At 34.3% G+C, this 144,179-nt stretch overlaps 4 protein-coding genes, 1 long non-coding RNA gene and 1 other non-coding gene across 8 annotated transcripts in view; 5 read left to right on the forward strand and 1 right to left on the reverse strand.

The window, feature by feature from the left end:
- The first annotated feature begins 4,614 nt into the window (after positions 1 to 4,614).
- LOC104897817 (transcription factor bHLH18) lies at positions 4,615 to 59,134 on the forward strand. Of its 2 annotated transcripts, none has more exons than XM_010684764.3 (4): positions 4,615 to 4,827; positions 54,953 to 55,417; positions 57,864 to 58,307; positions 58,871 to 59,134. In XM_010684764.3, the coding sequence occupies exons 1-4, from the start codon at positions 4,804 to 4,806 to the stop codon at positions 58,946 to 58,948; spliced, it is 1,011 nt and encodes a 336-aa protein (XP_010683066.2). In that variant the 5' UTR covers positions 4,615 to 4,803; the 3' UTR covers positions 58,949 to 59,134. The 2 variants fall into 2 exon arrangements, with proteins under 2 accessions (XP_010683066.2, XP_048503228.1); XM_048647271.2 differs by lacking the exon at positions 4,615 to 4,827 and adding an exon at positions 48,192 to 48,393.
- Positions 7,780 to 10,896, reverse strand: LOC125498933 (uncharacterized). Its single transcript, XR_007275531.2, has 2 exons — positions 10,790 to 10,896; positions 7,780 to 8,876 (listed from the first exon to the last, which is right to left on the reverse strand). It is a non-coding gene; the product is annotated as an uncharacterized LOC125498933 (long non-coding RNA).
- LOC104897816 (uncharacterized) lies at positions 13,290 to 14,372 on the forward strand. Its single transcript, XR_008969777.1, has 2 exons — positions 13,290 to 13,403; positions 13,969 to 14,372. It is a non-coding gene; the product is annotated as an uncharacterized LOC104897816 (transcript).
- A 23,707-nt stretch (positions 59,135 to 82,841) lies between the features above and the next one.
- On the forward strand, positions 82,842 to 87,144 carry LOC104897819 (transcription factor bHLH18). Its single transcript, XM_048647317.1, has 4 exons — positions 82,842 to 82,915; positions 85,221 to 85,676; positions 86,135 to 86,575; positions 86,801 to 87,144. Exons 1-4 carry the CDS (start codon positions 82,892 to 82,894, stop codon positions 86,912 to 86,914), a joined length of 1,035 nt encoding a protein of 344 aa, XP_048503274.1. The 5' UTR covers positions 82,842 to 82,891; the 3' UTR covers positions 86,915 to 87,144.
- Positions 87,145 to 130,691: 43,547 nt separating this feature from the next.
- Positions 130,692 to 133,270, forward strand: LOC104897820 (transcription factor bHLH19). 2 transcript variants are annotated; one of them, XM_048646438.2, is made up of 4 exons: positions 130,692 to 130,796; positions 130,890 to 130,973; positions 132,660 to 132,917; positions 133,007 to 133,270. In XM_048646438.2, exons 1-4 carry the CDS (start codon positions 130,707 to 130,709, stop codon positions 133,088 to 133,090), a joined length of 516 nt encoding a protein of 171 aa, XP_048502395.2. In that variant the 5' UTR covers positions 130,692 to 130,706; the 3' UTR covers positions 133,091 to 133,270. The 2 variants fall into 2 exon arrangements, with proteins under 2 accessions (XP_048502395.2, XP_010683070.3); XM_010684768.4 differs by having other exon boundaries at positions 130,693 to 130,796; positions 130,900 to 130,973.
- Positions 133,271 to 138,107: 4,837 nt separating this feature from the next.
- LOC104897821 (transcription factor bHLH25) overlaps positions 138,108 to 144,179 on the forward strand; it is an 11,235-nt gene continuing 5,163 nt past the window's right edge. The window contains exons 1-2 of the mRNA XM_019250508.3: positions 138,108 to 138,268; positions 138,442 to 138,570. Coding sequence (XP_019106053.2) covers positions 138,523 to 138,570 — 48 coding nt within the window. The 5' untranslated portion in view covers positions 138,108 to 138,268; positions 138,442 to 138,522. The remainder of the gene's footprint in view (positions 138,269 to 138,441; positions 138,571 to 144,179) is intronic.

Below are 144,179 nucleotides of genomic sequence, written 5' to 3' on the forward strand. Positions count from 1 at the left end.
CATGCATTTAGTCATTTAGATCTCTCGGGTCTTACCTCTTTCACCAAGAACAAGAAGTCAGGCTCAAGTTGCCGTAGATTATCATCGTATCATCATTGATTTTGGGACTCACTTTTTTTTAACCTTTCGTAACAAAAATTTGTAAGTGGACTCAAGGATAGGTAACTCTAATTTTCTATTACATTACAGATGCCCAAAAAGGGTACAGGTATGTGGGGTCTTGTTTGATTCGTCTCAATGAGTATTTTATTAATATTCAATTACTATAATTTTTACTAATATGTAATGAAAGATATAGTGATTTTTAAATATAAGCATAATCTGAACTGATCTGATCTGAACTTATTTTTTCTGCTCTGATCTGATCTGATTAGATCTGAAATAAGCAAAAATAAGGTGAACTGAACATAGCCTTAGACAGGTCCGTTTCGTATAATTTAGGATCATGTACTAAATTAAAAAGTGCCCCAACCAATAAATAAAGACGACGCTATATAAATATTAAAAAAAAAAAATTCATACAAATAAGAAAATTTGTTTTTTTCCAAATAATTATTTTTTCTAGTAAAAATATAAGTGATTATATTACCAAAAACACAAATCAAACCAGCTGAATACAATCTAGCCAGTCATATTAACAACAGAACACCAATAAACCAACAGATCACTCAACTACAACTCATCCTATACACTGCTTCTAAATGATTGAACCAATTTTCCAAACAAAATTTGCGATTGAGAATAGTAAAAGAAAAAAAAGTGATTTGTGAACCTGGACAATGATAGAAAAGGTTTTCAATTAATTGCTTTTTTGTTCAATGTGGCAATGATCAGTGAGCCTGATTATAGATGAAAAATCAAAATTTTTAATTTGATAATAAATGAATAATTCAAACTCCAATTAAGAAACAACACGATAATAAAATATTTAGATTTAAGAAATTACCTTCAAAATTTGGAGAAGCCAAAAATATACAATATTAGCCAATTTCATAGTTGTTGTAGATGTGAATGTGAGAGTTGTTTGAAGAAGATGGTTGCTCATGGTTAGATAATTGGAATAACTTCTTATTTATCGCCTGAAAAATCAAAGATAAGGAATATCAAACATCAACTAAACTCACACTATACAAACGATTGTTTTTACTCTTTGGAATTCGGGGATCAGGATGTTGGAATCAAACCTGAATTTAGATTTGCCGGCTTGAAAGTGGAAGAGATGGAGCCATTAATGGTGTTTTGAAGGAGGAGTCATTAATGGGTTGGAGAATTGAAAGAACCAAAGAGGTCGAGTAAATGGGAGAATGGAAAAATGTGATGTGCGCTTCAATAACTCAATTTGGCGCGTCATTCTGATTCATGAATTAGATTTTTTTAGCTTTGGGCGGTCAATCCAAAAAATTGGGCCCTTATATTTTTTGGGGAACTATGCAGTTGTTCACCCTGCACAGGACCTTAGCCGAGCCTGAACTTAGACAAAGGAGTATTCCAGTGGGAAAAAAGAACATATAATTCGTAAGGAGTAGGTCAAATTGTCTACCCTAAAAAATAGAAATTATGAATATCAAATTTGTTTATTTTGTTGTTGTTGTATAGTCTGTGGAAAGAACAAAATAGATGAATTTTTCGTCTTATTTCAGGATAATATAATTTTCATTGTGTGTTTTCTATGACTCTTTTCCTCTTGAAGGAATGACAATGTCGCAATAATATTGATTTCTTCCAGCAAACTGCCTCACTTTTGAAATATGATCTTCAAGCACCTATTCCTTCACCTTGCCATAACATCTTGGTTAAGTGGACCTCATCCCGACTTCTAAGAGACTTATATATTTGAACTCATTAACTGTTTTATTTTATTATTGAAGTATATAGGTCATGTTTTACTGACGCTTCTCTATTTTTCCTCCTCCTTGATTTATGCGCAGAAAGAAATGTTACAATGTTGACAATACATATGTAGGGTGCGTTCTATTCAACTTATTGGACCTGAACTTATTGGAACTTATCTGAACTAAACTTATTGAACCTGAACTAAACTTATTGGAACTTATTAAACCTGATTGGACCTGATTGAACCTGATTGACCTTATTGGACCTTATTGGAACTTATTGACCCTGATTGAAACTTATTAGACCTTATTGGACCTGATTTAAAGTTATTAGACGACCTTATTGAACCTGATTGAAACTTATTTGACAAAAATATTGACCATGAATAACATAAATATTACCACTAACGTAAATACTACCCCTCAAAATTTTTTATGGAATAATAATTATTATAATTCGTCCTTTAAAAATAATGATTATTAATTATCTCTTATGATAATTAATTTAACAAAAAAATTACTATTTATATATTTGCCTATACATAACTTTCATCACTAATATATCTAATAGTGTTGTTTTAACGAAAACATGTACCAGTGATGATATGAAAATCAAATTATAACATTTATATCTTTCATATTATTAGTAACGAAAACATGTTATCTCTAGTTATTTAAAGACGAATTGCAAAATATTGTAATTATAATAATAATTATTATTATTATTATTGTTAACCTTAATTATTTGACCATGATTATAATATTATTCAATAGCAATATGAATAATCAAATAATAGACAATAATACAAGTATAATACTATACATTGTGGTACTTTAATAAAAAATTCTAATAATAACATAATCAGCTAATAGTAATATGAATAATAAAATAATAGACATAATACAAATAAATAATAAAATAATAGACATAATACAAATATAATAAATAATAGACATAATAACAATAAATAATAAATAATAGACACTAATACAAGTATAATACTATATAATCATTGTGGTACTTTAATTAAAATTCTAATAATAACATAATCGCTAATAGTGATATGAAATTATGAATAACAAAATAGTGGACAATAATACAAATGTTTATTAAACATTACTATTTGGACCTTATTAGACCTGATTGGAACTTATTGGACCTTATTAGACCTGATTGGAACTTATTGCACCTGATTGGAACTTATTGCACCTGATTGGAACTTATTGGACCTTATTAGACCTTATTGGAACTTATTAGACCTTATTGGAACTTATTGCACTTATTAGACCTTATTGCAACTTATCTGAACTTATCTGAACTTATCTGAACTTATTGGACCTGAAACTTAATTTTTTAAGTTGAACAGAACGCACCCGTAGTCTTCTTGCGTTCTCATTCAAACATGCCATACTCCATGTACAAATGTTATTCTCAAAAATCGATATCTTTTAGCATTTTCAAAAAATGTTCCTCTGTGGCTTCTATAAGTAATGACAACGTAGAAGAAAATTCTAGTTATTGCTTACTTCATTTTATTTATTGATGAGATATTTGATTTTTTTTTTTTGTATAGTAGGTTGACCATCACCTCTCTTTTTCTTTTACTTATTTCTCTATAACTTTTACCTTTTGCAATTTTTTCCATAATCCATGTGTGAAAACAAATATTTCAATTAAAAAAAAAATAAAGGGAGTAATTTTCACGATTTTATTTTTTTGGCTTCCATAAGGCCACAATGATTGTCCAGCTAAACAACAAACTAGTTAGGAGTAGACAATTTTATCTATCAAACAATAGAATAATAGATTCGATCCATGCCAAGCATATTACAATCAATGATCCCTTTTCCAAAAAAGACATAATTTTAGCATTGACAGAAATGAATAATGATAGCATAGCACCTCCACCCAACTTTTTTTTTTTTTTTAGAGAATTACAACCCGAACTTCTATACATCATATTATTACAATTACTTAAAATTGTTCCAAAAAAATTGAAATTACATTTATAACCTTTTTATTTTTTTTTCTTAAATCACCACCACCCGCCCCTCCTGCCAAGCTGCCACTACCACCCACCCACCTCACTCGACCAATCTCTCCTCCAATGAAATTACCTCTCTCTCTCCTTCTTCAACACTATATGCGTACCACCACCACCCATCCGCCTCAATCCACCACCCTCACCTCCATGTCCTTCGTTACACACAACCACCAACACCTTCCCATCACCCTTCGCGTAACCCCCAACAGGTGAATTTTTTTTTACCATGGCGAACGTCCGGCCAGGACGTTCACCCCATGATACGAACGTCCGGCCCAGACGTTCGCGCCATGGGTGAAACTTCCTGGCCGGACGTTCGCCATGGTAAAAAAATTTCAACGGCTTTTTGCGTGGGCGGCTGCGGTGGAGAACGTCGCGGGAGGTATGTGACGGCGGTGGAGGACGTCGTGGGAGGTAAGTGATGACAGTGGGGATCGCGGGTGGGGGTGCTATTTTAAGTAATTTCAGGGGATGTTTAACAATTGCCTAGCAACCCCCCTCTTGGTATGTCACTCTCCATCACTGTACAACCACTGAACCACCAATATTCTAGAATTAATGTCGTAACAATTCAACTACAGTATCAAATAAATTACTCGGAACAAACCTTTTTAGTACGAGTTAATTAAAATACTAAAAGGTCCACAATCAAGAAAATAGTTGAAAAAAGCAGATAATACTACTTCTTAATTCTCATTAACTCTCTCAAATAATTATATATATGAGGGCTCTGAAACAGAAAGTTGGCAGTTATTAGCACCACAGTCCACACCAATACTACTCAATTTTCATCAACTCTCTCAAATACTTTTACGACTGTCTTCGTCCTTGTCTTAGTCCCCATTTTTTTGGCCTGTTTGTAGATTCTATTTTTGAGCAGACATCACAAGTTGACAGAAGAAAGAAAGATTTAACATTTAACGACAATGGAAGCATGGCTAGCTGAACTGGTAAGAACTCTACTGCTATCAATGTTTCTAGCTAGAATAATATGGAACTATATTGAGTTTTCTGTCAACAATGATAAGGGACTGGGAAAAACGTACAAGACGCATAAGGATAATGAGAGAGTATTAAATTATTTCTGGGACTCCAACCATCAGCTTAAGCTTTTGGTTGAGTTAGTCATTTGATATGGTATCAAAGAGTCAGCGTGACAAAAAGGTCACGGGTTTGAATCTCATCCACCCCTTCTTACTCAGTGGAATATTTAGCGCTAGGTCTGAGAGAGACCTGTGCTGCATCTACACTTCAAACCCAACGGGCTCTTACATGAAAGGGCGTGATAGAATATCAAACTATTTTTGAAACTCCAACCACTAGCTTAAGCTTTTGGTTGAGTTGATCCTTTGACAAATATTACTCACGCAGAAGCGGAAGAGTGAAGATTACAAACATTATTACTAGTAGTTAGTTATACACTTTTACCATAGACATCTTCTTAGACCTGCTATCATCTCTCCCATAAACTTGGGTAAGTGCCTAAGTGGAAAGCTATTAGCTAAGCACTTCGCCTCTAATATTATTTACGATCTTATTGTCACCATATTTTTAAGAAAATTATATTGTTATTTTATTTATTGCAACAGTTTGATATTTATACTATTTATATATTTACCATGAATGCGTAAACGTAGATTTTTCAACTAACATAAAATATATTTTAGTCAGTACTCCTCCTATTTCTAATTATTAATTCTATGTAACTTTCCGCATATTTAAGGAAAATTTAAAAAGTATGAAGATGGAGAAATATAATATTATAGAGAGAGAGCAAACGTAACAGAGAGAAAAATAATGATAGAGACGGAGCAAAAGCACAAGAGATAATACAAAACAATAGTTAGAAAGTACATCACATAAATCACATATAGGTTTGATAGACAAAAGGTGTGGGGTCTCACGTCTTAGAATGATACTTCCTCCATATCATAATATAGTGTTCATATTTTTTTTAGTGGATCAAATATTGTGTCTATTTTCTTTTTTATCAATTTATTTAGATTAAATTATCATCATTTTCTACACATTTTCCAAAATACCCCTATATTTCTCTCAAAGCATGTGACCCCATTTATTGCTTTACACACTTCTAAGAGCATCTCCAATGGGCAATGGCAAGCAACAACCCTATGTTGCTTGTCATGCCACATCATCTTTTCAAGGTACAATAAATTTAAGCTACATACTACTCCAATGGCAAACAACAACTAGTTCTAGCTTGAATGTGACCCACTTGGCCAACTAAGTTCTTATTCTTGCATATCATTAGTAATTTAATAAATGGGTCCCACCACAAATAACTTTTTGTAGTCAAGCAACCTGCTTGGGCAAGCAACAATTGCTCTCTAGCTAGCAGACCTATTAAACTCTACTCCAATGGTTGAGCAACTTGCTCACTATTTTAAAATATTGCAAGCAAGTTCAAAAAGCCTACCATTAGAGTTGCTCTAAGAAAAATTTATCATCTTTTAAGTTTGTTTAGAAAATAAACAACCTATATAAGAAAGTGTGTAGATCCTTCAAAAAAAAGTGTGTAGATCATTAAAAGAAGTAAAATGCAGAATTATCAAATTTTTTCGATGAATGATGTCAAAAAGAGTATTAATTCCTCCTATGTATTGAACTTGAAATTAAGTTCATGGATACCTTTCATGTAAGACAACACGCGAGAATAATTTTTTAGTTTTATTTTTGGCAAAGCAAGCCACTACTCAAAATAGCGGTTAAAGTTAAGTCGCTATTGTGGGTAGCAGTTTACGAAGTAAAGTCGCTACTTGATGTAGCGGTGTATACCGTGAATCGCCACTGAGGGGAAAAAAAAAGTGCGCCACAAAGCGGTAAAACTTGTAATTATTTTCCTCCACCTTTTCTCACCACTTTCCTAGTTGTGTGTGCCAACAACCTACTTGGTCGCAAGTAAAAGGTCAGAGATGTATTAACTATCAACTTTTTTGAAATTTTTTAATAAAATATTAAAATATGTTAGTCATAAGATTATTACGCATTAAAAGTCAAAACATTATAATTAATAGAAATTTGAGAAAATACTCCTCAAATAATTATCCATAGTGCTATTTTGATCAATTCTCAAATAATTTTCCGTTTTCATATTGAAAAACTTAGGTCACTCAACTCATGCGATATTGGTTTGTTAGCTAAAACCTCGTTCTTTTGAGATTAATTTCAATTTAGTACACTTAAGTTCAATTCAGTTTAACGTACTCATTTCAATTCAAACTCTATAATCAATTTTGTTGTTATAAAAACACCATCATCATCATTATTATTAGGATTTTTTTTGGAGGAAGGACCAAATATAATAGGGTTTTTGTGGGTAAACATTATTAATTATTTTTTTTGAAGGGAATGACTAATTTAAATAATTCCATTGACAACTAAACACCACATTATGATTTTCAAGTCAAATTGTCAACTTTTTGGCATTGACAATTTCTTTCCCTCCCAAACCTCAGTTTTTTGTTATGTCTTATCCCCCCATTCTTACTATTTAAAAGCCCTAATTTTCCCAATTTCTCCCAATTTTCCTCATTTCATTGAAATTGAAACTCTTATCCTCAACTTCGATAACCTCAGAGCGGTTAGTGGTAGTTAGAGAACTCGGAGCGGATGCCCTTATCCGAGTTCGTAGAGGAGAAACGGGTGAACCCAAATCGAAAATTGGGCTTGTTGTTGTTGGTAAATGGAAGCGGTGAGTGTTGAGTCGATATGAAATGGTATCTATACCTAGCTCAAAAATGAGTTACCACTATTCACCATTTTTTTGTTTTGGGAAAATCTTGATTAGAAAACCAGAGGTTAAATTTCTGGAAAATCTGGAACAATGTGAGTGATTGAGGAGAGAGGAAGAGAGAAAGTTAATTGAGAAGATGGAGAAGTGGGGTAAGAAGGAGAAGAAGAAAAAGACATGAAAATTTTAGAGAGAGAAAGAAAAAAGATTTTGGGGGTAATTCAATTGTTAATGTCGGAAAGCAAAGGATGTAAGTTGACAAACAAAAAAACTGAGGTTTTGGGTGGGAAACCAGTTGTTAATGCCGGAAAGTTGACAATTTGGTTTGAAAATTGTAATGTGGTGTTTAGTTGCCAACGAATGTATTTTAATTGGTCCTTCCCTCCAAAAAAAAATTTAAGTGGATTTTCCCCACAAAAATCCTATTTTAATTGGTCATTTCCCACAAAAAATCCTTATTATTTAATATTCAGATCAATTCATTAAGTTCAATTCAATTTAATTCAATTCAATGAAATACATTTAATTTCAGTCTAGTTGAGCTCAATTCAGCTCAAATCAAAATAACATGGCCTAACAATCTCAATTTTAAAACATGAATCTCTTTATACTTACATAATGTGGGACCTAATACTAACTTTTTCTCTTATCAATCAATATTTTATGCTGACTCTCTTTGTCTAAGAAAAATATGAACTCTTATTAAGACACGTAGTTTAAGAAGATTATAAGTTATAATACACTTATCAAATGTTATTTTATTAAAAAATAGTTATGATATGAGTTGGAGGGTTTTTTTTTTATCAAAAGGCGGAAAAAGTTAGGTAATTTTATTGATAGAGATAAAATATGCGCTAAATAGGTGTAATCGTTTAATGGAACTAATATATAATTGTGGAACCATGGTAAAAAAATGAAAGTGCCTACTAATTTGAGATAAATAAAATAAAAAAAATGTTTAGATTATTCTGAAAACAGAAGAAAGTAAAATAAGAAAATGTTCAGATTAATTTGTGCTTTCTATTTTAGGGGCACTCCCTTGTACTTATAAACAACTTTAAAAAAACGGACGAAGTTAAAAACCCTGGATTCTAAGTTTCTAACGATTATTATCGACAAATAACTGTAGGCTGTGGCGAAGCATTAAAAAGGTGCTTAAAACCATATTATATTAGAACTTGTGATCACATGATTGAGCGAGGTTGAGGTTCCTCCTGGCTGCTGGCTGCTGGCTATCTCGTCATTTTTCTTGAAAATGATAAAGTGAACATCAAAGCTTCAAGTTAAATGAAAGAAATGAAAAATTGTCTTTATCATATTAATCAAATGACTACCCTGTTTCAAAATATAAGGCACGCATAATATATGAAGTCGAATTTTGACGGTTAATTGCTCTCAATTTATATTGATAATATTTTTTAAAAGATAATGTTATGATAGTATTTTTCAAGACGAATCCAACGGTATAATTTTTATGAATGTTGTTTATCATATTATGAGAGATATTTATGGTCAAAACAAATTTTAGTAAATCGTGAATGCCTTATATTTTGAAACAGAGGGAATAATCAACTTGTAATCTTCACTCATTTTTCTTTTTCACAAGAACTAAGAATTATATGCGAAGTTGGTGGGAGAAATAAAAAAGCGAAAAGGTAGGATTAAGGGGAGATAAATAATTACTTCATCTGTTTCTTTTTTAAATGTAATACATTGACTTGCACTATTTTCATACGCCATTTTAACCATACTTCTTTTATTAAAATATAAAATAGAAATGATCATATGAAATGTTGTTAAATTTGTTTCAATGAATATTTTCGTAATATTAACTTTTTATATCTTTTACAAATACATACTTAAAGATATTAATGGTAAAAATTCTACATTGGCAAGCATGAAAGTCGAACTTTTGCACTTATTTAGAAATAGAGGTATATATGAAATAGGATGGATGTGAGTGATAAAACAAAAAATTATGGCGGACCTCATGTTTCAAGAAAGAAGATAAGAAAAAAGTGAGTAAATTTTTGTTCAACGTATCAAATAGGAAAGTGAGCAATTTTTTGTGCAACAAATGGGGGAATATGTGACATTATAAGGGTACATTATGTTCACCTAATTTTTTTTGTTGTCCTTCAAAAAAATTAGATTAGATAACGTATAATAATGTATATTAAGGTCAATTAATTAAGTTTAGATAACTGAAATACAGCAAAAATAATCAGAGATAAAGTTTGACAAATTTGCAAAAAAATGATCTACTAAGTTCATAACAAAATAAATAAGGACAAGGTCTAATTAGTTAAGAGAAATTCAAATAAGTTAAAAAGAACATACCCTAGACCTGACCTTTTGATAGCTTTTTAATGTCATTTAATCATGACAATGAGTTCACCGAAAAATAAAAAATCATGACAACATATATATATTTGATTGCACCAGTAAAAAAATCTATATACATGGAAATAATGTATATAATAATACATTTTATACTTGATTGCACCTGTAAAAAAAGACTATATTGAAAAAAAGTCTCAAATGACGTATTCCTATATTTGTTACTCACTCCGTTTCTTTTTTATAGTTATATTTTAACCTTTCTCGCTTGTTAATGTAAATGTTGGAACATTAATATTTTTAAATTTGCATTTGTAAAAATTACAAAAGTTGATGATCTAAAAATATTTCACAAGATGAAATGAAACACATAAGTTGTGACATGGCTGTATTTTTCCGTACCCATTAATCACAAATGATAGCCAAACATACATTTGTGAATAGCGTAACAGCGTTGTTGTAGAATCATTAAAAAGAAAGAGAAAGAATACTTTTTAATGAAAAACTTATTAGCTTTGTATAGTACGACTTTGTAAGCCAACTAGAGACACTAACTGGGTAATTAAAGACATTCTCCATATTGGAGTTCAATTTCATGAATATTCTATCTCCAAAGTTCCAAGAGAGCAAATTAGCCAAGCTCAACACCTAGCAAATATGCATCGTATATATCAATTCTCCTTTATCGCTTTAATTAGTGTAGATGTAGCTGTTGTAAAAAAATAAAATTAAATCAAACTAATCGATCTTTATGTAATTATGTTTATTGGTTTCATTTCATAATTTTCATTGAATAATTATCATCTTAATTAGTATCTCACCTCATCCAGGATATGGAAGTAGATCCAGCAATTCCAACTATAATTTGCGACCCTTGCCACCAAAATCACCAAAGTGAAATAATGGATGTATTGTTTGATGAAAAACTATAACTGGGTAATTAAAGACATTCTCCATATTGGAGTTCAATTTCATGAATATTCTATCTCCAAAGTTCCAAGAGAGCAAATTAGCCAAGCTCAACACCTAGCATCTATGCATCGTATATATCAATTCTCCTTTATCGTAATCTTTATCGCTTTAATTAGTGTAGATGTAGCTGTTGTAAAAAAATAAAATTAAATCAAACTAATCGATCTTTATGTAATTATGTTTATTGGTTTCATTTCATAATTTTCATTGAATAATTATCATCTTAATTAGTATCTCACCTCATCCAGGATATGGAAGTAGATCCAGCAATTCCAACTATAATTTGCGACCCTTGCCACCAAAATCACCAAAGTGAAACAATGGATGTATTGTTTGATGAACAACTCACTACTACACTCGATGAAAATTTTCCGTATATCAACACTGATAACTCTCCTCCATTGGATTTTGATTGGGATTTTATCGAAGAATTCATGCCTCATATTATTTCCAACGACAACAACAATAATAATCATAACAATGATATTATAAGCTTAAATGTCCAAGAAAAGAGAAAATTGAAGAATAAGGAAGAAAATAAGAAGCAAGAAGTAAATGGTCGTACGAAGAGAAAACGACAACCAACTCAAGTTCAAGATCACATCATAGCTGAGAGAAAGCGCCGAGAAATCCTCGGCCAAATGTTCATTTCTCTTTCTACCATTATTCCTGGTCTTAAAAAGGTATACTCCTTTTGTTTAAACTTTACCATGCCTTTTATCTTGAGATTATTATAGATTCTTTTACAATTTTACTGTTTTTCATAGTTCCTTCATTCAACAAACATCAATCATCATCTAGCTTGTCCCTATATTATTTGGCTTTATTTCATCTTATGAAAAACATCCCTTACCCCACCAAATGGATCCATATATTTATTGAATCAGATGTATGTTTTCTAACTTTTTCTCGCACTCAAAAGTCATAAAAAATCCAACTTTCCACTAACTTCATCTTTTCATTGATTATCTTGTATTTAAGGTAATAAGAAATGTCTTTATCGAACAAAAGTAGTAGGTTTTAAAGTAGTGTTATGTTCACAACAACTCAATAATAATACTACATTAATAATTTTCATCTCAAATGCTCAATTTACTGTTCTAATTGAAAATCGATAAAACTTCCCTCTTGCCTTTTGGATACTATTGAGAAAGTTTGACCATAAAAAGGTTTGTATTTGATACGGAAGGTTTTGTTTATATTTAACTTTTACCTTAGCTTATATATGAAAATTATACTATTTTTATGGTGATAGTCTGGTGGATAAAGACTAAAACTTCATGCTCTATAATCATTTTAAAAGTATATAAATCTTTAACATAAATTGTTTATGCTTTTTACGTTGAAAATAGTTGATTGAATACAAATTCTAAATCTTATACTCATTGCTCCTTAAAAGTTCCCCTTTACTTAAAGAAATTTTTTCTAAAGGAAAAGATAAATTTCATTTATCAAAAGTGACACTTAAGTTAGATTGGGGTGTATTTAATTGGGAGGAAAGTGTTTTCGAGGAAAATTATATATTTTCCTCACTTTTCTCAGTTTGGTTTGGATTGGATTAACATATATATGAAGGAAAATATTGGTTGAACTTCATTCTCCAAGGGTGGAAAATTACTTTTCTTAGGAGACAAGGGAAGCCATACTTTACCCCTACACTATCAAACAATAACACAAAACAAACTGGAAAATGGGTTCAAAAGAAAGTTACTTTCCTTGCAACCAAACAAAGGAAGATCAATTTGAAATTGAGTTTTCCTCTAAAAAATGATTTTCATGAAAATCATTTTCCGTCGGAAATGTTTTCTGTCCGACCAAACACATATATAACACAGGATTAATTTTGGAGAGGGTTTGAACTAAATAACACCCCTGTCTGATGTCACCATATGTATAGTGTATACAGTATATTATATAAAAGGAGGGAGAGTTATTATATTGTAACAGGATTCTTTGTTTTGTCAAAATCTTATTGATGGAGAGAATTATATTGACATCATGCGCTTGTTGCAGACGGACAAAACAACGGTCTTAGGAGAGGCAATTAAATACATGAAGCAACTTCAGGAGACCGTGAAAACTCTTGAAGAAGTGGCAGAAAAGAAAATTGTGGAGTCCATTGTGGTGGTTAAAAAATCTAAATTGATAGTAAGTGATGACGAAGGTGGCAATGATAACGCTTCTTCTTCAACTGTGGATGACAATTGTGCAATTGACATGTGCGGCTCACTAATTAAAAAAGCTAAAGATGGTAGTAGATATGAGGCCAAAAATCTTAATGATCTAAAACCAGAAATTGAAACTAAAATATCAGGTCAAAGCCTTCTTATAAGAGTCTCTTGTGACAACAAAGGGATTTTGGCCAAGTTAATTACAGAGGTAGAAAATCATGATATGAGAGTTACTAATTGTAGTGCTGTGCCGTTCGAGAGCTTGGGCTTAGACATTACAATTGTCACACAGGTAAACAATCTCCTAATTTGCACTTATGTAAACCTTAAAAGTTTATTTTGGTAAATACTATATAAACCTTAGAAGTTAATTCATATATATGTTTAAAGGATTTTATTTGTCCAAAACCACCTTTTAAATTATAACATTTGTCAGAAACCACCACATGTAGTTTTTTGTTTTTGCGAAAACAAACCTCAAACAAATTTTTTTACGAGAACATACCTTATGCATAATTCCGATCATTGACCCAAGGTTACGACATTCACCATGTCATGTGTCAGACACGTGACTTTTTAAACCCAACAAAATCTATGACATGGTCAATGCCTAAACCTTAGATCAATTGTCGGAATTATGCATAAGGTTTGTTCTCGCAAAATTTTTTTTGTTTAAGGTTTGTTTTCGCAAAAAAGAAACATATAAGGTGGGTTTTTCACAAATGTCATGTTTTATAAGGTGATTTTTGACAAAAAAAATCATGTTTAAATCATTATGACGTGTTTACACATTAATAGACCAAAGAATTCTTTCATTGAACATACATAAAGAATTTCTCCAACTTTGGTTTATGCAGATTGAAAAGGGTTTCACTGAAAATGTGAAAGAATGTGTAAGAAGGCTCCACTCCTCACTCCAATTGGCTAGCCATTGATACTTTGCATCAAGTGGATGATCAACTCGTAATTTACGTTGGGAATCATGCTTCAAAGTAGTGGGAATGTTGTTTCTGAAAATATCTAATGCAATTGCTGTTATTTAGTTTCAGTAAATTATTGAGTTTGAATTAGTCAAAGTATACTTAGTTATTAGTTAGTGGATCACTTACTGTGTGAGTTTACAATGGAGTTAGTTAGCTTCCATTGTGCTTAATATGCTGTTGCTATCCATCCATTTAAAGGTTAGATGTACTTAAGTTTTATGAATCAAGTTTAATATATTGCATTCTTATTCTATATCTATGTAAGTTCTTAATTCCAACATGGTACCAGTGCTAATCCAGGTTCGATCCTAAGCGATATAATTTTTCTTTTAAAAAAAGTCGGGAGTTTTGAGCATGAAACATAGTGACCATAAGTATGGCAATCAATGGTGTTAACCAAAATTTCCAACCATCAATTTCAGTTTTTAAGGGTGAAAAAATATCACCTTTGGAGCACCAAAATGCAAATGATGTTCAAATCACTATAGTTGTGGGATATAGTCGAAGGTGGGTATGTCGAATAATCACCCGAGTCTTTGGTGGAGCCTAACCAAAAGTTGCCTGAAAACCGAAAGAAGGATGCAAAATCATTGTTTTTCATCCAATCGGTAGTTGTTGACGATATCTTTCCTCGAATTTCCTCCGCCATGACATTGAAACAAGCTTGGGAAATATTAAAAACAAAATATAGGGGTGATAGCAAGGTAATTTCTGTTATATACAAAATCTTGGGGTAATTTATTAGTAATAATTTCAAATAAGATGTAGAATATTTCATTAGTGCTTTATTAATTGGTAATTCATAAGGCCCTCAATATTAGAAATATCGGCACCTTATATATTGTTATGTTCAACTTATATCTACTTATATTTTAAATATTAAGAAAAGTTTGGAAATAACATAAGTTCTAGAAAAGTTTATAAGGAATGTTAAGAACATTCAGAAAAATGAAGAAAGTTTTAGAGAAGTTCAATAAAATTTGAAAAAAGAAATCAAGATAAGAGCATCAAAAAATAGTTAATGAAAATTTAGTTAATGTTCATAGAAAAGACTTTAAGTGGCACAAGATCTTGTCCACCTTTTGCGGTAAAGATGTCATTATATTACTAATAGTGATGGCCACTGGTGCGGGCAGGGCGGGCTGGACCGTGAGCCGTAGCGGGCTGGACTGAGATTTCACGGTCCAGGACCGGACCGTGAAATTCATGGATTGTGCGGGCTGGTATGCGGGCCAAAAAATCTTAGCCCACACCGGTCTGTTACCGGTTTTCACGGTTCAGGAAGCGAATTTGGTGGTTCGTGGGTCTAGTGGGCTGGACCGGGCTGGCGGGACGGCATGAGAATTTTTTTTTCAAAACTATTTAATCATTGAAATTATTCATTATTGTTACAATAAAATCTTTAAAATTAATTAAAATATATAATTAATATTAATGAATAATTTCATTATTTTAAAATTTGATTGAATTATAATATACGCAGTTTGAATAAAATATATACAATTTGAATGAAATATACACAATTTGGTTCAATATTTACTTATAATGGGATGGTTCGGTTCATGGGTCGGGCTGGGCGGTTTTAGTAGCAGGCTATAATGGACTGGGTTCAAGAAATCTGGCCCACGACCCACCCATCAATTTCACGGTTCGAGCTAGGCTGGATTGGGATTTTTGCGGGACCGACCCGACATGCACCTGACTTGTTTGATGTAATGACCCGACACAACCGAACATGATCTGAAACCTGAGATGACCCAACCTAAACCCTACTCGAGTAACTGAATTGTCAGCTCTAAGCCTAATATTGGACAATTCAGGAATAATGTCAAGTTCGAGGTGAGCTTATTATAATATAAACTCTAAAATTTCTTACCTTTACTAATCCCTTATGGGTTTATTATACATAGAAAAACTAGTAGTTCAAATTGTTTTGAGGATTGTTCCAAAAGTAATCTTAATTAGGAATATGTGGTTTTGGAATTGTTGAACCTTAGTTTTGATGATGACAAACCGACATAGATGCAAACAAAGTTATAAGCTAATAAATTGTTGAGTGAATGGAATCTGCAAGGTATCATTGCATTGAGCAAAGAAAATACTACGCCTAAGGAATAAATTAAGTTGGATTCTGAAGACTAAGTGAAGATGCTAAAGGAAATGCTGGTATTTGAGTTGCATTGGAGCAAACGAAACAAGCTAAACTTTTATCTTTTAGTTCATGTGTAAGGAACGAGTAAGTTTCGGTAAGGAACAATTGCTAAGTCAAAGATAGATAATGTATATATGTTCCTTTGTAAGTAACAAAAATACTAGTATTATTACTCTAAATTAAAGGAACTAGGCGTGCAAAATAATGTGCAACGGTTAATTGGAGTATGTTGAGAAATTAATGGCTAAATTTTAGGAAAGATCCATTTAATGATTTTGTCCATTTGAAATCTGATTTTGAGGAAAAACTTTTTGAGGAAAAGATTTTATCTTTATTCGAAAATAAAATTATTTTTGTTTCATTTTAAAAGAAATATTTTTAGATATTATTTGATAAGATTGAAATTTGGTTATATTAATTAAAATAATTTTGAAGGAAAATCGAATTTAAGAGATTGTTGCACAAATAATTGCTAGATTTTTAGGATGCATTATAAGGCTGTTACACACGTTCAAATTCAATGTAGTGTTTGTGGATTTCTTAGAACATGTTCCTCAAGCTACGGAACATCATGGTTAATGGTCAAACCACAAAACATGTTTTAATTCCATGATTCTCTTGATGGTTGCTATAAATACTAAGTCTATTTAAGCTCCAATTTGTATCTGATTAAGTGAGTTTAACTAATCAAAGTGTTAGTACCTTGTAAAAGTAAAAAAGTTCTTTTTTTAAAACTTTTTCATCAAACTTAAAACATAAAAATGTTAGCAAACTATACCAACGCTCAAAACCAGCAGCCAACATGTAAAAGCTAACTAAATTACAAATAAAAATCTCTATATACAAACAAATTATACACTCAAATCAAAAAAGTATAAGAGAAAAAAATTAACAAGATTCAAAAAATAAAACCAAAAACCTACTACAAACTGATTTAGAAAAATAGATAAGAAAATAATCTGAAAATAAATAAAATCACCTCGTATATTAGATCTTGATAACTAAAAAATAAAACCAAACATGTGGAGTCACCGCGGCTGAAAATATCGTCCACTGCCAAATTCGAGGATAAAGGGTAAATATTGCGGATCTGAAAATATTTCGTCCACTGCTTCGAGATATGAAAATATCGCAGAAATTCGAGGATAAAGGGTAAATATGGATGTCTTACTTTGTTTAATTCTTCATTTTTCTTCTCTTCCGTTTTTCTTACACTGCCAAATTCAACATATTTCCATATTTTTATGGTTCATCCGAAAACCCTCATCGGAGAAGGAGCTCGTTGACGTTTCTGGTGTCGGAGGGGAATCGCTTGTTGACTAACTTCAACCACTTATTCCGCTTTTGTTTTCCATCTAAAAACTTCAATTTCGTATCTCTAGCATCAATTCAAGCTACTTTTTCAGGAAAGATTTTTTAGGAGTGAAGAGAGGAATTTCATCCCTGCTTCGTCGTTGGTTACCATCGAAGAGTGAGAGGCGAAGATGAGTGAGAGATGAGATAAGAGAGAGGCGAAAATGAGTAGAGGTTGAGAGATGAGAGAGGCGAGAAGATAAGTGAGGGATGAGAGATGAGGGAGGAAAAACGGTTGTGAATGTGAGTGGGAGAGTGAACCCTAGCGTGTTTTAATAGTGAAGGAGACCAGTCAAAAAAATTTCATATCTAGCTCAAATCTATTGCTGCGGCTTTTACCCAGAATCGCATAACTAGATTAAAATTTTATTAAAAAAATAATATTTAATCTATTGCTGTGATTTTGGTTGGAAACCGCAACAATAGCTCTGGTCAAACCAGTCAAACATTTTTGAAAATTTTCGGTTGACGTCTATTGTTGTTATTTTCATCTATACATCGCCTCACATTTATATTAAGTTTGGTCAATTTGTGTTATGTTTCTAGTCATTTGAAAATCAACATATATAACCTGAAGGAAAAAAATCCTAATTTAAATTAATCTAGGAACAATAAGAGTACTAAGATAAAAATAATATCTTTTCTCCTAACACTCACCTCAAATTAGAGCGTGCAAATACCGAACGTCCAACTTGGATAATAAAAATTCAAACTGGGTCCTGCCTAATCTAAGGCTTTAGAGAAGAAATCTGCTAGTTGATGATACTTGGTAGGGACATAGGAAGGACTAATAAGACATGCCGTCAATGTATCACATACAAATGACAATTTGCCTCAATATTTTTAATACGTTCATTGAACACTGGATTCTTGCAATAATAATGGAGATTGAGTATCATAGTATAAGCACATCCCTTTTGGATATTGTATCCCAAGATCACCAAGCATGCTTGAGCCACTTTGATTCAAACTTTATGGCACCTATAGAGCATATTCGACCTCTGCCGAAAAACGGGACGTTGTAGGCTGCTTCTTAGTTTTCTAGGATACCGGAGAATAGCCAAGTAGAATAAACCGACCGCTCAAAGAACGTTTGTTAATAGGGCAACTAACCCAATCAGAATCACACAATCTTTTTGGGGGGAAGATCACTATCTAAACAGAATAAAATTCCCTAATGTGGAATTTTCTTCAAATATTGTACAACTCTAAGAGTCTCCTCCCAACCTTCGGTGACAACATAAATTGGGACATAATATGAATGGAGTATGCCAAATTTGGTCTAGTAACACCCAGATAGATCATTTTCCCATCAGTCTATGATATTTCTCATCATCAAATTATGGTCCCCTTCTACCACTGCATATTGATGATTGTTTTCCATAAGGAAATTTGCAGTTTTAGCTCCTAGTATACTTGTCTCAAAAATAATATTTAATGCATATTTTAGCTGACTCGTCAAAATACCCTGGTGACTTGTTGTAACTTCTAGGCTCCGGAAGTATTTGGAAATTCTCAAATCTTTCATTTTAAAACACAAGCCCAAGTAAACATTGAAGTTCAGTAAGGCTTTCTTATCAATCCCTACAATAATCATGTCATCCACATAATTAAATAAGAACATTAATCTGCATTTTTCCTCTAATAAAAGTGAATAAGAAATAATCATAATATGACTGCTTAAACCCACAAGTTTCCAGCACTGCTGCTAATTTCACGAACTAAAGGCAGTGTGCCAGCTTTAGCCATATAAGGACTTTTCATTTTGCACACCAAATTAGTATTATGTTCCTAAAGCCTAAAGGGACTTTCATAAATACTTACTCCTCTAAGTCACCATGTATAAGAGCATTATGGACATCCATGTGGTAAATGTCCCATCTTTAAACAGTTGTAATTTCCAGGAAGGTACGAACAACAGTCATTTTTGCCACATGAGCAACTCATTATAATCAAGTATCTCCACCTAACGATGGCCAAAAATATCAAGGTGTGCCTTCAATCGTTAATCGTTGCAACTTTCTTTACTCATTGTATTTTTCTGTATATACCCAATCACTGCCCAATGCATTCTTGCCAAGAGGACATGGTTGTAGCACCTAAGTTCTCTAATCTCCCAAAGTTTTATTTTCTACTGCCATGGCTTTCCACCATCCTTCATGTTCCATAGCCTCAAAATTTTTTGGAGGTTGTCCTATAGTTATTGTTGCCAGATATGTGTCATGCTTGTTAGAAAATTTTTCACAATTAACAAATATGTAATAGGATAAGGAGTACCTTAATAGAGATGGAGTCGATGTGCATGCAAAGCGAGGGAATTTTCTTTTTTTAGTACAATATGAGATACATAATCTTTGTAATAAGAATTATATATGGCAATTTAGTTCTCATACCCTTTCCCAAAATCTCAGCCAATACACCATCCTCCTTATTGATGGCCTAAGGCACATCAACCTCCATCCCTATAGGCATGTGAGGTGTCGAATTCTCCGGAATTATGTCATGATGTCCTCCGCCATTATCAACAGCGGTAGTATCAACCGATGCATCGATCATGGGTCCCCCTTTAACCACCATGGGAATAATTGTCGAAGGCAAGAGCTCCTCCTCCCCGAGACTAACATCCACGTCAAGCATTTCCTCGTCATTTCCGAGTAAGGCAATAATGCTACTATATATTGAATGGGAAAACATGTTGTATGAATTTAACAACGCGGGAAACAAAGTACTCGCTGATTTCTAAGTCAAATATTTTTCAACCTTTTGGGTAAATGGATAGCCTATAGGAACACACTTCCGACAACAACTACCAATTACTTATATCCTTCATGTTTCCATATATGAGCATAACATAGGGAACCAAATATTCTAATGTCATTCATAACATAGGCAACCAAATATTCTAATGTCAGTCATAATGGGGAGTTTGCCATACAAAGACCCATCGAATGTTTTATAGCTAAGAACAACAATGGAGGTTCTATTGATCAAGTGATATATATGTTGCAAGAACACAGTCTCCCCACCATTATCGTAAAGGTAAGTGTACTTGCTTGAAATCATAGGGCACTAACCCACATTTCAAAATATGTTGATGGTTTCGTTCTACGTACACACCCATTTTGTTGTGGATTTTTAATATAAGAAGTTTCAAATATCATGCAATGTTAGAGAAAATAGGGGTGCAAACAATTAAACTCAGTATCATTGTCTCTTCTAATACGTTTAATAAATTGATTAAATTTCCTGTCTATTAGAGCCACAAAATTAAGAAACACTGATTCTACTTCAACTATGGTATGTAATAAATTAATCCACAAATATCTAGAATAATCATCCATTATACTTAAAAAATAAGATGCTCCACAAAAAGAAGGGGTTCGATAGTGACCCCATACTAGCCAAACTATTAAAAACTAGGAAAAAATGTTCTTGGATGGTGTGCACGAAAACAAACATTACAATCATATTTGTTGAAACGACTACTAGATTTACTCATGCAAGGTAAAGCACACATAACTCTTGCTGAAAGATGACTGAAACATTTGTACCACAAATCCTTTGATGCTTCAATGACCATGATAGTCACCTTAGGAACACCCCAGAAAAAGAAAAGTCCAGCTTTTCGCTCACTTGCTCCAATCAATGTCCTCATCCTGCAACTATGTGTAACACATAATATGTAAACAATACAATTTTCATAATCTAGTAATTAAGGCACGAAAATAATTAAATTACAATCTAGTTTAGGCACAAACAAACATTGTTAATTTTTAGACGTCTGAGGAGAATCACATGTCCCTCATAAGTTGAATATGCAAAACTTTCATCAGGCAAGCCAACCGAACATCCATGAATCTTTGACATCAGATAAATTATAAAAACTTCACGTCACACGATGTTTTGCACATGTATCTAATATATCCAAACAGACTTACCATTGAAATGTCTTTAAGTTTTGGCATATTTAATAAGTCAAGCAAACTTTGCTACTATTCTTATGTGATACTTGCAAGGCATGCGCTTTCAGCATTTCGTGATTATTGCGATAGTCCCACACTGCCAGTTCGATCAAGCTGATCCTCTAGCTGATGTGCTTTTGTTGGCCTATGCATGGCGGGGCTACTGCTACCCTGACCACGCTCGATGCGTCCTCCGCATCATGCATGTCCTCCATGACCACCTCTTGGTCGCCCCCCTCCCCCCGCCCGCCACTCTGGGTAGCCTATCAATTGAAAGCATTCGATAACATTGTGGCTGGTTCGATTACAATGAGTGAAGGTGTTGGTTGACTTAAAGGCGGAGGCTTTACTGCGAGAATTTACTTTAAACGCAACTAGATGTGACGGATTCGATAAGGAGGAGGCAAGTGGACCACTCAACAACTCTTCTTGGGTGAGTGTTGTTATGCCTTTGCGACATTCGGTAAAAGGGTCTTGCAAGAGATGATTCGAGCGAATGACATCATAGGAATAGTCGAGGCCGATAAGAAACTTGTGGAGTCGATTATGGGCTATTAGTTGTTCAATATATACATATTGGGTGACATCACATGTTAGAACTATATAAAGGGTGAAGAAGATGATTACTATGAACAATGAAACTTCTAGGCGTGTGTAGACACTTTCCCAAAAGTGATATTCCGACCCTATACGAAGCACGGGTTGCACGGAATTCAATTTCGAGATACAAAGAAGAACAACAAGAGTCACGCTCGTATGAATCTTGTCAAAATGAGAATAAGTTTTTGTAATATTGATTGATGATCAAATGTCTCAAAAGACTTAAGAGAGAATGCTTTTTCGAGAGAATATATTCTGAAAACTACTTCCTTCATCTGTGGTACTAAACCACTATTATACACGCAAAATAACAATAACCGTCAAAACCGCACAAAATGCACAAAGCCACGACAAAAGACAGGCTCTCGTCTCGAGCCGCGACAGAGCTCGCGAGTCGCGAGCGAGCCTGTCGCGAGTCGCGACGATCCTTCGCGAGTCGCGAAGCTTTGCAGCCCACGCCTGCTGCTTGCGGCGAGCATCGTGAAGCCTGCTGCTTGTGCGAGTATACATGCTACTGCTTTGCTGCTTGTACGAGAATGCCACGCTAATACTCATGCGAATATACTGCAGCATGCTTGGCTCAACCCACCAAGCACATTTGCGGTTTCTATTTACTTCAAAGCTCATTGTTTACTATACCGTAAACAATCCACGTGTATAACTAACGTAAATTGAACAACGACACCATAACCAAGTTATTCAAGTTATACGTTACATGAACTTAATCAACCAAATACTCTAAATTATCCAACAATCCTCCCCCATTTAGAGTATTCTAAAAGATAATAAGCACTAAACATCATCAAAACAAACATCTCATGCATAAATGAAAGTGTATAAAACTTGAACTTTCATATAGTAAAGTACACATTCCAAGTATCCGTATCCAATTGGTGTCGATAACGATTGAACCAATTTCAATACATAATGGAAACCCGAAGATACAATACACACAAGATAAAATTACTCAAACTCATTATAAACCGACACATAAAGCCTTGTGTCCATATCTATTCATAAGTGTATCAAAGCTATGCCCCATTAGCTCCTTGAAGCGGCTAAACTTCACACTTACATAGGTAGATCTCTAAAATACATGCTACTGTGAAAAGCATAAACAAGAGACCTATTAAGTTATACAACCTCCTTATACAACACAGTTATAGAACTATAAACTTAGGATGAATAAAAGTTCTACAATCATCTAAATGAAGAAATTAATCTTATTGAACTTAAGACCCAACGTCATATTGGGCGTTAAGTTAAGATTCCCTCATTCGTGATTCTGAGGGGCTCCAATCCTAAACCGATTGCCATCCTCTTTACATTATCTCTAGCCAAGGCCTTTGTAAAACAATCCGCTAGATTATACGTTGTACGTACATAGTCAACAGTGATTACACTATCCTTGATAAGTCCTTGGATGTAGCTATGCCGCACACCAATATGTCTTGACTTACCATTATAGACTTGACTATATGCTCTTGCCAAAGCAGCATCGTTATCACAATGAATCGCTATGGGCGATATCGGTTTTGGCAACAAAGGAATCTCAATCATGAGATTCTTCAACCACTCCGCCTCTTTGCTTGCGGAAGATAAAGCAATGAATTCCGAAGTCATGGAGGAATCCGCTATGCAAGTTTGTTTCTTGGAAGCCCAAGATATAGCACCTCCCCCAAGTAGAAATACCCATCCACTTGTGGAGAGTGATCCTCTTTATTAGAGATCCAACTTGCATCCGAATACCTTCTAAAACCGAAGGATATCCACTATAGGATAAACCATAGTCCTTGGTTTTTCCTAATACCTTAACACACGACGAATAGCTTGCCAATGTTGTACACTAGGATTACTAGTATACTACTGAGTTTGCCTACCGCAAATGCGATATCCGGCCTAGTACTCGTCATTGCATACATCAAACATCCAATCACCCTTGAATACTCAAGTTGAGATACACATACCTTCATTAGGATTAATTTCTCACTAGGTCCATTGGAGTTGACACAAAAGAGCAACCACTAACATCGAATTTCTTAAGAACCTTTTCGATGTAGTGAGATTGAGACAAACTCAATTTACCTTTGCTTCTTTTAATTCTAATTCCTAGAATGACATCCGCCTCCCCCAAATCTTTCATTGAGAACTTAGACGATAGAAAAGATTTAGTCCATTCAACTTGGGATAAATCAGTTCCAAAAATTAGCATGTCATCTACATATAAGCAAATCATCACACCATGACCATTGTCATCAAATTTGCTATATACACATTTATCTGAATTGTTCAATTTGAATCCATTAGACAACACTACCTCATCAAATTTTTGATGCCATTGCTTAGGTGCTTGTTTTAGCCCATACAAAGATCTAATTAGTTTGCAAACTTTTGTTCTTGACCTTTGACAACAAACCAACCGGTTGTCTCATGTAAACCTCCTCATCTAATTCTCCATACAAGAACGCAGTCTTGACATCCATTTGATGGATCACAAGATTATGAATTGCTGCAAGAGCAATCAATAATCTTATAGTGGAGATTCGAGCTACAGGTGCATATGTATCGAAATAATCGATACCCGGCTTTTGAGAAAAGCCTTGTGCCACTAACCGGGCTTTGAACTTGTCAATAGTTCCATCGATTTTCATTTTCTTCTTGAAAATCCATTTGCACCCTATTGGTTTACATTTAGGAGGTAGGTCCGCTAAAACCCATGTGTTATTCCCCATGATTGAGTCCATTTCATCATCAATAGCTTCTTTCCAAAATGAAGCATCTTGAGATTGCATGGCCTCATCATAGTTAAAGGATCCCTTCCACATTATAGACATATGGAAATTTAGTCAAAACACTATCTCTTGATCCTTCAACCAAATATACATGAAAATCCGGGCCAAAAGATTTCTCTTTCCTAACCCGTTTACTTCTCCTTGGTTGAGTTGATGTAGATGCAACATTTTCATCTAGAATTTGTTCATCTAACTCATGATCATCATTTTGATCAATCTCTTGAATTTCGGTACTTGGAGTTATATCCTTTGGTCTAGGAACCGATGAATATCTATTTTCATCAAAAATTGCATCCCTTGACTCCACAATAGTGTGAACCGACCAAAAGTCGTTTTGTTCTATAACATAGAACCTATAGGATTTGCTATGACAGCATATCCTATAAAGATGCATTCAACTCCTCTTTCACCTAACTTTTTACGTTTAGGTTCCGGCACTTTACTATTGCCCTACATCCCCAAACTCTAATGTAACTTAGATTTGGTTTTCTTTTGTACCATAATTCATAAGGGGTTACTTTGTTCTTTTTCATAGGAACACGATTTAAGATGTAACAAGCGGTTAAAACCGCTTCACCCCAAAAACCATCACTCAAACCCGAGTAGATAACATAGAATTTACCATTTCTTGTAAAGTTCTATTTTTCTTTCCGCTACACCATTTTGTTGTGGTGTATAAGCCGCGGTTGTTTCATGTATTATTCCTAAAGCTTGGAAATAACTAGGATTATGAAATTCACCACCTCTATCGGTTCTAAACCGTTTAACCTTGTCACTTAGTTGCAATTCTACTTCATTTTTATAGATCTCAAATTTTTCTAGGGCTTCATCTTTAGTAGACAATAGATATACATAACAAAATCGTGAATGATCATCAATAAATGTTACTATATATTTTTTGTTTCCTAAAGAAGGTGTACTATGAAAATCACAAAGATCACTATGTACCAAATCAAGCAATTTAGTATCTCTTTCCACATTATTAGGGAAAGAACACCTAGTTATTTTGGTAAGCATGCATGTTCTACACTTCTCAATACTTGGATCAAAAGAAGGAATTAAATCATCCTTAGCCATAGAATATAATTTTCTATAATTAACATGACCAAGTCTTAAATGCCAAAGAGAAGAATTATCATTAATAACACACACATTGTTTACTAAAGCATTTGAAATGCTAAGTTTAAACATACCATTACACAAATAACCAAGTCCAACAAACAAACCACCCTTAGATAATAAAATTGTCCGACTCAAAAACCATTTTAAAACCTATTCGATTCAAGATAGCTCCTGACACTAGATTACGCCTAAGTTCCGGAGCAAATACAACATCTCTTAACACTAGAGATTTGCCGGAACTAAAGACCAACTCTACTTGTCCTACCCAAGAACTTGAGCTGTAGAGTCTTTCCCATGTATAGAACTTCTCCATTGTCCACCTCCTTGAAGGTTTTGAATGAAGACCGCTCCTTGCACACATGCCTTGAAGCTCCTGAATCGATATACCATGAACAATCATCCTGTACACAAAAGATTTCAGAAATCATACACATATAATTCAAACTTGAATTACATGAAAGTTGTGTACAAGTACCTTGTTTGGCTTGGGATTGGCTAGACTCGCCTTTCCCTCCACCTTGCTCATTCTTTTTGTTCATTTTCCTCTTCCATAGGAAGCAATCCTTTTGAAGTGTCCGGGCTTGCCACACTCCCAACAACCACGTTGTTGAACACCTCCACCATTCTTAGGCTTCTTAAAGTTGTTGCCTTTGGTGAAATTATTAGCCCTCTTCTTAGGATTTGAGTCTTTGAACTTTCCATCCTCCACCATGTTAATGGTAGAAGAATTAGGATTTACCTCCTTTTGTCCATCTTGAACCCGAATGCCCTCTTCAATCCGAAGATGAGCACCCAATTGTTCCACATTTATATCATCTTTCCTATGTTTAAGAGTATTTCTAACATCCTTCCAACTTGGTGGTAATTTGTCTATTATTGAAGATACAATAAATGTTTCATCCATACTAATATTGTGTTGTTTAAAACTTCCTAAAATCCTTTGAATTTCATGGAATTGTTCCATCACAGGCCTTGTTTCATTCATCTTAAAGTTATTGAAATTACTAACTAAGAACTTTTACTAGATGCATCTTCGGCCATGTATTTTGACTCAAGGTCATCCCAAAGCATTTTAGCGGATTCATAAATTGATAAACATCAAATAAAGTATCGACATACCTTTAAAATGTGACCACGACATATATAATCGTCATTCTCCCACTTGTTCCTTCTCCTTGAGGCCTCCAAAGTTTCATCTTCCACAAACTCGGGTTTTGGAGTACTCAAAACATATGCCACCGAAAGAGAAGTGAGAAGAAAATGCATCTTCTTTTGCCATCTACGGAATCCCACACCCTCAAACTTTTCAAGTTTCTGAAAATTCGAAGTCATTTCACGTACCGTAGCCATCTTCAAGAAATATCACTTTTGGATTGTTAGAACTATATAAAGGGTGAAGAAGATGATTACTATGAACAATGAAACTTCTAGGCGTGTGTAGATGTAATACCCCGAATTTTCAAAGATTATTTTATTATTATTTATTAAGATTTAATATTATTTTCGCTTAAAAAAATTATTTTGTGATAATGAGATTTCATTTGTTAACTATGTTTATTAAAATAATAATTTATTTTAACAAGTTTCAACCAAATCACTTACTTATTATCCATTTCATTATCAAACTCTTTAAATTTATTTATGGATACCTTGGTTCATTGTCCATCCACATTGGTAATCCAAGCCCAAACATTAGTCCATAGTTCAAGTCCATGTGTCTTTTACCAAAAAGAAAAGTTAAAACAAAACAAAAAAAAAAAAAGAGAGTGAAAATCAGCTTCTTTCACGTCTCCCTCCCTCCTTCCTCTTCTTCAAAAAAAAAAATCAGCAGTAAAAGAATTAATTAAGTTCAGCAACTTGCAATACTTGTCAGTAAAAATTTAATCTTCCCAACTAATATCAGATTTTAGGGGATAGCTTCACCTCCCTACACCATAGCCTCCATTAATGGGGACTTAACCAAGCTTAAAAATTTCTGACCAAATCCCTCTATAAATAGTGACTTCAATCTCATCAGATTCCTCAAGCAAAAACCACTTCAAAGGTTTGCTTCATTCTCTCTCTCCCTCTTTAATTTCTGAAATTCTGATTTTTAGAGATAAAATAAAAATAAAATTTCAAAACCACCATTACCACCAACCCAGAACCGCCGGAAAAACTTCGAACCACCAGAAAATCCGACCACCCTCGTTCGCGTCGTCTGCCCAGCCTGATTCACAGCCCTCGCGACTTCGCTGAGCCCAGCCACCCCATTCGCGACCCTCGCCCCTCTGTCGCGACATTCTGTCGCACAGCCCCTCGACCCCGCCTGTTTTCCCTCGCCTGAACTCCGCCGGAAATCGCCGGCCAAAACCACCCACAAACTTCCCTCCTTCCCTTCCCTCTGTCGCCTCCCCTGCCTTCTCCCCCCTTCGTTCTTTTCTTTTGGTTTCTCTGTTGGTTTTATAAAACTGATTCTTTGAATCAGTAAAAGGACCCCCCTTCCCTTTTAAATGATTTTTGTTATTTTACTTTTATTTTAAAACTAAAGCCCATAAACTTCCTAAACTAGCTACATTAATTAAGTTAGTGTATTTTATTAATCTTTTACAAACTTGATAATGTTTTCTGATTTTATAAATTAAAACAAGGAGCAACATAAAATTATTTTTCTATGTTTAAAATAGTTGTTTAAGTTAATAAAATTTAGATCGAAGTAATTTTATGAATACTTAAAATGATTTCATATATAATGTGAAAACTATAAAACTTTATAAAATCTCTTAAGTTCATTAAGAATTTCTTTAAAGTTATTTGAACTATTTAAATTGTTTACTTTATAAAAAAAAAGGGGTTATTTAGGAACTAACTTAAATCTCGTTAATATTGTAGACTCCGATTTCGTAGACAAGGACTATCAAGAGCGCTAACACGTCCGTGAACTTAGCTTTGGGCACGCGTCACGAGGTAATCTTCAATGTCCATCTAAACATAGATCCCGCTAGTGTAAAATGAATTAGTTACGTGATTATTATGTGCTTATAAAATTTATAATTATGGACTCGAATAACAAATGGACAACGACTCTGGATTCTGATTATGATTTATGAATAACGACGATGGACGAAGTACGATATGACAATGAGGTTACTATAACGTTATTAAAAATCGGTTAATGTTATTTGATAATGATATGATTATTATTATATTATTATTATTGTTATTATTATTATTATTATTATGATTATTATTATTGTTATTATTATCACTTTATTCATGAATATTATTATCGTTATTAATTTTGAAGTTGGAATTGATAAGAAATTGTGATAACAAAATGATTATGAATCTGAGACGTTAAATGAACTCAAGTGATTGAAAATATGAAATAAGTTATTGAAATCTCCATGAATGAATTGAGATTATGATGGATTGAATATGTTCACACTGGTTTGAACAAGATGACATAATTGAATAAGATGCCGTAATTGAATAAGATGACGTAAATGTATATGTGAATTATGTGATGACGTGAATTAAAAGATGTTAATCACGTAAAGTGAAATATCGGAGGGAAATGATGAACAGGTTGCCCTGTATGAGTGGTTCAGCGGCCCCTACAGGTTCTCTGGTTACTATGCTGATTATTCTGTTACTGTCTTCCTTCTATCTTGATGTGATCCAAGTAGAAGGGGTGTGCACACTAGGGACTCTGTTATGGCCAATATGATTTTTCGTAGGTGGTTACAGGGGGTTTCCCCGGCCTACAAGTAGGTGGTTACAGGTGTTCACCCCGGCCTACTATGTTGAAGTAAGTGGTTACAGGGGGTCTCCCCGGCTTACTGGCGTTCTCTTTCCTCTCCTTGAATAATTGGGATAATTGAATTAAGGAAATGATTATTCAGTGTATATATGTGTACATGTGTTATGACTTCCAAAACTATTAGTATACTACTTTACAAAGTATTTTCAACTTAAGTATTTTACGGGATGGAGTTGGAATTACTCAGTTTATCTGATTTTTGGGAGCTTGTCTCTCTTGTCTCTTTTCAATGTATTTGTGCAGGTGGGTGATTGAGCGGGGGAACAAAAAGGGAGATCATTAGAGTTGTCATCCACTTAGCATATGATTAGCTTCCGCTGGAACTCTGAAACATTTAGTTAATTAGTATTGTTTAATGAACAATTTACTTAGTTGTTTTGATTAATGAATTTGAGTTGGAGTGTTGTAACTTAGCCTTGCAATTGTTTCCAAGGAGATAATTGCGGCGGTAACACCACCCTGTCGGATCGAACCCTCGTGGATCCGTTTTCCCCCGAAAACCCGAGTTTATTCGAATGGAAAAAGGGTTCGGGTCGGCGGGGGTGTTACAGTAGACACTTTCCCAAAAGTGATATTCTGACCCTATACGAAGCACGGGTTGCACGGAATTCAATTTCGAGATACAAAGAAGAACAACAAGAGTCACGCTCGTATGAATCTTGTCAAAATGAGAATAAGTTTTTGTAATATTGATTGATGATCAAATGTCTCAAAAGACTTAAGAGAGAATGCTTTTTCGAGAGAATATATTCTGAAAACTACTTCCTTCATCTGTGGTACTAAACCACTATTATACACGCAAAATAACAATAACCGTCAAAACCGCACAAAATGCACAAAGCCACGACAAAAGACAGGCTCTCGTCTCGAGCCGCGACAGAGCTCGCGAGTCGCGAGCGAGCCTGTCGCGAGTCGCGACGATCCTTCGCGAGTCGCGAAGCTTTGCAGCCCACGCCTGCTGCTTGCGGCGAGCATCGTGAAGCCTGCTGCTTGTGCGAGTATACATGCTACTGCTTTGCTGCTTGTACGAGTATGCCACGCTAATACTCATGCGAATATACTGCAGCATGCTTGGCTCAACCCACCAAGCACATTTGCGGTTTCTATTTACTTCAAAGCTCATTGTTTACTATACCGTAAACAATCCACGTGTATAACTAACGTAAATTGAACAACGACACCATAACCAAGTTATTCAAGTTATACGTTACATGAACTTAATCAACCAAATACTCTAAATTATCCAACATCACAACCTGAGGAGCCTTTCGAGCACTTGGGCACAATCTCCTACAAGGCAAGGTCATCCCATAAACGTGATAACTTGCCGCAATTTTGCAATCACCGGCTCACCATGGTTTTGCTTGCAATCACTTATGTTATGCACAACTCCAATTGGCAAATCCGGGTGCCGTTCAATACACAAAATCGTTTTTGAGATTGTTCTACAAGTCATGGGTGTCATCATAAATTAAGAGAGTCGATCGTAAACTATTTGAGATGGTGTTTAATAGCCACGAGATAATCATGGAGTTAACAGTATACCATTTCGCAAGTTGGTCAGAAGTCGTGGTTTTGGGAATGATGCCATCAATAAAACTAAGTTCACGTTTTGCATTCAAGTAGGTGCAAATTTATCGTGACCTATGTTCAAAGTTATCTACTTTCAATTAAGTTGTTAGGATTATCATTTGATCCAAAAAAAATATACTAAAATCTGAAGGAGTCGAGTGCCCGGGTCACCCATAATGGAGTAGGTGATGTGTTTGGGTCAGTACTTGGGGTCTTATTTTCCTGATTGATGAGAAAAATTGGTTTCTAAGATTTTATGGCTCTTGATATTATGTTAAATTATGTTAATTTGTGTTATGTTTTTATTCATCTTTAAATCAATATATACAACCTAAAGGACAAAGTCCTAATCCGCATCAATATAATAATAATAATAATAATAATAATAATAATAATAATAATAATAATAATAATAATAATAATAATAATAATAATAATAATAATAATAATAATAATAATAATAATAATAATAATAATAATAATAATAATAATAATAATAATTCCCTACCAACCTATTTGTCGCCTTTAATAAAATAAATACCAATATGACAATAATATTTTAAGTTAAATACTCCCTCCGTTTTATTTTAATCTACACATTTTAACATTTTACACTATTCACAAATTTCACTTTGACCATCATTTGTGATTTATACGCGGATGAAAATATAGTCATATGGGATCTTGTTAGATTCATCATAACATGTATTTTATTAATATGTACTTTTTATAGTTTTTACAAATACAAAACTAAAGATATATGTCCTCAAAGTTTTGCATTGACATGCGTGAAAAGTGTAAGTGTGTAGATTAAAATGAAACAGAGGGAGTACTACCTATCTTGCTAATGAGCTAACGAGACTTTGCAAGGATTATTTACTTTGAGCTTGTAGTCTGTAGAGTTCTTTTGATTGGTCAGTTGGTCATGTAAGAGACCGTCTACTTTTAGTTTAAAATTAGGCACGACTCAAGTTTAATCTATTTATGTACCAATTTAATTTTTTTTGACCAGTTTAATCTATTCAGTAATGACAAACTCATTCAGTGACTAGCTTAATCCATTTAGCGACTAGTTTAAGCCGTGCGGTAAGAATGCCCGGGTTATTTTTTTGAAATTGTCTGTTTTAGTTCGAGAATCAAGAAAACAAGAAAGGAGAATAAAAGGGATGATTAGGATAGTGTTGGGTTAGAGTAAAATGGAATAAGCTTGTTAGAAAAATGCACTATTAAATTCGTCTAATTTTATCTTAAAATTAAATTGTTCATTCTAATAATATGTGTTGATTGGTAATCCGACCTCAAATCATTACACCAACTCTCCAATTTGTTTAAGGCGAGTTATGGCGCCAGTCGCCATGTCATAAAATGACCGTGCTTTTTAATAGTGATGGCCACTGGTGCGGGCTGGGCGGGCCGGACCGTGGGCCGTAGCGGGCTGGGCTGAGATTTCACGGCCCAGGACCGGACCGTGAAATTCATGGGTTGGGTGGGTTGGTCCGCGGGCTGAAAAGTCTTGGCCCACACCGGTCTGTTACCGGTTTTCACGGTTCGAGAAGCGTTCTGGCGGTTCGTGGTCTAGTGGGCGGATTGGGCTGGCGGGCCGGCATGAATATTTTTTTTCAAAATTATTCATTATTGTTATATAAATCTTTAAAATGAATAAAAATATATACAATTTAAAAATTAATGAATAATTTCATTATTATAAAATTTGATTGAATTATAATATATGCAATTTGATTAAAATATATACAATTTGATTAAAATATACACAATTTGGTTCAATAATAACTTGGACTGGGCTGGTCTGGTTCATGGGTTGGGCTGGACCGGTTTGGCGGTTTTAGTAGCGGGCTTTAGTGGGTTGGGCTCAAGAAATCTGGCCCACGGCCCACCCCCAATTTCACGTTCGAGCTGGGCTGGACCGGTCTTTTTGCGAGCCAACCCACACGGCCCACGAGGTGGGCTGGGTTGGATGGGCTGGATTGGCCCGCACTGTTGGCCATCTCTACTTTTTAATGACAATAATGGGAATTTACTAATTCCTACTCACCGTCTTAACTCTTATGACACTGTTCAGTGGTCAGTGAGTTTTGTCAGTATCGAATCATGGTTGTTGCCTTCATAAACACTAGTTATAGTTACACGAACACTAGTTCTAGTAGCATGAACACTGTATATTAGCATCGGAATCTTCTGACAGTGTCCAATTAAAAAAATACGAACACTATCTGTTTATACATAAACACTATTTTTAGTTGCATAAACACTAGTTATAGTTACACGAACACAAGTTGTAGTAGCATGAACATCATATATTAGCATCGAAATTTTCTGACAGTGCCCAATTTTCGAGATTACTTTTTTGTTTGACTGATAACTTTTTTCATGTATATTGATAATTTTACCCCTACTAGATGTTTATAAACATCTAGCAGTTAGAGGTTTATCATTTCTCAACTATAATCTTCATTATTACTACTATTAAACATATTAGTGTGCCTATAGGCTACAGCCTACAGGCTACGACCTACAGCCTATGGCCTATGGCCATGCAAATGAATCCCAAAATCGTGACATACTATTTTCACAATTTTGCCATATTATTTTTTATTCTATTGTGGGATAGTGGTCCATGCATTTAGCTTTCTCAAGTCTCTCCTGTCAGCGAGAAGTTAAGCTCAAGTTGCAGTTAATAGTTGTTATTTTTCAGATTATATGAAATGGACATGCAAACAAATCTCGAAATCGTGACATATTATTTTCACAATTCTGACATATTTTTTTCTATTGTATTGTGTGATTGTGGTCCATACATTTAGATTTCTCAAATCTCTCCTCTCACCAAGAAGTCAAGCTCAAGTTGTAGTTAATATTTGTTAATTTTCACATTATATGAAATGGGCCTAGAATCCCCAATAAAGATGAAGTTAGCCCACTTACAAGCCCAATGAGGTCTCATCCTAAAACCAATTGGTGATAACAGGAGTGAATCCAAAGCTTATAAAGTGATTTAGTCTCTCCTCTTTCTCTAATGTGGGACACTCACATGTGGGCATCAATGAGATTCAACAATATTCACCATTTCTTTGAGAAATCATGCCAACGTATCAAATAATAATAATAACAATAATAATAATCCATCTTGTTATTAAAGAATTCAAAAATCGAGTGACATACTTCATCTACGCAAATCACGCAGATCATAAAGGTCGTGCTATTTTCAGCTTATTTTTTCTTATATGAACTTATAAATACTAGTCCTTATTAGATTTTATCTGAATTCATTGTATCGTATTTTGTGAGTGTGTCAGACCATTTTTTTTTGCTAAACTGAACTTATTGGACCTTATTTCAACTTTTTTTTTCCTTTAAAGATTAAAAATAAGTTGAACTGAATAGGACCATAAAACAACATAGAAAGCATAAAAATATTAGAAAATATAAAGAAAAAGATTGTATATATGTGTGGGTAAACTCTTTGCTTGCCTCGAGCAGGTTTCCTTAGCTTCGGATAGCAAGGATTCTTATTGTTTGTCATATCATAAATTCGGGATTTTTCCCACCGAGTCTTTCTCCTTTGAGCTCTCCAAATCTAGCTATAGTCAGCGTTTTGATGCAGTAAAAGGCGTGTGGAGAGGTCTTGTGCCTAATAGAATTGAAATCTTTGTTTGGATGACCCTTTTGGCCGACTAAAGACTAGAAGTAAGTAGGTCAAGATGGGTATCTTCCCGGCCTTCGAGGACATTTGTATTTAAAGCAACTCCTACGCTGAAGGAATTGATCATCTCCTATTGCAGTGCCCTTTCTCCTCACAGCTTTAGAATGGATGGTTTGATATTTGGAACCGTAAATAGGTCCATCCATTGCGTACGTATTTGAGTAGCTTTTGATAATTGGCGTTCTCCTCTCAAAAATACTTTTTTCAAGAAGCTTTGGGCTACCATTATCTTCATCATATTTTGATCTATTTAGAAGAAAGGAACTCTCGAATTTTCAATGATAAAGATAACTCTATATCTCACATTCATGATTTGATACTTTTGAGATTGTGATGGTGAATTAGTGGTTGGAATGACTCTTTCTGATCCCTTATTCTCGATATCCAAAGAAACTCATCTTGTCTTTTATGGGATGAACGCTTTTCTCTCGCTTCCTCAAAGCTCACTTCCCCAGTGCCTGCTCTTTAATCTTTGCGTTCTTATGATAGAATAAAATGGAACGTTGATGCTTCAATTTACCCCGTCCTATTCTAGGTAGCCTATTGGAGGAGTTCTTCCAAAAAATAGTGGACTATCTCAATGCCTATTCTCATCCCCCATATCCTCCATAGAAATCAACTGTATAGAGGTGCTTGCGATCCACCGTGCTATCTCAATTTCATTGGTAAACAACCAACTCCCACCTCATCATTGAGTCAAACTCAATTAATATCGTGTCTTGGTGCAACAGTGAAGATGGAGGTCCTTTGAATATGAATTTCCACCTTAATTTCATTCGTCAAGCTATCTAGAAGGAAGGACCTATCTATTTCAATTATCCATAAAGGCCACTCGTCCAATTTCGTGGTTGCTTCTATGGCGAAGCAAAGGCTGTCTCGAAGCTCTGAATTTATCACTTGGTTGTAACCTATTTCTATGGTTTTGACTAAGTGCAATATCCTTCTTTGTTTGTATGTAAACTTTCTGTTTGGGATTTTTTTTCTGAAATTATTGTGGACATTGCAGTTTATTTACAATAAAAGAAGAAGTTGATCAACTAAAATTTTAAAAATGACATATTCATCTATACTAAGGTATTCTTAGCCCTTATTCTTTTGGGCTGAACTGAAGTAAAACCGTGAGAAAAAAGCAATAGAACTGGACATAATTGCACTAAACTGAAATTGTGCCCAAAAGAACAGAGTAGGGTATCTAAGAAGAGAGAAAAATAAGGAGATACAAGTATTGCACTAAACTTAAAGAACAAAGCATGGTATTTTATTTGTGCTAAGTAATTTTTATTCCAAAACAAGCATTTTAACCTAAACTAGCCAAGAGGGAAATGAACCAACTAGGTTGGACCTCCTCAACCCTAGGCTAACAACACTTCAAGCCAACATACTTACAAAATCATGTTTACAGCCATAACAGATACAACTCTCAACTTCTTATAGTCCTTCCTAGATACATGTTGGTCTTTAATTGGCTAAAGGGTATCTTATTTTGGGTTACCATTATGTTCTATTTTCTTTTTGTATTTTTCAAGGCTAAATGGTAACTATTAGCTAACTGAAATTACGTTGTAGCGTCATTTGTGGAGGCTCATCACTAACTTTAGCTCGTATTTAGCTCATCGTAATTTAGCACCAAAAGACTTCTTTGGATACTTTTTAGTGAGCTAGCTATTTACCTATATATACTTCACTCCAAAATTATTGCGTCACTTGTCTTTTTTAGAAGTTTTTTTTAATTAATGCAACACTTCTAGAGATCGAAAAATGATGTACCTACACATGGGAGTACTTATACTAAACAACTTCTCTCTCTTCTTATTTTAACATAAATATTAACACAATACTCCATTTCCAACTTTCTCCTAATCTCCATACCAAAACACTTGTTGCATTAATTTTGGAGGACAAAATATATATGTGTCCATATTTGACCTTCATAATCTTATAACAGTAAACCCTTTTAGATCACATTCAATAAAGAACCATGATATTGTTGAAACTTGAAATTATAAGTTAAATATGAATATGGGACTGGATTATTTATGAAAGAGGAGGAGAAAACCAATTGGAAATGAAAGTTTTAGCTTCTAATTAATTGGATAGTTAAGATGGTTATATTTTCTCTCCTCTTCTTTAATATTTGACACCTCACAAGTCACAACACATAAGAGGCCTAACAATGCAAATATTAAACTGAACCTGTTTATTTTTTTAATACCAATATCATGCTTAATAATCAGGTGTGGCTATTAAATGATCAGTATTAATTTGCTTGCCTTATAACCAGATCTAGCCAGTAAAATACAGGAGTCATAGCCTCATAGGTACTTGCTCCCTCGTAGGCTCGTAGTCCTTGCATCCCCATTCCCCAAGATGAATCCGGATACGTTATTCTTATTCTCTTGGTGAGATCTACTCTATCTATTTTATTACGCTTATTTCTTTTTCTTTTTTGACGGAGAGATCTATCTTATGTGCTCATTAAATATAAAACAAAAGTAGGTAGACAACGAACGTGTCTTGACTCTTGGGTGTGAATAATGCCGTCCGTTTCTGTGTCAAACCGAATCTCCGTGTCTCGAAATTGTAATAGTGGACTAGTGGTACTGGTATATATTCTTAGTATATTCATCACGTGAATAATGCACATCCACGCCAGGTAATAATAATTGCATTATGTACTCTTGTTGCAATTTATGAGAGATGATATTCTTATGAAAATGAGGAGTATACGGAGGTGATATACATAGCCAACATAGGTATGTTTTTTGAACTTATTTTTAATTTAGTTTAGTTTAGCATATTTTAGTTAAAATAAAGGTTTGTTCTCTTCGGCATAAAATAACTGAACTGAACAGAACAGAACTGATGAACTGAACTGAACTGATATGAATAGTGATATGTAAGAGTAAAAGTATTGTTAAGAGCTGAACCGAACTGAACTGATCTGATCTGAACTGAACTGATATGAACTGAACTGAATTGAACTGAACTGAACTGAACTGAAAAAAGCTGGGGAGAACAGGCCCTAAGTTAGTTCACTTCAGCCTAAATAAATACTCTCTTTGTATTTTTTTATCTTTCCTACTTTGTCTTTGCACGTTTGCCAATGCACTTATTCTACATTAAATATCTTTCATTACATGTTAGTAAAAATTATAATAATTGAATATTAATAAAGTACTCATTGAAACGAATCAAACAAGACCTCACATGACTATATTATTTCTTATATTTTGAGAAAAATATAAAAGATTCTCTTTAATTGTGAATTGTGTCAAGATTCTAAGTGAGAAAGATAAAAAAATATAGAGAGAGTACCATTTAATTCAGTCTTGTCAAATTTTGTAATTATTATTTTTGTTTTGAATATTACTATTAATATTGTCAAAATTAATAATATTTTAATTATAATAACGATGAATTATTTTTGTTTTTGTTGATTTTCATTATTTATTATTATTTATTTATTATTTATGAATATTATTATTTATTATTTTAATATTATTATCATTAGTATTATCATTTATTTATTATTATCATTATTATTATTTATTTATTATTATTTCTACTATTATTATTATTATCATTTATTATTTATCATTTATTATATCTATTATTTATTATATCTATTTTTTATTATTTATTATTTATCATTTATTATTTATTATTTATTATTTATTTTTATTATTTATTATTTATTATTTATTATTTATTATTTATTATTTATTATTTATTATTTATTATTTATTATTTATTATTTATTATTTATTATTTATTATTTATTATTTATTATTATTTATTTATTATTTATTATTTATTATTTATTATTTATTATTTATTATTTATTATTTATTATTTATTATTTATTATTTATTATTTATTATTTATTATTTATTATTTATTATTTATTATTTATTATTTATTATTTATTATTTATTATTTATTATTTATTATTTATTATTTATTATTTATTATTTATTATTTATTATTTATTATTTATTATTTATTATTTATTATTTATTATTTATTATTTATTTTTTATTATTTATTATTTATTATTTATTATTTATTATTTATTATTTATTATTTATTATTTATTATTTATTATTTATTATTTATTATTTATTATTTATTATTTATTTTTTATTATTTATTATTTATTATTTATTATTTATTATTTATTATTTATTATTTATTATTTATTATTTATTATTTATTATTTATTATTTATTATTTATTATTTATTATTTATTATTTATTATTTATTATTTATTATTTATTATTTATTATTTATATTTATTATTTTTATTTATTATTTATTATTTATTATTTATTATTTATTATTATTATTTATTATTTATTATTTATTATTTATTATTTATTATTTATTATTTATTATTTATTATTTATTATTTATTATTTATTATTTATTATTTATTATTTATTATTTATTATTTATTATTTACTATTTATTATTTACTATTAATTATTTATTATTCTAAAATAATAGATAATAATAAGTATTGACAATATTATGTTAATATTTATTTATTATTATTAATTATTATAATAGAAAGTAGAGTTTGTCTTGTAAGAGACCGCCTACTTTTAAATTAAAATTAGGCAATGGTAATCCCAATATTGAAAATAGAATTAGCCCAAGACTAGGTTAATTTCTTTTGGTGACTAGTTTAATTCATTTAGTTCATAGGTCAACTTTTATATTAAAATTAGTTTGTCTCTTTTAATAATTTTTGCAGAAAGTATTAATAATATTATGTTAATATAGTTCAATTTAACACAATTCAATTCAGATCAGCTCAATTCAGCTCAGTTCAGTTCAGTTCAGTTCAGTTCAGTTCAACGCAGTTCAGTTTAGTTCAACCAAAATAAATTCAAAAAAACAGGGCCATACACTCTCCTCCCCTTAGAATTTGTCCTATTTCCACTTTGTGGTGCATGAGGTAGGAGATAAAGTACGGTGATTACGAGGATAATGCGAGTATGCAACTTAAATATACACAAAATGAGATTTTTTTAGAGACAAACTAAAAAGGAAATTGAAGCAATCTTTAATAAGAGACATACTTTTATGTTACGATAAAAAGAATACATATGCAACAACTTTTTAAAATCAGTTGACATATATTTCAAATTGAATATGCTTGTCTTTGTTTTTTTTTTTGAAATCAAGAAAATGTACATTAATTTAAAAAAGGAAGTACAGTCTATGCTAATACAACAGACATACAACAAGCAAACAAAACGAAAGGAGCTGTATTTGCTCTTACAGACACTATGAAACAAAACCAAGCTATTACAAGTCCTGTTCAATGTAAACTTGAAGGAGGGGTTGGGGGTCTTGAAGAAGACCCGATATGAGAGGGAGCATGTTGAAAGACAAAACCGAGACGATATGCCGAAAAGGAGTGCCGCAACTCATCTAGTACACGTAGATGCCTTCTAGACGATAAATCCCAAGACCTTTGAATGAAAACAGCTTCCTGGGATTCAACTGATTGAAGTAACAACGAAGTCACGTCCTTTGGTGACTTCTGACCCTTCTGAGAGGGTTTCCAGAGTTTAGTCTCACGAGACTGAAACTCAAAATGCGTGGAGGTCGTAGCTTTCCCCAAGATAAATTGGGGAGCCTCCCACAAGATGCATTTTTGAACTGTGATGACTTTGAAAGATATCACATGAACTGAGGACGAATTTCAATGAAGAAATGCAACCAAAATACGGATCCTAAGATCCAACCTGGCAATCTCTAAGCCAACAGATCGAACCACAACACTTGTAATACAACAAAATCCTCTCATCAACCCCAAAACTGGAACCGTCACAGATGCGTAATTGAAACAGGAATTGAATAAACCTAATCTACAACTAAAGGAGATAATGTAAACTAAACAAACTAACAAACTCATAAACCACGCCTGCAAAGACATCATCAGACCTACAGAAACTCCACGTCGACTTAATTTGCACTTCACGTACCTAACAAATGCTTCCATGACAACCTAACCAAACAGACAACAACAAACACAAGGGGGGACGGGGTAGGGGATACTACGACTAATTGCGCTCCAAAACAGGGGGATAGGGGAGGGGAAACTAAGAACTAACTAACGGGACACTAGAACAGGGGAACGGGGGAGGGGATACTAGGACCTAACACGCGATGAAACTCGACAACCGGGGAACGTGGAAGGGAAGCCCAAACCGAGAAACCACCTAAAACTAAACCAAGGGAACGGGGAGGGGAGGACTGGACGACAGGGAGCAAGGGAGGGGGTGAAGCACCGTCGAATGAAACCTAGGAAAAGGACGACAAACATGGAAGGAAGACGAACAAGGATGGGGGATAAGACACGACAAACGCCGGCTAGGCTAGACCACTACGCCACCACCGGAGAAACCAGAGGACGAACACAAAACTTCAAGTAAGACCGCTTCAAAAACCACGGAACTAGAGTTAGCAGAAAAAGGAAAAAAAAGGGGGGAGGGGCTCGACGGCCACGTGCCAAAGCGGCGTAGGCGGTCGTCAAGCCCTTGATGGGTTACCGCGCCGCTAGGGTTTTGCTAGGTTGAGGGGCTTGAGAGAAAAACGATTAGGGGTTTTTTTTGTCCAAGGTGAACGATAGTTATAATAGAAGTTTTTATGCTTGCCTTTGCTTTGGAACGAAAAACAGACAAATAAGTTTGATAAAAAGATGCACTTTTCTCTAGAAAAATTCACATAATAAAATAAGTTGCAACTTATTAGGTAACATACAACACATTAAATTCAAAAGATATATAAAAGAAAAACAATTTCAGATGTCGGATGAGAAGGATATTTTACATATATTATTACTAGATGTGCGTACATTTTAGCAAGTGCGTGCATAACTTTTAATGAAATTCAATTTGCATCTTTTTCGCAATAAAAATTTACTCAGTTCGTCCTTAATAAATTTCTCATTTCTAATTTGCGATTATTTATTGGTAAAAAAATTCTAAAAAAATCCAATATATAAGAAAAACATATTAATGTGGGGTATGTTTGATTCGTCTCATTGTGTATATTAGAAAAACCAAACTTTTACAATTTTTACTTATATGTAATTAAAGATAATAATGATGCAAAACGTGCATTGACAAATATGCATGGGAGAAATGGAATATATATGGGGGGACAGAGGGTGTAGATGAGAATAGTATTTTTTTTCGCAAGATATTTGAAAGTAGTTTTATACTCCCTTTGTTTCATTTTAATTGTTACACTTTGATAATTTACACGATTCACAAATTTTACTTTGACCATCATTTGTGATTTATACGCAGATGAAAATATAGTCATGTGGGATCTTGTTAGATTTATCATAACATGTATTTTATTAATATGTATTTTTTTTATAATTTTTACAAATACAAAACTAAAGATACATGTGCTCAAAGTTTTGTATTGGCATGCGTGAAAAGTGTAAGTGTGTAGATTAAAATGAAACGGAGGGAGTATAAAATTCTTGTCAACTTTTAGGTGGTCTTATTATATAAATATTTAAGTGACGGTTGTTTATGCAAAGTGATTTTTTGTTAATAATCCTAATTTTTAGGAATAATATTGTCAAAGACCATCTTATAAAACATGAAATTTTTGACAAACCACTTTCTATATATATATTTTTTTTTTGAAAAGAAACTTTTTTTTTCCGTGAACAAACCTTACACCCAATTCTGGTAATTGACCAAAGGTTATGGCAATAATTTCCGACCATTGATCCAAGGTTCAGACATTCACCATGCTTATGTGCATAGCATATGATTTTTTAAACCCAATAAAATTCATGACATGGTCAGTGATTAAACTTTGGGTCAATGATCGGAATATTGGATATGGTTTGTTCTTGTAAAAATGGTTTTGTTTTCATAAAAAAATTATATAATATGATTTCTTACAAATTTCATGTTTTATAAGGTGATTTTGAAAAGAAAATAATTATAATATCTTGTCATTCTGGTACATGCATTTAGTCATTTAGATCTCTCGGGTCTTACCTCTTTCACCAAGAACAAGAAGTCAGGCTCAAGTTGCCATAGATTACCATTCGTATTATCATTGATTTTGGGACTAACTTTTTTCTAACCTTTTGTAGACAAAAATTTGTAAGTGAAGGACTCAAGGATAAGGTAACTCTAATTTGACTCTATAACATTACAGATGCCCAAAAAGGGTACAGGTTTGCCGTATGCGTGTTTTTGATGTCGTTCTTTTTTGTGTGAAACCAGATCTCCGTATATGGTATATTATATACTTATTACAAAAGTGAACAATGCGACGTTATTCACGTGAATAATGCACACTGAAGCAGGTAAGTATAGCATTACTGGCTACTACTACAACTTAGACAAAGCCATCTCGTATAATTTAGGGGTCATGTACTAAATTAAAAATGAGGCCTCAATCGGTAAATAAAGACGACCTTGTATAACTATTATAAATTAAAATTTTATACAACTAATAAAATTTGTTCTTTTTTCAAACAATTTTTTTTGATAAAAATATAAGTGACTATAAAGCACAAATCAAACCAGCTGAATACAACCTAGCCAGTCATACTAACAACAGTACACCAAAAAACCAACAAACAACTCAATTACGGGCCTATTCTCCCCAACTTATTTTCTGTTCAGTTCAGTTCATTCATTTAATTCTCTGATAATAAAACAATGATAATTATTATTATTACTACTATTATTATTACTATTATAAATACTAATATCATGATTACAATTATTATTATAATATTACTCCTATTTCTATTGCTTTTAATATTATTTTTAATAAAAATAAAAATCAAAAAAGAATATTATTATTTTAATATTGCTAATTATTATTTTGCCAATACTTTTTTTCTATATGATTCGGCTAATTATATTGAAATGATAATTCAAGCCTAAAAAGTACACATTTCAATATTATTTGTCATTGTTCAAAGTACAAACTTTTTAATTAATGGATGACAACACTAATACTATTAATAATAACAACAATAATACTTGTCATTGTTGAAATGAAAAAAAAAATACACGTTTTGATAGTTGAATTACTAGGCAAAATAATAATACTATTGAACATTAACTAGTTTTCATAATCGGCTAATTCTTCATCTTCTTCTTGTCCAAAGATTTGCTCCATTACCTCGGGATTATTCTTCATTGATTCTCATATTTCTTCAGTTATTTGTTGTCGTACACTATCCATAGCTATTTTTCTGTTATCATCGTACATATTATGATCAACTCTTTGTTCCATGACTTTGATTTAGTGTGTGAAAGAAATTCCTAGATCATGTAAACGAATAAAATGGTGTAAGGTAAAACAAGCTACAATAATTTTCAACTGATTAGTTCCGTCCATTTGCGGCATCGATTTTAGAACCTTCCACCTATTTTGGAGAACCGCAAAAACCCTCTCAATTACATTTCGACAAGAAGAATGTCGGTAATTGAATTGCTCACACATTCCCCGTAGTGGAGTTCCTCTTCTGAAGTCAGGTAAATAGTACCTCAACCCAGGTATTAGATATGGACTCAAGTACTCGAGTGTATTAGGATATGTTACATCAACTACATAGTATTTCCCTGTACAACAATCATAATGTTAGTTTGTTAAAGTAATTTAGTATTATTATTTAATAATTTATTAAAATAATTTATTATTGTTAATAAATCATTATTATGATATTATTATTAATTAAATAATATTATATTATATTATATTATTATAACTACTATTAGTTATAATTTAATTTAATTCAGTTCAGTTTAGTTCAGTTTAGTTGCAATCAGTTCAGTTGTTTTATGTCGAAGAGAACATGCCCTACAACTCATCCTATACATTGCTTCTAAATTACTAAACCAATTTTTCAAACAAAATTTGCGACTAAGAAAAGTAAAAGGAAAAAAAGTGATTAGTGAACCTGGACAATGATATATTAGGCTTTCAATTAACCGCTTTCCTTTCCAATGTGGTAGTGATTAGTGAACCTGATTATAGATAAAATTCAAAATTTTCAATTTGATAAATGAATAATTCAAACCCCAAGAAATAACCTGAAAATAATAACCCAGAATTTCAGATTATCAAATTTAAAAACAACACAATAATAAAATATTCAGACTTAAGAAATTACCTTCAAAATTAGGAGAAGCCAAAAATATACAATATTAGCCAATTTCATAGTTGTTGTAGATGTGAATGTGAGGGTTGTTTGAAGAAGATGGTTGCTCATGGTTGGATAATTGGAATAACTTCTTATTTATCGTCTGAAAATCAAAGATAAGGAATATCAAACATCAACTAAACTCACACTATACAAAGGATTTTTTTTTACTCTTTGGCATTTGGGGATTAGGATGTTGGAACAAACCTGAATTTAGATTTGCCGGCTTGAAAGTGCAAGGGATGGAGCCATTAATGGTGTTTTGAAGGAGGAGCCATTAATGGGTTGGAGAATTGAAAGAACAGAAGAGATGGAGTAAATGGGGGAATGGGAGTGTGTGAAGTACGTTTCTATAACTCAATTTGACGCGTCATTCTGATTCATGAATTAGATTTTTTTTTTTGGGCGATCAATCGAAAAAATTGGACCCTTATATTTTTGGGGACCCTGTGTAGTTGCTCACCCTGCACAAGGCCTTAGCCGAGCCTGAACTTAGACAAAGGAGTATTCCAGTGGAAAAAAAAGAACATATAATTCATAAGGAGTAGGTCAAATTGTCCACCCTAAAAAAAAATAGAAATTATGAATATCAAATTTGTTATTTTGTTGTTGTAGAGTCTATGGAAAAAACAAAATAATGAATTTTTCGTCTTATTTCAGGATAATATAATCTTTACTCTTTGTTTTCAATGGCTCTTTTCCTCTTGAAGGAATGACAATGTCGCAATAATATTGATTTCTTCCAGTAACCTGCCTCACTTTTGTGATATGATCTTCAAGGACCTATTCCTTCCCCTTGCCATAACATCTTGGTTAAGTCGACCCTATCCCAACTTCTAAGGGACTTATATATTTGAACCCATTAATTTTTTTTATTTTATTATTGAAGCATATATGCCATCTTTCGCTCACGCTTCTCTGTTTCTCCTCCTCCTTCTTGATTTATGCGCCTAAAGAAATGTTACAATATTAAAGATACATATGTAGTCTTCTTGTGTTCATTCAAACAGGCAGTACTCCATGTATAAATGTTTTTCTCAAAAATCGGTATCTTTTAGCGTTCTTTAAAAATGTTCCTCTTTGGCTTCTATAAGTAATGACAACGTACAAGAAAATTATAATTATTGCTTACTTGATTTTATTTATTGATGAGATATTTGATCTTTTTTTAATTTCTTTGTATAGTAGGTTGACCCATCATCTCTCTTTTACTTTTACTTCGGTTATGTTTAGTTCACCTGAAATTTTCTGTTATAAACTTATCTAATCTGATCTGATCTGAACTTATTTTTTCTGATCTGATCTGATCTGATCTGATCTGATCTGATCTGAACTGATATGATCTGATCTGAACTGATTACAAGATCTTATCTTTTAGATTTTTCTCAATATATAAGAAAAAATATAGTCATGTGGGGTCTTGTTTGATTCGTCTCAATGAGTACTTTATTTATATTCAATTATTATAATTTTTACTAATATGTAATGAAAGATATTTAATAGTACTAATGATTTTTAAATATAAGCATGATCTGAACTGATCTCATATGATCTAATCTGAACTTATTTTTTATAATCTGATCTGATCTGATCTGATTAGATCTGAAATAAGCAAAAATAAGGTGAACTGAACATAGCCTTATTTTTCGAGAACTTTAACGTTTTGCGATTTTTTCCCATAATCCATGTGTGAAAACAAATATTCCAATTAAAAAAATAATAATAAAGGTAGGGCTGACAATGAGTTGAGACAGCTCGCGAGCTACTCGAACTCGGCTCGGTCAAAGCTCGACTCGAGTAAGCTCGAGTTGAGCTCGAACTCGACTCGACAGGTTAACGAGTCGAGTCGAGCAACTCAATACTCGGCTCGAGAAATTCGTGAGATACTCGATAAAATTTTATATATATATACTTTTAAATTTTTTTGAAATTTTAACTTAATTTTTTTCTATAAAAAATACAATTGTACTTTTCTTTTTTAAGAAAATGAAAAAAAGTGTATAAGATGACCAAAAGGCAAAGCAAAAAATCTCTTCTATAAAAAATAGAACTATATCAAATGACCAAAAAACTTGAAACGAGTTCGAGCTGGAACCGAGTTCGAGTTCGAGCTTGAAACGAGTTCGAGTTCGAGCTCGAGCTCGAGTTTAGGTTTCGAGTTCGAGTTCGAGCTTGAAAATTTGAAATTCGCGAGTTTTCGAGTCGAGTTTGAGTATGAGTTTTCGAGTTCGAGTCGAGTTTAGTCAAACTCGAACTCGACTCGCATCATTGCCAGTCTTAAATAAAGGGAGTAATTTTCACGATTTTACTTTGTGGCTTCCAGCCTTCCATAAGGCCACAATGATTGTCCAGCTAAACAACAAACTAGTTAGGAGTAGACTATTTTATTTATCAAACAATAGAATAATAGATTCGATCCATGCCAAGCATATTATAATCAATGATCCCTTTCCCAAAAAAGACATAATTTTAGCATTGACAGAAATGAATAGTGACAGCATAGCACCCACCCACTTTTTATCTTTTTAAAGGGAATAGCAACTTAGCAAACACTCCCCCCCCCCCCCCCCCTTTGGTGTGGTCACTGTACAACCACTGAACCACCAATACTCTAGAATCAATGTCGTAACAATTCAACTACAGTACCAAATAAATTACTCGGAACAAACCTAAGTACGGCTTAATTAAAATACTAAAAGGTCCACAATCAAGAAAATAGTTGGAAAAAGCAGATGCGTGATACTACTTAATTCTCATTAACTCTCTCAAATAATTATATATATGAGGGCTCTGAAACAGAAAGTTGGCAATTATTAGCACCACATGTACGTCCACACCAATACTACTCAATTTTCATCAACTCTCTCAAATACTTTTACGACTGTCTTCGTCCTTGTCTTAGTCCCCATTCTTTTGGGCTGTTTGTAGATTCTATTTTTGAGCAGACATCACAAGTTGACAGAAGAAAGAAAGATTTAACATTTAACGACAATGGAAGCATGGCGAGCTGAACTGGTAAGAACTCTACTGCTATCAATGTTTCTAGCTAGAATAATATGGAACTATATTGAGTTTTCTGTCAACAATGATAAGGGACTGGGAAAAACGTACAAGACGCATAAGGCTAATAATAGAGTATTAAACTATTTCTAGAACTCCAACCATCCCCTTAAGTTTTTGGTATCAAAGAGTCAGCGTGACAAAAAGGTCACGGGTTCGAATCTCATCCACCCTTTCTTTCTCAGTGGAATATTTAGCGCCAGGTATGAGAGAGACCTGTACTGCATCCACACTTCAAGCCCAACGGGCTCTTGCATGAAGAGGCGTGATAGAGTATCAAACTATTTTTGGGACTCCAACTACTAGCAGGCCCGTCTCGAATTATATAGAGGCCCTGTGCGATCTCGTATTTGAAAAATTCAATAATGTAATAGGTCTTCCATACTTCACATCATCATATTATGAAAAAAAGTAGTACAAATAAGTAGATAAACTTTTTCTTTTTACTACTTGAACTTTCTCTATTTTGAGGCCCACACAATTAAGGAGCCTTGTTCCATGGAACATGTTGAACATGCTAAAAGCCGCCCCTGACCACTAGCTTAAGCTTTTGGTTAAGTTGGTCCTTTGACAAATAATACTCACACAAAAGCGGAAGAGTGAAGATCACAAACATTATTACTAGTAGTTAGTTATACACTTTAGTCTTTTACCATAGACATCTTCTTAGACCTGCTATCATCTCTCCCATAAACTTGGGTAAGTGCCTAAGTGAAGAGCTATTAGCTAAGCGTTCTTTAGATGAACCTCCTGTTTAAAAGCGATTGCAGCACTTTGCCTCTAATATTATTTACATATCTTATTGTCACCATATTTTTAAAGAAAATTATATTGTTATTTTATTTATTGCAACAATGTGACCTTTATACTATTTATATATTAACCATGAATGCGTAAACGAAGATTTTTCAACTAACATAAAATATATTTTAGTCAATACTACCCCTAATTATAATTATTAATTCTACGTAGCTTTCCGCATAATTAAGGAAAATTTAAAAAGTATGGAGATGGAGAAATATAATATGATAGAGAGAGAGCAAAAGTAAGAGACATTGAGAGAAAAATAATGATAGAGACGGAGCAAAAACACAAGAGATAATACAAAACAATAGTTAGAACGTATTTAACAAACAATTTTATTTTTATTTTCGGTAAAGCAAACTGCTACTAAAAGTAGCGGTTAAATTATGTTAAGTCGTTACTGTAGGTAGCGATTTACGAGGTAAAACTGCTACTTGGTGTAGCGGTTTATACCGTAAGTCGCCACTGAGGGAAAAAAAAAGTGCGCACAAAGTGCATTTTCTCCTTTTCTCTTGCGTTGGTTATATTCTATTATGAACCGCTACTTTATGTAGTGGTTTAAATGCATGCCTTATACCTTGTCTTAGAAACACAATATAACCGTTATTGGAAGTGACGGTCAACTTCGGTGAAATATTATTGGTATTAATCACTACTTAGAATAACAGTTTTATTAATAAAAAAAATCTAGAGTGTTGTCCCACGTATACGATATTCATGGAATTAATTTAAAATTCAACATATATGAGAAATTAATATTACCTTTGACTTTATTCAAAAAAAGTTTCAAAATTATCTCAATTGATATTTACCAAATAGTTTTTGGTTGTATATACATTTTACACTTTCCCTAATCGGAAGGGTCGACCAAGCCATGTAGAAGTAAACATTAGGAAGACTATCTATATACCAACCTACTTTTTCAGGTGTTTGGATCGTCTAGAGTTGTAAAATAACTGTACAAGGTAGAGTTTGAGCAATATCAACCATTGAATGAAAAATCAATGGTTCATATATTCTCTTTCCAAAATCACTCCGGTTAGATCTTATTAAAATCCACCTTAAATATTTCCATTCCACCAATATAAGCCTTTGGTTTAAAATGTATAGCTCAAATACAACTATACCTTGTAGAATTTCACTAAAACTTTAGAGAATCCGAGCTCATTTCTCAGTTTCCCTTTCCTCCACCTTTTCTCACCACTTTCCTAGTTGTGTGTGCCAACAACCTACTTGGTCGCAAGTAAAAAGTCAGAGATGTATTAGAGCAACTCCAATGGTTGGGGTGAAGGACTTGCTAGCAATTGAAAAAAATATGGAGCAACTAGCTTAAACATTGGAGTACGTTGCTGAATTTTTTTTTGCTTAACAACTTGGCTGAAGTTAGCTAATTTGCCCAAGCAAAAGATGTGGGGCCATGTTGATATTGTGGAGAGTGAGTATTGTGTCAAAAATAAAATACAAAAGATGAATGACAAGTGGAACCTACTCAAGCTAAATGGAGTTTGGCTAAACCATTGGAGGTGTTTTGGCTTAAAGTATAGTTTAGCTAGATAAATCTAGGTGGCACTTTAAGCCAAACTCTATTTTGCTTACCATTGAAGTTGCTCTTAACTATCAACTTTTTGGAAAATTTTCAAATAAAATACTAAAATATGTTAGTCATAAAATTATTAAGCATTAAAAGTCAAAACATTACAATTAATAAAAATTTGAGAAAATACTCCTCAAATAATTATCCATTGTGCTATTTTGATCAATCCTCAAATAATTTTTCTGTTTTCTTATTGAAAAACCTTACTCAGGCCACTTACTCAACTCATGCGATGTTGGTTCGTTCGCTAAAACCTCATTCTTTTGAGATTAATTTCAATTCAGTACATTTAAGTTCAGTTCAGTATAACTCATTCAATTCAAGCTCTATAATAAATTTGTTGTAATAAAAACACCATCATCATCATTATTATTAGAATTTTTTTGTGGGGAAAGACCAATTAAAATAGGATTTTTGTGGGTAAACACCATTTGAAATTTTTTTGAGAGGAAGGACTAATTAAAATACTTCCGTTGGCAACTAAACACCACCTTTTGATTTTCAAGCTAAATTATCAGCTTTTCGACGCTAACAATTTCTTTCACTCCAAAACTTCAGTTTTTTTTGTTATGTCTTATTCCCTCCTTCTTACTATTTAAAAGCCATAATTTTCCCAATTTCTCCCAATTTACCTCATTTCATTGAAGCTGAAGTTTTCATCCTCAACTTGGATAACCTCATAGCAGTTAGTACTAGTTAGAGAACTCGAAACGGATGCGCTTATTCGAGTTCATAGAGGAGAAACGGGTGAATCCAGATCGGAAATCAGGCTTGTTGTTGTTGTTGGTAAACAAAAGCGGTGAGTCTTGAGTCGATCTGAAAGGGTATCTATACCTAGCGCTGAAATGAGTTTACCACTATTCACCATTTTTTTGTTTTGGGAAAGTCTTGGTTAAAAAAAGAGAGGTAAATTTTTTGAGAAATCTGGAACATTGTGAGTGATTGAGGAGAGAGGAAGAGAGAGAGAGAGAGTTAACTGAGAAGATAGAGAAGTGGGTAAGAAGGAAAAGAAGAAAAAGAAGAAAAAGAAGAAAAAGATATGAAGATTTTAAAGAGAGAAAGAAAAAAAGATTTTGGGGGAAAACCAATTGATGCCGAAAAACAAAGAACATGAGTTGTCAAACAAAAAAAAGAAACCGAAGTTTTGGGGAGAAACTAGTTGTTAATGTCGGAAAGTTAGACAATTTGGCCTGAAAATCGTAATGTGGTGTTTAATTGCCAACGAATGTATTTTAATTGGTCCTTCCCTCCAATTCTTTTAAGTGGTGTTTCCCCACAAAAACCCTATTTTAATTGGTCCTTTTCCATAAAAAAACCCTTATTATTATTTTATGTTCAGATTAGTTCATTAAGTTCAATTCAGTTGAGTTCAAATCAATGGAATACATTTAATTTCAGTCTAGTTGAGCTCAATTTAGTTCAGGTTGAATTAACATGGCCTACCTATCTCAATTTTAAAACGGTCTCTTTATACTGACATAATATGAGACCTAATACTATCTTTTTCTCTTATCAATCAATATTTTATGTTGACTCTCTTTGTCTAAGAAAAATCTAAATTCTCATTAAGACACGTAGTTTAAGGAGATTATAAGCTATAGCGCACTTATCAAATATTTTATTAAAAAATACTTATGAGATGAGTTGGTGGGTTTTTTTATTTATCAAAAGGTGGAAAAAATTAGATAATTTTATTGATAGAGATAAAATGTGTGCTAAATAGATGTAACCATTTAATGGAACTAATATATAATTGTGGATCCATAGTAAAAAATGAAAGTGTCCACTAATTTGGGATAAAAAAAATGAAAAAATGTTTAGATTATTTTGAAAACAAAGAAAGTAAATATTTCGTAATTTGTGCTTTCTATTTTACGGCACTCCCTTGTATTTATAAACAACTTCATAAAAAACGGACGAAGTTAAAAACCTTGGATTCTAAATTTCCACAGATTATTATCGACAAATAACTGTAGGCTGTAGCAAAGCATTAAAAAGGTGCTTAATACCTGAATATATTGGAACTTGCAATTAGGGATGAAAGTTGTTCGGATAAAATCCAAAATCAATCAAATGTGATCCGAATTAGTAATTCCGATCGAATTCGAAATGTGTTCGGATTGAATTCAGATCGAGATTTATTGAAAAATTGAATATTCGGATCGTATTGGATTGAGGGTAATTAGATCCAGAAATCCAATATAACCGAATAGTAATATGCCTTATATTATGTATCTGAATTGGATTTAAGTTAATAACTGATTTTTTTATATATAAAAAAAACTACTCCATAGCCCAATTCACACGAACTTCAACCCTTCCCCTAAAACACTAACGATTACTTCTCTCATTTTTTTTTTTTAAATGTAACACATTGACTTGCACTATTCACACACGACGTTTTAACCGTACTTTTTTATATTAAAATATAAAAATAGAAATGATGATATAAAATTTTGTTGGATTTGTTTCAATGAATATTTTCGTAATTTCAACTTTTTATATCATTTACAAATACATACTAAAAGATATTAATGGTCAAAATTCTACATTGACAAGCGTGAAAGTCAAACTTTTGCACTTATTTAAAAATAGAGGTTAGTATGAACTAGGATAGATGTGAGTGATAAAACAAAACATGATGGCGGACCTCATGTTTCAAGAAAGAAGATAAAAAAAGTGAGTAAATTTTTGTTAAACGTATCAAATAGGAAAGTGAGCAATTTTTTGTGAAACAAATGGGGGAATATATGATGTTATAAGGGTGCATTATGTTCACCTAATTTTTTGTTGTCCTTTTAAAAAATTACATTAGATAAGGTATAATAATGTCTAATAAGGTCTATTAATTAAGTTTAGATGACTGAAATTTAGCAAAAATAATCAGAGATAAAGTTTGACGAATTCACGAAAAAAGATATACTAAGTTCATATAAAAATAAATAAGTTCAAATAAAGACAAGGTTTAATAAGTTTAGAGAAATTCAAATAAGTTAAAAAAACATACCCTAAGCCTTACCTTTTGATAGCCTTAGGAGGTGTTTGGTATGATTAATGGAAAAGGAATGGAAAGGATTTGAATAAGGAGGAGAAATGGAAATAATAATTGTTACCTTTAATAGTTGTTTGGTATCCTAGTGGAATGGAAACAATTGAGAAGTTTATATATTAAGGAAAGAAACGTGATTTGTTTCCACTACTTTGACAAGGGTAATAAATGGATGGATTACGAATCCATGTGGAAACGGTATTTGTTACTTAACACTCATACCAAACAATTAGAAATGAAAACACTTATTTGAATCCATTTCCTACATCAATTTTTTCTATACCAAACACCCTCTCAATGTCATTTAATCACGACAACGAGTTCACCGAAACATAAAAAATCATGACAACATATATATGATTGCACGAGTAAAAAAATCTATATATATGGAAATATAATGGAAATAATGTATGTAATAATACATTTTATACTTGATTGCACCTGTAAAAAAAACTATATTGAAAAAGTCTCAAATGACATATTCCTATATTTGTTACACTCCATTTCTTTTTTATAGTTATATTTTAACTTTTCTTGCTTGTTAATGTAAATGTTGGAACATTAATATCTTTAAATTTGCATTTGTAAAAATTACAAAAAATTGATAATCTAAAAGTATTTGACGAGATGAAACAAATATGTTGTCACACATATTTTTCCTTACCCATTATATACATTTGTGAATAGCGTAAAAGTGTTATTGTAGAACCATTAAAAAGAAAGAGAATAAATACTTTTTAATGAAAAACTTATTAGCTTTGTATAACACAACTTTGTAAGCCAACTAGAGACGCTTACTGGGTAATCAAAGACATTCTCTGTATTGGAGCTCAATTTCATAAATGTTCTATCTCCAAAATTCCAAAAGAGCAAGTTAGCCAAGCTCACCACCTAGCATATATGCATAGTATCAATCCTCCTTTGTTGTAATCTTTACTGCTTTAATTAGTGTAGATGTAGTTGTTGTCAAAAAAAAATTAAATCAAAGTAATTAACTGATCTTTATGTAATTATCATTCATAATTTTCATCGAGTAATTATCTTAATTAGTGTCTCACTTCATCCAGGATATGGAAGTAGATCCCGCAATTCCAACTATAATTTGCAACCCTTACCACCAAAATCACCAAAGTGAAACAATGGATGTATTGTTTGATGAACAACTCACTACTACACTCGATGAACATTTTCCCTATATCTCTACGGAAAGCAACACCGATATCTCTCCTCCATTGGATTTTGATTGGAATTTTATCGAAGAATTCATGTCTCCTCGTATTATTTCTAACTATGACGACAACGACAATAACAACAGCAATAATCATAACGATAATATTGTGAGCTTAGATGTCCAAGAAAAGAGAAAATTGAAGAATAAGGAAGAAACTAAGAAGCAAGAGATAAATGGTGGTACAAAGAGAAAACGACAACCAACTCAAGTTCAAGATCACATCATAGCCGAGAGAAAGCGCCGAGAAATCCTCGGTCAAATGTTTATTTCTCTTTCTACCATTGTTCCTGGTCTTAAAAAGGTATACTCCTTTTGTTTAAACTTTACCACGCCTTTCATCTTGAGATTATTATAGATTCTTTTACATGGTTCCTTCATTCAACAAACATCAATCATCATCTAGCTCGTCCTTATATTTGGCTTTATTTCATCTTATGAAAACATCCCTTACCGCCACCAAATGGATCCATTTTTTTATTAAATCACATGTATGTTTTCTACCTTTTTCTCGCACTCAAAAAGTCATATAAAAGATCCAACTTTCCACTAACTTCATCTTTTCATTGATTATCTTGTATATAAGGTAATAAGAAATGTGTTTATTATCGAACAAAAGTAGTAGGTTTTAAAGTAGTGTTCTGTTCACAACAACTCAGTAATAACTAGTATTTGGGTCCGAACGTTTCCCTGGAATGGTATTGTGTTTTAAAATTTCATATGCATTTTTTTTTCATTCCCACTAAAATATATTAAGGAAAACTCAACATTTAAAATGTACAAATAAAATAATGTAGACTCTTAAAGCATGATTAAAAGTTGTTAGAGATGGTAATTGTGTCATGTATAATAGCAAGAGGTCATGTGGGTTCAAATCTTGTTGCAAGCTAATTTTACTTTTGTTAATTGACATAAATTATGTACACATTGGACAATTCTAGTGGAGTAACAGAGGTGTCTAGTGGCGTGTATACATATTTATGCACGCCTTTTAATATATTTGTGTAGTCAGTATAGATACTACGTACATTAGTAATTTTCATCTCAAATGCTCAATAACTATTCTAATTGAAAATCTATAAAACTTCCCTCTTGCCTTTTGGATACTATTGAGAAAGTTTGTCCATAAAAAGGTTCGTATTTGGTACGGAAGGTTTTGTTTATATTTAACTTTTACCTTAGCTTATATATGAAAATTATACTACTTTTATGGTGATAGATAAAGACTAAAACTTCATGCTCTAACGACTATCTGATTTTTACTAATAGCTTCCTCTTATCGATTGTGCTAGCTTTCAAATATTTATTAGTATGTGTCATACATAAGAAAAAAAGGAATTAAACATACGTATGTGACATAATCGATTCCTGAAATTTTAATTAATTTTAGTTGTATAAATTAATTTCCATTTACATCATCTCTTTAGAAAATTATGTGATATGTATGAATTAAATTCCTACGTAATCCTCGTAACACTGCAACATACGTCTCTTACAGTATTTGATTTTATGTCTAATTCAAAATGATAATACTTGAAACCAAAACAATAGATTCTAATCTACTTTATCCTAAACAATACATATCTCTATAATCATTCTAAAAGTCTATTAATCTTTAACATAAATTGTTTATGCTTTTTACGTTGAAAATAGTTGATTAAAATCAAATTCTAATCTTCTTTATACTCATTGCTCCTTAAAAGTTCCCCTTTGCTTAAAGAAGTTTTTCTCAAGGAAAAGATAAATTTCATTTATCAAAAGTGACGCTTAAGTTAGATTAGAGGCGTATTTGGTTGGGAGAAAAGTGTTTTCGAGAAAAAACTATATATTTTCCTCACTTATCTCTGTTTGGTTTGGATTTTATTAATGAAAGGAAAGTATGGGTTGAACTTCATTCTTCAAGGATGGAAAACTACTTTTAATTCCTAGGACAAGAGAAGCCATACTTTCCCCCTACACTATCAAACAATAACACAAAACAAACTAAAGAAAATAGGTTCAAAGGAAAATTAATTACTTTCCTTACAACCAAACAAAGGAAGATCAATTCAAAATTGAGTTTTCCTCTAAAAAATGATTTTTATGAAAATCACTTTCGGTCGGAAATATTTTATGTCCGACCAAACACACTTGAGCAAAGACAATAGGGGTGTTTGGCAATTAAAGTTTTGGAGCAAAAAGAGAGGTTTGGAACACTTTTAGAGTTTTGACTAGTCAAAAACTCTAATAGGGATGTTTGGTAAAAGAGAGTTTTAGAGAGAGTTTTGGAATGAAAACTCTCAAAATGAAAAGGCTCATATTAGGAGCTTTTTCTTTAGAGGATTAGGTAGAAACATGTTTAATGACTTTTTTGCCTCTAATAATGACACTACACATATGTATTAAAATGTCTATAAATGTCATTTTACACTAATGAATGGCAATAAGCTTTTAGTAATCAGTTAATTTTTACCAAACACATTTATGAAAAAAAGTTGTCAAATCAGCAGTCAAATCTGCTAAACAAAAAGTTAAAACTCTAACAGCAAACTCTAAACTCTAACCGCTAAACTCTAAACTCTATTTGCTAAACACGGCCAATATATAACACAGGATTAATTTTGGAGAGCGTTTGAACCAAGTAACACCCGTGTCTGATGTCACCATGTGTATAATGTATATGGAGAGTAATTATATTCTAACAAGATTCTTTGTTTTGTCAATATCTTAATGATGGAGAGAATTATATTGACATCATGCGCTTGTTGCAGATGGACAAAACAACGGTGTTAGGAGAGGCAATTAAATACATGAAGCAACTTCAGGAGACCGTGAAAACTCTTGAAGAACTGGCAGCAAAAAAAATTGTGGAGTCCATTGTGGTGGTTAAAAAATCTAAATTGATGGTAAATGATAACGAAGGTGGCAATGATAACGCTTCTTCTTCAACTGTGGATGACAATTGTGCAATTGACATGTGCGGCTCAAGTGCTAAAGATGGTAGTAGATATGAGGCCAAAAATCTTAATGATCTAAAACCAGAAATTGAAACTAAAATATCAGGTCAAACCCTTCTTATAAGAGTCTCTTGTGAGCAACATAAAGGGATTTTGGCCAAGTTAATTACAGAGGTAGAAAATCATGATATGAGAGTTACTAATTGTAGTGCTGTGCCGTTCGAGAGCTTGGGCTTAGACATTACAATTGTCACACAGGTAAACAATCTCCTAATCTACACTTATGTAAACCTTAAAAGTTTCTTTTGGTAAACACTGTATTAACCTTAGAAGTTAGAAGTTAATTCATATATATGTTTACAGGATTATATTTGTCCAAAACAACCTTTTAAAAGATAACATTTGTCAGAATCCACCATATATAGTTTTTTTTTTTTTTTTTTCGGAAATAAACCTTAAATTACGAGAACAAACCTTATGCATAATTCCGATCATTGACCCAAGGTTACGACATTCACCATGTCATGTGTAAGACATGTGACTTTTTAAACCCAACAAAATCCATGACATGGTCAATGCCTAAACCATAGATCAATTCTCGGAATTATACATTGTTCTCGCAAATTTTTATTTGTTTAAGGTTTGTTTTCGCGAAAAAGAAACATATAAGGTAGTTTCTCACAAATGTCATGTTTTATAAGGTGGTTTTTGACAAAAAAAAAATCCATGTTTAAATCATTTTGATGTGTTTACAAATGAATAGACCAAAGAATTCTTTCATTGAACATACATAAAGAATTTCTCAAACTTTGGTTTTGCAGATTGAAAAGGGTTTCACTAAGAATGTAAAAGAATGCATAAGAAGGCTCCACTCCTCACTCCAATTGGCTAGCCGTTGATACTTTGCATCAAGTGGATGATCAACTCGTAATTTACGTTGAGAATCATGCTTCTAAGTAGTGGGAATGTTGTTTATGAAAATATCTGCAATTACTGTTGTTTAGTTTTAGTAAGTTATTGAGTTTGAATAAGTCAAAGTATACCTAGTTATTAGTTAGTGGGTCACTTACTGTGTGGGTTTACAAGGCTTACCATTGTGCTTAGTATGTTGTTGCTATCCACCTATTTAAAGGTTATATGTACTTCAGTTTTATGAATCAAGTTTAATATATTGCATTCTTATTTCATATTTCTATGTAAGTTCTTAATTTCAACATGGTATCAGAGCTAATCTAGGTTCGATTCTAAGCCATATTTTTTTAAAAAAAAGTTCGTGAGTTTTGAGCATGAAACATAGTGACCATAAGTATGGCAGTCAATGGTATTAACCAAAATTTCCAACCATCAGTTCCATTTTTTAAGGGTGAAAAATATCACCTTTGGAGTAACAAAATGCAAATGATGTTCAAATCACAAGAGTTGTGGGATATAGTCGAAGGTAGGTATGTCGAATCACCCGAGCCTTCGGTGGAGCCTAACCGAAAGTTGCGTGAAAATCGTAAGAAGCATGCAAAAGCATTGTTTTTCATCCAATCGGCAGTTGTTGACAATATCTTTCCTCGAATTTTCTTCGCCAAGACATTGAAACAAGCTTAGAAAATCTTAAAACAGAATATAGGGGTGATAGCAAGGTAATTTCTATTAAATTACAAAAGCTTTGCGGTAATTTTGAATCACTTAAAATGAAAGAAAAAGAGTCTGTACAAGAGTATTTGTCTAGGATATCTAGTATTGTTAATCAATTGAGATCATTTGGTAAAAATATTAGTAACTCAAGTGTTGTGCGTTATGTTTTGAGGAGCCTTAATAAAGGCTTTAACCATGTTGTTATTGCTATTGAGGAGTCTAAAGACATGTCCACTAATAGTAATAAAGACATGTTGTTATTGCTATTGAGGAGTCTAAATGAGTTAGGTCACTAAATCTACATAGTGTGCTGCCATTACTCTGTAGTCTTGCCTCGATTTTAGCCAATGCATAGTTTTGCAGTTGTTCATCACTTAAAACCAATGCTGTAAAAAAAATAATGGTTTGTTCACACATTTAAACATCAATTGAATTGCAAGATAAAGGTATTATGAGAAATAAATTTTACTAAATAATAGTGCCTACCTTCATCACACATAAGTCTGCTTGTCTGTGAAGTATATCATCAAATAGAAGATGCCAAGTCTTCTGCCAGATTGTCTCGGGTTTTAAAAGACTGCAAGATAAGAGTAACATGCAAAAAATATTTCGCAGATAAACTCATGTTTCTCTGAAGCTCGCTTCTATAATTGCATCAACATAGTCTTTGTCATCATCTAAAAGACCTCTGATGTGAGAGAGAGAGGAGTGAGGAGGGGAGTTAGGGTTAGGAGGAGGGAGTTAGGAGGAGGGAGTTAGGAGCTCAGCGTGCGTGGGACGAAGCAGCATGTTGGGTTAAGGATATTGAGAGATTGCGTGCAGGGCCAAGGATTTTGAGAGAAAAATAACAAAAATCTGATGCGGTCCTATGAACCGCATCAGATTTTTAAAAAACCACATCTGTTTTTTAATCTGATGCAGTCCACAAGAGGACCGCATCAGATTATCGTCCCAACTTTCCCTCCCATTTTTAATGTTGATTTTCGGATGCGGTTTTACAAAAACCGCATTTGTTACTAAGTGACAGATAAGGTTTTTTCCACTAGTGAGTTATCTTGTAACATGTTACACCCCAAGGCGTACTCTTAGACTAATTATGCTATCTTTTCATATTATAAAACCATAATAATTGTATATGATTCGAAGTTTATGTCTTTGCACTTACTTTATGCATTCATTATTTGAACAATCACAACAATTTCAGTAACAATGATTGATTATGATATGAGCACTTAAATTGATAATATTAAATGATTAAATCAACATTCACTAACTCAATTATTAGAAATTTTGTTTATAGTTTGTTTATTAATTATCTTATCTCCATTGAATATACGATGTTTATAAATTTAGTTGAATGTAAAACATCAAATATTCATAATTTATTCTACAAAAATTATTAAAAAAACGGTCTAATTTTAATATAAAAGTAGACGTAGTCACTTAATGAATTAAACAAGTCACCGAAAGAAATTAATCTAGTCACTATTGGACTAATCTTCTTTTAATATTGTGTTTACCATTGTCTAATTTTAATTTAAAAATAAGCGGTCTCTTATAAGACAAACTCTTTATTCTATATATTATTCACTTGAAAATGAAAAGAAGGAGATACAAATTATCAGAGAATGGGCGAAATGAAATTCAACAGCAGGTGATATTTTGACATGATCTCCAATTCCAGAATTAGTGTGATAGACTTTTACCCCTTATAAGAGAATTCCCAAATTCCCTCTACTTAAAGTTGCAAAGGAAATTCAACGAAAAAAAGGGCCAAGTGAAATTAATAATTGTTCCACCTTGTTCTCAGAAAAAGCAGATAACTTTCAACCAATCATAGGGTCGGACGAAAATTAGATGTTTTAAACATTTTTTTTTTTTTACGGCTCACACTTTGTTTGAATTGCTTGTGTTCTATGATTTCTTAGAGTTTTTATTTTTCTTTTCTTTCAAATGTAATGATTGAATTCTTTCTATTTAAATAATGTTAATCAGTCTAGTTCTGATTTTTTTGTTAGATTATTGTAGATGCACAATCCAAGGGTTGGTCAGCGATAATCTATCGAGTGGCTGGGTGACTAGAAGTGGTCGGTTTATCATGTGTACACCGTAGAGTTTGTCAAAATGTCTTGAATGTGTAGCAAGCAATCTACTTCCAACTTGGCTTGTTGGCGTACCCATATAATTTTTGCCACTGGCAGGTGGGTTTTTTCTCCTCAACTGGACTGGCCTTTGGCCCAATGGACTCGAGTGCCCCATCACTCGCTTTGGACTGTACATTTGTCTCTACTCGAACTGGCTCGGGCTATCTTAAACCGTTGGACTCGAGTGCGCCATCACTCGCTTTGGACAAATTTTATACTGCCTTTTGTGTTGCTCTGTTTTTTTTGTTGGGTTTTTGCATGTGTCTTATCTCAACCGCAGTACCGCTATATTTGGCAACGATCTTCCTCCCAAATTGTTTTTCTATGAAAGTCTTATGTTGGAATATCCAAGGGGGCAAAAAACCCCAAGCTATAACTGAACTCTTATACTTAAAGAACAAATATAACCCCGACATCGTTTTCATACTTGAAACCTTAACCAATAATCACAACAGCCATCGCATCTTAAAGGCACTCCATTTTAACAATAAATTAGTTGTTGACCCCGTTAATCATGTGGGTGGCATGTGGGTGTGCTGGAATAACTCCAACATTACAGTACAAAACTACTATACTCATGATCGCTTGGTTCATCTTAACGTCCTCTACAAACCTCATAATAAAATGTATTCCATTCTGGGCACTTATTGTCCAGCTAAGAACGTGGATAAAGATATTTTTTGGCACTTTTTGACTAACTATGTGTCTGCACTTCAACTTCCTTGGCTCCTACTTGGGGATTTCAATGAAATGCTCTCCCTACAAGATAAGTTGGGGGGAGTCCCCTTGAAATCCTCCCAACTTAATCGCCTCCCCCAATTTCTCTCTTCTTCTCATGCTATGGATATTCCCTGTCTCCAGCAAAACTTCTCTTGGCGAGGTGGTTCTCAAAACAACCCCATCTTTGAACGTCTTGATCGAGCCCTTAGCCACCAATCCTTCTATGATGCCTTTGACCACAGTACCATTTCTTACGGGCCTTTCACTGTCTCCGACCATGCTCCGGTAGTTTTTTGCTCCAATGATGGTAACATATATCGGCCCCCTCCCTTCAGATTCCAAAATTTTTGGACCCTTGATAAACACTCACACACTATTGTTCGTCAACACTGGAATGTCTCCATCACAGGCTCGCGATTCTTTCGTATTCAACAAAAACTCAGCAGGATTAAAACTACCCTAAAAACATGGGCTAAGTCACGATATCGCCATACAAGTAATAAACTAATTCAAAATGAGGAAAAACTTAAAGAATTGCAGAACTCTCTTTGGCAACAGCCGCACAATACCATTCTTATCAAACACATAAATAGATTAATTCTTCAAAGAGAAAAATTGCTCCTCTTCACTCAAAAATCATGGGGTCAGTCAGCTAGGAAAACCTGGCTAACTCAAGGCGATCGCAACTCTCGGTTCTTCCATAATCGAATGAAAAAAACTATGGCTAACATGACTATTTTTCGCCCTTAAAAATGCACTTGGTCAATGGATTGATTCCCATGATGAACTGTCCCATTTGTTATCCGACTCCTTTGCATCTCGGTTCCGATCCGCCCACTCAGGCTCCCGAGACATTAACTTAGATTTCATTGAACCTTTTATTTCTCCAGCGGATATCGAATCTTTATTAGCTCCCATCTTACCGGATGAAGTAAAAGATGCTTTTTTCGATATTAACCCCCTCAAAGCCCCAGGCTCGGACGGCTTCGGGGGGAAATTCTACCAAGCTTACTGGCCTATAATTGGCCGCGAACTTACCACTGCTGTCCAAAGTTTCTTCTATCACGGCAAATTACCACCTTCTTTGAATCACACTTTGATCACTCTTATTCCCAAAAAAGCAGATCCAGACTCCCCGGATCACTTCCGTCCAATTAGCCTCATCAACACCATTTACAAGGCCATCTCTAAGATCCTAGTATCTCGCCTCCGGCCAATTTTGCAACGGGAAATTAGCCCCCTTCAGAACGCTTTTACTCAAGATCGCTCTATTCACGACAACCTCTTAATTGCACAAGAAGCACTAAATACATTCCACAAGTCACAAAACAAGACTGGATGGTGCGCCTTAAAACTTGACATGGAAAAAGCATACGACCGAATTGAATGGGATTTTCTTTGGCAAACTTTAAAGGCCTTCGGGTTCCCTCCCACCTGGGTTTCTTGGATCCAGGAATGTGTTACTAATGTTTCTTACTCCCTCAAAGTTAATGGCCAACCCTCTCCTTGGTTCCGACCTTCTCGGGGACTTCGTCAAGGTGACCCTCTATCCCCCTATCTCTTCATCCTCTGTATGGAAGTCCTGATCCGAAAAGTAACGCTGCAATGTCACTCCAGAAATTCGGGTCTTGGGTTTAAATTGCACCCCCGCACACCTACCATTCCCTGCCTAATGTTTGCCGATGATAGCCTTCTTTTCTGCAAAGCAACCTCTTCAGCTTGCAGGAGCCTCAAAACCCTTCTTGATGATTTCTGTGCGCTGTCTGGCCAATTAATAAATTTTCATAAATCTACTGTCATCTTCTCCCGCAAAATTCCTCCATCCCGTAAGACAGCTCTGGCTAGTCATTTTAATATGCTACCTAACTCGTCTCTCGGGAGGTACCTAGGGATATTCTTCAGCAAACACCATCCCTCTAAAGCTGACCTCGCACATATTGTCCAAAAAACGTCCAGTAGGATAAATCTGTGGGAGTCGGGTTTTTTGTCAAAAGCTGGCAGACTTACTCTCATCCAGACTAATCTCGAAGCTCTTCCCTCCTACACTTGTGCCTCCACTATGCTCCCTGCCAAAATAGCAAAGTCTATCGATACCTTACACCGACAATTCTTTTGGCGTCAGCACAAAGAGAAAAATGCTACCCCCCTCATCGCATGGGATAAGATTTGCACTCCTAAAATGTTGGGTGGTCTTGGTTTACGCCAAACCCTCCCCATGAATAAAGCTTTCCTCGCTAAACTGGGCTGGAAGATTCTTACTAACCCAGACAATTTTTGGGTTAACCTTGTCAAACAAAAGTATTTAAAGGGCCAATCCTTCTTTGCGTGTAAACCCAAACCAAACGATTCCCCGATTTGGAAAAACATTCTAAAACAGCAAAACCTTCTCCACCAAGGAATTCGATGGAAAATAGGTGATGGATCGCAAATATTATTCTGGCTTCATAATTGGTGTACCACTGAGAATTTAATGACAAAATTAAAACTCACGGAAAACCAGATTGATCCTTCGCTTCGTGTCCAAGAATTCATTCTTGCAAATAGGTCTTGGGATATCAGCAAATTGAAACATTTACTCCCCGACTCTATTGTATCGTCCATCAAAGGAATCCCCCTTCCAATCAATCCCATTCCGGACGAACCTATTTGGGGGCCTACTTCCTCTGGTCAATTTACGATCAAGTCGGCTAACTGGCTAGCTCACAATATTCCCCACGATGCGGAAAAATGGCCGCATAGGTGGATTTGGAACCTTAATGTTCCCCCGAAATTGCAAATTTTTTTATGGCAAATTTGTCACAACAGTCTAGGCGTCCGTGAGGTCCTAGCTCACCGGCACATTATTCCCTTCTCTCATTGCGCCCTTTGCACCACTCACAACGAATCGGTTGATCATTTGTTTGGAGGGTGCCCCTCTCTCACCCCCCTCTGGCACCTCCCCGACTTTAAGGACTGGTTACCACACTCAATTCCACTGACCACTTTACATCTTACATTGTCCTCCCTCCGACCTCACCGCCCTTCCCTTATTAAATTTGTTTTTCTCCTATGGAGCATCTGGAAGGAAAGAAACTCCGTCATTTTCACTGGTGAGTCTCTTAACATTTACCGTATCTTACATAAAGCTAAGTTTCTTTTTTCAGAATGGACTCTCAGGAATGCGGTTGATCTTTGCGACTCACTCGGCTCCCCATTCTACATCTCACCTAACCCCCCCTCATCTCCGGTTTACCCTTCCTCCATCCAGGTCTCTTGGGAGCCCCCTCCACCCTCCTTCTTCAAACTCAACTTTGACGGCTCGGTTCGCGGCTCCTCTGCGGCGGCAGGCATAATCATCCGCGACTCTGCGGGCCAATTAATTACAGCCTCGGCTTTCAACCTAGGTTCGTCTTCCGTCTTTAGTGCCGAGGCTACTGCTCTCCAACAAGGCCTTCGGCTCGCTCTGCAGCATAATATTTCGAATCTACAAATCGAAGGTGACAATCTTATGGTCATTAACGCGGTAAAAGGTCTCTGGTCTCCCCCTTGGCAGATTGCTCATATTATTCAGGACATTCAACAGCTCTTATGTTCTTTTTCTGCTTCGGATATTCGGCATGTCTACCGGGAAGCTAATCAAGCAGCAGATTGGGTGGCTAATGTGGGTCATTTAGTTGAGTCACAGTTCACTATAGATGATTGTACTCACTCTGCTCTTCATACTATACTTGTACGTGATAAGGTAGGAGCTCCCCTCGTGCGGAGGGTCTCCTAACCTACTCTTTTCCTTACCATTTATAAAAAAAAAAAAAAAAAAAATCTAGCACGAAGCTATTGTTTCTCCTTCATAATGTTATTCACTCATAGCTGTTGGTCTTCTTAGCCTACTCCATACTTAAGCTGTACTCCCTCTGTATTTTTTTATCTTTCTCATTTAAAATCTTGACACTATTCACAATTAGAGAGAATCTTTTAGATTTTTCCCAATATATAAGAAAACATATGGTCATGTGGGGTCTTATTTGATTCGTCTCAATGAATACTTTATTAATATTCAATTATTATAATTTTTTACTAATATGTAATGAAAGATATTTAACGTAGAATAAGTGCATTGGCAAGCGTGCAAAGTCAAAGTAGGAAAGATAAAAAAATACAGAGGGAGTACCAAGCTTTTACTTAATGAATATCCCAAATTATCTAAAAAAGAAAAGAAATTGGAGTCGGATCTACCTAGCTACTAAAGACAGACTGATTAATGATTAAATTGCTCAATAATTACAGACCAATTAATGTATTACTTTTGATTATTTGACAGTTTCCATTATTTTTCTTTGACATTCTAGATAAAGGAATCAAGAATATAATTGCCTACTCCCTTCGTTCCTTTCTATAACGCGTATACAATATTTGAGATCGAATTTTAACCTTTAACTACTTTCAATTCATTATTGATACAAATTAAATTATAAAAAAAGATATGATGAATATATAGTAAGGAAATATGTCATATTAGAAGCAACTTCACTCTAACATGGATGCAGTTAGATATTAGCCTTAACTCCCAAAGTTTTATGGTAAGATTTTACAGAGACAAAATTACGTAAAATTATGGTTTTAGAGAAGTCTGCCAATTATGTTTTTAGAAGAGTCGTCCAACACATAGGATCCCTTTTGTTCCATAGAGTATCTCGGAACAAGGGTTAATATTTGTTCTATTCTGTTGGTAATAATGGAAAAATTAGGTTTGTAGGAACAAAAACTCATCTTCCTTTGGTGTGCACAGTCTCATAATTGCTCCAAATGAATACTGATACTTCAGTTAAGCTTAGCGCAAGTAAGGTGGGTGTCCTTAGAAATTATAGTTCAAACTTCATGGATTTATTCTCCTCTTCCATCCCCTTTCTGGAGACCAATGAAACTAACGTTTATGACATACACAAGGGTATATATTCTCTTATCTTCAGAATGCCACTAGCTAATATATAAGTGAATTTTTTTTGGACCCGCTTTTGGGGACTCGTGGTAAGAGGAGATTCCTTTGGGTCACCCTCACACAGGGACACTCACCCAAAGGCCAAACAAGCTCAAAACCCCCCTCCCCTCCCAACAATATTGAAAACTTACTTCCACCAAGATTTGAACCTTGGTCTCCCATGCAGGAGATATGAAACCATATCATTGGACCTAAGGGTTCTTAATGGCTAATAACTGGTAATACCTCTATTGAGTTTGACTCTATGTACGCAGTTAAAGGTGTAATGCAACGAGTGATGGGCCTTGGAAAGTGATTTGAGTAGATTTCGTTTCGATGTGCCAAACACTCGAAGGAGTAGAGCAAGATGATGACAATATATTTTTTTTGGCTCTAGCTTAGGTTTTTGTATGAGAGATGTTTGGAAAATTATATGTACCTAACAAGAAGAGATTGTGTTGTGGTGTTGAAACTCGTATAGAGAACAAACGTAAACTACCCTCCGGGGGGACGCGAGGAAATCCCCTCTGACGCTCAAGTCAGTATATGTCCGTGAGGCATTTAGAGAGAGAAAGTAGAAAGATAGATAAGCTAGTTTTGGTGTGAGCGAATGTGTACCTGCATAATAATACCATTGCGCTATTTATAGTAGTACTGTTCAATTGACAGGATGGGTAATATTTTGACACGTGTACGACTGAGATGAGTCTGACTTGAGGAAACATTCCTCTATTTTGTCCTTTAACTTTTGGTGGTTGAGAGTGCCATCTTGGACAATTTAGTATGAATGATTTGGCTTACCAAGGTGAAGTAGCATCCTAGAAGACTAATGTCGGACACATAATGTGTGTCTGGTAGTGAGCTTAGATGCTACCCATACAACTAACCTCCCATCATCTCTGGGGGTTGCGGTCATCGTTGATGTTATATTGAGGACGCCAGTGAACTTTGCATGTTGGTGAATTTTCTCATGCTGCCACGTGTTGGCTTGGGGAAGAATGATAATTTCAAAAAGTGACACTAGTAGAATAATCCTTTATTGCTGGTATTGAATGACTGCGATTTTTGCCATACGCAGCACTTATCGTAGCCATATGCGGCAATAAAGTGCTTGAGAAAAGAAAAAAAAAGTTAAAATTAACATATTGCTGCGGTTTCTGACGGAAACCACAAAACCGCAACAATAGATTAAAATATTGATTTTTTTATATCTATTCATATTTAAAAAGAGCTTTAGTCGTCTCACTCTCACACTTCACGTTCACGCCTCTTCATTTTCGCATCCTCACATCTCTCTCATTATCCTCTCTATCTCTATCATTCTCTCTCTTCCTCCCTCATCAATCTTCTCCCCCAACAACGACAAACATCACCATCATACCACAACAAACCAACGGCGGTTCGTCTCCGCTTCCTTCCTTATCGCCGTCCACGATTTCTCATCCTCGCGTGTGCGCTCGTCTCTGGAATCTGGGTCTCCTTGACTCGTTAAACCCGCCATCGTCGAGTTCTAAACTTGTCCAAGCAACCGTCGTCCGATTTCTCAGCCTCGCGTGCACTTACCTTTGGTAGATTTGGTTTGGTTTCCTGTTCGATTCTTTCATCGTTTTCCAGATTTGGTTTGGTTTGGTCTTCGGATATGGTTTTCTCTCATAGTGCGAAGAAGCTCGCTCGTGCTCTCTTCACCGGATCTGCTTGACGGCGCCGCCAACACTATTTTTTTCATTTTTGTTCTCAATTTTAGTACTTGATCTTTTTATTTCTTGTTTTTTTAGTTACTTTCTTTCGTATTCTTCCATTTTGCTTTCTTTTTTTCTTTGTTTTGATTTTTTAAAATAAATTTTTATTATTGATGTTATGGTTTTATATAGAGTTTTCTCCCCTAATTATGTGCTAAAAGTTGTGATTATGGTGCTGTTAGGAGCCATTTGGTACTAACTCTCTCCATCTAGTTGTGGTTTGCTATTTTGTATTGAATTGTAGGTTTTGGAAGCTATCACCTACTTTACATGATTGCACAGTGGATTAGAGGGGTTAGATGCCGAGTTTCTAGATCCCGAGGATGACTTCCGGGACTTTGAGCAAAGGAAGAACAAGAAACGAAGATTAGCTAGACCGGCCCGATAGGATCGGGCGGCCAAGCCCGATCGGGCGAGATACCAGTTTTCATGTTTCTGCTGCGGGCCCGATCGGGCGTTTTATGCCCTGTCGTAATTCGGTCTTTCGCCCGATCGGGCGAGATGGCCCGACGTCGGGCGCCATTCCAGCACTCTGCCTGCCATGTCATAAGACCGCCCGATGTCATCGGGCGTGTCAGCCCGATTGCATCGGGCGTCTGGCGATTTTGGCCTTAATCATCTGCTTTGAAGCCCGATGTCATCGGGCGACCTGGGCTCGATCGGGCGGCTGACGAGACGCGGGATTTTTAATGATTACGGGCCCTTTTTCAAGATTTTCTTCTATTGTTTTAGGGCTTGTATAAATAGAAAAATCAGAATTATTAGCTCTTATCTAGTTTTTATTATTAGTTTTCTCTACAGAGTGTTTCAAGAACCTTAATTTAGTACTTTGTGATTTCAATTCAAGATCAAACCTTTTGCTTATTCATAGTTCAATATAATTCGGTAACCTTTCTTCTTTATTTCTTTGTTATTTCTTCCATTGTTAATTATATTGTTTTCTTAGTTAATTGCCATGTTTCAAAGTATGGGTTTCTATGTGATTCTTGTTATTCTTTTTATGATTATGAGTGAGTAGTTCTATATCTAGAATTGTGGAGATCTATGTATGCAATGAGGGATTGATAGATTAGTTTGATTATCTTGTATTTCAACTGTTTCCTTTGATTGATTCTTCATGCTAGGATTATAAGTTAGGCCTGATTTATATTTCTACTGTTGCAATACTGAATCTACTTCGAGAGGAGAGATACCGTATAGGCTTTCAATTATTAGGCAAAGTGACCCTTGACTATGCGAGAGCGGCTGGGTGATTTTTGAGGGAGGTAATGTTCGAGAGAAATTACATGTGCCCTAGACAGTTGACTTACTAGGTGGTTATTATTTATCCGTGATTTCCCGAATTGTATGCATAGTGATCCATGATTCTAGTACTTTATCAATATATTTACATCTTCATATTTAATTCTGCTATCTGTTTAGTCTAGCAACACAACCATTCATTTGATTTCGTTAGTATAATATTAGAGTTCAGATACGATAGTATAACTTCTCCCTGTGGATTCGATCCTGACTTCCATGACTACTAGTTAGTGGACCTTAGGTATTTTTGATTAGGTGATACGACTTTAGCCTATCAATTATTTTTAGTAATAGGTTTGGTTATTGTTTTTAAGTAGAGAAACTTTTGATGTAAAGTTTGATATAATTAATCATTATGAATTACATTTTAACATATGTTTTACTGATATATTTCCCTGAATTGTGATGTCATGGACTTCTCCTCCATTTCTCTCTTTTTCCTCCATAAAGTCAATATTTGCCAACTATTTCCCCCCCCCAAAAAAATTGTTGGCCTGAAAAATAATAAAAAAGCAAGTTATTGCTGCTGTTGCTGGTAAAGGCAGCAGTAATAGACTCACCTATTACTATCGTATTTACGAAACAACAGCAGCAATAGGTTGCTTTTTTTTTCAATTTTTTAATTATTATTGACACTACTTATTGTCGCGATTTTTGGTAGGAACCGCTACAATAGGTAATTACCGCCACAATTAGCATTTTATTAGGGTAAACTCAGCGCTTGACACTTGGCGCGGACCCAGGAGGGCAGTTGGAGGGCCATTTTATCTTGGCCGTCGAAATCCGCATTTACAAAGCGAAATCACTTTTCTTTCCTTTCTTATTTTTCATCTTCAACCTTCTTCAGTTTTCTCTGGTTTTTCGAGAATTTTGAACCTCCTTTTTTCTTCCCAAAATCCTTACTTTCGGCCACTAGTTTCTTTTAAAAGTTTTTTAAGTTACTTTTCGTTCATTGCATTCGAAGAATATCACAAGTTTCACCTTCTTTTTATCTGGGTTTGTTGAACGGTTCTAATGTCACTCAATTCGACTTTTTTCGGTGAACTCAATGGTCTGACTTTTTTTGGCGAACATAATCTCTGTGATGTTTGAGGGAACGTTTGATTTTCCGGCTAGTTTTCCGGCGAGGTTTGCTTCTCATGTACCTATTTCATCCCCTGTAGTTTTCTGTTTCTTTTTCTTACTTGTAATTATGTTAGACCATTCAGACAGTCAAAAAACCCTGAATGATGCCTTTATGTATGAAAGCGACCCCTCTTATCCCTCTTCCCCTCATGGCGGACTGAGTTCGCCTAATTCTAGCCCTTAGGAAGAAATAACTCGTTTATTAGCTGACTTACCTCTTACCGCCGACATGGATAAGGAACTTAGGTCTAAGTTCCTTAACGACCGTTCTACCACTGAACAAGATAACTTGACCTCTCAATATTTGTCCGCGAGGATGAGCGGTGATCATAGGCAAACATTATGAGAATTAAGGGACCAAATCCTAGCTCGTTGAATTGTAAGGAACCGTTCGGTTGATTATTTCTTGGCTTGGATGTTCAACCACTGAGGAAACATGGACAATATCATTAGAACTTACCCTCACACAAGGGAGGTCTGGGATATCTCATAAAATTTGATGCCCAGCTCAACATTCCCTTCAAAACCTAGTTCAAAGATCTACTTACCAACCCCTTAACCAATCCAAATTTCGCTATCCTTTGTAATGTTGTGTTCGCTGCTTGGAACCTTTGGCTAAGACGCAACCTTGGGTTTTTAGCAAAGTTAACGTTTCATCAATTGTCCTTGTTAAATCTTCGAGTTGGGCCTCCACCAAATTGTTCTTCACCCAAAACCAGCCTAAGGTGGGTAAAGCCGCCAACAAAAACACAAATATCCATTGGAAACCACCCCTCATTAACCACTACAAAATTAACACTGATGCCTCGTTTTGTGTTTCTACTAAGCAAGCTTTTTTGAGTGTCGTTTATCGGGATCATAATGCCAACTGGTTAGAAGGGTTCTATATGTCCAATGCTGCAAGTAATGTATTTGAAGCTGAAATCCTCTATTCTCCTAGCGTTGCAATGGGTTAAAAGAAAAAACTGGGTGAATGTTATCTATTGATTGCCTTTGTGCAGTACTAACTATTAGGGGTGTTAATGAGCCAGGGTGGCTTGCAAACTGTTCGAGCTCGGCTCGGTCAAAGCTCGGCTGGAGAGGGCTCGGCTCGAGTTCGAGATCGGCTCGCGACCTTCACGAGCCGAGCCGAGCCTAGTAAAGTTCGGCTCGAAAGCTCGCAAACATGTTCGAAAAATTTTAAAGTACAAATTTTTATACATTAATTTCTGACCCAACTTGAATTACAATTTCAAGTCCACTTTAAAAATATATACCAAATTAAAAATTTTAGCCCAATTAAAAGATACAAACTAAGGGCTTTTTTTCTCAGCCCAATTAAAATTTAAAACAAACCAACAATTGAAACACCAAAAACAAAGAAAGTTAAGCACTTCATTCAGCCGTTCTACATTTCTACTGCTGCACTTCTTCAAGGGTTTTTGAAAACCCTAAATCCCCAATATCCAGTCCAGTTGACGGCGGCGACCAGCGTAACTTCGGCGATGACCAGCGTGCCTGTGTGCGTATTGTCTCGGTGGCGATCAGCACTGCGGCGACGAGCAACATTGTCTTCGGCGGCGAGTGATGACGGGTAATGTTAAAAGTTTTCGTTTTTTTTTCGATTGAATCTGAATTCGAAATTTCTATTTGCCATTGTATGAAGAATTCGAAATTTTTATATTTAATCTGAATTCGAAGTTTTTTGATTTAATCTGAATTCAAAGTTTTTATGTGTTGTTTATACATTTTTTTTTTAGTTTGAACTTTGAATGGTTTTACTGCACTTGGGTGGGAATGAGTTTGATTTTGCTTATTTATGTATTGTCTATACATTTTTCGATTTACTGCACTTGTCTATACAATCTCTCTGTGGAAACACTATTCAGTCGAGTCTTACATGTTGGCAAAATCATATAGTCGGTTCGGTCCTTTTTTTTTATTTACTTGGCTTAAGCTTTCTATCACATGTTTAAATAGATGGTTTTACTCCTTGAAAGGGAAGTAACTGTAACAAAAATGGTACTCAGAAAATTGTAATCCCTCATGATTTTGTTGAAACTTTTCACTGTCATCCTCTGTGTACTCTACAGTTTCTGTTAAGTGTTTCTCCTTGATTATTCTAAGAAGAGTTTATGTATGTGTATCTTCATAATCTTATTCTAATGTATGTGTTAAACATATTTTGTAGGTCTTATGGGAAAAAAAACATGAAGATTGGCTTGGACTTGGAAATGAATGTCAAAGGAAGAGGAGTTGTTGTTTGTGTGTTTGTTTATTAAACTTTGTTGTTTGTGTGTTTGTGTGTTTGTGTAAAACTTTGTCAAAATTGTTGTGACTTGTAAACTTTGTTTTTGATGTGAACTTTGTTAAACTTGTTATCAACTTTTTTTTTCTTTAAAGTTTGAACTTTGAAGTATGCATTTCGTTCTTTGGAAAAAACTAGAAATTCGATATTGGAAGCAAGTGTGCGGTAATGTACTTGAAATATTTTCGAGCTTTTTCGAGCCGAATAGTTCGCGAACTCTTTCGAGCCGAGCCACGAGCCGAGCCACGAGCCGAGCCGAATTTTTTTTTTCGAACTCGAGCCGAGCCCAGATTTTCAAGCTCGACGAGCTTCGAGCTCGAGCCAAGCTCGGACCCTCACATTCTCGAGCCGAGCCGAGCCGAGCCTGGTCCAGTTCGGTCTCGGTTCGGCTCGTTAACACCCCTAGTACTAACCATCTCACAGGGAAAAATTCTTAATGATAATGTATCAGATGTGAATAAAACATGAAGGAAGTTGCTCCACGAGTTAAGAGGCGTTAGGCTATCGTATGAAAGAAGAGGAATAAACGAGCTTGCGGATAGCGTGATAAAGTATGCAAAAGTGATGACATATGGATTTAATACTCTATGTATTTTGAGCTCTCCTTCTCGATTTGTACTATTATTTTAATGGATGATAAACAAAACTTGGTTGATAGTATGGTTGATAAGGGTTTGGTTTCACTCCAACCTCAAATTGCCTTCCTAGGATTGTACAGAACCAACTTATCTTTTAATAGTATTGCTCCTTCTCAAAAAAAATAAAAATAAAGAGTTGACAAATGATAATGAGATAGGAAAAAATGATACAATTTTGTTAAAAAATGACATAAAAGTGAGTAATATTGCTATCGTTTTTCTTATAAATGACATCTGTTTGTGCAATAATAAGGTATATAAAGAAATGAAAAATAATAATGAAACAGGGGAAATAATACAAGTTTGCTGGAAAATGATATAGAATTTAATAAAAATTATATGAAACATACCAATAGTGATATGAAAAACTTTTATAAATGGCATGAACGATTTGAAAATGACATGAAATAGCTCAAATATGAAATAAAACACGTCAATAATAACATAATGATACAAAACTATTTTAATTAGCACATATGAGATATTGGGGTTTTTTGGCAATCGGCTGTTGGCTGTTGGCTGGTTTAGTTGGCTTGTTTGACTGGCTGGAAGCATTGGCTGTATGTATTGCCTTTTTTAAGTTGGCTGTTTAAGCCAGCTGTTTGCAAAAGTGTTTGGCAAAATTAAGTGTGGCTGTTGGCTGTTTATTAGAGAGTTTGTGGGCCAACAAACCAAAAGCTAATCCAAAAGGCTGATCCAGGCAGCTTTTTCATTTTGCCTTAAAAGCCAGCTTTTCAGCCAACCAAAAAGCCAATAACCAAACACTTTTTTTGGTTGTTTGACCAAATTGAAAAGCCAAAAGCCAAAAGCCAATGAAAAGGCTATTCACCAAACATGGCCATTGTTATAAAATAAGTTATGATGTAACATGTTACATCCAAGACATGCGCTTTTATATAATATCAAAAGTAAAATTATTAATTTTTTTTATGGTAAGAAGAAGGCGCTTTAACCAGACCGAAACCTCGCACAAGTCAACCCGGCTCGGGTTTGCAGGCAAGGCCTCTTGGGAGTAGGAGAAATGAAGGGGAAATCCCCACCCCTATAGTGCCTTTAGTGGAGTTTGATCACACAACCTTTAGTTGTGAGATACAAATCAAACTACTAGACCAACTACTACTTGATGATAAAATTATTGATATGAATTATATAAATAGTGCAAGAATTTAAATACATTAACTTACTAAAGACGAAGGGAATAAAATACATCTGGGAAGACAGGTATGCAGATCTTTTATGCCATTTCTTGCTGTTTCGAAATCAATCTCCGTGTATTTCTTCGTCGGGCATGTATGACTGTATGAGCTAATATTATATTTTAATATTCCCGATTTCACGTGAATAATGCCGTCGGCTCCAGATGATAATTGCATAATTTATTTTTGGCATATGTATAGACTTATTGAATAATTGCTGGCTTTGCTGCAAGGGAGATCATATGTTTATACTTGGGGCATGTTATTTTTGGCATAAAATAACTAAATTGAATTGAATTGATCTAATGCAATTGAACTGAAAATAAAATGGAGAGAACATACCCTTGATGACTTGAATCATATTTCCTCCGTATTTTTACTTATAATATTTCTCTTTGTACAAGAGAGATAGAAAGAGATAAAACAAAAAAAACCTCATGGGATAGGAGAGAGAAAAGAGTATAAGTAAAAAACAAAATTGTTCCAGTAGTAAATGATTACCCAAAATAAGAAACATTGAAAGTAAAAAAAAGAAATATATATAAAGAGATCACATAAAGATTATAATTTTTGCAATTCATTTCACTTGAATATTAAGGTTAAAAATCAAGTAAAAGGACATAGAATATTAGAGAGAAGATATGAGGAGAGACAGAGTAGATTGATTCCTTTTCCAGCACAAAGATCAGTTACAACTTACAAGTGTTGACACATTATTTTCATTTGGAGGAAGGAGTATATCGCATGTGTTAGGAAATAAAGTACAATAATATATGAATTTGATAAAACTCATAATCGAATTAAGTTGAACAAAGTGTTTGATGTATTGCACCAAGTTATTAGGATTGGGATTCTACTTTAGATTACAATGTTGGTAGGATCGAATTGAGATCGGATCATAAAAATTTGTTAGAACGACAATGATAATTATGTTACAACATGGTGATATACTCATCTTAAATAAGGAAATATTTACGCACATAAATAATGACTTTTTTCATTCGCAAATGGTGATAGGTGTTCAATATTCTAAGATTGAAGTAACATGCAAACAAAATCTAATAAAAGAATGATAATATATGAAATTATATTATATTTTTTTTAATGATAGGATCAAATCGTAGAATCGTAAAATTGTATTAAGATCCTACCATATGAATATAGGATCGGGATTGATTAGATACTTCAAGATCGTAAGATCCGGATCAAAATTCTAATAACAATGATATTGCATGATGCATTGAGCATTGCCAAGATTTTAATAACAATGGTTATTATAACCATTCGAGTTTTAACAACAATTATTCGCGGAATATGTTTAAATAAGATTTTTTATAAAAAAAAAGAAGAAGGTGAATGAAAAGAGCCTTTTGATTATCTTTACAATAAATTTTCGCTTTTCTTTAAATTTTTCATATTAAATATTTCAAGATGACTATGGCAAAATGTCTAGAAATATACTACATTGGTCATATTTGGTAATGGTTAAATGCACATACCTACTAAGTAGTAGAGCAACAAGTGATAGCCTAGTAGTATTGGATCACTTCCGATCCCATAGATTTTGGAATCGAGTCTCACCCCATTCTAGGATGGATCCCCTAATTTCCCCCCTATGGTTGTTGATGGTATGACATCTATTAATATTTGGCACAAATGTTTAGGTTACCCTTCGGAGAAAGTTTTACGTCATTTACCCTGTCTGAGTCCTTCTAGTGTTAATAGTTGCAATAACGATGGGTGCGATGTCTGTTTTCCTAAGAGTAATAGTAGAGCTAGTAGGATTTTTGAGTTAATTCATTGTGATTTATCGGGGTCATATCAAACTAAGTCAAGTTGCGACGCTTCATATTTTTTAACTATAGTAGATGATTTTTCTCACATTATTTGGATGTATTTATTATATAATAAATTGGAAGTTGAGACTATGTTTATGCATTTTGTGGTCGCCAATTTGAACATAAAATCAAATGTGTGCGCAGTAATAATGGAGCTGAATTTAATTGCCTGAAACCATACTTTGTGCAACAAGGAATTATTTTTGAAACTTCTTGTACTAAAAATCCACAACAAAATGGGAGGGTTGAAAGAAAAGATCAACATATTTTAAATGTGGCACGTGTCTTTGCGATTTCAGGCTAACCTACCTTTAAAATATTGGGGGAATTGTGTGGAGGCAGCTTGTCATTTAATAAATCGAACTCCAACTGTTGTTCTGATTATAAAATTCCCTATGAGTGCTTGTTTGGTAAGCTCCCTACAAGGACCGATATAAGGATTTTTGGGTGTTCTTGTTATACCTACAATATTTCTCACGGTCTTGAAAAGTTTGTCAGTAGGAGCCGTCGATGTGTTTTTGTTGGTTATTCTTATACCCAGAAAGGATGAAAATTATATGACTTAGAAACCAAAAAATATTTTGTTTACAGTGGTATGAAGTTTCTTGACAATAATTTTCCTTTTGCTGTGTCTGAGCCTGCAAAGGAGTTGGTTGTAGACGGATAGACAGGAATGGATGAATTATTTGATGAGGAATTACATGTGCCTCTTTTTGAAGTTCCCGTTGTTGACGACAGACTTGTCGCAGGAGATGATGTGTAGGTGGCGCCACCAGAGGAAGTCGATCCACCGGACGCGGTTACGCCGGCAACGGAGGCTTAGCCACGTGCACCGGAGATTGGTGCACCGAGCTCTTCAAGCGTGGCTAGAGATGATGGCGCGTAGGGAAGGTGCAAGGGAGGATGGTGAAACTGATTTGGGGGTGAGGAAAACGCACTAAAATTTCAAATAAAAAGTTGCAGGATTATGTGACTCATATTGTAGTGAAGAAGAAAAGTTCATCAACTCAGGCACATGTTTCAGCATCGTCATATCCTGTTACACATTATGTTAGTTGTGAAAAATTTTCTAATAAACATTGCAAATTTCTAGCATCCATAAGTGGAGGGTATCCTCCAAAACCATTTGAGGAAGCTATGAAGTATGAAGGGTGGCAAGAAGCCATGGGAGCTGAGATAAAAGCTCCGGAAGATCAAGGCACATGGGAATTGCAACCTCTTCGTCTCGGCAAGACAGTCTTGGGGGTAAGTGGGTTTATACAGAAAAATATGATGAGCAGGGGAGATTGTAGAGATTGAAGGCTAGATTGGTTATATATGGTCATCGTCGGGTGGAAGGAATTGATTATAATGAAATTTTGCACTTGTAGCAAAAATGAGTACCTTTCGCACTATTCTGGCCATTGTAGTGGTGAAAAAAATGGATATTCATCAGATGGATGTCCATAACATATTTTTACATGGTGATTTGGAGGAGGAAGTGTATATGAAAATTCCTCCTGGTTTTCAAGGAGGAAATAGTAATATGGTGTGGAGGATGAAGAAATCATTGTATGGTTTGAAGCAGGCGCCTTGATGTTGGTTTGCTTAATTAGCCACTGCATTGAAAGCCTATGGCTTTAAGCAGTATAGTTCTGATTATTTCTTGTTTACTTTGACCAGAAGAAAAGTTCAGTTGAACGTTCTTATTTATGTGTATGATATGATTATTGAATGGAATAATCAGGAAGCTTTACTGAACTCAAAGCTTACCTTGGAAAATGTTTTAAAATGAAGGATTTAGGTGCTTTGAAATATTTCCCAGGCCTTGAAATTGCCACATGATCGCAGGGAATTTTTATGAGTCAACACAAATATGCCATGGATATCATATTTGAGGTCGGCCTATTGGGTGCCAAGCCGGCAGAATTTCCTATGGATCAACATCATAAACTTGCTTTGGTTGATGGTCCTTTATTTGATGATGTAGAGAAATATCGTCGGTTGATGGGAATATTAATTTATCTGGTTGTTACTCGACCTGATTTGGCATATTTCTGTTCATATTTTGTCACAATTTGTCCATTGGGAGGCCGCTCTAAGAGTAGTTAGATATATATTTGAAAAAAAATCAAGGATAGGGTGTATTATTTCGTTCTGATAGTGATCTCCGCCTAGAAGGGTGGTATGATTCTGATTGGACTAGTTGTCTTATTACTAGGCGTTCTTTGAGTGGTTGGTTCGTAGTGTTGGGATATTCTCCTGTTTCCTGGAAGACTAAGAAACAACCTACAGTTTGTCGTTTGTCCGTAGAGGTATAATATCAATCTATGGCGGCCATTGTTTGTGAATTAAAGTCGTTAAAGCAGCTACTTGGTGATCTTGGAGTACAGCATCCTGCAGGGATAAGATTATATTGTGATATATTGCCAAGAATCCAGTGTTTCATGAACGGACTAAACATATTGAGGTTGATTATCATTTTGTTCGTGATGTTGATAGGAGGATTACTGAGTCCGTCATATGTTCCTACTAAGTTTCAGTTGATAGATATTTTACTAAAGCGATTGGTAGGACTCAATTTGAATTTTTGTTATCCAAGTTAGGCGTTCGAAATTTGCACGCTCCAACTTGAGGGAGGGTGGTAGGACTCTATATATGATAAGTATTAGGAATAGGATTGTTATTCCTAATATGTGTTGAAGTAGGAACTCTCTACTTAGGTTGTATAAATATATTCTAATGATGAATGAGAAAGGTGACTAAAAATTGAGCCTAATTTAACAGTTTGTCATTTGCATAAAAAAATTTGCTCAATACTAGATATTATCTTTTGTAAACTGCATAAAACAAAAATGTGCAACTTACTACTAAGCTCATACTTCTTTCGTTTTTTTTATAAAGATATACACAATGTTCAAGGTCAACTTTCAGTGCTAACTATCCTCAATATATTTTGTTAACAAATAATAACAAAATAATGTTATAAAAGTATATATAAAGATAAATCTAAAGAAATTGGGGTTGGCTCAAGTGGTGGGCTTTTCCATCTTCTCTAGAGAAGTCTAAAGTTCAATTTCTATCTCAAGCATTTGCTTAGGATTTAATAAGGGGGGTTATTGAGGGTATGTGGTTGCAATGAGTTTGTGGGTGGGAACCCTGTACGAGGTAGTTAGGATAAATCTTTTTACCTACATAACGAAAAGATAAATCTAATTATATAAATATATATAGTAGTGATTGAGGATGCATACTAATTAAATTATATATCTTCAATAGCCATTCACTAGTAGAATAAATGCTTATTGTTGCGGTCATTAAGTGGCATATTGCCTCCTCCTTCAAGCAAAAATATTATATGGCCAACAGAAAACCCAGCCCCACGATTTCACGATTTCTAAAATAGAAAAGGAAACAAAATGTTAGATCTCTGAAAGTAATTTAGAGAAAGAGATATAAAGAAAAATAAAATACCTCGTTGCGGGGAGTAAACTTCGGTAATAAATCATAGGCGTCATCAAAATGCGAGCAAGTCGTCGTTGGTGAGAAAATAAATAAGTCCATCGAGTCGTCGTAGTTGTTAATATCAATCAACGGACGAGAGTCCATCGAGGAAATGGAACGACTAGATGAGAGGAGAGATGAGAGTTTGAGAGATATAGGAGGAAATCGGTGAGGAAATGAGTCCATCGAGGAAGAAGAACGACCAGATGAGAGGAGAGATGAGAGTTTGAGACTGAGGAAGGCTGATGGCGTTGAGGAAGGACGAGGGTGAGGGATACTGTGAGAGAGAAGAGAGAGAAAGGAGAGATAAAGAGGGTGAGGAAGAAAGTGAAACGTCACCCTTAATACGTATTTAAAAAACCCTAATGACCTTATTGCTGCGGTTTCTAGAAGGAACTGCAGCAATAGATTAAAATAATATTTTTTTGTATATTATTTTAATATACTGTTGCGGTTCTTGTCAGAAATCGCAACAATATATTTGATCAAATAGTCAAAAAAAAATTCAAAATTTTTTCGTTCAAACCATATTGATGCGCTTTTCAGCCGAAACCGCAGCAATATGGTTACTTTATATTTTTAGAGAACCCAATCCGTTATCTCTTTTCTCTCTCCCCCTCTCCTTGCAGGCTTGCTCTTTCTTCGGCCATTTGAGACTGGAAATTAAATAGTCTTATTTTCGATCATTTTCCTTAGTTTCAATTCAATTATTCTCTTTTGAATTCAATTAATTAAAACTTATTGGTTTAGGGTATGTAGTTTGTCATTTTTGTTTGCCTCCGGCATTATGATGGAGTATCTTTTGTCGTTGTTCTTTAGTTTCCTTATGCAAGTCGTTCTTTTGTCATTGTTTGTTTCCTCTTACTTAATTACCGTGAAATTGGTACATTACATTAACAATTAATTATATGGGATCGAAACATAAATCTTTCTTTCGTATACTCTTAAAAGAATCGAATGGAAAACAATTCTCGCTGCTATAACAAATCGTTATATTCTATCTCTAAAATGGCTGCATTTTTTCAGCGGTCTATGCATGTGAAAGATATTCCACATTGCAAAATCTACTCAATGATAGTGTGGCTTTCATGAAGGGATTTTTTTATTCAATATATTAGTTTCAGAGTTCAGTTGTAGATGTATGACTTTTCAGCAATAAATTAATTAGACAATAAAAAGAAATTGTTTGCAATAGTCATAAAGGGCAAACTGCTTAGTAAATGTGAGTATTTATACAATTATATATGTATATACTGCATCAAAATAAATCTTACTATTATTACAATAATATTAATAGTACTAAGAGAGGAGATCCCGTAAAAGAAGTAATAAGAGAGCTGAGAGGGGCAGGTAGACGAGGTAGTACATGTGAAACACTAATTGATTAATTAACATATTATTTAAGGCATTAATCAATGAAACGCGATCTTTCGAGCAGACCCCTTTTTGATATCGTCACACTCTCCCATTACATTACTGTATCACCATTCACCACGAAGCCACCAATTTATTGGAAGATTCGCAACTTTTCAAGATTTAAAAACATTAAAAATTTACCACTATGCATTCACTCGCTAAATGGCTATATATAAACAAGGCTAAGAGTAAGGGATCTCACTAGACCAAATATAGCATTACATATTTACATTACACAACTTCTCACTTCTCTTATATTCTCTCTCTCCTAAAAAAAAACTGCTTTCTAGTTTTCTCTGAGCTGTTGTTATTGTTTTCAACAACCCTATAATAACAAGAACTTTACTTAAAAGAGTTAAAATAAATTGACAACCATGGAAGCTTGGCTAGCTCAACTGGTAAGATCTTTAATGACATCGTATTTTATGTTGTTGCTAAATGCTACTCGATATAGTATAAATTTATATTTTCTTCGCTGTTTCGGGATATATTTCGCCATTTCTCTTGCAAAAGTTTGACAACTTTTACGGTTAATTTGTGCGCATATATTCTTCCATTAACTTACATTAGAACATTTATTACATATTAATGAAAGATTATCCGATAATTGTTAATAGAAGTGGGAAAAACAGTTCTCCTTAAAAAGAAAAAATGTCGGCAAAACATTCAGAAACAGACCGAGAATAGTAATATATGATAGTACTTGTTTTTAGACCATCATAAAAATCTTGGATATCTATATCTTGGACATATAGAACTACAGTAGTACCAAAATTAATGTATTTTGGCTTTACGGGTGGCTATTTGGACTCCGATCTTGTAGACATGCCTTATTATTGTTTCTGATCGAGCTTGATGAAATTTATGAACTACTAGTATTTTTTGCTTAAATTATAGTAATATCATGTGCATTTACTGAAATGATTCCTTCAATAAATATATTTGTTTGGCTGGCTTTATTTCTCGGGATTTCATTGTCTCTATGTAAGCGAACATGACATGTTCAAGTTACAAGGAGTTGAATAATTTTTTATATTGCTCGATTAATTAAGAGTGTTATTGGATGGAGAGAAAAGGAGGTAAATTGAGAAAAAAACTCTCTATCTCCTTATCTCTCATGCTTCTTTTGATAGGGCGTAAAATGTTTTCCTGGAAAACTGTTTTTCTCTATTTTTAAGTTTACATTGTTTGGTTGGCAAAAGGGTGTAAAATCATTTTTTCTTGGGGTAAAATTAATCTCACAATGATGAAAAATCATTTTCTTTTCAAAATGAAGAGAAAACTGTTTTCCTTATCTCTCTTGTACATTCCTTTCACTACCTTCTTACTTTCCCTTTTATTTTCCTTTCATTTCATCATTTTTCTTACATGGAACTAAAAAAAGGAAAACTAATTTTGAAATTTTGTTTTACATTATATATTGTTTTCCATGAAAATCATTTTACACTGAAAATGTTTCACGCTCTACCAAACGGAACCTTAATGAAACAAATCTTTCTAATATTGAAAAGATTTGCTATATGTCTATTTTTAATGCCTAATGTGGAAACCTTATCATTTAAATTAAATGCAAGGGTATCCTCTCACATACATATAGTATGTACTTGATTATGTTTTTAGTTTTTCTTATTAGCATAGTAGTACAATTTTAATTAGATGAAGTAAAATTTTTGTTGGCAACTTTATTAATAATAACATATGATTGGCTGAATTCTGAATATGGTTTCTTTATATATGATAAAAGAACTGAGTAAATAAACAACACAAAAAATGGTGTCCTTTTCAAATTTTCTTTTTTTTTTCCTTAGAGAATGTAGATATGGAGTAGACCTTAAATTTTAGAAAAAAGTGATTAAGATAAAAGGTATCGGAGATTGATTAAGTAACTTTAAGAGTTGACAACTTTCTTGTTATTGAATTTTCATTAATTAAAAATACATTAAAATATTATTTTTATATCTCTTCTTATTTATTACATATATATTAATAATTTATTCTAATATATTTAAAAGAGTTTGACAAAAAATTACTCAAATATTTTTCAAAAAGTATCGTTTAGGTAAGACCTTTTGGATCGATGTTGCAAAAGAATTGTGGGCTATGGAAGTTGGACTTGGACATATATATATAATACACAAACGTCATTAATTTATATTATTTGGGTGCAGATCATGTAATGCTCTTTGACCTTATTCATAATTGTATTATGCTATCTTAACGTTTTGTGCCCTGTTAGTCTACTTGAGCTTTTTGAAAGTCAAACTTTCACTTTAACTGTAATTAAACTTTACTAATATAGAATTTTATTGCATTTTTTATATGTATTTTCAAAATGATATAGTTCTAGAATTTCAATCAATACCTAGATTAAAGTATTAAATGTCAAAATTGTGCATTTGAGACAACTTCCCATTCCAAAATGTGACTAACTAAATAAGGTGGTGATATGGAAAATCACTTATAACATGTAGTATCCAATATGTGTCTGACGACTAATCTAACTTAGGGGTTGCTCAATGCTCAGTGTAATTAGGTGAGGAGATGAAGGTGTTTGTTAATTGATTTATTTATTTGGCCGGTTTAATCGACTGTTTTTTATTGATTGTTTGACTTTTGATTGTTGTTAATTTGTGTGTGTCTTTATTTATACGATTAATTTTTTTCAGTTGAGTAATTTACATAATTACTTTTTACTTGGTGTAGGACATGGATGTAGATTTATCAATTCCAACTTCAATTAACAACTCTTACCACCAATATCAACAAAGTGAAACTATAGAAGTATCTTTTGATGAGCAACTTGCTGCTACACTTGGTGAGGATTTCCCTTATCCTCTTTCTGGCGAGAGTCATACCACCTCTCCTCAATTGGATTTTGATTGCGATGTTATCGAACAATTTTTGCTTCCTCAAATACCGAATAATAACAACAATCACAACAAGGATAATGATAAGATTCATAGCTCAAATGTCCAAGAAGATACACAACATTGCGTGAATAAGGAAGAGAGCACTAGGAAGCAAGCAACCGGAGGTGGTACAAAGAGAAAACGACAACCAAACCAAGTGCAAGATCACATTATAGCCGAGAGGAGGAGGCGGGAATTACTCAGCCAAATGTTCATTTCTTTGTCCGCTATTGTTCCCGGCCTTAAGAAGGTATACTCCTTTCTTTTCTCAAACTTTGTCTTCTACATCATACTAGATCAAAGCCCAATTTGTAAAAGCCTGATAGGAAAGACGCGAAAGTTCTTTTATTTTAAAATAAAATACGACAAGGCTTATATAAAACAAAATTTTATTTTTATTTTTTGGGACACGTGCCACCTAAGCTCCGATACGTCCGCATCTAATGTTAGTAATGAATAAAACAAGATGAAAACTGAGAATTTCTTAGATCCGTCCACCTTGCACTTGATTGGATCAAAAGTTTTTTTACAATATTCAACAGGGATCAGATTTTGGTTGATCAACTATTTCTAGTTACTTTGATGTGATTTCTTGAAATTATTAAACATACTTTCAATATATGAGTTTAAAATCTTGCTTATTCCTATAAAGTGGACTTTGGGACACAATGATCAATCTTTTGCTAAACCTTTTGTCTTATGTGGCAGGTGGACAAAACTTCGGTTTTAGGAGAGGCGATTAAATATATGAAACAACTTCAAGAAAAAGTTAAGGTTCTTGAAGATGTAGCTGCAAAGAGGACCGTTGAGTCCGTTGTGGTAGTTAAAAAATCTCAATTGATAGTCGATGATGATAAAGGAGGGGATGATAATGAATCTTCTTCCACTGTAGATGACAATTGTGACGGTGGTAATGGCTCCAATGGTAATGGTGGTAATAGCAATGAATCAAATAATATGGGTGATTCACTTCCTGAAATTGAAATTAAAATCTCTGGGAAAACACTCCTCTTAAGAGTATATTGCGAACAACAAAAAGGTGTTTTGGCCAAGATATTTGCGGAGGTAGACAAGCATGATATAAATGTTACTAACTGTAGTGTTATACCATTCGAGAGTTTGGCTCTAGACATTACAATTGTTGCACAGGTAATGCCCCTTTCATATCTTAACCACTTTTTCTGATTATATATATAATCTACTTTCTCTAAGCCAAACAACACTTGGGTTTATGATAGTAATCGAAACGCTTTGGAAAAAGAAGTAAATGTACTCTTGATACACTAAACATCACTTTATCATGAACTTAAGAAAATATTTTTAAGTAAACTTCATGTAGTAAATTAAAGTTTTTTCTGGATTTAATTTATGCAGATGGAAAACGGCTTCAACAAGAATGTGAGAGATTTTGTTAGAACTCTTCACTCAGCGTTGCGATTGGCTAGCCATCAAGGTCGTGTGTCAAGTGAAGATAATCATAGCTCATAACTTATCACTTGTTTAACTTTGAATTATCATTCCGAATAAGACCTAGGAATATTGCACCTTTTTTCCATTAATAAGGGCCTTTTTCTTAATGATAAAGGATTAAATGTAGTATCTAGCGCAAGAGTCAAGACATGTATACTAAGATATGAACAAATTTTGGTCCAATTTTGTGTCATCAACATTCTATTAGTTAAGAGATATAAATACAATGAAAAATTTTCCATCTCAAAGTTTACATTATTTCTTAATTGAAATTTGAATGGAAACTAGTTATTCATCATCGAGATCAAAGTTTACCTACCTGATTAAATGAGGATCTAAGATTTAACCCACGTGGATTCGGAATCGATAAGTCGTCAAATAAAAAGGGACCAAATTAAATTGAGTAAAAAATAGAATACTTCAATTCAATTAAGGAATTACAACTGATAGCTATGGGAACAACTTCTTAGATTACGTGAAAAAAAACTAAAAGACCATTCTACGAGTTTTCATACTTTAAAAGCATTCTAATACATTATCATTGCTAACTCTGATTTGCAAGTATCGATGTAGGTTCTCACGATATTAATTTTTACCTTCAATTGATAAAAGGACCAAAATAACTATCAGTGTCCGTATAATAATCCTCCACGGTTAGTTGTTGGGAGTCCGAGACATTTTCTGCATGGTCGTGTCCATGTTTTTTTATATCGCTAAAATTTAAAAGGAAGCAAACCAGTACTTAGGACCCACGAATGCTAGCTAGGAACACTTGCTAGTTTTGCCGAATGCTTGACTTAAGTACAAGACTTAGGCTATGTTTAGTTCACCTGAAATTTTCTGATCTGAACTTATCTGATCTGATCTGAACTTATTTTTTCTGATCTGATCTGATCTGAACTTATTTTTTCTGAACTGGTCTGATTACAAGATCTTATCTTTTAGATTTCTCTCAATATATAAGAAAAAATATAGTCATGTGGGATCTTGTTTGATTCGTCTCAATGAGTACTTTATTAATATTCAATTATTATAATTTTTACTAATATGTAATGAAAGATATTTAATAGTAAAAATGAGTTTTTAAAACTGACTGATCTGATCTGATCTGATCTGAACTTATTTTTTCTGATCTGATCTGATCTGATCTGATTAGATCTGAAATAAGCAAAAATAAGGTGAACTGAACATAGCCTTACATACACAAGCAGTAAAACAGAGTAGATTGAACTAACATATTTTTTTTCCAATATAAAAAGAGAGATCCGACGAAGGTGGACCATTATATTAACGCTTGGTTCCTGCTTGAGAAACAACACATCTGCGTATCCTTTTCTTGAGCATTCTTTTGGAACTGGAACTGGAGCTGCACATGACATTGACTCGTCCAATCAATTTTCTACGCCTTACAAACAAGAGTTTTAAATTTCCTTTTTGCTCATACCATTTGTCATTTGATCTATTCTTCTCCTTTGAGTGACTAACTATTGACTTAGCGGTCCAATTTCCACCTTCCAGCCTCGATGGCTTCTTGTGGATCGGGGACCCCCTTCAATATTTTAGTCGAAGTGAAGGTGATAACCTTCAAACTAAGGGAAGGAGAGGGCTATGCTACCGACGTGCTTTACAGAGACAAGGGAAGTCGGGTAGGGTGTGTGATATAGGTTGTCCCCTTTATTATTTTACTCCCTTCGTCTCATAATATAGTGCTTATTTTTTTTTACATGGAAATAAGGAGAATGGAGAATGGACAATGGAGAAAGGAGTAGGATTCTCCATAAAAAAAAATCTAATGATCAATTACTTTTTTTTGGTACATTTGTCTTGTAACTACTTTATTTTCTTTTTCCTTCAAAAAAATTAAAAAAGCAATAAATGTACCTCAGAATAGTGTAAAATAATAAATAGGGTAACATATTTTGAAAGAAATTGATGATAATTTAGGCCAAACAAATTGATAAAAAATAAAATAGGAAAAACAATTTTGGGACATCCCAAAAAGAACGTAAGTACTATATCATGGGAGGGAGCGTTATGCTAAGGCACCTCATATGCAAAAGATCATCTTGCACTCCCTAATGATCAAAGCTGGCAAAACAGACTTGTATCTTATCCGAAAAATAGTCGACTCGAGTCCCGTCTTTCACCTGAAAACAACAATCCGAAATAAAAACAAAACTCAAAATAACCCGATATGTAATAGTCCCAAATATGAGCCATATTAAAAAAACAACCCGAATATACCCGACCCAAAATTAATCTGGAAAATATGATTGAAAAATTGACACGGGTAATAAAGGGTTACAAAAAAAGTCCAAACTCATGATACATTATAGAGATCTGGCATACAGTGGCAAAAGACCTACCCTGTGCATAAACCACAAATAATCATAAAGGCACAATCCATTGCATGACCCAATTCAAACTTAAAGTGTTTAAGTGACCTTTTAAACAATATATTATATGTCCAAAAAAAAATTGAAATTGAAGAAAATATGACACACTTTTATAGTTATGCGAAATACGACACATGTTTATATTTTGCCCATAACTTTTTATACAAAATTGATAATCAGGTAATAAAAATTATTTGGGAAAATATACTTGAAGATCTTTTCAATGATATATTACGTGTGTCAAACAAAGATCCGGATCAAAACTTATAGCTGTTTAAATTTGAGCTAGAGAACCTCAAGATCATAGGCCAACACGATTGTGTCGTTTTCTTTGAAGGAGTAGCTTATGTTCCTACAATGGCTTATATGTCACAAGTCAAAATAACCCAGTCGTTCTCGACACACCTGTGTTCTTCTGCTTCGAAATACAATTTATTGTGTCGGTTTTGTTATTTTAGGAAAGTAAAAATACTCTTTTATTAAATTTTAATGACAGAATTGAAGGTTATTTTTTTATACTTTTTAAGTTTTAGAAAGAAACTTGTGAATCTCCATATTCCCCAAGACTCTATCTTTATTCCATGAATTCAAATATTAATTTATTTCTCTTTGTTTTCTATTATGAAGTTTAATTATTCTTCTCTAGTTTGTTCATTTATTTCATGTTTATAATGTAATTCTTTTATCTATTATTAAGTTGAAGCCTATTATGAATTGATTCATGATTATACCTTTAAATTTCTAAATTAATTGCTCATTATTCTTGCTTAATTAATAATGCATATTACAATACTAGATTAGATATAATTAGTATTATTGTTATGATTCCTTTGTCTTAATCACAATATGAGTTGAATTTTAACAAATATTGAATATTTAATTAAGAACATGATTTTGTGTATGGAAATAAGTAGATTGGATGGCTAGAAGATTAATTGTGATGTTATGATTAATATCACTTTCTTGCATAAATCCATTAGAATAGGTATGAGTGCACGTTTTGAAAAGGCACAGATACTCGAGAGGGGTTTATGGTATTTCTAGGGCGTATTACTACTCGTGAATATTTAATTTAATCGAGTATGGGATAGAAATTATAATTTTATAGATTCAAACTAGTAGGAATACTTAACTTTTGAGCTTTTATTCATTATATTACTTTTACTTCTTTTATTATCTTATTATATATAAATCTTGATCTCCCTTAGTTTTACCAATGTTTAACAGCTAATCATTTAACAACTTTCTCTATGTGGGGGTAACCTTTACTTTGCCTACCACTTCCTCCGTTTCTTTTTACTTGGTACATAGCTCCTTGACACGCAACTTAAATTAGAGAAATTATATAGACAAATTAATCAAAATAACTTAAACACTGATAAGAGGGATGACTTAGGATGTTAAGGCTTGAATTATTTTGATTAATTTGTTTGTTTATATTATCTAATCCTCTCCTAAAAATGTGTGCCAAGGAGTTATGTTGTAAGTAAAAAGAAACATAAGATGTATATTATTAAGAGGATTAGTTAGGTAATTATATTTTGTTAGGTGCATGACACACCCAACAACATATGTATAAAAACTAATATTAGTTTACAAGTGTTGAATTTTTCGTAATTCTCAATATATTTTTTTTCGAAATAACAATTTATAATATTTTATGAATAACTCGATATATTAATGGTCAAAATTTGACAAATATGTGCAAATAAGAATAAAGCATCTATTAAAAAACGGATAGAAAGTATCATTTAAGGTTATGAATATAATCTCCTCATAGTCTATGTTAGCACATAGTAGATTTTCCACACTTGATCATGTTGAAAGGTGGTTTTAATCTTTGATATGACATTTTATGCACTGACATGACATTTCTCCTTAAAAAATGATCAAAAGATTAAGGTAAGAAGTCTTGATCCTTGAACTTGTTACTTCAGAGCAACTCCAACGGTGAAAATTAGGGACTTGTTAGCAAATAAATAAAAAGTTAAGCAATTAGCCCAATCATTGGAGTGAGTAGCTAACATTTCATTTGCTAGCCAATGTAGCTTAACTAAGTCAATTTGCTTGAGCTAAAGTTGTGGCCCCATGTGGGAATTTTGGTGAACAATTTCTATAAATGACTTGTTTTTATTCTTTAACTGAAATGACACTCACCTTAAAAAAGATAAAGGTGTTTGCTTAGAAGATTTGAAACTCCCTGACCTCTTACTACAAGAAGAAAAATTGTCATCAACGACGAGAAATCCGATTGCAAAAAGGCCAGTTTTTTACAATGAGAAACGCATATGGTCGTCAGTCGTCGCTATAGGCTTGGTCGTGAAATGTACTGTACACTTTTACGACGAGTTTGTTAAGGTCATCACAATTAGTTTTTTACAACAAGAATCAGATCTTGTCGAAATTAGTTTTATTTACGACGAGATTTCTCGTCGCAATTGTTGTTTTTGGTGGTTAAGTGACCTATTTTTCACGACATATGATTTTATAATCGCGACCATATTTCTCGTCGTAATAGGATTTGTAATAACGACAAAAATAGTACCTAATTTTTTTCTTTGCAACTATTAATTTGGGTCTCATATTTCATTTTTATCTACCTCATGTATTAATAATAGATCAAAGCTTGCAAAATTATATATTATAATATTTAGTTACAAGTTAGCACCAAAATACACCTTAATATAATCACCTCAAACATTATGATTTTTATTGAATAATAAAAATGTCGATTTACAGTTATCCAACAAAAGAATAATACATTGTGTTTGCCACTGCGGAAAAAAAACCCATAATATTATGTCAAAAATTTTACAAGCTATTTCTTCACAAAGAAAAAGTATTACAAGCTACAAGTAAATGGATCATTCAACCAATGTCCATGTTGATCCCTGGACAATTACGCTGATCTAATACTCTATGTAATAAATGATATTACTTAAAATGGAATTTAGTTGGATCATTACAAGTAAATGGATCATTCCAACAAGTAAATGGATCCTTAGGGCTGCATATAAGACATAAATACATTGCTTAAAATGGAATTTAGTTGTAAATTCATGACAAAAGTTTGCATTAAATCTATGTAATAAATGATTAGTTAATGCTTGTTTTTTCCATTTTTAGCTTCTTATATGCAGCCCTTAGGGCAGCATTTAGCTTTTTCCTAAAATAAATTACTACAATTTAAATGTTAGAAAATGAAAACATATAACTACAATTACAACAAGAATAATAAATGAAGACTGGTCAAGCATACTTTACTTCTTCATTCATTGCATCCAATTAAACTCTTTGGTTATGAACAACAAAACAAACAAACTGTCAAATTTCTAACTCATCATTTCCAAAACTTAATTAAGACAAATTAATTTAGTTGGTGTAGATGTTTAAAAAACTATCCGAAAATTGTGTACACATTTGGAGACAAACAAATTACTGAAACATGTTGTCAAAAGGCAGTTTAAATCTCCGCAACACCCTTGGGAGAGGAATGGAACCTAACCACCCCGAACTTGACCTCGATCCGAATGTAGCCCAAAGGGTGAACCGGGTGTAAATACAAAAAAAAAAAAAAAAAAAAAAAAGCCAGTTTAAATCTCAGTTTTATAACAATGCAGAGATACTTATTCAACATTTGATAGGACAATAGCATTTAAAGCAACTTTTAGCTGATTGATTTCGACTTTGCTAGCCTTTAGCGACAAATGAGCAAAAACCTGTTATCCACATACAAATTTAATACAAGAACCGATATCACATCTACAAGGCAACATATTTAACTAAGAGAATGATAAAACGTTGTATAGAGTACAATAAACATAAAAGCCAATTTAACAAACTAAGCATAAAAAAACTCTACTCTCAAGTCTCAACCAAGGAGAAATAAGCAGCACCAATAGGCCAACAATCATGACAAAAAACAAGTTCTACTAATATGTAATATATGGTACGCAACAAATAATAAGATCTTTGGTAAGCAACCAATACCCAATTTAATTAAGCTCATCAAAGCGGGCAATTAGTTAAGCAAAGTAATTAACAAACTCTAAAAAATGGATTAATAAAGAGCAAATTTTAGGGGTGAGAAAAGAAACTCACTTCTTTTTCTCTGTTTTGTGGAGGACAAGATAAACAGTTCTAAATTAAATGTCTCTCGTGCAATTTGCTCAATCATCTTATAACCATCCATCCTACACTTCACTTCTCCATTTTCGAATCAACCCGTCAAAAATTAAGAAATTTCAACAATTTTTTAGGATTTGAGACATTTCAGTGAACCCAAACAAATCAATTATTCACATGTGTACTTAACAAACAACAATTTATAAATCAAAGCACATATATAACATTCAACATCTCAACATCATGAAAGTTTAAGAGATAAGACAAAGACTCTCAATATGTCGCGTTAGAGCGGTGAAGAGAAAATTAAACCAAGTTGCCTTCTAATATTAGGTATTCAGCAGCAGAGAAGTAGCTCCAATCCTTCCTTCTTTCATTCATAATTTTTGTGATGTCATTACAAGACACTCTCACCAACCTATTTATATTGGCGGCCCTAGGTGCTGATCCCTAGGTTACACAAAAGCTCATCAATTAACAAAGGACACCTAGCACATATTAGAGGACAAAGAACTTTACATCTAGCTTTCTTAACAGAATCATCCTAGGGACGAAGGGAGCAAAATAGAAAATAATAAGAAGGCCTCAGGCCCATATTTCAACACTCCCCTCAAGTTGAGAGTGAAGAGGAAGGATGAACTCCTAACTTGGAGAGTAGATACTGATGCTGTTGTACTGGAAGGAGCTTTGTAAGGACATCTGCAACCTGATGCTTGGAAGGAACATAAGCGCGAGTAATCACACCTTTAGTTGTCTTGTCTATAATAAAATGGCAGTCAATATATATCAACATGCTTAGTTTTTTCATGGTGCATAGGATTGGCAGCAATGGCAAGAGCTGCTTGATCGTCACAAAAGATGGGAGTACTAGTTGTGTGTTTGATGCCCAGGTCCTTAAGCAGGTACTTCAACCACATCACTTCACAGATTGCAAGGGCCATGGACCTATACTCAGCTTCTGCATGCATTACATTTTGACACAACAGACTGTCTCTTTGTTTCCATGACACAAGTGACTTACCAAGCATAATGCAAAATCCTGAGGTAGATTTTTTAGTGTTGGCACACCCTGCCCAGTCACTATCACAAAATGCTTGTAGTTGAGCACAAGATTGATTAGCAAGCAAGATCCCTTGATTTGGTGAGCCTGCTAGGTATCTTAACACCTTCTTGGCACATTGGAGATGGACAATAGTAGGGTTGTGCATAAATTTACTATAAAGGCAACATCTGGCCTAGTGAGAGTTGCGTAGATTAACTTTCCCACCAGAGCTTGATACTCAACAGGGTGAGGAAGAGCATCTCCTGAGTCAGGTTTGAGTTTCAGGTGACTGTCCATAGGCAATTTAAGTGGCTTGCAGCCTTGCATTCCATACTCACTTATAAGGTCTTGGATGTACTTCCTTTGTGACAGGAAGATTCCATCACTTCCTTGATCAACTTCTATGCCTAAGAAATATCTTAAGCACCCCATATCTTTCATCTGAAACTGTGAATCTAGGAAACTCTTGGTGTTTTCAATGCCTTGAAGATCACTCCCAGCGAGTTTCAAATCATCTACATAGACTAGTACAATAGTGAGATACTTCCCACTTCCGTTGGTGAAGAGTGAGTAATCAGACTTGGATTGCACAAAGGCATTGCTCTTCAGTGCACAACTTAGTTTGACAAACCACTGCCTTGGAGCTTGTTTCAGTCCATATAGGGACTTGTTGATTTTGAGTTTGCACACTTTGGTAATTTGGGCTGCACTACACATCTCCCCCTCTAGCACAACCTGGATCCTGTGGCCTTTTCCATAATACCCAGGTGGAAGCTTCATGTACACATTTCCTGCAATTCACCATGCAAAAAAACATTTTTAACATCCATTTGGTGAAGATGCCAACCCTCAATGGAGGCAATAACTAGCACGGTTCTTATAGTTGCCATTTTGGCCACTAGAGCAAAAGTTTGCTCATAGTCTACACCATATTTCTGTCTGTTGCCAAGGATTACAAGTCTGGACTTGTACCTATTGATGCTTCCATCTGCATTGTGTTTTACTTTATAGAACCACTTACTCCCTATAGCTTGCTTATCCTTAGCGAGGTCAGTTATGGTCCATGTGTTGTTGGTCTCAAGTGCTTTCAGTTCTTCATTCATAGATATACAACCCATTCTTCTTGAGTAACAGCTTATTTAAATGTTTTTGGTGCAATTGTGGTGAGAGTTTGAGAAAGGAAGCAAAAAAAAGGCTGCTGTGGGAGTTGTTTGGATAGTTTGGTGTATTTTGTGAGGGTCAGGGTTTGACACACAGTTGCTGGTTATGTAATCTTTGTGCTAGGCAGGGGTTAAATGGGTTCTACTTAATCTCCTCACACTGGGAACATCTGTCACTTCACTTCTTCTCTCTTCAGGCTGATCACCCTCATTGGTGTTATAGTCAACATCACATTCTTCATCTAAATGACCTTTAATCATAATGTCAGTTGTCCCTCCTTGAGGGCTATTGGGCTTGTGAAACACTTTATAAGGAAAGATGTGCTCATATAAGTGAACATCTCTACTTACAAAGACATGATTGGTTATTAAGTTCAAGAGTTTAAAACCCTTTTAATTTACAGGGTAACCCAAGAACATACTCCTCATTCCTAGGAAGCCAAAGGCCTTTAGATGTTAATATCAAGGACAAGTATTAAATAGTACCTCATAAGGAGTCTTGTGATTCAGCACCACACTTGGCAGTCTGTTGGTGATGTGAACAACACACATAACACAATCACCCCAGTATTGAAGAGGTAAGCCACTTTGATTTCTAAGTGCTCTTGCCATCTCCAGGATATTTCGATGCTTTCTTTCCACTCTACCATTTTTCTCAGGTCTGTCAACACATGAAGTTTGATGTATAATGCCAAGATTTGTAAAAAATGGTTTGCATTTCTTGTCATCAAACTCCAATGCATTATCTGATCTGATAATTTTCACCTGCTTCTTGAACTGAGTCTTCCCATCTGAACAAAGTTTTGAATTGCATCAAAGGTGTCTGACTTGTGTTTAAGTAATTGCACCCATGTCACCCTGCTGTGATCATCAACCATAGTGAGAAAGTATCTATGGTTATGCCTTGTACCCACACTATAAGGGTCCCATATGTCTATGTGGAGCAGAGCAAATGTCTCACTAGCCTGTGACTCACTTCTTGTGTAGGGCAGCCTTATAAACTTTGCTAGAGGATAGGTGATACAAATGTCTGATGTCTCACACTTGAAACCCTTCAGGTTTGCTATCTTGCTCAGTCTTGTCAGGGGAGCATGGCCTAATCTCCAGTGCCATAGAGTGGTAGGAGACACCTTTTCAACATTGCATATGGTGTTAGGAATTGGTGTAATGTCAGCACTCATTTCTTCACTATGTACTCAGTGAGTTATTCACTAAGAAATACATCCTATGCTGAGCCTTTCCCACGCCTTTCACAACACCACTTTTTCTTTCAACAATAACACAGAATTCAGGGTGAAATTCCACCTTCAATCCACCATCTTGGCTTATCTTTTGCACTGAAAGCAAATTGTGCTTGAAAGTTGGAATGTGAAGCACATTATAAAGTTTCATTCCAGTTTTCATCATTACATCCCCATTATGAGTGATGATTGATGTTTCACCTGTTGTCAGATTAATTTTCTACTCTTTTCCACTTTGACTAGGGTTCAACAGCATGTCCTTAAACCCAGTCATATGATCACTAGCACCTGAATCAATGATCCATTCATATTTTACAATATCTGCAAAGTGACAACTCACCATTCCAGCATATGAGTAGTCCATTTCTTCTTCTATGTCTGAGCCTACTGTCTTGGAGGGAGTTGGAAGCAGCCTCATCAGTTGCTCTAGTTGCTGAGGTGTGAACACATTGTTATTTACTGTATTAGAGCTTGATTCACCATGGCTCTTCATATTAGCAGCAATTCTACCACCCCTGCTGTATCTTCCTCCTCTATTCCATCTTCCCCCTCTTGATGTGCTCCATCTATCCTTCACTTTTTCTTTTCCATCTTTATCTCTTGTGGACCTTGGGTGTCCATTTGGGTACCCAATCACACGCCGGCACTTCTCTTTTGTGTGACCAGTCTTCCCACACACACTACAGGACCAGTCATTGCTCTTACTCATCATGACTGCACTCTCATGTTCTTTTTTCACAGTTTTAAGTATCTCCCTCCGGTTTTCTTCCTGCTGTAGATTACTACAAGCTTCTTCTACAGTAAGGAGATGTGACATCATGAGCAGCTGACTCCTCTGAGCCCCATATATGTCTTCCGACCCATTCAAGAATTGAAAAAAACTTTTGCTCATCTTGCTGTTCATTGAGTGCCTTAACAAATGCATTGATTTCAGGTGTCATCTCTGTAATTGCAGGCAAGGAGTGTAGGGATTCCGGATCTTCACAGAAACCCCTCATCTCTGTGTAATAATCTATTATACTCTCTCCTGTTTGTTTAGTCTCATAGATTTTCTTGTTCAGTTTATATTTTCTTGACCCATATTTGTCATAGAAAATCTCTTCTCTAAGTGATCCCACATTTGAGCTGGACTGCTCATGAACATAATAGACTTTCTTATGGACTCCGAGACATTGCCTATGATCCATGATATGACCATATTGTTACATGTGTCCCAAGCTTCCTGCTTTACTACATCAGTTGCATCCTTTTTTTACTTTATTACCTGTCACAAAGCCCAGCTTTCTCTTAGAAGCCAAACTAATTTCTAGTGACCTTTTACAGGATTTATAATTAGAAGGTCCTTGTAATTTTTCAATTGTAATAGAGCTACTTCCATCTGAGGGATTCAAATATAAAGGGCTAATACTATATATTCCTGGTACCATGATTCCAGGTTATAAAGATAAGAAATTTAGCTTGCAAACTTACAGCTGATACTAATGTTTCATACTCATACTTCAGCTCAAAGAAAGAGATGATAAAGTTTCAGTTTTTTTTTATGATTACAGATTATGAGAGAAAAGAAGGACTATAACGAGTTAGGCCTAACGTAGCTCTGATACCATGAAGAGAAATTAAACTAAGTTGCCTTCTAATATTAGGTATTCAATAGTAGAGAAGTAGCTCCAATCCTTCATTCTTTCATTCATAATTATTGTGATGTCATTACAAGACATTCTCACCAACCTATTTATATTGGCGGCCCTAGGTGTTGATCCTTAGGTTACACAAAAGCTCACCAACTAACAAAGGACACCTAGCACATACTAGAGGACAAAGAACTTTACATCTAGCTTTCTTAACAGAATCATCCTAGGGAAGGGAGCAAAACAGAAAATAATAAGAAGGCCTCAGGCCCGGCCCATATTTCAACAAGCGGCACAATGGTCGGCGCATCTAAAACTCTGGTGCAGCATATGAAGTGAGAGGAAGAATGTTCAAACGGGCCGAACACCTAGGGCTCAGCCCACCATGGGAGGTTGCGGCAAGTATTGTTGGACAGGCGTAGGGAAGGGAGAGATGTAGGGTAAGAGAAACTGAGAAAGTGAGGGTGAGATGAGAAAAAACAAAAGAAACAGGAGAGAAATAAAAATGAGGGTTTGATGAGGGGTAAAAGGAGTACAATATACAGTATTTGATTAAAGTCCAAAATTTTCAATTGTTTTAAAACCCTCTTGAATGAAGTTGAAGCCCACGAAAATATGTGCGAGAATAATTCAACTCTTTGCGACGAGCTTCTATACATCTCATTTGGCATATTTGACTAACTAAAAAGTAATATTATTATATTTATTTTCTCTTTTTTCACAAAAAGTACTACCTTTTCACTTTTTCCAACTTTTTTTATTATTTTACATAGCGAAAAAGTACACATTATAAACTTGAAAGTGTCATTGCCTAAACAACTATACATAAATCAATGTAACAATTCAAAAAAACTGAGGGATTAATATTAATTTACATCTATTATGTGAAATTATATTCCAATTCCAACTATTAAATAACTTACACCCTGTTCTTTTCTACTGAAATGGACTGAACTGAACTGAAATTAATTGAATTAAACTGAAATTAATTGAACTGAATGACATTGCAAAGAAATAATTAATTAAAATTAACTAAATTAAATTGAAACCAACTAAACTTAAATTAAATGAACTGAATTAAAAATAAGTAAAAAAAATAACAGGTTCTTAATTTTTTTTTTTTTTGTTAAATAACGGGACATCCACCTGGACCCTAACACTAGTTTTTCCACAGCACAGAGTCGTGAGAAAGCAATCCCGTCAATAAGGAAAAAAGAAAGAAGGCAAGTGTTTTTATCTTAGGAAAAATACGTTACTCAAATTACTGAGAAAGTGACCCTGAGGGCTGAGAGTCTCTCAAAGTCTCAATCATTGGCCCTATATTGACAGAAGTTCCACGCACTTGTTAAGTTGTTACAATGACTGATAAACAAAGATTCATTTTTGAAGAAAAACGTGGAAAAGAAAATTGGAGTACATGCTTAATAACAAAATAATGATAAAGCTAATGATATAAAAATACTCTAGGCTACTGCCTATCAGACATTTTTCGTAAAGAATAAAGGGCGGCCTCAATACAACAAAATGAATATCCTTAAATAACGAAAACCAAATATACGATGATCATATCATGTACACATATAAATTATATATACTCCTAGTAGGCTAAATAACGGAATGAAATGAGAATTAAAGCGATGAGCAGTGAGATGAACCAGATTTTTTACTAGGGGATATCTACTGGACAAATAAGCATTCTCTTTCGTGGCTTTGTTTTTTGTGAGCAGGTGGCTAGGTAGGTGTGTTGATTTGTTATAATAATTGAAATTGTAAAATTTTACTCTCATACTGCATTATTGCTAATTGCCTAATTGCCTACCCAACTTATAGGCTTTGGTGTTAACAACTATGTTACTCCGACACGGATACGGGTGTCGTATCCAAGTAGGGATCGGAGGATCCGACACCCTACTCCAAAAATTTGGCCGACACTCTGACACGGTCAATAGAGTGTCTTGACCAATATTTTAGACACGTCAATGATTGAAAGTGTCGGAAAAAAATTCCGACACTTTATTTTAATAAAAATAAAATGATTAGTAATATATTTAGAAAATAGTAAAATTTATCTATTATACTCTTTTTGTTTTTATATTAAACAATATACACTTTTGCTTTAAAGTAAAAGCCACCTGGGCCCAGATGAGGTGTCAATGTGATACAAAGTTTATCAAGACAGAGGCCCATAAGAAAAATATCCTTTGAGCGTTCCCCAACAGAAAGAAAAAAAACACGCGTCTCTTCATCTTCAAGATAAATTGAGCGTCTTCTCTGCTTTTTCTGTCGCCGGCAGCCGGTAGCCGCCGCCATCGCTCTCTCTTCTCTCTTCATCTCTTCTCACGCATACCATTCTGTGCGGATTAACCTCCTGAGTAAAAGCCCTAACAAAGTATGAAAAAATTTCGTGTAATTCGACCTCAACTAGCAGATCTAGGGTTTATCTTGTAAACCCTAAATTTTAAATTTTGAAGAGAATTCAACAAAATAGGTATATTTTCACCCTTTTCTCTGCGTTTTTCTTCTTACTTTTGTCAAATGGGTGTCCGGTAGGCGACACTTTTCCGATACGGGTATCGACACCCATTTCCAGGCGTGTCGCGCGTCGTGTCGAGTCGACACGCGACACGCGAGGTTGATTAGGGTGTCGGAGTAACGTAGGTTAACAACCCTAGTACGTGTAGCATGTTTGCTAGTGAATATTATTCCTCCCTAGTCAATAGGTGAATAGCTTTAAGAGAGGGATCTTTCTCTTACGGCTATAATGGAGCTTAAAGTCTTTTGTAGATCAACACATGCTTAGATCAACTGGTAAGGGAGTTGTTCTAGCTTAATCAGAGGTCTCGAGTTCGAGCCCTGGGAACGCAGCAGAGTGTGTTGGGAGAGCTTTCCCCCCGATTGGGGCCTGACCCGGCTCGAATCCGGATTAGTCGGGATCCAAAATGGATTTCGAAAACCGGGTATGGTTGGCCAAATAAAAAAATACTTCTATATAGTTCGATATTTTTTGCAATTAGATCATACTCTATCACGTCACTTCAAATCTTTAATATTGATTCGTAGGACATGTGATGGGTTAGCTTAGGGCGGGATACATAATGAATTAGGGACTTAGGATTAAGGGTTCATATAAGTTTTTGCTAGTCAATAGTCATGGTCGAGGTTCTTGAAACAATTGCACGCCCATCGGAAGTTTAATTTGATCTAGGCTAGACAACTGAGGTTATGATCTCTTTCGTATAGCATTGACCATATATATTCTTAAAAGGTGATTTTTGTAGGCTTGGGCGAATTACGGGTCGGGCCTAATCTTAAATTTTTGTTCAACGGAGCTAATATGCCTAGTCTAAGCCCTTTTATGCGGGCCTAACTACTTGTATATGGCCCGTCCTAAAAAACGGGCGAGCTTTCTCGTGGGACTAAAGAGCCTATTAATACTTTTTTTTTCAAATAAGTCTATTTAATTTTCTTTAATATCAATAGATTAAAACACAATTTTGGTTAAAATAGAAAAAAAAAGTTGATTATCACAATGCAAGATAAAGAGAAAGTTAAAAAATTTCGTAACAAAATGTTAGAGCACAACAAATTATCACTAGAGGAAAAAACTGGAAGGGCTGCGCTTTAAGGGATGTTGTTATTAAAAAAACTTAACCCTTCGTATACGAAGCGTTGCGGTTTTTAAGGTAACTACAATCCTTTATGTGAAGGGTTGCCGTTTTCCAAATAGCTGCAACCCTTCCAAAACGAAGGGTTGCTGTTTAATCACGCTCGCAGCCCTTCACTAAAGTGAACAACAGCGTTTTGCCAAAAAAACCGCAACCCTTCACTTTAGAAGGGCTGCGGTGAAGGGCTAAATGCAGCCCTTCCCTTGACAAAAAAAAAATAAAATGCGCACACACTTATTACTAAAAACTACACGAATTTTCCTTGCTCACTCACTCACTTACTCCCTCCCTCACTCACTTACGCACACTAACCACCGGAGCCCTAATTCAACCACCGACGACGCACCACCTTCACTCTCTCCTCTTCTTTTTTCTTCTCCAAGCTCGTTGCGGGTTTCTAGTTGCATGTGCCACCACGACTCAGCGCCACCTTCACTCTCTCCTCTCCTCCTCTTCCGGTAATTCCCCTCTTTTAATTTCTTTAACTTTCCAAAATATTAATGCAAATTCCTCATTTCCTAGCTAAGGGTGTTATTTTTGTTACTTTCATTTTGACTACTAAAAAATGTTCGTTTAAGTGTGTTGGAGGGTGGGTGGGGGTGGGCGAGGGATAGGGAGGATGGGCAAGGGGTGTGGGAGGGTCGGCAGGAAGTGGGGAGGATGTGTGCATGGAGGGGGTGGGGGTGGGGGAGGGCTGGGCATGCTGCGCAGGGGGTGGGAGAGGGTGTGTGTGGGGGTGAGGGAAGGTTGGGGATGTTAGGAAAGGGGTAGGAGAGGGTGACCAGGGTGTGGGGGAGGGCCGGGGAGTGTGGGAGGGTGTGCAGGCGGTGGGGAGGGTGTTATTTTTAGTTAAATTTGCTTTTCTTAATTGATTATGTCATTAAAATGTACAATGTGGGTTTTGTTAATGATAGGAAAATAGACTAAGCAAGGCAAATAAAGTGTTCAACTATCTCTACTCTCTTCGTTTCTTGTCACTGGTGTTAAAAGGTAAGTAGTTTAATTTATTTGCATGTTTTATTTTTTGTTTGATATGTTGATGAGCTAGATAAAGTTGCCATGTATGTATGTATGAAAACAATATAGTTTAGCTATGAATTATTATCATCATATGCCTAGATACCCGTTCAATACTTACTCCTAAGGAGTAAGTAGTCTTGAATAGTCCCCGATTCCCGTTCAATTTGTACTTCTAGAGTAATTTAACTCCAAAATATTTTTGAACATGATAATATGAGGTATTATATAACTATTGTGTATATTTTTAGGTTTGCAGTAGTTGTTGGTCGAATTTCGGGAACGTAAATGTGATTTTAGGTCTATTTCAGCCTTTTCCCGTCCAATTTGTACTTTTCGAGTTATTTAACCCCAAATTCTTTTTGAACATGATAATATAAGGTATTATATAACTAGTGTGTGGATTTTTAGGTTTGCATTAGTTATTGTTGGAATTTCGGGAACGTAAATGTGATTTTAGGCCTATTTCGATATTTTCTCGTCCAATTTGTACTGTTCGAGTCATTTAAACCCAAATTATTTTTGAACATGATATTATGAGGTATATATAACTAGTGTGTGTATTTTTAGGTTTGCACTAGTCGTTTTGGTGGAATTTCGGGAACGTAAATGTGATTTTACGCTTATTTTGGCATTTCCATCCAATTTGTACTTTTCGAGTCATTTAACCCCAAAATATTTTTAACATGATAATATGAGGTATTATATAACTGTTGTGTATATTTTTAGGTTTGCATTAGTTGTTGGTGGAATTTCGAGAACGTAAATGTGATTTTAGGCCTATTTCGACCTTTTCCCGTCCAATTTGTACTTTTCGAGTCATTTAACCGAAAATTCTTTTTGAACATGATAATATGAGGTATTATATAATTAGTGTGTAGATTTTTATATTTCCATTCATTGTTGGTGGAAATTCAAAAACTTCAAATGTGATTTTAGGTCTATTTTGGCCTTTTTCCGTCCATGGGTGGCGGATGGTTGTGCGGTGGTGGGGGAGGGGAGGTGGGCAAGGATGTGGGAGATGTTCTATGCAGGGAGGTGGTCAAGGGTGTGGGGGTGGGCAGGGGTGTGGGAGGTCTGTGGGTGGACAGGGGTGTGGGGGTCGGGAGGTGTGAAGGGTGGGAAGGTGTACAGTCGACAGGTGTGGGGTAGGGAGTTGTGGGAGGTGTGCAGGGTTGAGCAGGGGTATAGGGTGGGGAGGTGTGGAAGCTATGCAGGGGTGGGCAGGGGTGTGGGGTGTGCACAGGGTGTAAGTGGGCAGGGGTGTGCATGGGAGGGGAGGTGTGGGGTGGCAAGGGTGGGTGTGGGGAGGCGAGTGTGGGTGTCCCCACCTACCCACCCACACCCCTGCCCACCTCCCCACCCCTTCCACACCTGCCCACCACACCCCTCCCAACCTCCTCACCCCTCCCACACCTGCCCACCCACACCTTCCCACCCGTGCCCCCCAAAAAATAGCTTGATTCTCTATATTGCGTTGTGCTTGGTGGTGCATCGTTCTCGCGAGGTGCATGAGGTTGTTGGGCCCCATATAGTGCTTGGTGGTGTGCTTTGTGGTGCACATACGCGCGTGCACTTAACACTCATTACTTAGCAGTTAGCACTAAGCACTAAAGCACAATGCACTTTTGTCACTTTTGCACTTGGCACTTGGGCACGAGGGAACGAGGGCAAGAGGCAACAGGCTACATGCATAGTTGTACATGGGAATCCTATCATGTGGTTCAATATAATAGGTGAGATCTCAGACACACCAAAGATGATCAGAAAGGAGGAGTAGGCACTTTCTCAAAGCATGACATTTGAAATCAACCCAAAAATCCCCATATAGTGCTTGGATGAATAGTTGTACATGAGAAATCCTATCACTTGGTTCAATATAGGTGAGATATCAAACACACCAAAGATGAAAAAGAAGGAGTAGGCACTTTATCAAAGCATGACATTTGAAATCGACCTAAAAGCCCCATATAGTGCTTGGATGGATAGTTGTACTATGGGAAATCGTATCACTTGGTTCAATATAGGTGGGATCACAACCACACCAGACATGAAAAAGGAGGAGTAGGCACTTTCTCAAAGCATGACATTTAAAATCGATCCAAAAAGCCCCATATAGTGCTTGGATAGATAGTTGTACATGGAAAATCCTATCACTTGGTTCAATATAGGTGGGATCTCAAAAACACCAAAGATGATAAAGGAGGAGTAGCCACTTTCTCAAAGCATGACATTTGAAATCGACCCAAACAACCCCATATAGTGCTTGGATGGATAGTTGTACATGGGAAATCCTATCACTTGGTTCAATATAGGTGGGATCTCAACCACACCAAAGATGAGAAAGAAAGAGTAGACACTTTCTCAAAGCATGACATTTGAAATCGATCCAAAAATTCTCATATAGTGCTTGGATGGATAGTTGTACATGGGTGTACCTCGCATATAGATGAGAAAGAAAGAGTAGACACTTTCTCAAAGCATAGACACTTTCTCAAGTCATTCATTGAAGGTGTACCTCACATATAATTGTTGTTGTAACTGTTGCATTAATGATTTTGGTGTAAGAATCTCACTAATACCTAACCCAAAATCAATAATTACCCCCACTCCTAGGATTTAATCCATCGATAAAGTTCTTAATGCTTGAGCATCCGATAATGGTCCTCAAGCTTTCTCCTTCTACTTGCCTGAATTACTCCCCTAATATTTTCTGACTGCTTTTCTCGCAATGGCCACATTGCATGTTAAGTGATAAGTCATTTTTATATATAGTTTTTAGATGCATTTAGTTGCATTTTAGAGCATTTAGTTTCATATTTAGTTTCATTATTGCATTATATTCTTAAGTTATGTTTTTCTTTTCTATTCGGTATGTTTTCTTGTTTTTGATGAATTTCAGGCATTGAAGACGTATTTGGATTATGATTAGCTAAGCTTGAGGATTAGGAGCACTTGGAAGGAAGCTACAATGCATAAGGATCGTCATAGATATTTTATAGTACGAATTTGAGCGAAAACGAAGCGGAAAATCATTAGAAGAAATGTGAAAAAGGAGTCATGTCTACTCTTCTGATCATAACTTTTGATGTGATTCTTAGAATCGAGTAATTCCAGCATATTTGGAAACTAGACTTGAAGATCTTTCCAACGATAGGTGGCACGCCCCGAGGAGACTTTTAGTCAAGGAGTTATGCCTTTCGGAAGATTGCACTGATTCTGCTGGAAATGCCACGCGTACGCGCGGATCACTAATCCGCGTATTAATGATTTATTTAAGATTTTCCTTATCTTGTAAATTACTTTCCAAGTCATATTAGGTTATTGAATATTTATTTAGATAGGTTTTCATTTTTCTCTCCTCCTCTCTCCCTACGTTATTTCTTTAGGTTTTGGTTTTAGTTTTCTCTCCTCTCTTTCTCTCTAGTTTTTAGTGTAAACCCTAGTTTTTTATTTTTCTTATTAATTCATGAGTTTATTAGTTTTTTCTTGTTTCTTTATTATGTTTCTTTGTAGATTTAGATTTCATTATTTATTTCATGATAGAGTAGTTTCTTTTATCTATGGTTAAGTTGAACCCTAGTATGATTTAATTCATGATTGTTTCTTTAAATTCTCATATTAATTGTTAATTGTTCTTGCTTAATTGATTGTGCATATTCCAATACTAGATTAGGGATAACTAGTATTGTTATGATTCCATTGTCTTGATCACAACGGGAGTTGGATTTTGACGGATTTGAGTATTTCAATTAAGGACATGAAGTTCTCCACGGGAGTAGGTAGAATGGATTGTTAGGAAGTTAAAGTGCCGTGTTTAATGTCTTTAATTTGCATGATTCCACGGGAGTAGGCTTGAATGCATATTAGAGAAGCCATAGATACTCGGGAGAGGTTTATGGTACTTTATAGGGTGTACTTTTCCTTGTGAACATTTAATTTATTAGTTTGGGGTAGAAATTATTTGTATTATTTCGTGCTAGTGGGGATACTTAACTGTAGAGTCTTTTATTTTTATATTGATTAGTATAGTTAATTTTCCACCATTATTCTTGATATTAATCTCCCTTAGTCTTACCATTATTTAAGGGCTAATCATAGAACAACTTTATCCCTGTGGATTCGACTCTGACTTACCCTACTACATAGTTAGGAGGATTAGTTAGGTTATTTATATTTGTTAGGTGCGCGACACGCCTATCATTAAGCACACGTGCATCAAGAGAAAACATGGAGAGAAAGTTTCTGAAGATTACACCTTACACTCTTTTTTCTCCCTGATATTGTTACAGAAAACCAAAGTGCATTTGTCCCCGGACGCCTAATTACAAATAATGCTTTTATTACCATGGAAATATTTCATTCTATGAAACATAAGAGTCGAAGTAGACGTGGTACTATTGCAATGAAGCTGGATATGAGCAAGGCCTATGGCAGAGTTGAATGGGGTTTTCTCCGAAAAATTATGTTAACTATGGGTCTTTATGGGGAATAGGCGAATCTGATTGTGAATTATTGTCTCTCGCATGTTTCTTATTCCTTCATTATTATTGGAGGATTTTATGGCTCAATTGTTCCTAATAGAGGTCTTCGCCAAGGTGACCTTCTATCTTCGTACTTATTCATTTTGCTTGCTGGTGTTTTTTCAAAAAGGATACAGCGAAATGTTTAAGATAATATGATTCATGGGGCTAAAGCCAGCATAAATGGTATAGAAATTTCTTATCTTCCTTTTGCAGATGATAACTTACTGTTTACTAGAGCCACCCATTAGGAATGCACGAAAACAGTTGATATTCTCAATAGTTATGAATTGGCATCCGGGCGGAAAATAATTATGTAAAGTCAAAGGTCTCGTTCATAGGTGTAAGCTTAGATCAAAAGGAAGATCTTATGGGAATTTTACAGATGCGTCAGGTTGATAAACATGAGAGATATCTTGATATCCCCTCTATTGCATGAAGGTAAAAAGAAAAAAAGCTATTTTTGACTTTATCCTCGATAGAATTCGATCGGAAGAAACTCCAAGGTTGGAAGGAGAAGTTATTGTCTAGAGTTGGGAAAGAAGTTATTTTGAAAGCAGTCATTCAAGCCATCCTTACCTATCTTATAGGAGTCTACAAGTTTCCAAGCATGATAATTCAAAAAATACAAGCAACTATGCCTTGTTTTCGGTGGGGGAGTTCGGACTCAAAAAGAATATTCCACTAGAGAAATTGGGATTCTATGTGTACTTTGAAGTGCCTGGGAGGATTTGGATTCAAAGATCTTGCAATGTTTAACGATGCCTTACTTGGTTGTCAAGCTTGGCGCCTTATTCGTGAGTTGAGTTCTCTTCTAGGTGGTGTGAATAAGCGAAATACTACCCTTGCAATGACTTTACTTAATGCTTCTATAGGCTATTCATATAGTTTTTCATGGGGAGTTCGAAAGCATCGGTCAAAGAAGGCATGTTATGGCGTGTGGGTGATGGTATAGATATCAAAATTTAGAATGATCATTGGGTAGCCGATGATGATGGGCAATTATACTTCATATCCGCAAGATAATATTACTAAGGTGCAACACAAATGGTATGGAGTGGAAAGTTGAGCTACTTGATGAAATGTTTAATGAAAGGGATAGAAAGTGCATTCTAGCTATTCATTTATCTTCTTCTAGTATCAAAGATGAGTTGACACGGGCTTTCTCTAAGGATAGGAAAAACACGATGAAGACCTCATATATGCTTGGGAAAAGGCGTGATTTGGATCATTTAATACTGCTTGGGTCGATATATGGAGCCTTAAAGTTAGTCTGAAGGTCCGTCAATTTCTATGGAGAATGTGCACCAACACGCTGCATGTGCATGCTGTACTGCAGCAACATTATTTGGTGAAGGATGGGGTGTGAACTTGGGGGTGTGATGCGCTGCAGATAGAGGGTTACGCCATTTTCTACTTCTTGTGCTTTGAGGATCTTTGGGCTGAAAGTGGATGTGCGATGCTTCGTGGTACCGATGATACAATGAGCATGTCTGACCGAGTGGCAAGCTGGAAGCAATTTGATACAAAGGTATGAATTAAAGGTGTGCTATTAATATGGTGTATTTGGGGTGAGCGGAACTAAATAGTTTTCAATGATAAAACTACCCCTCACCATATAATGTCAAAACGAGTTAAGAGGCTATTGGAAGGCTAAGGAAATTTCTCAAAGAGAATTTATGTGTGGCAGCCTTGGGATGGTGGGATGAGCTCGAATATTTGGAGCCCTTCACTTGCTAATACCACAAGATAAATGTTGATGCAAGCCTTGTAATGGATGGATGGGTTGGGCTTTGTGTCATTTCTAGATACTCGAACGGTGATGTAAAGTTCGCTGCTAATCGTCGTGTGCGGGCATACTGGACTCGTGAAATTGCTGAAGCCAAGGCCCTTGAGTTGGGCGTGAGATTGGGCAAACGTTTTGGCTTGAAGGACGTCATTTTGGAGTCCGATTGTCAAACGATGGTGAATAGGCTCTCAAAGAATTAATGTTTTTTATCTTTCAGACCTAGATAATATTTCAGCAAACATTCTATATCTTTTAGTAGTTCTTTCTCCTCTCTTGTTTGGTCTCATGTGAAAAGAGAAGACAACTTTATTTCGCATCATTTTGCTAAATTGATACCCTTTGGGATTGAATAAATTTGTGAGAACTACACTCCTTTAAAGATGCCTCGTTACATTTTCATAGACAATTTGATCAGTGATTAATATTAAGCTCCCTCTTTCCCCTAACAAACATTATCAAATATATGTCACTTTTGATAATTGTCGGTAAAACTGTAAAGGAGGCGATACAATGGCCTAGATTACAAGTTACTACTAAAAAGGGATAACCCTTGAGATGAATGAGATTCTTTCCATAGGGAGCCGGGGAATCTGCGGGACGAATGAACACTCTCTTTCGTGGCTTTGTTTTTTGTGGGTAGGTTTGCTTGATTGTTACAACATTATTGTAAATTTGTAACCAATATTTGTTTAATAATGCAATTTTTTTTTTGGCAACACTCCATATTGCATTATTGCTAATAACCTGTCGAGTGTCGACTGTCGACTGTCGTACTCATAGTCTTATGGCAGGAAATGGTAGGTAACCCTAATATCAAGACAAGTAGCATGTTTGCTAAGTAATTTTCCTTCTGTGTCATTAGCCAATAGGTGTTTAGCTTAAGAAAGATAATTTTGTCTTAGGGTGGAGCTTTGAAGCTTTTTAAAGTTTCACCAATAAAATAGGCGTAATACTTCTGTTAGGTGAAGTGCTTTTTTAGGAGCTTTTACCACTTGTCTAACTATTATATAAATATTTAACTATAAAGAGAGTTAAGTATCCTAGTAACATACTTTTTGGTATAATCTCTTAAAGCCTCCGAGTGTACTTGTGCATATGGAGATGATTTTCTTACTAATGTGCTTATTTAGAGCCTTCCAATACAATGGATAAATGAGCTAAAGAATTCAATGCATATAGCATGTGTAAGGCGGGCTCATGAACTATCCTCTCTTATGTTTGGTATCTTTTTTTCCATGAGAAAAAAGGAAACTTTTATTGAATTATACTATGTGTAATGGATATTGAATTATATACATATTGAAAAAAGGAAATTTTAATTGCATTACAACAATCTCCTATGCATATAATTCAATAAAGTGAAAGTATTGGGTCAGACCATCTGACCCAACATTTTCCGTCGGACGAAGCCGCTGCTCCTTCTTCATCTTCTTCCTCCGCCGCCGCCGTCAGCGGCGAAAACCCAAAACTGAGCACAACCTCAAAAAAAAGTAAGCCCATTATAAAAGCAAACCATTCATCATCATCAAAACGACGGTATCAGGAACAATCTCACTGAAGCTCGAAACATCATCAAGTTCAATACTTACACCTTCATAAAAACAAACAAATGCAACATTTCAAGTTCAAATTATAACTAGAAAACAGGTAATACATTGATGAATTTAGAATGATGAGTGAAATAATTAGGTTTGAAATTAACGGCATGAAGAGAAGAAGGAAGATTACTAGCAGAAGCGCGAAGTTGAGGAAAAGATGATTGTCGGAAGTTGAAAGTGAGATTAGATCGAACAGTGAGCTTAGATCGTATTCCCTGATTTTGCGTCAATTTTGCAGAGTTTGATGAAATGTGATTCGAGAAAGATAGAGTGGAGAGAGAAAAGAGAGGAAAAGTTACTTTCATTTAGAGGTAAGTTACTTTCATTTGGAGGTAAGTTACTTTCATTTAGACCTAAGTTACTTTCATTTAGACCCAAGTTACTTTCATTTAGACCTAGTTACTTTCAGTTAGACCTAAGTTACTTTCAGTTAGACCTAAGTTACTTTCATTTAGACCTAAGTTACTTTCATTTAGAGGTAACTTACTTTCATTTAGACCTAAGTTACTTTCATTTAGACCTAAGTTACTTTCAGTTAGACCCAAGTTACTTTCATTTAGACCTAAGTTACTTTCATTTAGAGGTAACTTACTTTCATTTAGACCTAACTTACTTTCATTTAAACCTAAGTTACTTTCAGTTAGACCTAAGTTACTTTCATTTAGACCTAAGTTACTTTCATTTAGAGGTAACTTACTTTTATTTAGACTAACTGAAAAAATGAAGACTGACGGAAAAAAAATGAACACTAACTGAAAAAAAATGAAGACTAACTGAAAAAAAATGAAGACTACCTGAAAATCAAGTGAAGTCGTCCGACGAGAATATTGTGTCGGACGAGTCCGACACAATACGAACTCTTCAATAAAAGGAAACTTTGACCAACATATGCATATTTGAGACAATGATCGAAAGAAAATACTCACTTCGTTTTCGGAGATTCCAAGTTAGAATCACTATAGACTAAAGAAAAGTCAAGTATAGTTGATTACATGTATAACTCGAAGTAATATATTAGAAGATGTTTGTCATGTGGTATTCTTTTTTAGGGTGTTTTACTCTATGTAATTCACATACAATAAAAAAGAAAAGAAAATTTGTGATTTGTGACATCGAACTTATATACTAAAATCCTAACCACCAAATCAAATAATATTTGGTGTTATTATTTTAAAGTAAAATATTATAAATAAAAAATATAATTAATCGGTGCAGAGTCTGAACCTGAAAGGGAAAAACTTTGTCTACCCACTGGGTAATGTACCCACTAGAGATAGACATTAATAATAAGTGGAGTCCAACTCAGCAAAATTATTTATTTTTTAAATGTCTATTTCTAATGGATAGTCTACCCAGTGGTTAGATGTAGCAATCTCCAACCTGAAAATTAGTTGTAATAAAGGAAGATGTGAAAGATGTAAAAGCACTCAAGTGTACTACTTTATGGACGGACTTGATAAAAAGTGCACTTCACTATTAACGATACAATACAATATACAGGCAACATAAACTCACGGATGGGCTTGATAAGGGAAGACTAACTTCAAATACAATGTAAGCCCACAAAACCAATACCTAAGCCTAAACCCACACAACATATAGAATACTCTTTTTGTTCTTTAATAATAGTTGCAATTTCTTCTTTAAACTGTTCTTTTTTGATATTTACACTCTTATTTTTATCCTATTTAGATAAACTTAAGGTGAAATCTCGATTTCAGTTTGGATTATATCCTAAACCAAATTCAACTTGAAATAATTCGATTTTTGTTTCGCAATCTCCTACTTAATGAAGATTGGCAATTCATTTTATTGAGATAGTGGAAGGATTAATCACACAAACTCATAAAATACACTTCAACTATTGCATGCCTAACATATATAGTAATATAGCTAACTATAAACTCTACAAGTGAAGGTAAAATCCATCCGCAGGATTTCCAGCCAGTGGCCTTGTTGACGGGCTTAAGGATTCCGGGTGTTAGACTTAGACAAATCAGGCGGCGCTTGCGAAGAACCGGTTTTGCCTCCGCCTTGGTTAGGTTGTGTTGGTTGTTTTTGTTGTTGTTGCTGAGCCATGTCAATGTTGTGGGAACTTGAGAAGAAATCAACTGGCTCAGATTCAACAATCTTGCCTCCTTCAACAGGCTCCGTATCTGCTATAATTGTTTCGGTTTCCTTCAGGCTTGCGGGTGTATGTGCATCTTTCGTGCTCTTTGCCATTAGTTCATCTTCCTAGCTTGCTCACTTCTTACTTTGCCATATGATCTCTCTATTGAGGTATAGCCAGTGTCTTAAATTAGGATTTAGTCCATACCAAATCAATATCTTAAATTTTGGTTTGGATCTAAAGTGAAAACCCCAAATATTTGGGACTGACTATTTGAATAAGATGTCTTCTTATGTTCCAAAAAAAAAAATTGGGCCAATATTTGATTTTACACGTTAGGACTCATTATTCAAAATATGTTTAATGCTCTAATTCAATTGTGCTCATTGATTGTTCCTGTTTTTTTTTTTAGGGGAAACTAGCAAGCATGTATTAATGTAAGGACAAAATTAAATGTCCATAGTAACATAGGGAGCCACGTCAGAGGGAGCATGGTTCTCCCAAATTTGTTCGACACCAAAAGGAAAGAGCTTAGCTAGATGATGTGCTACAGCATTGCCATCACGTTTAACATGAGACCACATCACAGAATAAAAATAAACACAAGAGGAAATAACGTCATAGAGAATGACATCTAGATCAGACAAGAAAATGGCATTCTTAGATAGGCGATTTATCACCACTTGGAAATCCGACTCCAATATAACATTCCGCAAATCGAACCTTCGGCCCAAACGGACAGCCATAGAAATCGCCTTTGCTTCCGCAATGTCAGGGGACCAGTGAGCACGAACTCGCCTAGTGGCTGAAAAAACAACCTCACCATTTGAACGTCGAGCAACAACTCGCCAACCCAACCATCAATCGCAAGAGACGCATCAGCATTGAGTTTTATAACTCCACTAGGGGGAGCTACCCATTGCCTGGGACAAGAGCAGCTTCGAATTCAGCTCGTAGGGTAGATGTTGTGCACATAGTTGCCATACTCAAGCGCAAGACGTGAAACTCGATCAAGAAGGAGTTGATTTGGGATGGCTTTGTTATTAAAAACCAAAGAGTCTCGTTCACCCCAAATCACCCAAGCCAAGAAAGCACCTTTAGTCTCTACCTTTGTATCAATAGCCCGCCAACTAGCCACAAGGTCACACATAGTGGGAAGATCATCTGGGATGCACATAACCTCGCAGCCACTGTCAGCCCACAGGTCAGCAACGCGAGGGCACTTGAAAATTGCATGAGCAGGGGTCTCGGTAGCACCACAACCCCAGGGACAGGACTCGTCCTCGGTGATATGACTTTGTTTTAGTAAAGCACGCACATGGAGTGAGTTAGTACAAAGGCGCCACAAGAAACGTCTCACTTTGGGGCTTACTTTAAAACTCCATAAATCCACCCACGCACTATGAAAATTATCGAGATATTACCGCCTTTGCTAAGCATGTAGGCAGTTTTGACCGAATAGCAACCGTCCCTAGTGAACTCCCATGTTAGATCCTTCAAATCACCATTAACAAAGGGAATACTCAAGATGCATCTGGTATCACGGTCATTAAAATGAGGCTAAATAGCTTCGACCTATCATTCCATTGTCTCACGAGACACAAGGTCACTCACAAACCGGTATTCATCACGGGGAGTACTAGTGAGAAACCGTCCCTCCTCATCTAAGATCCATGGGTCCTCCCACAAATTAATATTAGCCCCATTGCCAACCCTCCACACCACACCCTCTTTAAGTAAAGCCTTTGAACTCCAAATACTTTTCCAAGAAAAGCTGCTTGAGTACCCAAGGGAGGCGTCCAAAAAGTCACAGTTTGGGAAGTATTTCGCCTTCATGACTCGACCAAAAAGGGAATGTGGTTCGCGGATTAAGCGCCAAGCTTGACCCCCCAAAAGCTAGCGCGTCATTGAAAACTGTAAGGTCCTTAAACCCCATACCCCCAAAACATTTAAGAGCACACATAGAATCCCAGCTTTTCCATTGAGTCTTTCGGTAAGTATCATAGCTACCCCACCAAAACATAGCCATTGCAGACTGAATTTTTTGAACAATGCCACATGGAAATTTATAGACACCCATCAGATAAGTGGAGATAGCTTGAATGAAATACTTCAAGAGGAATTCTTTCCTGGCTCTAGATAACAATTTCTCCTTCCAACCTTGGAGTTTCTTCCAAACCCTATCTAGTAGAGAGTCGAACATAGCTTTTTTCGATCTACCAGTAATAGAGGGGATACCAAGATACTTCTCATGTTTATCAGCCAGACGCATGTTCAGAATACCAATCAACACATCCCTCTGCTTCCTGCTAACACCTTTACTAAATGAGACCTCCGACTTATCATAATAAATTTTCTGCCCAGATACTGCTTCATATTGGTTGAGAATATCAACTATAGTCGTGCAATCCTGACGAGTGGCTCTAGCAAATAGCAAGTTGTCATCTGCAAAGAGAAGGTGAAAGATTTCCGAACCACTGCGAGTAGCTTTCGCGCCATGAATATGTTTTTCCTGCACATGTCTCCGAATCATTTTTGAAAAAGCATCAGCTATCAAAATGAAAAGATAGGGGGATAGAGGATCTCCATGCCTAAGACCTCGAGTTGGAATAATAGAGTCGCAAACTCCTCCATTAATAATGAAAGAGTAGGAAACAGTAGACACATAGTTCATAATCAGATTAACCCACGACCATCAATCCCATAGTAAGAAGGTGTTCTCGCAAAAAACCTCACTCAACGCTATCATATGCTTTGCTCATGTCCAGTTTCATAGCTACAATGCCTCTGCGACTATTGTGCATGTGCTTCATAGAATGGAAGACCTGCAAAGCTATTAGAGCACTGTCAGTAATTAGACGACCCGAAACAAAAGCACTCTGATTTGTTTATTCGGTGTGTTAAATTGAGCAAATTATTGTATTATTGTTATCGGTCGACATCACTTAAAAATTTGTTTATATACTTGGTATCATGAAAATTATCTCTATTATATAAGGGAAGGGGGAACAATGGTGTCCTCTTTTGAAATGCCTATTTTGCCCTCTTTCCTTTTCTAAATTACAAAAGGAATGTCAAAATCAAAATCGCCACTCAAAGAAAACTACCGAAAATTAATTTACAACACTCACTCACAAATCACTTAAAAGAAGAAACTTTACAAATCACTCATACAATTGAGAAAATCACGTTATAAAATCACACAAATCACTCAAATAATCAGGAAACTTTATTAAAACTTAAAATTAACATACAAACTAAAACTAATAACCTAGAACATCAATACATACAAAAACATTTACAAAAACTTACTTACAAATCACTATTCTCAAAAATCATTCACAATTAATGGTGGGCCATAATAAAAAATAGAGGTGTATTTGTAGTGAAATCGGAATGTAGAAGTTGGACAAGGAATTTTTTTTTTTTATAGTGCTTCCTATATATAATAAAACTTTTACATATGTATGGACCTATCTTTTTCTATTATATACTAGCGATTAATTATCAAGGTAAAAATGTTTATGTAAAATATCATTCAAGAATTAAAGTACAACATATCTCTATTATATAAGGGAAGGGGGAAGCTATGGTATCCCCGAATGAAGAGACTATGTTACCCCCTTCCCATTCTAAATTACAAATTCACTTACAAATAAGGAGGCTTCAAACAAATATACCAAAAATATAATTATAACAATCACTCACAAACTACAACCTATGAAAAAATCGACTTGAAATCAAAGTGTCTACTTTCTTTACAATTTATGAAGTACTGTACTTAATTCAAAAATCAACTAAAAAATTATAATATATAGAAATCATAAATAAATTCAATAAAATTTCTATTTTGTTCATAGAATTTAAATTTGAAAAGTAAAAAATAAAAACAAAAAGAATGGTGAGAGACTTAAGTGACATAAACTAAACCAATCAAATTTTGCAACTAAAAACAATTATACTCCGTATGTCTAATGTTCAAATTTTGACTCTTATGCCGAAAAAAATCGAGTTTCTGTTTCGAAAAAAAATTCAAGCACGCATCGCGTGCAAAAAATTCTAGTTTTTCATATTGGAGCAAGGGATAACTTTCTTTTATCCTAACCTTATTTCAGGAAAAATTAATTCAAATAAATTGAATTTTGTTAGGCTTGTATATTCCTATGTTTATCACTTTTTTCATAATTTTAGAAATCTTTATTTAGACAATCTAAAACCAGTAAAAATATTCTTTCTAATTAAGTACTTATTTTAATATGATTTTTTTTTTACTTTTAGCATGAATATATTACGAAGTATATTTTTTTTTTTAAAAAAAACATATATTGATAATAAGAAGTCATTGGTCTTTGGTGATCCAGATCCACCATTGTTGGGTATATGGCGTGATAAGGAGCTCATGGAGGTGTATGGGTGTGGAGATGAGGTTGCGTAGAAGGAAAACGTCATATGGGGCATAAGGCTAACTTTGAATGGTCATATCTTTCAATATATAAATGATTTTGAGGTGATTCAAAGTGGAGGTGATAGCTTGTTCCGAGAGCTTTCCAACGATAGGTCATATGTCCAATTCCGGTGAGAAACGAGAAAGTTATGACTATTTTACAAAGAACTGACGAAACTGACGGCAGAAGACTCAGGTGGGCCCGCACCTGAGGCCTGGTGCGCCCGCACCTATCGAGGACGCGTTTTTTTTCCGATTTTGCTTAGTGGGGGTATAAATAGGTGCCCTAATTACGTCAATAATGTATTCATCATCTCTAAACACCTATCGAGGACGCGTTTTTTTTCCGATTTCCTGCTTTATTATTTGATATTCTATTATTGTTTGATATTATTCTTAGATTGATAGTCAATAGAACTTACAACCATCTGTAAGAAAATGGATCCCCTCCTGTACATAGGATCAATCTTAGGAACTTTAGGTCATCATCACCGCCTGCAATGTTACTAGCACCGTGTATTATTCTGATAACACCCGTGTGAGATGGGCAATTTGTGTTGCTGTATTAGCATAATAGTATGCCCATACGCAAATTGAAGTACTTATGAGCTTGATAAACTAATGCTATTTACAAATCTAATATAAGCCCATATTGCTAGTACTTAGGCCTAAACGCAAACAACACAATCTAACACATGATATCATAATGGGCCAACAACGTTGCAATCTTGCAAATCATGTCAAAAGATCCCGTAAAGACTAGCTAGGGAAGGCAGTGGGTAATGGACTTTCCCCGGATGGCCGGATCCATGGATTTAGATCAATTTTTGACGAATCTGGATCCTCAAATTTTGGACCTTATGAATCTGGGTAGGATCTAGATCCTCCTTTAAAAACGGATCTTGATTAGGTCCTAAATTATTACCCGGATCCAGATCCGTTTATCCGTTTTTATAATATTATTATTTAATATTATATTAGTTATTTCATGTAAGACATATTTTTGCTTGAATACTGGATAATTGAGTTCCAAAATTGGATTGATAAATTTTCATTTTTCAAAAATAGTTGATTAATCTATAATGTGATAATTAAATAGTTGCAATGGTTTTTTTTTTCAAAAATTGAATGTAATTTTTGGTTGATATTAGATGACTTTATTACTTAAAATTTTTAATTATTGTGAAAATTCGGGTAATTTTTAGAAAATAGACAAGGATTCGTTTAGGACCCGAATACGTAGGATCTATACGAATCTGGATCCTTATTACCCAATGGATCCTTGCTTGAAAAACGAATCTACATTTAAATCTTAGAGGACCCTGTCCAAATCCTATCTATTGTCATCTTTAATAAAGACTAGAGAGTACTTTAAAAATTATCTAATGTGGTCCAATGACAGGATAAAATGCCAAACATATAGTGTCTACTGGTACCTTATGGAGCCACAATCTTGTCTCCTGTTTCGTCACCTTCACCACTAAACTTCACCATTAAGGGGTTGTTTGGTTCAAGGTATGGAAAGAAAAGAAAATGACAACAAATAAAGGAGAGAAATGGTAACAAAAATGATGATTAGCTTCATTAGGTGTTTGGTTCAAGCAATGAAAATGTAACCGTTACCACCAAATAATGTATTTTGTTACTTGAGGTGGAGGGAAGGTTAACGAATTGGGGGAGTCCGTTACCACCAAGTAATGGTAATGAATTGATGAGGGGTTGAAGGGAATCAGTAATTGATTCGGTTTCTTAAAGCCCAAAAATCACAAACCAAACATGCTCTAAAAGTAACTAACCAAATTTCAGTTCGAGAGACGTCATAATATTACGAGGATGAGCTGAGGTATACATTGAAGAAACACGAAATAATGAAATCATGACACAAAAAAGTTTTCCTTTTTGACTTTATTTATTTATTTTTTTGATATACATTCTATTTTTATGTGAGCTAGTATTCTCGCTTGCACCTAATTCACACTATATTATTATGGACCAAAGCCACCCATATGACATTGTGACCTTATATATATATATATATATATATATATATATATATATATATATATATATATATATATATATATTGTCGGAGCCATTAAGAAATAAGGGGTAGCAAATGCTACTCCTTTTTTTTTTTTTTAAAAAAAAAGTTGTTCACTTTAATAAAAAAAGAAAAGTAAAGGATGAGGAGCTAGCTCATGTGGTAGAGCACTCCCCTCTGATCCTTAAGGTCAGGGGTTCGATCCTTACCCCCAACATTATGTTGGGATATTTCCTTAGCATGCTTTGCATGCTTTATCAGCCAATGTGCTGGTAGTTCCTACAAGGCTAGTAGTCTTGGTAGGAATTAGCCCCTTGGGCTGGCTTAATTTCCCAATCAAAAATAAAAAAAAAATAAAAAAATAAAAGGAGTAAATCAGTGTTGAATTTTTGATGGAGTCTTCTTTCTTGTCTTTTCCTCCTCGGCCCCCTTAATCCTCACTCCTCAGATAATTTCTTATCGATCCTCCAATTGATACAATAATATGTCAAAAAATGCCTCGATTGTTCTCGTAAATTTCAATTCCAACAAATCAAGCAAAATCTAGATACTAATTTCAGTCTAAGATAACAACTCTCCCCTAAATATATATAATAACCTTTTAAAATTTTAAGTTGTAGTAATATGTTATCATATAACATAGTGACAATTTTTTTATACGATAACTCGTTCTTACATTAGTTTATCATAATGAAAATTTCACTTTGTGATGTAGTAATATTTTTTTTCTTATATAGTCACCCTAAATAATCTATATCTATTCCACTTTTATATTTATTCTTTATAGAGTGACTTTTTTTCCATAAATTACATGCATTAATATTAGATCAACATTGCATATAAGTTCTTTACTTTTTATGTAGGGCGTAGAGATGGAAATGGATCCAATCCTAATTGAGCCACCCAACATTGCATATAAGGGGACTATGGAGTGTAATTAGGGACAGGGTTAAAAAATCACAATTGTTAATAGAGGATGATAGTCTTGATTTCAATGATCTATCCTCGTCTGCCTATATGGTTAATGGCAGTTCCACTTCCTGGCAATAGTGACAGCGGTGGTAGTAGTGGTGGTGGTGATTTTTACGATTCACTTCCTGAAATTGAAGTTAAACTGTGGGACAAAAGTCTAATCTTAACGGCCCGTTTGATAGTCGTTAATAAATTGCGGTAATGAGAATGAATTTTAAGTGTAATTTTATTAGGGAAGCACCCTTAAAATCTCCATGGGGGCATTTTTTCTCCATGGGCAAGCAATATTATCCCTAAACTTGTGTTTTTGTCTCCAAGGAGAAGCAATTTTCATTACCACTTATTACCACCTACAATGTGCTATTGGATGGGAATGAAAATTCAAGAAAGAAAGTTGACATTTTTAGGATAAATCAACATTACCATGGGAATGGACAATGATATTCTTCATAAATTTACATACAAATTCATTTCCATTACCACCATATATAACCAACTAACAAACAGACCATAAAAGTATACCGTCAGAAAGGCGAGAAAAATTTGACTAGGTTACTTAAGGAGATTGAGAAGCCTGATATAAGTGTTGTTAATTGTGGCATCATACCGTTTGGGAGCAAGGCTTTAGTCTTTAGACATAACCATTGCTGCACAGGTAACAAACTTCTATTTCTTATTATGTGTACTCCAAAGCAAAAGGTTATCATTATCTGATTTTGGTTACATGAACTCAAATACTAATATCTATTTCTAGGCTTCTAGCTAACGGGTAAAAATATCCACTACACGGATTTATGTTGAAGCCCCACCCCCTCCCCGCTGAATAGCTTTTGAAGTAAAAAAGATATCCATCCCGTGAATCATTCTACTAGTTTTTTTTTATGTCATGCGTGCAGAAGTATATATAGAAAATTAAATTAATTGTATAATTTATATAAATATATTAAAAGGCGTTCGTAAATAATGAACGATATCAAGTGGCGCTTTTCCTTAGAGTGTTTAGCTGCATATAATTCACGTAAATTAAAAAAATAGAAAATATTTTGTATAAGATTCAACCCCGTGATCACAATTCAAGCATATGTACTTAGTCACTAGAATAAGTTTGATGTTACCATATTAAAGTGAAATATTAATAAATAAAAGATATAATTACCCGAGGTGTAATCCGGGCCTAAAAACTAGTTGCATCCAATAACTTGAAATAGGAAGTTTAGAAAAAAAATTAATATCAAAACTAATAACAAAAAAAGAATAAGAATCATCTTTGCATTTTGTTTTTCTTGTTGGTTATGAGGGTGGTGAGAGACGGTGAGGACCCGATGTAGTTGGGGAGGGATGGTGGTGTGGTGTTCAGTGGAGATGGGATGAGATGAAAGAGTGGGTGTGAGTTGTGGTGGTGTTTGGAGGTCTGAAGGGGGAGGAGAGAGAAAGTTGAGGAGGATGAAGGAGAGAGAAAGGGAAAATGAACTGTTTTTATTTTAGGTTAAAAAGAGGAGAAAGAATAATAACAAATGTATCATTTTGCAACATGTAGTCATGTAGCCTACTAAAACACACAAATACAAGCGAAGCGGTTAAAACTCAGTACAACAAACTGGCGCCGTAAGCTTAACCTAATCTGAAATGATCCATATCTTCACTTATTTTCGGAAGATCAAGCAAATGTTGGCTTATTTAAAATAATTTTCCTATAAAAACTGAATTTAGTTTAAATGAGATACTTTTTTCCCCTTTTTCGTTTAGATGAAGCATTTAATTATCTCCTATTTTTTTGATTTTTCTATTTTTTGGTATTCCCTCATATGTTGCCATACATAATAGAGATTGCAACTATAATTTCTCTCAAAACAATTATTGATATCCTATATAGATAAAAAGAGGATTCAACAAGAATGTCAAGGACCTTGTTAAAGGTATACGGTCCGCTCTTTTGTTGGCTAGGCACTGATGCTGAACAACATTACAATTTACGGCTGAGCAACTTATATAGAAGTTATTAAACTATAAGCTTATTCTTGAAATAAATCATGTAATTCTCCCTTAAAGTGTAGTTTGTTGGAACATTTACTTAATGCTATCTTGTTCGGAGATGATATATTATTCCATATCTTCTATTCAAATTTGGTGTTGTTACTAGTATTCGTATCGTTTTAAAAGTTCACTCATGATACACCCAAGAGTATTTTTGTAATAAATTACAACTTCAGGGGCACATTCGTAATTTTGCATATTCTCTCTCCTCTTCCGCGTATTATCCTCTTCCACGTGCTTTGACTGCCATTTTTTCCGACGATGTTGCCACTGCTTTTGTTGCTTCTCATTTTCGAGGATAACGCCTCGCTCATTTCTTTCTCGCCGGGATCACGAAATCAAAACTTCCACATTTGAAACTTCAAAATGAAAACTTCAATTTCCAGATTTGAAATTCGCGAAAGATCAATAAAAATGCTGATAAGCTCCCTAGAGATGTTGAGCTGTGGAAGGAGGAGAGAGAAAGTCGTTTGTTTATGGTGGTGGTGGTATGGAGCAGTGCTCATTACATAATTTGTGCTCATTCAAGTTTGCTCATTTTCTTAAATGAGTAATTTCTGCTGATTCAAGTTTGCTCAACTTATTAAATGAGTAGAAATGCTTGTTCATTTGCTCATTTTGCTTGTTTGCTCATTTGCAGAAAATAGTCTTGGGTTTACCATGAACATGGTACGTCCAGGTGTACTATAAAAATATTTTCTTGTTTTAATAATAAGGCGAAAGTGGCGATATACCTCCTTACGTCCTGTGAATATAATGTAAGATTTAAACATTAATAGTTAATATAAACTTTCTTTAAGATTTTGTTCGTTTAATCAAGTGTGAAATTAGATTCCAAAATTTTCCAGACATATTCGACCTTGATCTCATGGTTTGGCATGTTAATAGTATTTATATTATTATTGCACCAAAAAGAAACTTCTCCATAGTGGAAAAAAGACTAAATGACATAAAAGAATGGTAAATTCGACCCGTTACTTCATTTTTTCGCGCAATATTTAGATTAACTAATTAATTCGGGGGGAGGATAACCGGATCAGCTAGCTGATGGAAAAGCTTCAATCGTTTCCCATGTCCAACTTTTTGTAAGTCCAAATTCATTCCAAATTCATTCCCCTTTTAATCGACCCTTAGGGTTTTGTCCTTTTACTCCATAAAGGCACAATTTCCCCCTTATTTTATTTTTCACCCTCTCTTACGGATTCCTCTCACACCAAGTCACCAACCAACCACCACCTTCTTCCTCAAACACCATCTCTCACCTCCACAACTAGGAAATCTCCAAACCAACCACCATGGCTGTTCTTGAATATTACTTGGCCCAGTGGGAAAAAAAATGTTCCCCAATCTTGACAAAAATTTAATGAAAAAAATTAGAGAAACATGTAATATAAACTTACGTTTTAAAAAAAATACAAAAAGTAATAATAATGCAACTAAAATTGAAATAGATATAAAATAAAGTAACTTTTGTTCTATTTTAATGTGAGAATCTTGATCTTCATTCTCATATTATATCGTATAAAAAAAGATTTTCAGATTATAGTAAAATAAATAAAACATTATTACTAACCTTACATATATGCAAAGGATTTGTCGAGAAAAATTAATCAACAAAAGAGAGTTTAACGGGATGAGAGTAGGAATGCCTAAAAATAAGGAACTTAATGGGAATAGGTAATTAACTTGAAAAGAGGGAAAATTGCAATTGGAATGAAATAAATATATCAGTAAGGAGGTTCCAAGAGAAATTAATAAGTTATGGGAAGATATTAATGAGGAAGTTTAGAGGCTCGAAAAGATAGTTAAGAAAATTAATCATTCAAGTTAGAAATTCCATGCATTTGTTTTTTATTAAATAAATCTAGACGAAAATTTCCAAACTATGGCACCTGAGTGGGAGCCCCTCCCCAGGGCCGTCCCTGCCAACCACCACCACCACCATTATTGACCCTATCAATATTCTGCCCCTCTTTCATCACGAACTCTCCTTTCTCCTCTCACCCCTCAAGCTCCGGTGCCATCATGTTCGCATGTCGTCACTGAACACATACAACTAACTATTCATTCTCTTTGTCACAGAACTCCTCCCTCTTCCTCGCTCGTCGCATATCTAGGATTTCATGTTTTTGTTTTATTTTCATTAATTTCGAAGCATAAATTCCTAATTACTAAATATTAAGTTTTTTTTTCAATTTAACTAGGGTTTGATATTAATTTAGGTAGTTCATTAAATTATAGATCTATGGTTTGATTTCAAAATTGTAATTCGCATTTTTAATGTTTCTTTATTTCACGATTGTAGTTGTTTTGTATGTTCTCGTCCTAGTTTTTTTTTTTGTATTTTTTGGTTATTTTTCAGTTTAATGTGTGTGTAGATTTTTTTTTTGGTTACTTTTTGGTTATTTTTTGATTTAGTGTGTGTAATTTTTTTTGGTAAGTTTTTTGGTTATATTTTGGCTTATTGTGTGTAATTGATTTGTAATTTTTGATTATTATTAGATTTAATTGTTCAAAGCATAAATGTAATTTTTTTAATTGCAAGTGAGGTTACTTGATTTTTGTTTGAGTTTATTGTTGTTGTCAACGTAAATTTTATTGCGTCTTTTAATTGCAATGTCATTCTTTTTTAAATTTAATTGCTTCTTCGTATTTTTTGGTTATATTTTGCTATTGCTTTTGTAAATCTTAGCTTATTGCATTGGGTTGGAATGGTTGAAAGAACTCTCTGTTGTATGCAGATCTAATTTTTTTTAATCCAACATGGTCCTAGTTGGTTCGGTTTGGTAACACCAATGGAATACGGGATCAGTTGAGTTCTTTGTATGTTTTGTGTTAGTTGGCAGTAGGACATGAATTGATCCGGTTTCCTTAGATCAACGGATCTGTCAAGTCAAATAACTAATATGGTTTTTCACAAGATCAATAAATCTACTCTTCTAGCCCTTCACTAGTAGAAAGACACTAATTTGCGTCTCATGATTTGCATCGAATAAAAATGGAACCGAAGTTGTTGGTCATATGTAGATCGTTTACATCGGATATACGTACTACTCGATGCAAACTACACACAATATGCGTCGGTTTACGAGGACAGCCCGCCACAAATCCCACAGGAGAATGATTTGCATCGGATTCTGCTTTGTACACGACGCAAATTATTAAATGTCACAAGATTTTTGTATCCTGCGGTTTGCGTTGTTTGGGCTTAATTGTTGACACAAATTATGTTTGTATAAAGGTCCTGAAAACCCGCGAAACATTCTTTTCCTTGAACCCTTAAAATTTCATAGTCGTTTCTTTCTTCCACCCAACACCTCACCGTATACCTTCTCCCCTTCAGATTTGGAACCTTTCTTATTCCCTAAACTCTCTTTCCCCTCATTTCCTTCTTCCTTAAATCCTACTCCATCCTAAATTGCTCCCGATCTCTCGAAGACATCCTCCGTCATTGTCACCTACTCGCCAAAACCCATCTCTTCACATGATGTTATAATCTCCCCTCCTGTTCGAGGAAAGATGCGATGATGAGCAGATGATATACGAACCTACCGTCGCGACAAAGAAGAAAGGAAAGAGATGATCAACAATGACACCAAAAGCGAGAGAGACTGGCATCGACATCGTCGTGCAATATAAAAATAAAGAAATTCTAAGAGTCTCCTGCAAATTATCATCATTTGTTGAAAAACCCTAAAAATTTCACTTATACCCAACTAACTCAATAAGAAATGTCTTGTGTATCTCGGCTGGGACTCACTCTCTTCTCTCTTTCCTCAATGAAAGAATCTATCTTTTCACTCCCTCAACATCTCACTACAAATTGCTCAAACCCCCTGATTTAATCCTCCAAAAGGACACTTCTCATTTCAGCATTTTCCCTCTTATCTCTCCTCATTTCAAAAAGGCATCCGCAAATGGGAGTTTAGATACTTTGGGAAACAATTAATTGATCGACTGGGCCAACGAAAAGGCAAATAATATAAGCATTATTTCATGAAAGTTTTCGAGTGGCTAACTAAAATTGTAACCACTACAATTACTAAGGCTATGTTTAGTTCACCTGAAATTTTCTGATCTGAACTTATCTGATCTGATCTGAACTTATTTTTTCTGATCTGATCTGATCTGAACTTATTTTTTCTGAACTGATATGATAACAAGATCTTATCTTTTAGATTTCTCTCAATATATAAGAAAAAATATAGTCATGTGGGATCTTGTTTGATTCGTCTCAATGAGTACTTTATTAATATTCAATTATTATAATTTTTACTAATATGTAATGAAAGATATTTAACAGTTAAAATAAATTTTAAAACTGACAGATCTGATCTGAACTTATTTTTTCTGATCTGATCTGATCTGATCTGATCTGATTAGATCTGAAATAAGCAAAAATAAGGTGAACTGAACATAGCCTAATTTCAACCCTGTCTTATCAGTGGCTCATCTTGTTCACTGATTCGTGACATGTAAAACATTTAAAATATTTGTCGAAAATTAGGTGAACTATTGATTGTGAAATTATTATTGTATAACTATTAGTTTTAGTTAGAGGTTAATAATAATAGTTATTAAATAAATGAGGTAAATTTTAAAATAAAAATGAATGGTTTTAAATTAGAAACTAATCATGGTTACAATTTTATCTTGTTATCGTAAAATTCCTTACCAAACTCCGAAAAGCGTAATGGAAAATAAAAATCGACAATGATCCCTTGCCCTTGCGTTGCACGGGGCGACAGGAAGAGCCACGTGACGACGCGAGGGCAGATCTACATGCCCTATGCCCCTATCCCTGCATGACCACTTTACCAGCGCTATCTTCCAATAGAATCTGGATTCTGGAGTTATCGTTACTGTCGCCCAATTCGGAAAATGACAAACTACTTACGAAGAATCAGAAAATTGATTAAACTAACATTAGGCACATAACTAATGATTGTTCGACACAAACTATGTTACTATCTCATTATTTATCTCAACCTACTCTCTCCATTTCATAATATAATAATTCTTTTTCATTTATTTACGAGGATTAAAATAAGTGAAACATGAATGATAAACAATTGATATTATGGTTGGTGAAAAAAATGGATTTTAAGAGAGATAGAATGGTGAATAATGGGTGAAAAAATATTAGATATATATGACTAATTCAACTATTAGGCTCAATAAACAAAGAAAAAACTATTTTTAAAGAGCAAATAAATGTAGTTGTTACCTGTCTTTCAGGCAAATCAAGGAAAATTGTGGAATTAAAAAATAGAAACAAGAACTATATTTTGGAACACCTAAAATGAAATACAAGCACTATATTATAAGATGGGGTGAGTATCATTTCTTTATTTTTCAAATACAAAAAAGTATTTCATTTATTTATATTACGTTTGAAGCATTTTTTTTTTACTTACATAGCAAGATTAAGTGGTCCTTTTATGAATCAATTATTTCTTAGGCAAATTCTCAAATATAAGGGTCTCACTAAAATCATCTTGCTAAATTTATCTTAGAAAGACCCCTCATTTTCAAAATAGTAAAATAAGATGATCTTTTCATGAACCAATTATATGAGCAGAATTTTTTTGTGAAAACTTCTACATTCCCTGGTAAACAAATTGATTTCTTTCTCGTACTGGAAAATACAAAAAGAATAATTTTTTTACCAAACATCACTTTACATGTTCAAGCGAGAAGTACTGGTAAAACTTAGGATATATTGCATTGTGACATAAATAAATAATATATTAGAATGAACTACTAATATACCATTAGGAATTATTTGAGACTACATAATGGATAGATTTGCTGTTCAATGTGACCGATACTACACTAGATCATTAACAGACAATATTGTGCGTCCCAAATCATCTATAAAGTTTATATTTAATTTTTGGGGTAAAGGACATTTGATATACTATTCTAGTTTTGATAATCTAGAGCTTTTTCATGTGTGAAAGAAACTTCAAATTTACTTACTTTTTATTATTTAGGTTTAAATTTGTTGAATTGAATTGAACTTAAATGATATTATGAGGATAAAAATGCTAAATTATACTAAACTTAATGGAGTTAAGTTGAACTAAACAAAATTAAAATGTGCTTAAATTAATCTCAAAGTAACACGACCTTCATGTAACTTTTTAGAATGACAAAGACAAAAACTATATTGGAATCAAAAATTACCAAAATCCAATGCATTAAATTAAAATTAGATTAACATGTAAGATTGTATGTAAATGTCCACTAGGTCATTCAATTTGAGAGTGAGTAATTCAATTCTTTTTAGTTCAAATTTAGGTCAAGGAATATATGATTCTATTGTCAATGTGTTTATCATAATTCTTTTTAGTTTCAGCCATATTATTCCATTAATCGAGTCAAATTATGTTAGAGCCAACAATCAAGATGATTTGAGCTAGTCAAGATTTGGGGTGACTCATTAGAGTATAAATGAAGTTCTGTCATGTCTTGCGTGCTCTGAACACAAACATACGTGAGAAAATCTTATAACGAGACCCTAGATTAACAAATAAAACGCAAGAATATGTAAATGAAAGATAACATGGAATACCAACATTTTTTAAATTTTAAATAATAATCAAAGAATATCAGGCACAATCATCTACATTATAGTTGAGATCCGACATATATTTACATGTCCAAATTATTTGAGATCTATTATAGTTTTGAGTAATCAACAAACCAATTGAGTCTCTAATTTGTAATAACTAAGGCTATGTTTAGTTCATCTGAACTTATCTGATCTGATCTGAACTTATTTTTTCTAATCTGATATGATCTGATCTGATTACAAGATCTTATCTTTTAGATTTTTCTCAATATATAAGAAAAAATATAGTCATGTGGGGTCTTGTTTGATTCGTCTCAATGAGTACTTTATTAATATTCAATTATTATAATTTCTACTGATATGTAATAAAAGATATTTAATAGTATAATAATTTTTAAATATAAACATGATCTGATCTGAACTTATTTTTTCTGATCTGATTTGATCTGAAATAAGCAAAATTAAGGTGAACTGAACATAGCCTAAGAAAAGAAATCAGATATAGTCAAGTTAATAGACATGATATATCCTTTTCGTTCCCTCTCATAAATAAATAAATGATTCATTTTCCATATCAATGATTAAGTTTAGACATAAGAAATAGAGGGTTAATTTTGTACATTTATAAAAAAATTGTGTCATAACCTATAAATCTATACTAATATATTAAAAGGTGCTCATCAACAAAGAACCGTACCACGTAGCGCTATCGCTTAAAGTGTTGAATTAATGTACTCCACATACAATAAAAAAAATAGAAAATGTATGATATAAGATTTGACCCCATGACCTCAAGCTTATATACTAAAGTCTTAACCACTAAACCAAATAATGTTTGATGCAATAGTTTCAATGTAAAATGCTAATAAATGAAAATTACGAATACTCGAGGCATTGCCCGAGCCTAAAAACTAATCGGAAATGAAAAATAAATGTTGAGTGTTTTAATTTATTTTATAGATAGAATAACTCTCTACAACTCACGGGACAGAACAAATAAAGATCTACTCCCTCCGTCCTATAATATAGTGCTTGTTTCTTTTTTTACACGATCTCCAAGACACAACTTTGACCTTTAATATCTTCAATTTCGTATTAATTAAATATATAAAAAGTTGGTATTATGAAACTACATATTGAGACGAATCTAACAAGATCCCACATGAATATGTTTTTTTATATATACAAATGAGAATATTCGGTCAAAGATTTTAAAGTTTGACCACCAAAAATGAAGTAGGCACTATATTATGGGACGGATGGAGTATAATAAACAATATCAAAGTACTAATTAATGAATTTAAGACTTACCATAAACTAAAAAGTCTTCTCCTTAAAAATTAAACTAAAATGTCTGACAGCCTCCTGAATGAACAAAAGACACTAGAATTTTTAAGGGAAAAAAACACAAGAGAGAATAGGGTGAAGTCCAAATTACTTCATTATATATGCGCCTATATAAACTGAAGTCTGAAGCTTGGGTAGCCTATAGTTGCTCTCAACATCATCTATCTTATGCGCCTTTAAGAGTTTTCCAGGTACTTCAGTTTGTTTTTTCCCCTCTTTCTTCGCTTATATAATGTTTATCCCTGCTCAGCCATCTTTCATTTATACATTCTTATAAAAACTAGTTGTCTTCAGAAAGAAGAGCGAAAGGAAGAAGAAGAAAAGGGGAGACTTGTGGGTTTAAAATGGAATCATACCAGTCTCAAGGCGTAAGTAATAATTTTATGGCATCAATAATCTTCTTCTTTTTTTCTGTTTTATTTAATCATCTTATTATTATTATCATCATTGTAAAAACTACAGAAAAATGATTTAGTTTCATAATATTTACATGAGCTAAGTAGCGAAAGATTAGTCGTTTATGCGTTTTAAGATATTATTATTGTGAAATTTAGTCATTTTCATTATGGTCTATTCCTCGTGTTTCAGTTAGCAAAAATAAGTTGAGTTCAACAAAAATAAGTGGCGTGAAATCGCCTAAACATGCTTTCGAGGAGTGTTCACTAATTCTCTCTAATCTCAAATTTTTATTCTGATCTCAGTCTAACAAAGCACTTGTACTCTTAACGATAGCAATGTTAAAGAAAATCAGTTTTCGCGTCTTAGGATGCATTCTTTTCACCTTAAAAAATTAAGTTTCAGGTTCAATAAGTTTAGATAAGTTCAAATAAGTTCCAATCAGGTCCAATCAGGGAATCAGTTCCAATCAGTTCTAATAAGGTGCAATAAATTCCAAGCAGGTGCAATAAGTTCCACTTAGGTCTAATTAATAAGGTCCAATAAATTCCAATTGCTAAAAGTTAATAAGGTTTAATAAGTTTTAATCAGGTTCAATAAGGTCTAATAAGTTCCAATCAGGTCCAATAAGGTACAATCGGGCCCAATAAGTTGAATCAGGTCTAATAAGTTCAGTTCATGTCTAATAAGTTCAGTTGAAATAAATTCAGGTCCAATAAGGTAAAAAGAACGCAACCTTAGTAAATCTTGATAATCTATCCAAAGGCCAAAACCTCCAAAAAAGGCATGAGAACAAACTAAGAAAAATGAGTTTGGTCAGTTTCAATCTGTACTTTCTATATCTCAAGTCTAGCTTATGAAAGGCTCCTAACATAATTGTTCTTGTTATGAAGTACTCAATTAGATATATTTATGATTCCCTTGATTTCTCCTACAATTTTTGTATGTATGTTAGAAGGCGACTAACCATAATAATGTAGACATAATTTGATTCTAAGTCTTGCACATCATTTTTACAGGACTTAACCAATTAAGCTAAATGACATTTATAACTAATTCAATCTATATAAATCTATACAATTATATTAAAAGGCATGCATAAACAAGAAACTGTGGCATGTGGCGCTCTCCTTAGGGAGTTTTAGTTCATGTAATCCATGTACAATAAAAAATTTAGAAATTGTGTAGTATAGGGTTTGATCCCGAGACTTCAAGTACATATACTAAAGTCTTAACCACTAGGCTAAGTTGTATTTAGTGTTATTATCATAAAGTATTATATTAATAAATGAAAATTTTTCTTACCCGGGGCATAGCCCGCCACTAGAAAATATATTAAAAGGCGTGCATAAACAAGAAATTGTGCCACGTGACGCTCTCGCTGCTAGGGAGTTTTAGTTCATGTAATTTATTTATAATAAAAAAAATTAGGAATTGTATAGTATAGGGTTTGATCTCGAGACCTTAAGTATATATACTAAAGTCTTAACCAGCGTAGTATAGGGTTTGATCCCGAGTCCTCAAGTACATATACTAAAGTTTTAACCACTAGACTAAGTTGTATTTAGTGTCATTATCATAAAATATTATATTAATAAATGAAATTTTTTCTTACCTGGACATAGCTCAGGCCTAATAACTAGTTTTTTTCCCTAAAGCTTGCGACAAGTGGTAAAGGAGTTGATGAAGCTGACACAGCTACTAGCGATCCTAGTGATTCCAAACTTAAGAATTCACTTCCGGAAATTGAGGTTAAGATACTCGGGAAGACAATCCTCTTAAATGTCTACTGTGAAAATAAAAGAGGGATTTTGGCAACATTAGTTGAAGAGGTGGAAAAGCATGACATGAAGGTTCTCAATTGTAGCATGATTCCCTTTGAGAGTTTTGCCTTGGACATCACAATTGTTGCACAGGTAATTTTTTTATATGACCAGATCATTTTGAAAAAGTACAAATATTTGTAACTAAGAATATTCTAAATATCATATGTTAATTGATGCAGATGGAAAAGGATTTTAACCAGAATGTGAAGGATCTTGTACAAAGTCTTCGCTCTGTCCTCGTTGTGGCTAATCCCGGAAGTTGAAAGGGTAAAGACCATTATGTTATTGACATCTATATGTTACCTTAGCAGTTAGCATGACTACATATGGCCTATGGGGGAGTAACCACAATGTCCCGTGGTGTTGTATCATGTAATCTTATGGTTTTATGGAAACTTCGCAAACTAAAAGTGTAATAATTGATAAGTCGATTCATTTCTTAATTTTCTTTTTCTACAGTTATCAGTTTATTTAATTTTGTTTAAGAGTAGAAGTTATAGGATCACATTGCTAATACTTATGTTTGAGGTTGCATGGACCTTTTTGTTTGTTGGATAACGGGAAGATGTAATTGATAGATTAAGGCTATGTTTAGTTCACCTGAAATTTTCTGATCTGAACTTATCTGATCTGATTTGAACTTATTTTTTCTGATCTTAACTTATTTTTTCTGATCTGATCTGATCTGATCAGGTCTAATCTGATCTGATATGATCTGATTTGATTTACAAGATCTTATCTTTTATAAAATATATTATTACTATTATTACTTTGTAATTCATTATTATGTAATACATTATAAGATCTTCTTTATAGTATTACTATTATTATCATTTTTATAATTTCTATTACAACTTTTACACAACTTTTATTATTAATAATAATAATAATAATATTAATAATAATAATCATTATTATAAGAACAACAATAATAATTATAATCATAATAATAATAATTATTATTACTAAAAATAATTATATAACTCAAGTCATTAATTTATAAGAGCACTTATACAATGTTTCACACTTTCCCTTAAAAAAATATTTCACACTTCAGAAGTCGGCAGACTCAACTCTTTTTTTTCATATAACATAAAATAAGATATACAAACAACTATGACTTGCGCATAAAAGAAATAAATAGCGTGCAACTTCAAATAGCTAGAGATTTGAAATTCGGTAGGAAGAGGTGTACCGTATCTAAATTTATAATTTGTATCTCACACTTAGCTTATTTTGAAATGTAATCCGAACTTAGTAGTTTCGTTGTCATGGATTTGAGCTATCATATTATATATATTTCTTATTTTTGCGTCAATCTTATGTTCTTAACACGTGGCTTTTAATTTTCTATTATTTAATAACAACAAAATAACTTAATATAATGATAACAATGACATTTATAATGGTAACAACAAGATTAATAATAATTATTAATATTAATAATTAATAAGTACTCCCTCTGTTTTTTTTATCTTTCTCACTTGGAATCTTGACACTATTCATGCATAGAGAGAATCTTCTCAAATGTTCTCAATTTATAAGAAAAAACATAGTCATGTGGGGTCTTGTTTGATTCGATTAGTACTTTATTAATATTCAATCGTTATAATTTTTACTAATATATAATGAAAGATATTTAAGTTTTAAAACGTGCATTGGAAGACGCGTACAGAAAAGTAGGAATGATAAAAAAAACAGAGGGAGTACAACAACAACAATAATAATCCTTTTGAACAAATGTACTAGTAAATAATAATACTCCCTTTGTATTTTTTTCTCTTCTTTACTTAGAATCTTGACACTATTCACAATTAGAGAGAATCTTTTAGATTTTTCTAAATATAAAAGAAAAAATATAGTCATGTGGGGTCTTGTTTGATTCGTCTCAATGAGTTTTTTATTAATATTCAATTAGTATACTTTTTACTAATATGTAATGAAAGATATTTAATAGTAATAATGAGTTTTAAATATAAGCATGATCTGAACTGATCTGATATGATTTGATCTGAACTTATTTTTTCTGATCTGATCTGAACTTATATATTCTGATCTGATCTGATCTGATCTGATTAGATCAAAAATAAGGTGAACTGAACATAACCTAAGGCTATGTTTAGTTCACCTGAAATTTTCTGATCTGAACTTATCTGATCTGATTTGAACTTATTTTTTCTGATCTGATCTGATATGATCTGATCTGATCTGATCTGATTACAAAATCTTATCTTTTAGATTTTTCTCAATATATAAGAAAAAATATAGTCATGTGGGGTCTTGTTTGATTCGTCTGAATGAGTACTTTATTAATATTCAATTATTATAATTTTTATTAATATGTAATGAAAGATATTTAATAGAATAATGATTTTTGAATATAAGCATGATCTGATCTGAACTTATTTTTTCTGATTTGATCTGATATGATCCGATCTGATCTGATTATATCTGAAATAATAAAAAATAAGGTGAACTGAACATAGCCTAAGTCCTAATTAATGGGTAAAATTTCAGTTCAGTCTAATTCGGCATGTATATATACCTATTAGGTAGGGGCAAAGGGTTATCAATTAGCTTATCAGTACTCTAAAAACTAAAACGCAATACAATGAACCATACATGATAAGGAGATTGAATATCTCAAAGGGAGATAGAATATTTAGGGGGTTTATATTCTTCAACTTATTTTCGGAAAAATTAAGAAAAATTCAAAAAAAAAACGTAAGAGTTAAGAAAAAGTAGTCAGGCTCAGAAATTTCAATTATAAATGTTCACGATAAATAAAATAAGTCAAAGAAATATAAGTTGAAAAATTAAAAACCCAAAATAACTAACTACGACAAATATCAATTACGTACAGTGCATCCAACCATTCTCTTGAGATCTCCTCGGAAAACGTGGGGCTCACTAGCCGCCTCCCGAGTCGAAAAACTCCTTCATTGGCGCCTCTTCGGTCATACGAGGACTGTCTTAGTAACTTAGTTGAAAAATGGTTGAGTATCAACAATTGGACATACTCAACATTTGAGTAGCGTCGTGAGACCTCCTCTCGAAACATGGGGATCACTAGCCCCCGTGAGTCGAGAAGCTCCTTCAGTGGCACCTTCTCGGTCATAAAAGGAGTGTCCTAGTAACTTAACAGAAAAATGGCTAAGTATCGTCAATTGGACCTACTCAACATCCGAGTAGCGTCGTGATACCTCATCGGGAAACATGGGGCTCACTAGCGCCCTCGAGTCGAGAAACTCCTTCATCAGCACTTCCTCGGTCATAAGAGGGGAGTCCAAGTAGCTTAGCCGAAAAACGAATAAGTATTGTCAATTGGACCTACTCAACATCCGAGTAGCGTCCATAGACCTCCTCGAGAAACATAGGGCTCACTTCGTGAAAGAAGTGTTCCACTCACGTAGCCAAAAAATGACTAAGTATCGCTTATTAGCACCCCCTCGGCTCGAGGATGACCCCCCCTTGGTCTAAAGAACCAACTCGGGCTAAGAGAAAGAACCCTCTCAAATGGCACCTAACACATAGAAGGCGTCAGGTTGGAGATCTCCAAACTTAGCCAAACAACATCAAACCGACTAGGGAACAAGAACTACTTGGTTCGAGAGTACCTTTCTCGGATAGCTGGAGAGTTTGGCATATCGTGTGTCTAACGCACAAGCGAACGTCAATTGCAGGAGCCTTGCGACCGATGCGATGACCGTACGTGCCTTAGACCAAGAGTGCACCGAGTACAACGTCTCGGAGTCGAAATTCAACACCCCCAAGTCGGGAGAATTTCCATGGACCCATCGTGTCATAGACTCGGGATTCATCACTCATGGGTCGTGAGAGTTTCCAAGGACCCCTCGCAAAATCGTAAACTCGGGATTCAATATCCCCGAATCGAGATAGCTTCCATGAACCCCTCACAAAATCATAGACTCGGGATTCAACATCCTCGGGTCGGGAGAGTTTCCATGAACCTCTCGTGACATCATCGACTCGAGAAAATCACCTTGACAGCTCGGGAGTTAAGTAGCCAAGCATTAGATGCGCCGAGCACATTGTAGTGCATCGGTCACGAATCCCCGCTCCCCCGGTGGTACCTTGAGTCTCTCGCACTGTGTGTTGGGAGAATCACTTTCCAATCTTCGGGGTTAAGTAACCAAGCATCAGTTTCCTCAAGCGCATGTCGTGCGTCAGGCGCAAGTTCCTGCTTGTCTCTCGGTGCATCTGCGCCTAATGTACAATGGAGTCACCCTAAATGCTCGGGGATCAACCCTCGGTTTAGTGCCTAGTGATGTGCGCACAAAGGACTCGGGATTTCAGACGCCAGGCTCAGTTGTTTTCCACTCGGCTCATAAAAGTTCCCCGACAGCGTTAAGCACCTAGTGCCGGCTAGCATACAAAGGTAACCCTTGTTCAAGGGGCCTATGCCTCGAAAAAGTTTGCGAGACCCCCGTGCTTGGTTAATCATAGCGCTAGATAGCTATCTCACGACATTATTCAACCTTGACAAAAATATTATTATTCCGCCAATCAACCACACTAAAAATGGTGGATTTTCACTCTTACTTGGCGTGGGGCTAATTGTTTGGACCCCTTTCCTAGACTGGCTCATCTATGTTAAAATTACTAAAATACACCTGCATCAAGGGGAGATAATCCTTTACCGGCCAGCTGGAGCTAACTATGCCCTCATATAATGGAGGTTCCATCCTCTATAAATAGGGGTTGCTTCATCAGTCAAAGGGAGGGAAATCTCAACTACAAAAACCAGAGCATTTCTCTCTACATTTACTCACTTTCCCTCTCTACCTCAATCTCAACTCACTTGAGCGTCGGAGTGGCTTTCTCGAGACCCCCCCAAGCCAGTTTTTCATTGTATTTTGCAGGATTGTTGGAGACCTCTTCCTCAACTCTTCAGACCTTCTCGGAATTTCAATACTCTCAACACTACAATCATCTTTGACAATTTCTAGGAGTCAAACAAAAACAAATCGCGCAAGCAATTTAATAGGCATATTGTTGTCCATGTCCAGTCATTAGTATTAACAGGCCAAGCTTAACCAGCCCACTTTAAGTACTGGATAATCCAAACTCCCAACCAGGTTTTTTTATTGGGCCAAACATGCTAAGTCGGCCTGTTCTTTAACAACTCTAATTTACATTTGGTGTTTTTTTTATTGGTGGCCTACCATTCTGGTATTACTCCCAATTTCCATCATTTTTTTATGGAGTTACCTCCATCAATTATTGTATACATTAAATAAGCTGAAAGTCAGTGCTTCTGGGGAACATTAATATGCCAAAAAGAGGCACAACTTGCTACGGTCACTACTCACTACTCAGTACTCACTACTCACTAAACGCTACTCAACTAGTGTATATATAAGTTACAGAGCACATCAATTGCATACTTCACAAGTATTAATATTGGCATATTGCTGAAGGCAAGCATACTAAGCTCTTAATTTCGCTTTTGTATTTTGTATAATGTTTATGCTAGAATTTCATCAGTCTTAAATTTCTTTTTCTCCTTCTTTGCAAGGAGAGATTAACTTTCTTTTACATCTTAATACCTATATTTTCATATACAAGTTGGTTTGCTTTGGTAATATGGCAGGGATCTTTCCTCCCAGCTCGAACTCGTTGGAGAACTATGCGCTAACTCAGGAGTTGGCAATTTGGGAAGTTTCGGGTTCATATGGAGGCGTCAATAATGCCGAGGCCCAGTAATTTGTTTACTGAACTGGTAACCCACTTTTTAATTGTTTTTTTTTACAATTATTTGTACTTTTATTTAAGTCATTTTTAATTAATGGTTAGTAATCTTAACTTTTTCAGTTTTTTTTAAGGGACTTTTGAGAGTTTTAATTGGGGTTGTTAGGTTTTATTCAATTCAACTTATTTTTCACTTATCTAATTTTTTCTAAACTTATTTTATCTTATCTTATTTGAACTTATATTCTAATTTATTTTGTTTTCTAACATAGTTAATCTGTTTTATTCGATTTATTTTAACTTATTTTATTTGAACTTATTTTTTCTGAAATAAGCTAAAATAATTTGAATAAACATAGCCTTAATTAGATGTTTTAATTGATGCTGCAAATTAGTTCCCTAGGACACTACGCTAATCAAGTATGTGATAAACAAAATAAATACTTTTTTCCATTTAAACATAATTACACTATTTGTACATGTAGTGTTTATTATTTACATTTTACATTTGATTGTTTTTGGCGAGCGTGAACTTTGATCTACGCTAATATTATTGTAGACCAAAACTACTTATATGACATAGTAACTTTTTTATGATATAGTGACTTTGCAATCCCTTATTATATCCACCTATATATGCAATTTTTAGGAGGAGGGATTATATGCTTAAAGAGTTGTGTTCCAGATTTACCGAAGTTATTGGGCAGGCCCTTATTATACTATTGCAGCCTTGTAGGCGGGTCACACTTCATTTTTGGGATGATGGGTTTAACATTAGATGAAACGAATTTTCCTTTTTCCTATTATTTACTTTTACATGTTTTAAAAAAAAAAGAGACGCCAAAATTGAATAAAATATTCCCATATTGCTTAAGCTACCTAAATAATATAGATTTTAACATTTAGGGGATTTAATTATTCCTCTAATATCGGTAAACTATTATCGAGCTGGTTTGGCTGTCTTAATGGGAGAATACTCTTTATATTTCCAAAATATACTTGTTTTTTTAAAAAAATTTAAATGGACATGATGCACACTAACTTAGTGTGCACTAGGTTTATAATTGATATTAACTTCATATAGTGAGTTTTACAGAGATATAGTAAGCCTATAGTACAATATAGTGGATTTTATTAACAAGAAAACATATAGTGAAATTATATACAATATAGTAAAGGAATTAATTTTAATGTTTTAACATGCAAGAAGATGTAAGTTGCATAATATATGTCGTGACACGTACTTTAACATATAGAAATATGTATTTTCTACATGATATCATGATTGTCTGAATGATATAGTGAGTTTTTGCATGATATAGCGAGTGCCTGAGTGATATAGTGGATTGTTCAAAAATGAGTTTTTGATATAGTGTGTTTCTAAATGATATAGTGAGTTTCTTCACGATATAGTGGATTGTTTAGAAATGATGTAGTTTCTGCATGAGATGTAATATGATTATGATGATATAGTGAGTTCCTTCGTCATATTGTGAGTTTCTGAATGATATAGTGGATTGTTCATGAATGATACATGTTTTTGACCTGGTTTACACTAAAGTTAACGTGAACCGGATCCACGAAAATCAAACTGTTTGCTTTTTAGTATGCAGTTGGAGGGATACATAATCTTTCTAAGTTTAGAAAATATATGTCTTGTTGTTGGAGAGTTTATATATTTTAACTTAAATATTAAAAAATGTTATAATTATGTAAAATATTGTTGGTTAGTCCAGGGACAAATCATCTTCAGCAGCATAATTTTCTTTTATACTTCCTCCAGTTTTAATTAATTACAACATTTGAGTTTTTACGTTTTTTAATGTACAAATTTAATCATTAATATCTTTAATTACATTATAGTAAAATTATGAAAAATTGATGTATTAAAAATTAGTTTAATTGAGACAAATCTAATAAGATCTTAAATAACTACATACCTTCGTATGCAAAAATCACTATCGATAGTGATTAGTTTATTGGTGAATAGTGTAAAAATTAAATTGTTACAAATTGTAATTAATAAAGAACTTAGAAAGTTATGTGAATAAGTTTAGATAAAATCGAATAAAGATAAATAAGACGTAATATATTCAGATAGTTAAAAACAACGGTTTTTTCACCAAGTACCCCCGAGTTTTCAAAAAATTCACCAAGTACCCCCATGTTTTCAAAATTCACAAGGTTCCCCTCAGTTTTGTGTAAATACACCCAAATACCCTTAGTGACTAACGACCTTAACCACCGTTAGCCATTAATCCTAATTTTTTAGATTTCAACCTATTAATCAACCACTAACCCTAACCCCAACCGGCCTAACCTTTAACCCTAACCCTAACAATAACCCTAAACCTAACCCTAACCACCCCTCCTCCACCCTCCCACCACCCCTGCCCCCATCCCCCACCCTCCCCAACCTCCCGCGACGCCCCCTCCCCACCCCGCGATGCCCCCTCCCCCACCCCCGCGCTGCCAAGCAGTTCCCCAGCTATTCGATTTTAGGGAAGAAACGAGAGAGACGACGGACGGACCACCGATAAGGTTGGGCTTACGCAATTCGAAGCAAACAGGGGATGGGAATTGAGCCGAGAAGATAGCGAAGGAAAGAGGGGTGTTCGGCGTTGTGGAGGTGGTGCGCACATTGGTGATGGTGTGGGGGCGCGGTGGTGGGGGGAGAAATCGAACGAGTTGGGGGAGGATGGTGGTGGTGCGGGGGCGCGGGGGTGGGGGGAGAAATCGAACGGGTTGGGAGAGGCGCTGACGAGGTTGCGGGGTGGGGAGGGGTCGGGGTGGGGTTGGGGCTGCAGTGGGTAGGGTGGGGTGGGTGGAGGGGTGGTGGTGGTTGGGTGGTAGTGGGGTTAGGGTTTGGGTTTGAAATTAGGGATTAGGGTTAAGGTTTGAAATTAGGGGTTAGGGTTAGATTTAGTTAGGTTAATTAGGACTAATTAGAGTTTAATGAGGTTTAAGACTAACGGTGGTTAATATCATTAGTCATTAAGGGTATATGAGTGTATATACATAAAATTAAGGAGTACCTTGTGAATTTTAAATTATCTGTTGATTTTTTGAAAACTGAAAGATATTTGGTAAAAAAATTTAAAACAATGAACCCATTATTTTAAGCAAGTTGAAACGCTTTTATCTCACGGAGTCACACGACCTATTAGATGCATTATTGGAGTGGGATATGGAGGATGCAGATCCCCCACTCCCAGTTGTGTTTGTTAATTGTTACTGAGCTATAGCTAGGTAGGGTTATGTGAAGTATCAATTTTAGTTTGACCAATCTATCTAGTTACTAACCTGTAGGCTGTAGTCCTGAACGTAGATAATATGCATTCACTAAAAAAATGTATATAAAATGCTTTTAAGTTGTTTATATATTCCAGTTTAGGAAATTGCGTCCTTATCGGTACGTTATCATTCAGCAAGTTCTTGGGAAGCCAATTCCTCGACATTTAAGATACACCTAACGAAATTCAAAAAAAATTTTTTCCTGAGGGGACCAATCAAATTCATTTCATGAGTAGAATATTCATGTATTACCAAATCCAAATCGAGCTTGGATCGGCGTCTCACAGTGAGATGTCAAGATGATATTTCACAAAATATTTGATATCAAAATAGAGTCACTTGGTATCAAATATAGTCACTGAGATACCAATATTAAAGTAACTCTTACTTTCCTCTAAAAAAAAGTAATTTTTACTTGGTATCAAAGTGTAAGTTTGGTACCAAACTTATACTTTGGTATCAAATGACTTTATTTTGATACCACTTTGACTTAGCTTTGCTTCCAAAAATTTTGTGAGATGTCATATTGGCATCTCACTATGAGTTATCAACAATATCTAATCAGAATGTGTTATGTTTGTATATTTATGTCATTAGAAGTTTAATGACATGTTTTATTCAACTTTTTTTTGACCTGAATTTATTTAAATATATCTAAATTTAATTAAATTATCTAAACTTATTAAACTTTATTTTATAAGAGGGTCAGATCTTATTTTGCTGAACTATACTTATTAGATGTTACAAGCCCTACAAAACTACTCTATTTATCTTGTGATATAATTATCTTCTTTCTTTCTTTTTACGGGAATTAAGAAAGTAAAACATATACTTAAGGTTGCACAAAGACCAGGGTTGGACTTGAATTTGGACCGGAGTGAAAATTCAGGTCTGGTCCTCGGTCCATCAAAAATCTCAATTTCGAGTTTTCGATATGTGAAAAATTTTGATATAGACGAAAACCCAGAATTTTGTTATTATTTCAGATTATTTTTTTCTAACTTACTTACTTCCCCTCCTCCAAATTTCAAATGCAATGTTAAGTCATTTCCCTAACTCCCTAATTTCCTTAACCTTCCTCAAAGAGGTCCAAAAACTCCAAGAAGATTATATTAAAAAAAAAAAGTGCACACATAATTTTTATTTACCTAAATTTTATTTTTATTTTCTTAGCAAAAGAGATCAAAAAAGGTCCAAGCCTAGACCGGAAAAATCGGGTTCGGTCCCTGATCAGAAAAATTCGAGAATTACGGTCCAACGTCTAGCCAATCCTGCTTTTATCTAGTCCGGATCTGGACATAACACCCCTACATATCATGCTCTAGAAATATTTTGAAATAGGAATATTTTTTAGAATACCTAAAAAGAATAATAAGCTAAAACTTTATTATGTCTATATTACCACTGGTGTTTTGTATAGGATTGGACTATTACATATTAAATTTTTTTTAAGGGAAAGCCCAACGGGGTAACTAAATAACATTTATAGAAATATCCAAAGCTAACAAAGAGTTAATACAATAAGGAAAATTAACTAAACAAACTTATGTACTTATTACCCAAGGCGAGTAATGAGCTAGCTCATGAGCAACCTCATTGCCCTCCCTATGGACAAAACTCCAAGACACAACATATAACATACTACTGGTACGAACAATGTCATCAAGAATAAGATGGAAGCTACTTCCATCTTGCTCTCGTGAAGAAATTGCGTTAACAAGGTGAAGACAATCACTTTCCACAATGACATTCCGAAACCTAAACTCCGCAACAACCTGGATGCCAAAAAAAACATAGCCTTTGCCTCAACAATTAATGACTCCCAGCAATCCTCAACCTAAAGTCATAGTCAACAACGCCTTAACAATGCTCCTCCTAATCAACGCTCCAGCTGACGCACCTAAACCTTCCATACAATTCCCGTCCACATAAGCTCAACAGACCCATCCCCAAGAGATAACCAATGTTGTGAGTAGCTAATCCTACACTTGCCCCTCCTCTATCCTCCACACAAATTATGCTATGAGTTTTTGCATATAGGCCATGGTTTGGCGGGGATCACAAACCTTCCCCGAAAGAATCACCTATTTTGCATTCTAAATAGCCCTGCAAATTTTCCTCAAAAGCCCATGCCCTATACGAGGGAGCTGCTCCAGACATGCCAATGTTAAGTCGTCGAAGTAGTGGTAAATCCCTGTCACTATTTCTCCCCTACTTGAATCCCAGTTAAGCCCCGTAATAACAGAGTCCTATAAGCAATACAAAGGTTCCACAATGGTTCAATACTTGGCACACTCTTACTCGACACCCTTTTCGTCGGCACAAGCCATCCAAAATAAAGTTCAA

The sequence above is a fragment of the Beta vulgaris genome, chromosome 6 (assembly GCF_026745355.1).
Source record: "Beta vulgaris subsp. vulgaris cultivar EL10 chromosome 6, EL10.2, whole genome shotgun sequence".
In the NCBI taxonomy this organism is placed as follows: Eukaryota; Viridiplantae; Streptophyta; class Magnoliopsida; order Caryophyllales; family Amaranthaceae; genus Beta; species Beta vulgaris.

Coding starts and splice junctions, on each gene's coding strand:
- LOC104897817 (XM_010684764.3), top strand. CDS start 4,804: ATGGAAGCATGGCTAGCTGAACTG. Junction 4,828..54,952: donor AAGCATGGCTAGCTGAACTG/GTAAGAACTCTA, acceptor CACTTCATCCAG/GATATGGAAGTAGATCCCGC. Junction 55,418..57,863: donor TTGTTCCTGGTCTTAAAAAG/GTATACTCCTTT, acceptor CGCTTGTTGCAG/ATGGACAAAACAACGGTGTT.
- LOC104897819 (XM_048647317.1), top strand. CDS start 82,892: ATGGAAGCTTGGCTAGCTCAACTG. Junction 82,916..85,220: donor AAGCTTGGCTAGCTCAACTG/GTAAGATCTTTA, acceptor TACTTGGTGTAG/GACATGGATGTAGATTTATC. Junction 86,576..86,800: donor ACATTACAATTGTTGCACAG/GTAATGCCCCTT, acceptor TAATTTATGCAG/ATGGAAAACGGCTTCAACAA.
- LOC104897820 (XM_048646438.2), top strand. CDS start 130,707: ATGCGCCTATATAAACTGAAGTCTGAAGCTTGGGTAGCCTATAGTTGC. Junction 130,797..130,889: donor CGCCTTTAAGAGTTTTCCAG/GTACTTCAGTTT, acceptor TATAAAAACTAG/TTGTCTTCAGAAAGAAGAGC. Junction 130,974..132,659: donor AATCATACCAGTCTCAAGGC/GTAAGTAATAAT, acceptor TTTTCCCTAAAG/CTTGCGACAAGTGGTAAAGG.